We start from the raw sequence: 129,543 nt of genomic DNA on the forward strand, positions 1-129,543 counted from the left end.
GCATTTCTCCAGAGGCTTCCCAGCAAAGGAGGCTTAGTCTACCCTAGGAGACAGTTTTGCATCATGGTATAAAACTCCTACAGATTTTTTTTTGGAGGAAAGACTCAAAATGAAGAGTTAAATAGTCACTAGTGTCATTGGGTCTCTATTTAGACTATCTACAGTCACTAACAAGTGATGAGGATAATGTGAATTCAAGAAAGAATGTTAGTCACAATTATTTTCCTTTGCTGCTCCTCACCACAACCTACCTCCAAACTGCTGATCTCCTCTCTGAAATATTTAGGAGGAGACCACCAACTATTTAATGGGATTTCTTTGATACCAAGTACATTGAACTCTGTCCAGCCAACATTGCCCAGCAGTCAAAATTTAAAGCCTAGTTATATGCCAGGCAAATGGTTCTCCCAATTCACACAGTCACATTCATTAATAACTAATGTTTATAAAGTTTTTTAAGCTTTCAATTACAGCAACTTTGTTATACAGATTCAAGCACCATGGAGGTGACCTGGAACAGAGGATAGAGAACTGGACTTTGCATCAGGAAGACCTAGGTTGAAATCTTACCTCAGATACTTACTAACTGTATGACCATGACAAGTCATTAACTTCTCTGTGCCTCAGTTTGCTCATCTGTGAAATTACAAGTTAGGACTCTGACCCACAAGATCCCTTTGAGTTTTAAATATCTGAAACCCTGACCATTATTCTCATTTTACAGGAAAGGAAACTGAGGCTCAGAGAATTTCAGTGACCTACTTACTTAACACAGTTGGAAGCCAGGTCCCCTGACTCCAACTGCCTTGTTATAAAGAATATACAGCTCCTTTCAGGAAGAATTACAGACACTCAGAGAACACATCACTTCTCCACAGTTCCAAAGCCAGCTGGGCAGCAACTCTGAGGGAGGCTGGCCAGGAGCTACTAAAAAATACCAACCAGAAAAGTAAAACCCTTGATGTTCATTTGTTGTGAGGGAAAAGTGGCAGCTCTCTTTGAGTTTGGAGATCAGCAGAAAAAGAATGAGATCCTTTAAGAAGGAAATTAGAGGTCTCTTAAAAGGTTTCTTAAAAGCCCTTTCCCTAAAGTGATTAGCCTCATTTCCAGAAGAAGGGAGTGGATGGATACATGCATCTAATCTACAAGCCATATTTAATGGGGTTTTTTCATTATGCATTTATATATACTTCTTGGTATCAAAGTGAGCAGGAGGAGTTTCCTCTTCCTGGAGAAATCCTGGCAGGAAATGAAGGTTGAAATCCGGGCAGGCTAACAAATCTTCACCTTACTCTAGGGTAAGCCAAGTCCTTCCCCACAAGGAAAAGAGGAAGATCTTTCTAAGTATTCACAATATCGATATTCTCCAAAAGCCTGAAAGTTCATGTCCCGTGCATGGGCTTACATACACACACACATATATGTCACAAACATAGCTACAAAATAAAGCCCCCTGAAAACTCATACATCCATGACCCTATTACAGCCCTGCATTCACACACACATCAACAGTTACCAATACCAGGAGCCTCATGATACTTTCCTCTAACCAGTCACCCACCCTAAGACTTACTGTGTCAGGAACTGGTTGGGCCCCCTCTGGCAGAGAATTCCCTTCCCCCATCCCTCTACTTGGGGTATTCCCAGGTACTTCTGCTAAAGCTTTCTCCAGTCTGAATTTCCAAGTGCTCTCACTCCTGCCAAAGCTACGGTTTGTTTGTCAAGTTGCTGGTCCCAGAAGCATTTAGCAGGGGAGCCAGGGACAACAGAAGGCAGCACATCTGAGTGCCTGGGGACCTTGTCATCCTCCCAAAGTTGGGGTGGGGTGGAAGGAAGGCTTGATGTTCTAGTTACAGAATCTTAAATATAAGGAATCCTCCCCTAGGCCAGCTCCCCAAAGAAGGGGTCCAGCTACCTCCTGAGGCTGTTTTAGGTGTGTAGGCCAAGGAAACTCTGAGAAACTTCAGAAAAGGGGCCATATGGTAAACCTGGATCTAAAAGGACACCAGTTCAGAGTTCTTGTCCATTTTGCTGACCTCCATCCACTCTTCTCCCTGAGATGTTCCCAGGAATGCAAAAGAAGTCTTAGGTTGCAGGACACAGCCAGGGGCTGAAGATCCAAAGATGCTCCTAAAGAGGTAGAAGCAACCATTAGAGGAACCAGGAAGGTGGAAGATATCTCTGAACCCTCTCTCCACACACAGATACTCCTTATACACAATCACATTGCACCTGTACATAAACACACTCATCCCATTCTATCATACCCCCAAACAAACAAAATAGGCCAAATTTCCTTGGTACTAACACAGACCTTAATATTTCTGTCCTTCACAAGCTCTGCTGTTTAGCTGATAGGCAGCGGCCTCAGGTCAGGGGCAGGGGAGTCAAGACATCCTAGGGGCCATGACCAGATAAGGTTTGGAAGCTGCAGGAATCTCAGGTTTAGAGTGTGCAGAAAAGCTAGATACCAGAGAACAGGTTTGGACCACGCCCCTCTCCCCTTCCCCACCCCAGCAAGTCAGCCAGTTCAACCACCTAGTCCAATGCCCCAAGGGGAAAGGCCCTGGATCCGGATGGGGAAGGTGCCAAAGATAAAGCTGGAGACCTGGGGGTTCTCTTTCAGTCACAAGGTCACACTCCACTCACAGGCAAGCTGGAGGAGTAGACTAGGTCTCTTCCTTCCTGCCCTGGGCTCAGGACTATTATCTGCTGTTCAGGGGCTGGGACAACATCCACTGCTGCTGACCCTGTCCCTTCCATCCCACAGCAGATTCAGAGCCTGTTTCCCTCAGCTGCCTAACAGCCACCTAAATCAACTTAACTCTTGAAAGAAACAGGAGCAAGCTGACAGTGTACAGTGTAGAATACCAGCCCTGGAGTCAGGAGGATTTGAGTTCAAATGCGACCTTGGACACTTAATAATTACCTAGCTGTATGACCTTGGGCAAATCACTTAACCCAATGCCTGAAATAAATTTTTTTTAAAAATGGGGACAAGATTCATTTCTATTGTAAAACTAAGAGATGGAAAAGAGTGGAGAGAGAGAGCTGAATTTGGAAAGAAAGTTGAAAGAACTAAATTAAAATCACAAATTAACCTTACTTCCCTTAGATGAGCTGGGACAACTTACTTAACTTTCCTCACCTGTAAAATGAGATAGTTGGATTAAGTGATTTCCAAGGTTTTAAATCTTTTCGTTCTAAATCTTTGAACTATGTTCTACCACCAGCACTACTTCCCAAAAAAGAATCCAGGAGTTTAAGTTTTCAAAAGGACTCCAGGCCCCTTCTTATAAAGTCGGGGAAGATCCCTGACAACTCTGAGCCCCTTCATACACCTGCCCATAAGGGCAATGGAGAGGGGTTGAGGTAGGAAGATTGGAGGCCCAAAGGATTAAGCTCCTTCTCTTAGGGGAACCAATCTGGTTCTCCTTCGCACTGGTAAGTTTGTAGATACAGCTGTTCAGGGGGAAAGTCTTTCCCTCTCCATTCCTCTCCTATTTGGAGAGTTGCAAGGATAGTGGTAGGGAAAGAAGAAAAGCTTCATTGTGCTTGCGATTTAGGGAACAGGATCTCATAAGAAGAGTGATGAGGGAGTGGGGGAGGGAGAGGATCTTATACTATTAGAGAGTGGAAATGAGAAAGGGAGAGGACCTAGTAACTTACCTAAGGGAAGGGGTTTTGAACATGATTAGGCTAGAACTGCACAGGACCAAATATCAAGGTCTGAGACACCTGTTGGGTTAGAAGGTTGGGTAGTCAGCAGATAGCCATTGACTTCTGTCACCTGGGATGAAGTCATTCGTCCTCTCAGACCTGTCAAATGAGAAGTTGGACTATATGAACTCTAAAATTTTAACCTGGAAATTCCAATTAAGTTGGAATCCAGTGAGTAGAAATTGGAGATCAGTGAAAGGAGAAAAGAAAAAGGGTGAGAGAAGGGTGTTCACTTGGGGATTTCTTCCTTCAGCCCAGAAAAGGAGAGATACCACTTCTTTTCTTTTTCAATCCTGTCTGGAGAACAGGACAAAATAACCCAAGGAAATCTGCCAGCTCTCCTTCCTGGGCCTAACCCTTCTCTCTGCCTGCCCAGAGACAAGAAAGTCTAATAGAAAGGAACTTTATGAAAGCATCACAATGACCAAAGGAACCCAAAAAAACCATCCAAAGCAGGAAGTGGGGCTATTGGGGACAAAGAGTCATAGTTTTCTCTCTCCTTATGCATCCATTGTTCCTCAGCAGTTTTTCCCCCATCTTTCTTCCCCTGTCCCAATGTTTTTCCTATTCCTCTCTCCTCCTTCTTCCCCCCTCTCTCTAACTCCCCCCTCTCCCCCCAATTCTGTCTGTCCCTGATTTCCCCCATCTTGGTATCTCTCTGTCCCCATCCTGGCCTCTCTCACACCCCACCCCTCCTCCCTCTAGTTATGTAAAAAGCCTGGGAACACACAGAGAGATCTTTGTTGTCAAATCAAATCCATACAGAGCCAGAATCAGTCAGTGCAGCTGTTTCCCCTTGGCACAGCTGAGGGGTCTTATCAAGGAGACCCCATGGAGGGCAGAGGCCATTGACCCAACCTCTCCTTCACCCAAAACTTAGACTCAAGAGAAAAAAATCCAGGCTGAGTTGCTATTTGATGGTCTGGAACAAACACACATTTGACCACAAACCTGAATTTACATAGCCACGACAACACATACACGGTCACAAGGCACAATTCAGGACCACAGAAAGAAGGACACACAGTAAGTAACCAGAAAGATGGCTCACAGAGTAGCTTAAGCCTAGACAAGAAGAGCCACCCACAAGTATGACCTGTTCCCTCTGATCACAATGGATGCCCTGTCCTAAATCCCCCATAGCCTCCCTGCTCCTCTCCAAAGAGGACAGGGGAGAATTTTGTCTCCCCCTCAGAGAAAACCAAGATAATGGGTAAGACACCTCCCTAACCAAGGTGATTAGATGAAGAACAAAGGGCTAAGAATCATAACACATCTTTCCCAATCCTCAAAACAACTGCTAGTAAAAAATGTTCTATCTGAAAACAGATGGAGCTACTAACATCTGGAACTGTTGCCTCCCTTGTCCTGGACACCTCGTGAGTCCACTAGGGGGATCTCTTCTTTTGGAGAGACTATAGCTCTCTGATGACTGGGGAACACTGAAGAGGGAAAAAAAGAGAAAGAATAGAATGGGGGAGGGAGAAATGTATTATGTGTATCTGTGTATTGGGAGGCAAAGGGGATTCTGTTGTATTAAGGGCAAAGGAATCGATAAAGAACCCAGGATGCCCCCCACATACCCCATCTCCTACAGACATGCTCCGTGTGAGCTTACTGGGGAGGCCAGGTGATTTCCCTAAGGTCCCCCCAGGTAATAACTAGCAAAATCGATTTTCTAACTACAAATCTGTTGTTCTTTCGACTATACTAATCTGCCAAGTACTGCTTTTTTTCCCAGTAAGCTCACACAGAGCATGTCTGTAGGAGATGCCAAGGAAGTCTGAATACATGGAAAATGGGATCATACAGAAGATAAGATTTAGGGAAAACTTGATAGCTATCTTCAAGTATTTGAGAAACTGACAGAGAATCTTGCCACCAACTTCTGAGGAAGAATACTCACCAGCCACTCCCAGGTGAGTGCATCTGGATCTCAGCTGAGTCCCCTCTGATCCCAGACAGACAGACCTAATAGTGATATCTCCACAGAGAAGCCACCATCACTCCAAGACTGGCAGAGGCACTAGCCATTGTCCTCCCAAGACTGGGGGAAGCTAAGGGGAACAGAGAATGGACTTGGAAGTCAGAGAGACTCGAATTCAAACCCTGCCTCAGATGTTGGCACTGCCTTTATTACTTGGGTGACCTTAGGTTGAACTATCTTGGGCTGGTTTACTCATCTGTAAAATGAGAGGCTTGAACTAGATTGCTTCTGAGGTTCCCAGCTCTATTCTGTGATTTGGTCATTAAAAGGGACCTGCTTGGTAACTTTGTCCCTTACCTTTTACCTCAGTTCTCTGACCAGGACTTGGACAAGTCCCAGCAGGGCCATGAGGTTACAGAGCTGTACAGAATGTTCTATAATCAGCCCAGTCTCCCAACAAACCAGGACACCTATCAGTGGGATACTATGCTCAACTTTTCCAAATTTTTTTTAGTTTTTTGTAAGGCAGTGGGGTTAAGTTATTTGCCCAAAATCACACAGCTAGGTAAATTATTAAGTGTCTGAGACCAAATTTGAACTCAGGTCCTCCTGACTCCAGGGCTGATGCTCTATCTACTGCACCACCTAGCTGCCCCTCCAAACGCTTTTAATATTATTAGCAGACAGTGTAATATTGTATTAAGTGCACCAAATGACTAACCAAATGTATGACTCCTGACCCATCACCTCACCTCTCCAGGACTTAATTTATTCATCTGGAGCATTAGAAAGGTTAAAAAGCCCAGAGATCCATGAGACCAGAGGATGTTAAAGATGGCTGATCCTCACTGAAACCTAAAGAGATTTCCTCTGGATGACACAGTAAGTTGTTGGCAGAGCCGAGTTAAAATTCAGGTCCCTAGAAACTCTATCCATTAGGGTTCAAGATTCAGACTCTCTCCCATGTTCCTCTTCCCTGAGTTCCAAGAGTCTACTCCACCTGCTCTTCCAGAATAGCAACAATAGGGGCACCTAGGTGTCCCTGGAGTCAGAAGGACCTCAGTTCAAATCCAGCCTCAAATACTTAATTAGCTGTGTGACCTTGAGCAAGTTACTTAACCCTATTACCTTGCAAAAAAAAAAAAAAAAGAATAGCAACAATTTGGAAATAGAGAGAGGAAGAAGGGCATTCCAGGCAGAGCAAGGCAGGAATACATATGGCATGTTAAGCAGAAAGTTAACAAGACAATCTGACTATAATATAAAGTGTGTATAGAGCAGTGTTAAGAAATAAAACTGTTGGGGCAGTTGATGACACAGTGGATAGAGCACTGGAGTCAGGAGTACCTGAGTTCAAATTTGACCTCAGACACTTAATAATTACCTAGCTGTGTGGCCTTGGGCAAGCCACTTAACCCCATTGCATTGCAAAAAAAACTAAATTTTTTTTTAAATCATAAAAAAAAGAAATCAAAAATGGTTGGAATTTGGAAAAGCCTAGAAAGACTTGCATGAACTTATGCTGAATGAAGTGAGCAGAACCAGAAGAACATTGTACACCCTAACAGCAATATTGTGAGATAGATCAACTATGTCTCAGCAATTTAGTGATCAATGACAATCCTGAGAGACCTATGACAGACACCATCCACATTCAGATTAAAACTATGGAGTCTGAGTGCAATGCAAAGCATACTGTGTTCACTTTTCAAAACTTCTTTTTTGATTTTTCCTTCTTTCTCATGATTTTTTCCTCTTAGTTCTAATTCTTCTTTCACAATATGACTAATATAGAACTATGTTAAGCACAATTATGCATTTATAACCTATATCAAATTACTTGCTGCAATAAGGAGGGGGAGAAGGGAAGGAAGAGTGGTAGAAAAATGTGAAACTCAAAAGCTTGCAAAAAGATGAAACTATCTTTGCTTGCAATTGAGGTGGGGAAGAGAGAAGACTGGCAATGAAAGTTAAAGGCCCTAAATACCAGGCTAAGAAGATGTGACTTGTGATAAAGGATTCAAACAAATCCAGATATAGGAAGATAAGCACAGACCACTTCCACCCCAACCTCATTTCTGGCACATGCTTCTTCTAGGACCCTGCAGATCTGAATTAAAGCCTCTTAGAAAGAACCTGCCAGTTGTTGGAAAAGAGCAATAGCCACCCTCACAAAGCAAGGATTTCAAAAAGATAAAGACACAGAACAACATAGACCACACCACATCCCTATTCTACCAATACAGATACAGAGAGCCTTCTTTTGTACTAAAACTTTCCATCACTGAGCCTCTGCAGTGCAGCCAAGGTATCTATTAACTCCAACTCAGGGACAGGCTAGGAAAGGGGTTAGACCACCATGCCTCTAAAGTGATGAGTCCTAGGACATGGCTATTCATCTTTAGCTGACACCTAAGCACAGACTGGGAGTTTCTTTTCCTTGCCTGAATATATTTCTAACCAAAGAAGTTTTGCCTAGGTAGAAGTTGCTAAGGGAAACTCATTTGCTGAGGTTTGCATTGATTTATCTGTGCACACATGTCATTCCAGTAGAAATGTACCCCTTAGGGTAACAGTGAAGAGTGGATGGAAAAACAGACCCATGACTGCATAAGTAAAGGGAAAGTCCCTCTACAAAGGTAAACTGGTAACTGTCAGGTCACTTCCCACCTTAAAGAAATGCCTTGGGGCAGCTAGGTGGCATAGTGGATAAAGCACCGGCCCTGGAGTCAGGAATACCTGGGTTCAAATCTGGTCTCTGACACTTAATAATTACCTAGCTGTGTGACCTTGGGCAAGCCACTTAACCCTGTTTGCCTTGCAAAAAACATAAAAAAAATGCCTAGGCACTAAACACAAATCATCCAGATTGAGAGGAAGGCTCTTGACTCATAATGTCTTCTCACTTTGCACAGAGTGGACACTTAATAAATGTTCGTTAAATTCAATTTCATAGTGGAAGTCGGATAATAATGGGAGAGGAAGGTCATAAATTCATTCTTTTGGGTGGCAGGATTTTAAACAAGCAGCCTCTTCATCTTACAGATGAGAAAGCTGAGAGCCAAGTAGGAGAAATCACTCATCCAAGATCACATGGGTAAGAAGAACCTGGATTTAAATCCTCATCCCCAGATTCCTTACCCAGTATTCTTTCCACAACTCCACCCTCATCACAAGCAAAACTCAGGTGAAGGCATTCAGATCTCAGCTGAGAACCCTCTGACCCAAGACAGGCAGGCCTAGAAGAGGGCTTCCCTGATGTAAAGCTGCCATCACCCCAGAGGCATTAGCCATTGCTACCCCAAGGCTGGGGCAGTTAGGTCACACAGAGGCAAGAGTACTGGATTTGGCAGTCGGACAGACCTGATCAAGTCCTATCTCAGACCCTTTCTAGCTGTGTGATCATGGGCAAGTCACTTAACCTCTCAGCCTCAGTTTCTTCATCTGTAAAATGAGAATACCAGATATGAGATAATAAATGTAAATAACTGTGTAAGGCTTAAAAGTATGAGCTACTATTACTTTAGCCCCAAATTTGATATTTCCACATGGTGGCAGAGCTCAAACCTGGGCAACCATCTCCCCCATCCCTCTTTCCATTATGTCTTTGATGGTTTTGAGGATTGGTCTATTCAATGGTGTGGGAAGCCAGAGCCTGGAAACCCTGTTTCCAAAGGAAGAGTCAGAGTCGGTTGGCCAGATGGAAGCAATTATAGGAGGGCGGAAAAGGGAGAGAAGGAGGAGGGGAGCCAGGAGAAAGAGAGAGACAGTTTGGGGGGGGGGGGTTGGGAGGGGGAGTGGGAAAGGAGGAAGGGAGGGAAGGGAGGGAAGGGAGCCCTACCCGATGGATTGAGGGGCTAACATTCCTAGTGACTTAGCTCAGGTTATTGAGGCCTCCAGGAAGAGATTCAGGGAATGGAACCAGAACATATGAGAAGACAATGCTGGTTTTGGTTTCTTAATCTGTAAAGTGAGGAAGGGTCAAACTAGATGGGCTCTAAGGTCACTCCCAATGAAAACATTCTGTGAATTTACTAAATGTGCTTGGCACATACCCAAGCAGACTTGGGTCACAGATGCTCCCAGGCAGGCACACACAGCCACCAGCCCTGGGGCCAGAGTGATGGGCGAATACTAATGAGGACTGAACCTTAGGCTTCTTGTATTGTCCTCTAGACATAAGTCAATGGGACTGCTATCCCATTTTGGGAATGCATCTCTCCCCCCCTACCCTGAACAAAGGAGAATAACTCCTAAATGTTCCTTTGTACCTGAAAGCCCTACCCCCCAAGATCGTCTGCCTCCCAAAACTATCCCTCCCCATCCTCCACTCACTAAGGATATCCCCAAATCCCAGGGTGCCCAGAATGGAATGAGGTAGTGAGGAAAGTAGCATGGGGATGGCATCCAAACCTTCCCAAGCCCAGTTCCACATCTCCTCCCTGAGAAGCAGAGAGGTTTGTCCTGTGAGTCTTGGGAGGAAAACTGAGGGAGAGGTTAGAACCCTGCCTCCCATCCCACCAGGACTTCTCTCCCTGATGAACTAGAAATGGAATCTAATACAAAATCCAATTAAAACAAATATTTGTTAAGTGACTGCTCTATGCCAGGCCCTCTGCTAAAGCTGGAAGGTTGGGCAGACTGGACCTAGCTAATTAATGGGTCCAGTGGAGCCCCCTGATATTGGAGGGGGAGGACACCACAACAGCATTCCTTCAGATAACAGGATTTAAATCAGGAAAGGGTTTTTGAAAGATCAACTATCTAATCCAGACTCTCATTTTATGGATGAAAAAACTCAGCTCCAATGGAAGGAAAGTGACTTGTCTAAGATCCCATAGGTAGGAAGTAACATTGGTATAAAAAACTACTGGTTAGGCCCAGTTCTGCCCAGCCTCTCAAGACCTACAGAAATCATGCTAAACTGACTTTAGTCCTGCATAAACTCTAGACAAAGGGAAAAGCCTGAGAGGTAAAGGGTCTGGAGCCCCACCTATTGAAAAATCATCCAAGATAATACTGAAACTGCAGACCAAAATCTACACCCTCCTTCAAGCACCACAGTTCTTACAACAGAAACCCCACCTCCACTTGCTTGAAATTGGTACCCCCAAATAGCTTGAAAACAACCACTTCCTTCATCTCCAACAGTACAATCAAACTCCAGTAGAAACAGATCTTCACTTAGAAAATCACAAATTAACATTATCTATGTTATTTTGCTAAATGTTTACCAGTTACATTTTACTCCACAGCCAAGAGTAAGAGGCTGACCTCAAATTGAACACTAGTCCCCAAATTCTGTGGGGACCCCCCCAAAGAGGATAGTGTTGCTCACATCCCCTCAACTTCTCCCTCCTCCCACCTTCAATTCCTAATGTGTGAATAAGAAGGGAGGGAGCAGAGGGAATAAGCATTATAAAGTACTAAGCACTTTATCAACATTGCCCCATTTTGCAGTTATAGAAACTGAGTGATTTGTCCAGGGACACACAACTATTTCTTGTTTGAGGTTGAAAATGAACTCAGGTCTTCTGGCTGGAGGCCAACTGCTTTATTCACTGAGTCATGTTACTGCTGAAGATGGCACAAGAGAATAAAACTAAAGCCTCTGTATGTGCAGCATTCTCTTTAAGATCACATAAAAGTGAAAAGAATAATTTGGAATCATCATTATCGTCAAGGTCACATAAAGAGTGGAAAGTCTGATTTATCATTATATGTGACTGTTCAATCAGTCTTTGATGCCAAACCTAAGATTTGAGAAGGTCAGGGTCAGAGGGAGAGAGGAAATGTGTTGTCTTGGGGAGTGGCAATATAAGTAATCAGTAATAGGGTACTAAAAAGGGATTTACCTAAGATATGTCATTCACACATATCCTGAGCATCTTCTTTCGAGAAACTACAGGCACCAAGCCAAGATACTGAGTAGGGGGAGGAAAGAGGGGAACTATGAATACAGAGAATGATGGGGAAAAACTGCCTAGTTACTCAGTGCTATTCTTCATGACCTCATATGGGGTTTTCTTGGCAAAGATACTTGAAGTGATTTGCCATTTCCGTCTCAGGCTCATTTTACAGGTGAGGCAAACAGAGTTCAGTGACTCACTCAGGGTCATACAGCCAAGAAGTATCTGAGATTGGATTTGAACTCAGGAAGATGAGCCTTCCTGACTCCAGGTCTGGAACTCTATCCATTGACCCTTATATACAGAGCTATGAACCAGAGCTGGGGATTGAGGGGTGAGAGAAGGTCAGAACCCCACTTGGGGCACAGATTGTGTACAACTTTTGTTAAAATTGGGAGGGGATACAATACACAAATACACAAATTTTTCTGGTCCCAGTTCACTGGCAGAGCGAGAGGATCAGCTAAAAAAAACAGAAGCACAGAGTTCCCTTCTTCAGCCCATCAACCATTTTTGCCATGCCCCAGCAAAGTCAACACCAAGTAGTAAATGCCCTGTGAAATTGTCCTTTCCCCAGACTTTCAAGGATAGAAATACGGACCACCTCCTCAGTCTCTAAGGATGGATCTGTTGTGAAGTTCAAACAAGATAATAAATACAAAAGCACTTTGAAAGATAAAGTAACATTAAAAATAAATTATTAATGGTACAATTATCTGAACTGAACCAGATTCCAAACTACCTGCTCTGGGACCCTGGGACCCTGAATGGGTAAGGGGCTAAGTGACTTGGGCTTGGAATCAAGAAGATTCATCTTCATGAATTCAAACATGGTCTCAGATACTTCATAGCAGTGTAATTAGAGAATCACAAAATCTCAGGGCAGCTAGGTGGCACAGTGGATAGAGCACCGGCCCTGGAATCAGGAGTACCTGAGTTCAAATTCAGCCTCAGACACTTAATAACTACTTAGCTGTGTGGCCTTGGGCTAGCCACTCAACCCTACTACCTTGCCAAAAAAAAAAAAGAGAGAGAATCATAAAATCTCAAGAACTAGAAAGGTCCTCAAGGGATCATCTAGTGGGCCCCTCCATTTTATAAAGGAGAAAACTTCCCCAGAAAAAAATGATCTCCCCAAGGTCACAGAGCTAGTTAAGAGAGTAGAATTAAAAAAAAAGAGCCTCTTGATTCCCTTTCCACTTCACTTTCTTTGAGGAAACCTAGTTTCCCCATATGAAAAAAAGGGAGGATTTGAACTAGATAATATCTATTTAGGGTCCCATCCAACATGGAGATACTGTGGAAATACTGCAGTCCGAGCTCCAAGGTATCCAATATAGCAGGGAGGAATCCCACTAAAATAAGTCCTGAAAGGTACAAGAAGAAAGATTGAAACCCCAGCTCTACTGTGCCCAGCCCCACTTGGGGCCACCACAGCTGCTGGAGCAACAGATAAAGCAGAGATATAGTAAAGTTGCCAAGGGAGGGGGAAGTGACTAGGCAGTTGAACAACCACAGCCAACGCAATTGGGGAGGCAAAAGTTGATACCGAAGGGGCCAAGGCAAAAGAAACTTCACCCATTTCTTCTAAGTTTCCCTTTCTGCAAAGACCCTCAGACATCAAGATTTTGAGTTAGGAGTGAAGTTACAATTCACAACCTAATCTAATTCTACCCCTCAGTTCTAAAGACGAAGAAGTTGAGGCCTAAAGAAGTTAACACTGAGTAAATGTAAATAAAAGCGTTTTTCAGACTTTAAAGTATTATATAAATGTCATTTGCTATATATTGTCCTTGCCCAAGGTCATATATAGGAAAGGAAGAAGGGTTGACAAGATGGAGGGCAGGGAAGAGGATAATCAAAACCCAGAACCTTCAAAAGCATGTAAACAAAATCCTAAGAAATTGATGGGTGACTGACCTCACTGGAGCCTAGGACAAGCAGGGGATTAAGATATATACTGGCTGGGTCACTGCAGGGCAAGTGAAGAAGGAGAAAGAAAAAAGCAAGCTTAGAGTATCCCTGGACCTGGGCTTCCTGGTGGATAGTGTGACAGACCTGGGGTCAGGAAGATCTTGAGTTCTGATTCTGTGTCACTTACTGGAATAATTATGTGGCACAGTAGATAGAACACTGGGCTTGGAATCAAGAAGACTCATCGTCATGAATTCAATTATGGTCTCAGATATTTCATAGCAGTGTGATCCTGGGCAATTTAACTCTACCTCAGTTTCTCATCTGTAAAATGAGTTAGAGTGTCACTTCAGTATCTCTTTGAGAAGAAGTGGACACAATGAAACAATAAGCACCTACTAAGAGTACCTATAATTCACAGAGTTGGAACAACCAAATGAGGCCACAAATGAAAGCACTAGGCAAGCCAATTTTATTATTACTAATAGTATTATTTTTCCCCATACCTGTGATGACCAGAGCAAAGAACTGAAATGTGGTCAGTTTGCTGCCACCACCACCCCAAAATCAGGGCTAATGGTCCCTCCATAAAGTCCCAAACAAAGGTTGTTCTGTGCTATATATAGTACAGAGGGCAGGTCATCACTCAGTTTCTGAGAAGCAAGTCCTTGCTTTGGGACTGGGAGTAGAATGGAAGGAGAATAGAAGAAGCAAACGACTTCTCAGTCACCAAAGCTGGAACACCCAGGGTGAAAGGTGCCCCCTCAGCAGAATAGTGGCTAAATGACTCAAGTCATCCCGTCTTTTCATTGAAACAGTCCTATTCTGCTTTTCTTACCTCAGATCACCCTGGCCAAATACTTTCTTCCCCCACCTCACACTGTTTTCCCTTCCACTACCAACTCTCGATAGGTGGGATCAGAAACAACTCCAAACAACTGGCTATCCCAGTGCGAAGTCAGAGTCTCTTCTCAAAAGCCCACAGATGACTTCATGCATCTCAAGCCTTCCCTTCACAGTGCCAGCTTTGGAGATGGGCTGGGACGAATTCTCCTTGAGTGCTTGGAATCCTTACCCAGGAGGCCCAGCATCCTGCTTCTCTGGATTATACTGTGGTCTAGGGCATGAGATTCAATGACCAACCTCCTGTACAGCCACCCACAGACTGGATCATTATATATACTTCAGGGAAGCAAGGGCTTCTGGGTTTCTGCCCAATATGACAGCAGGGTGCCCAGGGCTCCAAGCCCATCACGGGGCAACAGCTGTTGCCAACATCCAGGGTGTGGAAGACAATGTCACAGATGGATATCCTGCTTAGATCCAGAAGAGGATCGCCTAGATCTGGCCCCCACAGTTCTCTAGACTCAGTAAAGAACCACATTGAGGCTGCAAAGAATCATCCTAGCTTGTCACCCATACATATATACAAATGAGACAATTCGAGTTCTTAAGGACTGGTTTCAAAGTTCTATTGGAACTAGAATTTTGCTTTTTTGGGCAGAAAGGTGAGAGTGTAAGAGCACACACTCAGTCTCAGGATCTCTGATCCCCCAAATCCGGCCAGTTCTGGCACCATAAGTAAGCTCTGGGGAGGAGAGCACCAGGGTCCTGCCAACGCTGTCCATCCAAAGGAGTCATCCAAAGAGGTGCCGGAGCCTTGACCACGGGTGTCCATGAGGTCTAGGCACAGGGATCACCACTCCACTTTCTGCTTTCAGGTTCAAAAAGCAGGTCAAAGCCAGACTTGTAGGGCCCATGGGAGAGCCATGAAGTAAAGAGAGGGGGAGAAAGCCTAAAACACAGTAGTGAAGGGGGAAGCGGCGGGTAGACATGTTGGCAGCCCTAAGCCCGCCTGCCAGGGGAGACCCTTGCCTGCTGGGGCGCCTAACTCGCCCAAGACCAAAGGAGAGCGCGGCAGTTATAGAGCCTCCAACTCTGACCTGCTCGAGCCCCGGGGGGCCCGGGCATTCACCGCGAGGGGACGCGTGGGCACTGCCAGCCTGATCCCGGGGTTCTGCAGGATGCCCTCCATCCGAGCCAAACTAAGTTTGTGCAGCCGGGCGGCGGAGGCCCCGCAGCGCGGGCAGCCCCCCGCCGACCCCGGGCAGCCCCCCGCGACCCCGGGCAGCCCCGATGCGGGGCCGGGCCGCGCCCGAGGGTCCCTCCGTCCCCACGCCCCGTCCCAGCCCCGCCGCCCCGCGGACCCGGGTCCAGGCCCCGGCTCCGCCCCCGGCGCCCCCCGGCGCCCCCTCCCCTCCCACCTCCGCGGTGCTCACCCTCCGGGCGGGGCGGACCCAGCGGCCGGACAGGTCTGGGCAGGGGCGCCGCTCCGATCCGCTAGGCGCCCGGCGGCCGGCGGCGCGGGAGGGGCGGCGGCGGCGGCTCCGGGGCCCGGGCCTGTCCCGGACCGAGGCTGGCCGCGAGCGCTGGCAAAGTCCGCGCCGGAGGGGACCCGGGCGGGCGGCGACGGGCGGAGGGGCCGGCTCTGCGATGGACACGCTTGCGCACACCGCCTCGGAGCTCAGCGAGGAGCGGGAAGGGAGGGGGAGGCGGGGAGGAGGGGAGGGGGAGGGGAGGGGAGGAGGGGAGGGGAGAGCCCGAGGAGGGGGGTCATCGGGACGGGAGGGAGAAGAGAAGAGAAGGACAGCAGAGGTGAGGAACTGGGCACAGAATCAGGAGGGAAGCGTTGGGGAAAGCCTCGGGAGCAGATGGAGAGGAGAAAGGGCAGGAGACGCAGGGAGAAGGCAAGGGAAGGGGCAGAGGAAGAGGAGATGGAGAAGGGGAGAGGGAGGAGGAAAAGGCATAAAGGGAGAGGAAGGTTCAAAGGGGAAAAGGATAAAGAGGAAGGAGATACAGAGAAGAGGAGGAGGGGAAAGGAGGGGAAGGAGAGGAAGAAAAGGAGAGGGAGGAAGTGTGGAAGAAGGACAGGGGAGAGAGGGCTGAGAAGGTGAGAAAGTGGAAGGGAGAAGATGTTGCTGCCTCAGAGATTGGGAGATGCCCCAGGCAGGGAATTCCCCTGTGCCAGGCTACCTTGCAGACGTAGCACATAGGGGTAACTTCTGGTAGGGGCATACAGGATATGCCCCAACTGCGCAGACTTTTCCCTTCGGAAGGAACAAGGAGTCCCTCAGTCTGCGTCTGGAAGGTAGAGAAGCTTAGAGGATCAGAGACTCTGACTCCCACTAGATGCAGAGGAGCAAAGCTTGTTTCTGTATCCCTGATACACCTCCCCAAGCTTCTTTCTTTCCTCAGCACCTAGCATAGTACCCCACATCTAATAAACTTTTTCATTAGTCTATGTTGAATTAAACGGAATTATGTATGAAGAAGCTCCTTGAAGGAAGTCGGAGGGAGGGGGGAAAGTTCTGTGCCCCTTAAAAGGGGGGCGTGGCTGCAAAGGCCATAATTGATTGGATTGATTGAACCCCAAGGTGAGAAGGTTCAGATTGCGGGGCCAGAGAGGAGGATAGAGCTTCTTGGATAGCTCTGATCATGAACAAGTTGGGGCAAGGGTGGAGGTTGAGAGATATTGAGAAGAGTAGTCTCTTGGAGAAGGAAAACAGCTTAGAATAAACTCTTTGTGCTATGGAAACTCACACACACACACACAAACACACACACACACACACACACACACACACACACACACACAACCTTTTGCTACCTTCTTTTTCCCATTCACTAGCATGTTCTGCGGAAAAAAAAAAAACTACTTTCCAGAATGAGGTTAGGGCACAGACAATGTGGGCTTTTTATTTTACTTACCAGAATTTTACTTGCCAGAATTATTGTTGTTTGTTGTTTTGATAGGGGGTAGGGAAGAAGATAAAAATAGGGTTATTAGAAAGGACTATCGATGCATTTTTATTAATGCACAGAAGAGAAGGAGGATCAGAAGGAAACATAGACTAGCAAGAAAACTTTGAAAGCTGCATGTTGAATATATTATAGACTTAAAAAAGGAAAGCAAACTAACAGAAATTTTCAGTTCTGTGTTCCATCTTCTTTTTTTCTATTCTACTTTACATATTTGGTGTTTATTACTTTCAGGGTCTTTTTTTTAAGTGAATTTGAAAAAAAGTAAAATTGAAAATAAATCTCAAACCTTAAACTTCCTTCCCCTCTTCTACTGAGGTTTAGCCTCTGCAATGTACCGCCCTTCCTGAAGTTATTCAACTTTCACAAGTTACCCTTACTAGGGCTAAGCTTCCACAACAGTAGAATGGAGAATTTCCCTAAATAAGAATCTCTGGTTCCTGTCCTCCCTGAAATCTATAACATCCAAACATTTCTCCAGCACTCCTTGCCACTTCCAGACATTCCCTTTGCATCATTCAGCAAACTCACTTGAAGTCATCTAAATCACACTAAGTCTGTGGTCCCCAAAGTTGGGAAGTAGCTTGATCCAAAGATTGGATGACCAACTAATCTGAAAGGAAGAAGTTATGTTCCATACTAACCTTCCCTTAATAGCCAGGGGTGTTAGAGCATGAGGGTTTGTTGCAGTAGTTATGTTCCATCCTTTCCCTTTTCTCTGTTATACAAGCTCCCAACTTTCCAGTTTCTGAACCCAGGATTGACCCCCTCAGACAGTTATAATTATGCATCAGATGCCTGAACACCCACAGAGGCAATTCAGTGGTCCAGTGGATAGAGATCTGGGTCTGGAGCAGGAAGACCCAAATTCAAATGTGGCCTCAGACATTTCCTAGTTGAGTGACTCTGGGCAAGTCATTTAACTTCTATTTGCCCTAGCTTCATCAACTGTAAAATGGGGATAATAACAACACCTACCTCCCAAGGATATTATGATCAAAATATCAGTAAAGCATTTAGCAGATGCCTAGCCCATAGTAGACATTATACAAAAGGGTTTTCTCCCCTTCCCCTTTCTTGCATTGCTGCTTCAAAGATGTTAATGAGGAAACTTCCACCCCTCCCCAATATATAATGTACCAGATCCCCCAGTGGCTGAAATCATCCCACACCACCTCAGCACTGAACGGTGACTAAGAGATCCCCTTCTCCCCCTTTTCATTTTGGATTGTAGTATACATGGAAGATCTCATGATACCTTCTTCCAAACTTCCCTATTACAAGCCAAGATAACATCTTTCACTCTTCCTCACTTCCCATATAACCAATACATTGCCAATCTTGTCATTTCTGCCTTCATAATACCTTTCATTTTTTTTCCATTTTTCCTTCTCACAATCACCACACTAGCTCCCCTTTTACCAGGATTATTGCAATGACCTCCTGGTCTCCCTGCTTCAAATCTATCCTTCACACAACTGCCAAAGGGATTTCCTAAAGGACACAGCTGATATTGGGAGTCCCCTAATCAGTAAACTCCAGTATTTTTTCTATTTCTTCAGGTGCTTCTCTTAATCCCATTGCTTTTAGTATTATATTGTTGTTTTCAACTAACAAGCATTGATTGCATCTCCTTCCCAACCACTTCCTCTATGGGGAAAAAAAGTCTTTGTCACACTTATCCATAGTCAAATGAAACAAGTTCCCACATTGGTCTTATCCATAAATGTGTCTCATTCTGCATATTTCATCTATCATTTCATTATCATTCAGGAGCTGAGTTGCATTCTTTGTAATCAGCCCCTGAAAATCATGGTTGATCATTTCATTTAATTGATCAGTTTTCTTAAGTCTTTCAGAATTGCTTGTCTTTATATTGTTATTCTCATGATCTTGCTCATTTCACTCTGCCTCAATTCATATAAGTTTTGCCAGGTTTCTCTGAAATCACTCATTCCATCATTACTTTTTTTAAAAAAAGTAATTAAATTATTTTTCCAACTACATGTAAAGATAATTTTTCAACAATCATTTTTGGTAAGGTTTGGGGTTCCACATTTTTCTCTCTCCTTCCCTTCCCTCCCCCCTCCCTTAGACAGAGAGTAATCTAATATAGGTTACATATGTATCTATGTTAAACTTATTTCCACATTAATCATATTGTACATTTCATTTCTTTAAGCATAAATAGTATTCCATTCTATACATTGTTCAAATGTTCCCCAATTGAAACTAAGGAGCTTCCGAGTCTTTGCTACCACAAAAAGAGATACCATAAATACTTTGGTACATATAGGTCCTTTTCTTTCTCACCATGATTGAGACAAAGGGTATGCAATTTGGGAGCCCCCATCCAAACTGCCCTGTTTTCCCAGTATAGTTCCTGAAGAACTTGTAATCGATTCAATTATACAGTCCCCTATTGTAGGTTCCCTTGCTTTCTTGTCCTGTTTCTTCTCAGGCTTTGCCAAACCCCACCATCATTTTCATTCTACTTCACAAGCTCCAGAATTCCTCTGAAAAAAGTCAACACAAAAGTCCCAACTGAAACCACTACAAATTCATGCTATCTGATCTCAACAAACCTCACAACTGCTTAGTAATCCTTCCCCCCACCATCCTCAAATGCTCCTTGGAAGTCATACCTTCCTCCTTTTCCTTCTTTCTAATAGAGCCTAGAAGATAATCCCCTATATACCAAGGGCCATTCTCTGGGATCCACTCCAAATTTGTGATGATCTCTCTAAAACACTTTCTAGAAAGCACTCTAGGTGGTGCAATGGATAGAGTACTGGGCCTAGAGTAATGAAGATTCATGAAGTCAAATCTGACTTCAGGTCACTTTGTGATCCTAAGCAAGTCAATTAATCCTGTTTACATTAGTTTCTCCATCTGTTTAATGAGTTGGAGAAGAAAATGGCAAATCACTGCAATATATCTGCCAAGAAAACCCCAAAAGCAGTGAAGAAGAATCGGACATGACTGAAACAACTAAACAACAATAACTATCAGTGCAGTCCTTGATCTGAACTTCAACCTCCCCACACATCAAAGACCACAATAAGGTGCAATAGTTCTATTTCTTGGTTGGTGAATAAGCTTTCCTTTCTCTTTTCTTCCCTCAAGTTCTGAAACCATGAACCATAAAATCAACTTACCATTATTTTCTTTTGTTCTTCAAAGTAACTCTCCAGAATGAAGTGACTTTCCAGATCATCCCTCCCTTATGTATACTGTTTCCCTCATTAGAAATAAGCTCCCTGAGGGAAGAGACTATAGTTGCATTTTAATTTTTATCCACTAGGTTTAACAGAGTGATGAGAACTTAGATCTCTTTATTTAGAGCTTTTTCTATCTTTTCATTCATTGTTCCAGATCTTCTCTCAATCAAATCAATCAATCTACTAAATCTTAGGCACTATACTAGGTCCAGGAATACAAATACAAAAAGTCATTCCCCACTTGCAAAAGGAGGTTATGTTCTAGGAAGGCATCAAGTGAAAATATAGGCATAATCAACATAAATACAAAGCAGAAAAATAGAAAAAAAGACAGAAGATTGAATCCCACCTGATATTCTCTGTGTAATCTGGAATAAAACACTTAATGTCTCTCAAACTCACCATCATCTCTAAATGTCAAAGGTGGCAGGAGGATCAAGAAGACAACCAACAGAAGAATGAAGAGAATTAAATGATATCTGGGTGTTCCAGATCAGCCCCAAAGATACTACCTGGGGTGGACTGTGCCAGGTTCGAATAAGTAATCTATTATCTGGTCCAAACAGCAGCTTCTCATAGGATCATCAGGTTCTTCCTTGTACAGGTCAGTGACTTTATAACATCCTTTGTTTTTTTAGTGATTGAAATGTGTAATTTTCCCTTCCCTTGCCTTCCACCCATCCCAGTCCTCTTAGTGACTCATTCTGGGTCCCTACTTTTCCTAGTAAAAGATAATAAAAGTTTCTTGCTTTTGGTATCATTGACTAGTCTGCCTTTTCAGTGAAAACTTTCTCAGTATCAAAGCTGCTATAATGAACTGAATCACTTGATCACTCAAAATAAATCTAGGGAGTTCTGGAGTGCTGTAAGGAAGTATAAGGACATAGAAGTGAGACCATACTTATACACATGAAAAATTACAGAACAATTCAGGTTAGCATAAAATTAAATGCTACAGGTAATCCCTTCCATATCACAGGAGTTAGGGTTGCAGTGCTCCTTCAATCTGGAAAATCCATGCAAAAATTTTTGGTCCTCCCTTCATATCAGAGAAGAAATCTGAATTTTTTCTTTTTTGGGGGTGGGGGGTAGTTACAGTACCTTGCTGTAAAATTTGGATTAAGTATTTGATCATAGGCTCTGTGTTCTCTGCTGGTTTTATCATGTCATTTGTGACTTCTATAAAACTCTCCCAAAATTTCCAATTTAATTTCTTATGCTGACTCATGATATTGAAGTAGAAGAAACATTAGAGAAAATGTTATGCCAAATATTTTCTTCTGAGCTGGTTTTGCATATCCTGTGGGTGTGTCTGATTTCTAGCCCTTTATCAGCTAAATAACACCTCCCATTGTGGGCCACCTGGAAATTCACTAGGAGGGCTATCCCACCAAAGTGGGGCACCAAGATACAAATACCAACTCCTTTCCCAAACTCACTCAGAGGTCTACCCTACCAGAACTCAATGAGATGATGAAAATTATTGTGAACCCCTTCCTCTAATTCCTCCCTTACTCCTTTCCCAGCACATATACCAGTGCTGCTCCCCTATATAACCCTTCCTTTAGTCTTGATGTATACTGCTGTTCTCTGTTCAGTAATTTTTCTTTTTTATGCTGTTCTCCCTCTTTATGCTATTTATTCTTTGATGGCAATAAGTTGCTTAATTCCTCTCCCCCCCCCATAGGGTATCAGTCACTTCCAACTGCCTTTATTGCCTTTGTCTTCTCTCCCTTAGTTTCTGCTAACCACAATAATATATAATAAAACTTTTTGTCCCTATATACTTCTGCGTCAAGAACTGGTCTTCCTAAATTTGTTCACAGATCCTCAAACCCAACACTACAATATGTTGAAACTGTGAAGGGGAAAGTTATGATGGTGGAAGAAATAACTGTAAGAGAAAACAAGATAACTTGTTGCTGAATTGAAGTTTGAAGAAGGGAGAAGTCAGAGAGCCATTTCAACTCAATTAATAAGCATTTAGTACGTGCCTACTGTATATCTGACATTTCTAGGTAGGTGCTACTGTTGATGTTGCACATCTTTTGTTCTTGAAGAGGACAACTGACATCACAAGTCTTAACTTGTACTGACTAATCTTGGAATAGTTTCTTAGCTTGTTGAAAGTTGATAAATCATGTATCTCATCTAAAGGATAGGGAAATAGAGAATTTCAGTCAAATGCTTCCTGTAATAGTAGTTTACATTTACATGGAAGTACTTTTTTTTTGATTCTCACAATATGCTTGTAAGGTAGATAAATAAGGCAGACTTTGTTATCCAGGCTTTAAGAGGAGCCAAAATGACTTGTCCATGGTCCCTGAACTAGGAAATAAGTGGCAGAGCTTCAAGGGACTTTTGAGGTCATCTCATCCAAACTTCTTATTTTATTTACAAGGAGGAAACTCAGGTCCAGAGAGGTAAAGTGATTTCCCCGTGGTAACACAGAGGCAAGAATCTAAACCATGTCCTTAATTTCAAATACATTTCCCATGATTGTTACTGTTGAAGGTGAGAGATACAAGAGTTAAGTCTAAGAACCCTGGATTTGGGGAAGTGTGATACTTAGTAATCCTTTTGTTTTTTTCTAGACTTCAGTTTCAAAGGTATTAAAGAGATTCATAGGGGTAAGAAGAGGATACCACCAAGAGGAAGGACTATATTGTAGAAATGGGAGGCAAACATGGTTAATGAAGATCAGAAGACCTGTGGACCCCAGAGGACCTGTGGACCCCATAACACGATTTTTCAACCATGGGATAGTGGAAATGGGAGGATGGGGAGTTGGGTAGGATGAGCAATGAAAAATGTCTTGCCAATTTTTTGGCTTATGTCCTTCATGTGTGCCACATTAAGATCTTGCCTCTGGAAGAAGGGACAGGTTCTTCAGCTATTCTCTGTTGAGGGGGGAAATAAACCCAATTTGGCATCTCACATACTTTTTAAAAATAGCAGCCTGGAGATGGTATTTCGGCTCTTATTTTTATCAGATTTAAGCAAATGGATGGCTAAACCAGTATGCTGGGCTTTTCCCAAGCTTCTCAATGACAGAGATAGTAGTTTTGTAACTGTAGAAACCTGGTTAACTCAAGCAGAGACTTTGAGCAGGAAGTTTTACAAGGTCATCTCACTTATACCCCTGTCTCTGAACAGGGTCAGCACTCAATCCTAAAAAAATTATTTCTTGCCTTTTTTAAAATCTCCTGAAAAAGGGGAAACTAGGTGGTACAGTGGATAGAGCACTGGTCCTGGAGTCAGGAGGACCTGAGCTCAAATTCAACCATAGACATGTAATACTTACTTAGCTATGTGACCTTTAACAAGTTACTTAACCCCATTGCCTTGGAAAGACCCAAAAAAATCTGGAAAAATTTTCTCTGCAGCACATTCTAGGACCTTCTTCCTCCTTGCCACCAGGAAGCATTTAATACTTCCTGGTGTACTCCAGACCCTCCTCTATAAGGAAAATAGTTGTTCACCCACAAAACATTCTCCTCTTTGCCCCTTGTTTTGAAAACTTCTAGCATCTCCTCCCTCAATCAGCCATTCCACCCTTACCTCTTACAGCTTTCCTGGCATAACTTCTATTTCCATCATCATCATCATCAAAAATATTACATTTCAAATTCCACTCACTCACTCACTCACTCATTCATTCACTCATTCATTTATGTATCAATTCAACAATCATTTAATGAATAACCAGTTTGAGTAAGCACTGTGTTGTATGCCAAGAGGGAGTACAAAGATAAATAAGATATAGAAACTGGTCTCACTGGAGGCTAAGGTCTAATGGGAAGGATAAGATTTGTACATTGATAGCTATATTACAAAGTAAAAATTGTAAATGCATAGGGTATTGACTGAAATGTGGAGAAGATAAAAGTGTGTCTATTATTTGGCTATTTATAAAAAAGCATTTGACTTTGGCTGAACAAATTGTGGTATATGAATGTAATGAGTACTATTTTGTTATAAGAAATGATGAGCAGGCAGATTTCAGAAAAACCTGAAAAGACTTACATGAACTGATGCTGAATAAAGTGAGCAGAACCAGGAGAACGTCGTACATAGTAACAGCAAAATTGTGTGATGATCAACTATGATAGACTTAACTCTTCTCAGAATTACAATAATCAAACACAAGACTTATAATGGAAAATACCATTCACATCCAGAGAAAGAACTCTACATTTTTCAATTTTTTAATTTGTTTGTTTTTTTCTTTCTTGTAGTTTTCCCCTTTTGTTCTGATTCTTTCATAACATGATTAATATGGAAATATATTTGACAAGACTGGGCATGTATAACCTATATCATATGGGTTACTGTCTAGAGGAGGAGAGAGGGAGAAATTTTTACAAAAATGAATGTTGAAAACCATCTCTACATGTAATTTAGGGGAAATGCTATCAAAAAAAAGAAAAGTTTTTTTTTTAATTTGACTTGATAGAATCAATATAATTCTGGACCTGGAATCAGGAAGACTTGAATTCACTTAACTTTCATTTGCCTTAGTTTCTACAACAATAAAATAAAATTAATAATAGCACCTACCTCCCAAAATGACAATCAAATAAGATAATAGTTGTAAATAGTGCTTAGCACAGTGTCTAGCACATAACCAGAGGAAAAAATATCCCTCTCATCTTCTTCTCCTTTCTCCCTGCCTACTCTGATCTGTTTGCTCATGACAGTTGAAGAAGTTGACAATCTTTCTGATGAGATAGAGGACCACCAGGCCTTATCATCTGTACTGCCTTTCAGCCTGGAAATTCCCTGACACTGTCATATTCACTATGTAAGTCCTCTGAGCCTTCATTTCTGTATTTCCTGAATCCCCATTCCCTAAAGCCCTCCTCCAACAAACTTGGAGGACTTCCATAACTCCATCTGCCCTGGAGCCAAACTTCATTTTCTTCAGTATTCTCTGTTTACTACTCACATCCCCAGAACTTCGCATAGTGTTTGGCATGCAGTAAAAACTTAATAAATGCTTTTCTTATTTATTCCTTCAACCATATGACTTGTATTCTTACAAACAGATTAAACCCTGACTCCTTGAAAGATATAACCTTGAAGGCAAATTTGTTCAATTATTTTCTGAAAATTTTCAAGTACAGTATGAAGTAGGGACATATTTGTTTGACAAAAGTAAGGACCATTATCATGAAAGATGTCCAGTATGAAATCCAGATGGAAAAGGGAGACTTCCTGGAGATGGTGAGGTTTTCATCAAAAACTCCTATGCTAATTGCTTGAAGCCCCTGATAGTAGAGGGCTTGCTCAATGAGAATCATAACCTTTGGAAAGAAATAGACTTATGTGAGTGGGCCAAAAAAATGTTAACTAGGAGACTGTTTTCCAAAATGTCCATTCTCTATAGTTCTAATCCCTAATCAATAAAATGTTTTAGGCTGTATTTGCATTTAAGACTTTTGTAAGTGGAACTTACAAAACTGGAAATATCCCCAAAGAACAATAAAACCGATCATATCCTTTGATCTGGCAATGCTATTGCTAGGTCTATATCCCAAAGAATCATAAATAAAAAAAAAAACAGGAGAAGCCTCACACGTTCAAAAATATTTATAGCCACTTTTTGTGGTAGCAAAGAAATTGAAGGTATGTCCATCATTTGAGGAATAGCTGAACAAGTTATGGTATATGAATGTTAAGAAGTACTATTGCTCCATTAGAAATAATGAGTGATTGGGCTTTAGATGAGCATGGAAAGACTTACATGAATTGATGCTGAGTGAAGTGAGCAGAACCAAGAGAACCTTGTATATGGACAATGCCATCCCCACATCCAGAGGGAAAAAACGACACTCTGAATACAGAGCAAAGCATACTATGTTCATTCAGTTTTTTTTAAAGCTTTTTTCTATTTTTCCTACCTTTCTCATTTTTTTTCCTTTCTCCCAATTCTAATTCCTTTTTCATAACATGGCTATTATGTAAGTATGTTAAGCATGAATGTACATGCACAACTTTTACCAGACTGTTCGAGGCCATGGGACGGGGGAGGGAAGGGAAGGTGGCAAATGGATGAATGTTGAAAAACTAACATTGTGTGTAACTGAAAAAATAAAATTAAATTTCAATTTAAAAAAAGACTTCTGTAAATGTAAGTGTCATCTTTAATGAATCTAAAGAAATTAATATTGCATGCTAGACAAAGAATACATGACTGATGAAACTATACTGAAAGTGGAGGCTTTTTAAATTAAAAATGAGAAATTCAAGGTCCACTTGAAGTTTTTCTCCTCCTTGTGATGGAAAATATTATCCAATTCAAGAGAAAGAACTATGGAGACTGACTGCGAACCAAAGCATACTATTTTGAATTTTTTAAATGCTTAATGTTTTATGTTTTTTACCTTTGTTCTGATTCTTCTTTCACAACATAACTAATATAGAAATATGTTTAACATAGTTATACATTGTGTAACTTAATCAGATTACTTGCTTTCAAGGGGAGGAGGGAGGAAGGGGAAGGGAGAAAAATGTGGAACTCAAAATCTTACAAAAAATGAATGTTGATTGGGTGATGATCAGCTATTCATTTCAACAGTACAATAATCAAAGACAATTATAAAAACTTGTGATGGAAAATACCATCCATATCTGGAGAAGGAATTGTGGAGTTTAAATGCAGAGTAAACCTTACTATCTTCAATCATTAAAAGTTGTCGTATTATATCATATTGTCTTATTGTTTTTCTCCCTAACATCCTTTCTTCCATTTGAATTGATTCTTCTTTCACAACATGATTAATATGGATTTATGTTTAGCATAGTTACATATGTAGAGCCTATGTTAGTTTGCTTTCTGTAAGGTGGGGAGAAGAGAAGGGAGGGAGGAAGAAAAATGTAAAACTTAAAACCTTGCCAAAAAAAAGATTGATGAAAACTACCATTTTTATGTAGTTGAAAAAACAAATAAATATAAATATTTAAATTAAAAAAGAATATTGAAAACTCTCTTTGCATGCAGTCAGAAAAATAAATTTTAAAAGCTTGAGACATCAATTAAAATAACCATCTTAAAAGAAAAGAGAAAAGAAATTTTCTCCTCTCAATCTAGGTCAATATTTATATGTTAGAATTTACAGAGAATATGTTTCCTTAAAGCAAAGGCTCCATTATTCTTTTGAGAGAAGCAAGCCTTTAGGTAATTGCCCCCTGGCATTGGCCTTACTATTTAGAGATAGCTCCTTTGGCTATTTTGTTTACTTTTTTCTTGCCTATGCAACTTATTGAAATTTCTCTGTTTAACATTCCTAAACTGCTGGGAAAATCTCTTCCTATTTTCAAAATGGTTAAAACAACTCTGCCCAGTCCAAGTGAAGTATTTTTCTTTGCAGTGCCCTAGTGCATATAGATTACATATTTCTGAATCTTAATCAGAGTTAAGAAGGATGAGCCCTCTGATCCCATACTCATTATCCCTTTCAGCCAATCACTGACCTAGAATTCCTGGAACTAGAAAATTAAGACACCTCTGATATGTGTCAGACATGAGCCCTTTTTTCTCACAAAAAGTGAAAGTGCACTACCATCTCCACTGTATCTCCCTCCCACTCCCACTAATCATTTAGGGTATTTTATCCTTCCATTCTCTTCTCCTCAAAACCTCTGCAGTCTCAGATAATCTGGTGGAGACCCAAATCAAGACCTGGCTTGTAAAGGATTGTTGTGTGTGAGAGTACTGTAAATTTTCATCACCTGGTGTCCTCTAGCACCAGAGCCTTGTTTTAGTGGTTGATTGGAGAGTACCTCGGGAGTGGGAGTGGGCCAGGGACTGAGGAGGATATTTAAGCACTTGTATTTGGTTTAATAAATGGAAATCTTGGAGTACTTGGAGAACTTTTCATTCTTGTCTCCTGCCCCTTCATTGTTCACTTGAGTAAGGATAAGCTAGCCAGCAGGAACCTAACACATCCTGAGTAGCTAGTCTAACAGGAACATAACACTGGCTAATTTCTTCTCTACCTATCCAGAGACTTCTAGATACAGAAAAAAATTCTTCAGTAACCTGCATTAGGGTTAAGAAGTTTCATGTCTGTGTGCTTGGTTTTTCCTTCCCTGATTATGTTGGGGAGTTTTCCACAAAACCACTCAGTTGTTGTTCAGTCATTTCAGACATGTCAGATTCTTTCTGATCCTATTTGGGATTTTCTTGGAAAACTTCTTGATTCTTTCTGATCCTATTTGGGATTTTCTTGGAAAACTTCTTGAAGTAGTTTTACTATTTCCTCCTCTAGTTCATTTTACAGATGAGGAAGCTGAGACAAATAGAATTAAGTGACTTGCCTAGTATCAAACAGCTAATAAGTATCTGAAACTAGATTTGAAATCAGGAAGATAAGTCTATCTGATTCCAAACCTAGTGCTCTAACCCACTAGGTCACTTATCTGTCCATTTAGAGAACAATTGTCTTTCAATGTAGAAAGTAATGTTGCAGGGTGGGGCAGAGCCAAGATGGAGGAATGAAGGCAGAAAATACTGTGAGCTCTCTCCCAGACCACTCCGAATACTAATGATGCTAAATTCTAAAGTGACGGAACCCACAGAAAGACTGAGTGAAAGAATTTTCCAGCCCAAGATACTTGGAAAATCCAGGGGGGGAAGGGTCTATAACACCAAGGTTAGAAAGGGTCTACAAGATAGCTAGGGCTGGCCAGAGCAAATCAACTTCAGCCCTCAAGGAACAGTCCACAGTGCACCTGGATCCCTGGGAGCACCTGGGTCCATGATAGCAAGGCAGTTTCCAGAACTCTCGGCCTAGGGATTGGACAAATTGGAAGGTCAGTGGGAAAACTCTGACACACCAGAGTGAGCGTGGAGCCCAGTCCAGCACAGGCCTCAGTACAGACCTGGCCCCAGGGACCCAGAAGCAGGACTGGGGAGCCAATGGGAAGTTGCTTCCAGAGCACTCAGTCCATAAATGGTAAGGAGGTCAGGGAAGACTACAGAGGTCTTTCTGCTATTCCTAACAGGACTCTGTTGTTTTGCCCATAATCAGATCCAGGTCATTGTCTGGGGCCCTTTAAGCAGATTTCCATAGCAGAGCAGGGACCCTCTGTTCCAGGATAGAGGGGAGTGCTTTTGATCATCTACAGACCAGAACACAGGTCCGGAGAGCAGTTAGAGCCTCTCATAAGAACTTGAAGGAATTGAGGTCCCTGGGAATGTCCCTGAAAACAGTTGAAAAAACCCTCAGAAGCTTGGGATAGTGCATCCTCCACCTTGGAAGCAGAGGTGCAAGTTAACAAAGAATTAAAATCAAGTGATAGGCTGGGGAAATGAGCAAACAACAGAAGAAAAAAAATCCGACCATAGACAATTACTCTGGTTCTATGGAGGACCAAAAAAATACACCAGGCAGTTTGAATGAGAATATATAGATAAGGCACAGGAGGGAGCTGAATTTGAAGGTAAAATATATTATAAAGATAAGTTAATGGGGAAAAGGGGAATGTACTAAGAGAAAGGGAAAGGAGAGGTAGAATGGGCTAAGTTATTTCACATAAAAGAGGCAAGAAAAAAACTTTTGCACTCCAGAGAAAGGGGGAAAAGTGAAATGGATTGAGTGAGCCTTCACTCTCTTGGGAGGTGACTCAGAGAGGAAATAACATACACACTCAATTGGGTATAGAAATATATGCTACCCTAGAGGAAAATAGGAGAGGAAAGGGATGGGAGAAAGGAGACAGGAGGAGGGGAGGGGGAGTGAAGGTGATTGAAGAGGGAAGATAGTTGGAGAGGGTAGTCAATACAACACAGTTTTAAGGAGGGACAAGGTGAAAGGTGAGAGATAATAGAATAAATCAGGATGGAATAAAAGAAAAGGATGGAAGGAAATATAGCTAACAGCTGTGGGAAAAAATATTGAAGCAATTTCTCTTATGGACTTATGATAAAGAATGCTATCCATCCAAAGACAGAATTGATGGTATCTGAATACAAACTGAAGATACCTTTTTTTTCTCTCACTTTATTTTTCTTGAGGTTTCCCTTTCTTTGGGGTGGGGGATTATGTTTATTTTTACAACATGATTATTTTAGCAAAGTAAAAAATAAATAAATTTGGGGCGGCTAGGTGGCACAGTGGATAAAGCACCAGCCCTGGAGTCAGGAGTACCTGGGTTCAAATCCTGCTCAGACACTTAATAATTACCTAGCTGTGTGGCCTTGGGCAAGCCACTTAACCCCATTTCCCTTGCAAAAAATAAAAAATAAAATAAAATAAAATAAATAAATAAATTTGAACTCACTAACAAAATAAAAAAAGAAAGTAACATGAATAAGAGTTGTTCAAGTCTCCTTTTTAATCATTTTCCCCAACCTTCCAAACAACCTTGTCTCTTGAAAAGGCACAAAACCTTACTATTCCTACAGTGGATGAAGAATAGTTGTCTAAATTATGATATTCAGTAGTCTGGGCAGCCCAATGAGCAGGCACATCACCACATATATCTTAGACAGTCATTGCAGATGAATAATGACCTAGTTTCAAAATTGAACAGAAGGAGAGAGTGGGCTGGACTGCACTTGGAAAATTATGCAACACTTTCAATGATCCCAAGCTGCTCTTTGACACAAAAATTCATCTTTTAAAAACATCAGTCTCTTTTTTTAGTGATATTCATAAATGATGGGACATGATATTCAAAGAATCAAAGATGGATGTCTCTAAGAGTGAAGAAAAGATACAAAGTGGGTGTAAAAAGGATGCATTCAAATATGGATGTATTGAAGAATACAAGCAAATTGTGATTTTTTTTTTCCAAATGTGAGGAAGAAACTTGGACCTGGGTGGAGGATCTGAGAGGGATTGGTAATGGAGATGGAAAGCTGTACAAAGGTAGTTAGAGAAAGTCAATTAGTATTGATTTACTACTGAATGGCATGCTAGGTATATGAAGAAGGGCAAAGAGTTCCTGCTCTCAAGGAATTCATAGTCAAATGGGGGTAAACAACATGTAAACAACTATGTAAAAATTAGATATAGATAGGAAAATTGGGGAGGAGTCTCAGACGGAAGCTATTAAGAATAAGGAGAACTGGTAAAGGTTTTTTGTAGAAGGTTAGACCTTAGCTGAAATTTAAAGTAAGCCTAGAGGTAGAGATGAGGAGGGAAAGAACTCCAAACATGGTGGATGGCCAGTGAAAATGGCATGAATTGGGGTGTGAAATATTGTGTATAAGGAACAGCAAAGAAACCAGGGTCACTAGATTGAAGAGTATGTGGAGGGAATTAAGGGGACAGATTTTGAAGGTTTTAAGAAGCACAACAAATAATTTCATATATCATCCTTCAAGTAATAAGGATACATTGGAGTCTGTTGAATAAGAGTGATATGATCAGATCTGTGCTTTAAGATCAGCTGGACAACTGAGTGGAAGATGGAATAGAGCTGTGAAAGAGAAACCAACCAGCAGTTACAGATATAATCCCTGGTCTTGAAATGCTTATGCTATAAAATGGTGGATATGTGCAAAGCTGTTGAGGGCATACAGTTGAACATTATTAAAGAAAACTACAATGAGCTTTTCTTCATTTATGAGGATGAAGGGGGAAGTTTGTTGTATTTGCATATTTTATTTGATGAGTTTAAGAAAACCTTCAATTTTCTGGAGAATTAAAGTTGGATTTCGGATTTACTCTGCCCCATATAATCTTAAAACTATATAGATTTAGGGCTATAGAGAATCTCAAAGATCAAGTTCAATCCCATTGTGTTTCTGAGGAGGTCACTGAAGTCTATTGAGAAAAACTGCAAGGTCATGCTGGCAATAATTAGTAACAGAACTGGTATATGATTCAAGGTCATTTGATCAGGCATGTAATAAGGCAGTCTGGGCTAGGGAATGATATTTCATATATATAATATGATTAATGAGGTAGGAAATATGACATTAGAACTATCAGGCTTAGATTCAACTATTTAGCTGTAAGATCTTAGGCAAATTATTTGCCCTCTTTGAAGAGCCTTGGTTTCCTCATTTAATACTTGCACTAGATACCTTAGGTATGTACACATGGGTACAGAAAGAGAGAAAGAAGCAGAGACACACAGAGAGAAAAATAGAAAGACAGAGACAGACAATGAGAGAGAGAGAGAGAGAGAGAGAGAGAGAGAGAGAGAGAGAAATAGAGAGAAATAGAGATGGAGACAAGAAGGAGAGGAGGGGAGGGGAGGGGAGGGGAGGGGAGGAGAGGAGAGAGCAGATTTTTACTAGACTGTAGAGTTCCCAAGGACACGGACTATCTCCATATCCAAAGCTTTATAACAGTAGAGATCTAGAGTCACAAGACAACTCAGGAATCATTGAATTCAGTCCCTTCATAGTGTCTAGTCAGTCCAGTTGGAATTCAATGAATGGGGTTTTATCAAGAGACTAAGATATTTCTTGTAGGATGACAAAAATTGAATTATCAAGTAATAACAAGATTGTGACAAGGGGGAAGGAATGGGTGATAAACCTGAGTTCCTGCTTCCTCTTGGTATCTGGTATAGTTGACAGCAATAGAAAACTAAATGTCCCTGGCATGAAACATCTTTAATTTGTCAGAAAGTTGGCTTGGTTTTCTCAGTAAAGAATAAGGAGTTTGTTTGATCTGGTCTAAAGAGTTCAGTCAATACCTACTGCCTTTGCTCAGAGATTAGTGAAATTCTTCCTAGAGGCAGGGGAATGGAAAAGTTCATCCTTCAAGAAACATATCTGATCCTAGGGGCCTATGGAGGTATCCTTTTCTCCATCATGTCACTTTCCTCCAGTAAGGGCTGGAAACTGTGATTTGTGTGTGCTTAAAGAGAAGCAGGACAGCTTGCTACTTTATTGGCTCCTTATCTTCCCAGGGTCAGATCTGAGAAAGAATTTTCTGAATCAAGGTCCTGTTCCCTGCTTTATTTTTGGTTTTTATAGTTTGGTTTTATAGTTCTATAGTTTTTTTATAGTTTTGTTGATATCTTTTATTTTTATGACTTTCATTTCTGAATATATTCTTTTTTTTCTTTTTTTTTTTTGCAAGGCAATGGGGTTAAGTGGCTTGCCCAAGGCCACACAGCTAGGTAATTATTAAGTGTCTGAGACCGGATTTGAACCCACCTACTCCTGACTCCAGGGCCAGTGCTTTATCCACTGCACCACCTAGCCGCCCCCTGAATATATTCTCCCACCCATTCCCAACATGTTAGCTTTTGTAACATAGAATAAAGGAGAGAGGGGAAAACAGTTCAGAAAAAAAGAAACTAATCAACACATCAACTAAGTCTGACAAGTATGTATGGTCCCCCATTTCTGCAAGGAAGAGTGGGAGGTACATTTTCTCATTTCTTCCTCAGGGCTAAGCTTGGTCATCATAGTAGAATATTATTTAGTGTTTTGTTACTATTGTTCTTTTCTTCTATCATATTGCAGTCATGTAGTTTTTCTCATTTTGTTTTCTTCCTTTTTTATCAGTTCATACAAGTCTTTATCTGAATTTTTCAATCATCTTTTATGGTACAGGTTCTACATGATAATTAGCCATTTTCTAATTGATGGCCTACCCTGTTCTGAGAATAATTTTAAACCAGTGTTTGCTTCATATAATCTGCAGTTCCTGCCTCTTCTATAGTAGGTGTGGTGGACAGAAATCATATTACTGAACTATATAAGCCAACTTCATTAAATAAGAAATTGATTTATAGGTCAGTAATATAACATCTTCTATGGAGGAGGTAGGCACTTAGATTAAACAGAAGGGAAAGAGCAAGAGGGACTCCCCATCAAGAAGTTACAGAACTTCTATAATAAATTCAAATTTCCTCCTAGAAACAAAAGTTCATCTTTTTTAATACCAGTATTCTACCAGTAGTGTTGAATGCTTGGAAAGATGACCAGAAAGAACTAAAGATGAGCATCACACAGAGCTCAATAGGAAAGGGCTTCGAGTTTGTGAGCAGATTGCAACATGTAAATAACTCCAAAGAATGGGAGCAAAGAAAGTGAATAGGGAAATGAAAACTTAGGAAAAAAAAAAGGTGGACTGGTCTCATGATGTGGGTAAAGGATGACAGGACAATCTTAGTGATCCATTAATATCTTCACAATGTCATGAGACATTCAGAAAGGGCTCCATCACTTTTTGTGGGGCTTCTGTGGCTCTCTTAGACAAGAGTCACACAGGAAGAGTGGGCATGAATGGGCAGTATTCAGGTTAATCATATATCCATTGGAACACCAATCAATTTGAGAAGTTCAAATCCTGTAGTGGTTCAGTTTTCTGAGAGAGAGAGAACAGATAGACAGACACACACACACATACACAGAGTGAGAGAAAATTGGTATTTCTGTTGAACTATTTGTCAAGATTCAGCTTTTACCAGTTCAGCCTTCCTTTTTTTTTTAAAGATTTTTTTCAGGGCAATGAGGTTAAGTGGCTTGCCCAAGGTCACACAACTAGGTAATTATTAAGTGTCTGAGGCCAGATTTGAACTCAGGTACTCCTGATTCCAAGGCCAGTGCTCTATCCACTGCACCACCTAGCTGCCCCCCCAGCCTTCCTTTTAGTGATAAGGTTCCTTGCCTCACTTCCCTTTCCTTGTACTTTCAATAAAGCTGGCTAGAGAGGATTTCATCTTGCAACCATGATAAAGGGTTAAGCCCAGGGTGATGGGTACAACTGTATGCTCTCACCCTGTAGGAACCAGTATCAGTGAAAGAACACTATGTCAGTACTTTTTCATCTAGTCCCTGGGGAATATTAAAAACCTTTCTCATTTGGAAACTTGAGGGAACCCTTTGAGTTATTCAGTGCTTTATAATGGTGCTGTCAGAGGGCATTTCTAATTGACTTTTCCAGTTGTCCTGTGCCCCAATATTTCAGATATATAGTGAAAAGATTAATGGGGTAGGAAAAATAATATTGTGGAAAGAATTCAGGATTTGGAATTATCAGGTTTAGGTTCAGATATAGTTGTATGATATTGGGCAAATCACCTGACCTCTCTGAAGACCCTTAGTTTCTTCATCTAATACTTGTCCTAGCACACACACACACACACACACACACACACACACACACACACACACAAACACACACACACAGCAGCGTTCTATTAGACTGCAAGCTTCCCAAGGTCAGGAACTATCTCTGTGTCAGTACCTACTCAGACATATGTCTGGGCTGCCTGTCAAATGTCTAAGGTGAATTCTACTCAGCTACTGCTGGGCTGTTCTCTTGCTGCTCATGCCACAAACCTAATTTCCTCCCTTAACACTGGGTCTTTCATGTGGTTGCTCCCAGTACCTTAGCTTGAACCTCAGCCCTGACTTGCTTGCCCAACTGGCTGTTATGGCAGGCTTTGGGGGCCTAAGCAGAGTCTGAAGTAGTAGTGCCCTCACTGATTTATGAGGAAGAAAAAAGGAGAAAGCCAATTCTCTCTCCATGGATTTGGAGTAAATAAGACCTGAGCAGCATACCAGAGCCACAGGGAGCCCAGACTTCAGCACTGGGCTGACTGGGCTGGCCTGGACTACTTGTTTTTAGTCCTAATCATCCATGGAACAGGTCTGGACTTGCAGCCCAAGAGATCCTGTTTGTTCTCTGACTAAGGTATTACCTACCTTGATAGTCACCTAAGGAAACAGTTTTTCCTCTGGCTTTATCTTATCAAATCCCTAGAACTTAAAGGGATTGGCAGAGATGCAGTCATCATGGTGGCAGTCAATTGATCAGCTTGAACCTCTCAGGGTCTTACTGGATCTCCCTGGTTACAGCCTGGGTCAGATGCTCTGGGATCCTTTTCCCCTAAGATAACTTCAACTGTTTCTATATTTCTATGTTTTTCTGTTGTCTGGAGATATGGGCTTCAGTCTTGGTGAAATGTAAGCAATCAAGACAGACCTAAAGAAATGTACTCACTGAAAAGGAGGGACTTGGCATAGGCAATTGCAAGCTTGTTTTCAGTTCTAAAATTCAGATTCTATAAATGAAAAATATCTCCTTTATTAAACAAAACAAAATACACCAATAATTCCTTCACCTTGAGTCCTCTCAAAGCTTCTAAACTTAATTTATAAGTGATTATCTTGATATATTATAGTTATGTTGCTATGTGTATATATATATATGTATATATATATATACATACATATACACTTCTCTATGTATGTTTATATACATAGAATATATTTGCTGACCTTGCTCTCATTGTATTCTATGCCATAGGGTGACTTGCTGACCAAACAATAGACACTTACATGAATTTCGTCATATGATTTTTATTTAAGTTTCCTCCCTACCTCCACTCCCTAACTCCTACATCTTGCCAAGAGAGCAGGAAAGGGCAGTGGATAAACCAAACACTGGAGAAAAAGAGGTGAGGAGGAGCTTTCAGATGACTCAGTGGGCTGTTTAGAGAAAGGTTTTCTAGCTAGTTCTAAGGAATCTCTATACCCCAAAGGGTGGGAGAGTTGCTTGGAATAAAAGGTCAGAACAAAGTTAAGTACAGTAACCAGGGACCTAGGATAAATAGGGACCCCAGGCTTGATTTAGATCCAAGCTTCTTCCCAGACCTTCATCATGAGCTTCAACAAGGATACACCCATCTAGCTGAAGAGAATCCTGCTCATATCCCCCAACCTCCTTATTCTCCCAATCCCCAAGTCACTCAAGTCACTCTGGGCCTAGTGAATCAGATATTTTATTAACCGTTACAGAGAACAAATGAGTACAAAAAGATGTTTTAAAAACCCAACAACAATAAAAGCATCTTCCCACATGAGAGCTCCACTGGTTGGACATCTCAGCTCTTCTTGGCCTCCTGGAATAGCTTAAGCAGAGGCTCATCAGCCTTCAGGGCAAAAGTAAGGGTACGCCGCTGATAATAGTGTGGGTCACATTCTAGATTCTCAATCACATCAGCCAACAGATGTGCCCGCTCCACACCTGAGCCAGGTGCCTCAAAACCCAAGGCAGTGAAGTGCACATGCAGGTGGTAATAAGAGGGCTGGTAGTGCAGGTAAACTCGAAGACGGTCCTCCTTCACTTGGTAGCGCTGCTGGATGGCTTCCTGAGAAAAGAAAGGAGTCCCAAAGACAAAATTTTTGAGTCCAAACAAATCCCTTTTCCAAAACACTCCCTAGGATCAGAGGCCTAGGCCAAGAGACCAGACTCAGTCATTCTCTCTCAATTTGTTATCCAAGACATATCCTCTTCCCCAGGTCTATTTTCCTTTCAGGAAAAGGTCCTGTTCAGAACATGGAAAACCCCAGGATTTAAAGACAAAGCCTCTTGGTTCCTGAAGATTACTGAGACTGACATCCTGCCCTTTTCTCTGATTATCTCCAGATATTTTCCTTCCACTGTTTCCAGGAAAGGAGTAGACAGAAGGAATCTGTACACCCCAATTTAGACTGTGAACTTGAAGAAAACAAGGTCAGGGCTAGGCTAGGAATTAGAAAAGCTTAATCAGGAGAGGGTGGGTGGAGGGGTGACTGTGGGGTGCTGGAGCAGCCTGAGGGTTAGTCTCAGGTAACTCTCAACTTGGCTCCTTTGGAACACAAAAAGGCCTTTACTTTCACTCTGGATGAGACTCTGGTACTGAGATGGGTTTTCATTAAGTCCCCAAGTTTGGACACATTGCTTTCCATGGAGTAAGGAGAAAGAGAAATAACAAATACTTGGTGTCTCCTGGAAAATCTGCTAGTTACATGTTCAACTGCCCTTCAGATTTTTAATCTGGACTTGAGAGGTTCTAGAGTTTAGGGCTAATGTACTCAAGCCACGTCCAAATCAACAGTAATTTTACCTGTGGTACTTTCCTATCAAACTTCTCCTACCTCTTTGTCTCCAACTCTGTCTTCCAGTCTCCCATGCCAAGAACTGGAAGAGACTTAGCTTTCTTAACATGGTAAATTTTAGAGGAAGTCAGGATGAATAGAAAAGATAAGAGGGTGAGAGAGAGCTGGCACTAAAGCCAAAAAAACCCAAAACATGTTCAGAGCATCTGGCTACAGAGAGCAAGACCAGGTTCTGTATGAAACAGTCTTCCCAAAAGATAGAGATAAGACCTAATGCAAGAGTTTGAGCCATGTGGAATAGAGTGGATCTGACCAGTTTAGCAGAAAAGGAGGTAAACTGGCCCTTGAATAACTATTAGAATCTGAACTGGAGGGGTAGTTAGGTGAGGCAGTACCAGCCCTGAAGTCAGGAGGACCCAAGTTCAAAATCTGTCCTCTGACCTTTACTAGCTTGTGTGACCCTGGGCAAATCACTTAATCCTAACTGTCTCCCAAGGGGGAGGGAGAGGTGCCTGAAAAATCTGGATAAGAGCTGGGAAGCAGAGATCAACATGCCAGATGGAGAAAACAACATAAGTAGGTGGAAATGATGAGGCAGTGAAGAGACCAGTCCTGCTGGTACAGAAGGCCCAAAATACACAGCAGCAGAAAATATGTTTAGAGAGTTGGGGTCAAGCTATGTAGAGGGTCGTTTATGCCAGTTAAGTTTATCTAAGGGGGGGAGGATTATCCTATGGTGGGCTCCTGGGGAAACACCTGGGAAGGGAAGAGGAGTGGTCTAACGAAGAGGATGAAGAGTCCAATAAATTCCTGATGCTATTCTTTCCCAGGAAGGAGCCAGGCCCTAGTCTGGCTTCTATTGGTAGCTAACCTGCCCCCCCTTTTGTGGTAGCTCACCTGCCCCTCTTGCAAGATGTTTCTGAGTAAGGGTAAATGTTCTCCAGTGAGTTCTCGTATGGACTTGATCCCCCGGCGATGGCAGATGGCAATCAGGTAGAGGTCATCCAACTACAAAGAGGCAGAAAAAGTAGTGATCAGGCTGGAGCCAGGGACACGGGAACTGACTTGAAGGCTCCCTTGCTTAATGCAGGAGACCTGGATACAACTTGGCCTTGAGCTAAAGGTAGACTGCTTTCCAGACAACATACCAGGGGTTTTATCCTAGTAAAACAAGAACATACAAGTGTCTGCATTTTGAATAGGAGGTAACAATAAACATAAATTTTCTGAAGCTTTCAGTTTAAGAAAGAAGATTAAAGGCCTTTTGGTTTTTCTGTGGAGTATAGCGGTATGTCAGCATCTGTGTTAACTGCATATATTTACTGTAAATACCACTAGTAAGTAAACTAACTTATAAACTATATGGTGCAGTCAACACTTGAGTACTGGGCTTGGAGTCAGGAAGACCTAAGTCTGAATTTTGTTCAGACATTTTCTAGTGTGTGGCTATGATCAAGTCACTCAATCTCTTTCTCTGTTTCCTACGAAGAATAACAGCACCCACCTCAAGGTGGTTAGGAGGATTTAATGATTTTAATTTTAAAATGCTATACAGAAGTTAGGTTATTCATTCTTATTTTTCTTTACCACCCCTAACAGGTCTCTGGGCTGTCCTGATTCCCTTTTACGAATAAGGTTTGAAATTTTGTGTCCACATCAATTCAAACAGCCAAAAAATCAGAGGATCTTATCCTATACCATAGATCAAACTGTTTTCCACTTCCAATCAAGAAAAATCTATCGTCACTAACTTACCCAAGATCAGAGCTATGGACCATCCCATATCATAAATTAGTTGGGAATGAGGGGTCCTCAATCAACAAGGTGCTGGGCCAATTGTGGGAGAAAAACTAAAAGCTCCCAGCTTCAGACATTTCTGTCCTGGGGGAAAGCACCAAACGACCCTGACTGATTCCAATTCCTCACTGCAAAAATTCAGGTGAAAAAGAATCATCCAATCCTTGGGGTCCCAGATCCAAGAATACAAAAATGAAGTTTTTTCCTGGATTGCCTGGAGAGACAAATGAGCAGTAGTCTCTGTCATGCTTCCTTTCTCTGTCTGTAGCTTGGAAGGCTAAGTGATATGACCCCTCTCCTCAGACCTGAAAGTAATAATCCAACCCACTGTGCTGGAACTGCTGAATGAATCCACACTGCTCCTTGCTCCAACTCCACCCCTAGTCTCAGCCTACCTAGGTTATGATCAGAGAACCAAGTTGACTACTTTGCCCAATTAAGGGATCAAGGAGTAGCTAGAAGAGAAAATTAAGTTTCAAACTTGGAAGGAACTGGATATTCTTGACTTGTGTGGGTGTGTTGTTTTTTTAGCTCTTCTATTTATTGACTGCCACAGTGCTCCCAAATAATAATGGCATTTATTTTGGATGAATGCTGACACTTGCTAAATATGACACACACCGAATTACAGCTCTTGGCTCCATTGGCTGGGAATGGAACATGGATCCTGATATATTACCTGTCAGTTTGGAGGCTGAATCAGGTAGTGTTGGTGGTAAAGACTAATTCTATGGAAACCAGGCTTCTCTCTGATATACCAACCTAATGGATGGCTTCTACAGATCTCCAAGGAGATTGGAAAGTTGTCAGATGTTGATCAGAGACATTTAAATGGCAGCTCAGATGGTGGCAGACTGTCTTAAGAAGTTAGCATAACCAAGTTCTTTCTGTGGGGCAGAATAAGCTTAACAGAGATGTATGGACAAAAAGCCACTTTCCCAATGGGATGCCCCTCCCCTTCACTGTCCCTGCCACCTCTACCAGAAACAAAGGAAGAGATCATGTCCCTGGTACTGCTCTGCTTCTGATTCTTGGTTCTAAGAACCCTATTCTCTTCACCCTGTCCTTAGTAGGTTCTAAGGAAGGGATTGTATTGATTTTCATCTTTGTAATACCACAGCCTAACACAGTGTCTTTCACAAGGCAGGCAAATATTTGTTTATGCCTAAACAGAAAGAAAAAACAGAAGTCACTTATTCAGGTTTGCTTTAACTGATCATCTGACTCCCTCCAAGGAAGTGCCTTCTCAAACAATCAGATTCACTCCCTTTGGGGCAATGGAAAATCCATTTTTGGTACAGCCACCCTCATAGAAAAATTTAAAGTCACTCTTCCACAACCTCTTGCCCTACAGTCAGATTAAAAGTCAAAATATTGTAGACCCCCAGCCTAAGAAAAATAAACTGAATGAAGGTCATCATTATTTTCCCCAGCACACAAAGGTGGCTGACATGTTGAAGATTTACAAAATGAATACAAGCCAGTTGCTAGAGAGTCAACAGTATCCAGTAACCAAAGGATCACAGAGGGAAGGAGCATTTGTGGGACTAGCCATGGCTTAGGCATGGAGAGGAATGCCCAAGGTTGGGTCCTGGGACAGGACTCAGAAAATAACAGGAAGAAGGACCTGAAGCTTGGGGCATCATTCTCCAAACTGAGTCGAGCTTGAACTGGATGATAATATTAAGCTGCTAAAAATAGATCTAAAATTATAGGTGACAATCACTTGTATCACTATTAATAAAAGCATTTCATTTAAGCCAGCTCTTCTAATCCCAACCTAAAATACTGCTTCTGGCCTCATTGGTAAATAAGAGTCAGATGAAATAACAAAAAGTTCTCTGTTATATAGGAGACTGCCCAAAGAAGCAGAGGAATCATTCCTCCAGGATGGGAGAAATTTCAGCATCACTAGACCTTTGAAATTTCAGAGCTCAAGATCCACTGCACCACCTAGCTGCCCTTATATTTATTTGCTGTCAACTTTTTGTTCCTTTTGCTCAGATTTCAATCCACTACATTTCATGAGATGGTGAAGTTTCAAAGGTTAAATGATACTGAAATCTCTCCCATCTCCATCAGCCATCCACCACTTTGTGAATTGACCTTGAATCCTGGACCTCCTGGGTACATGGCTGCATGGAGAATGCTTGGGGGAAAGTCAGGAGTTTTATAGAAGCTGATTCCTGAGCTAAGCTGAGTTGGCCCTGGGGGTATTTCTCATTGCTGGCACAGGTGTTCCTGGCTCAGCAGCTTCATCCTCCAGTTCCTCCCAAAACAGTTCCAAAACAGAGCCAACTCAGGGTTGTCTGCTGGCAGTTCTTTTCTCCATACTAGCCCAATTAACTCCTACAAGACAAGGTAAAGGCAAGGAAAATACTCTTAACCATAGAGGGCAGGCAGGTGTTCTCATCATCTCTCAACTGAGAGGGGGTCATTTTCTTTGATCTTACCTGCTTCTAATGAATTACTCAAGATTTCAGTTTCTGGAAACTCCCTTCAAATCCACCCCCCACCCCCAAACCACAATTGCCTAGGGGATGCATGATCCCCCTACAACCCTTATCAGAAACAAGGGAAGCCATCATATTCTTGGCTTTCTCTTTCTGATTTTAAATTCTAAGAACCCCATTTTCTCTAACCTGTCCTTGATTATTCTCTCTCTCTTTCTCCATATATCTATAGATATATAAATATATTATTTTTTCCTCAATTACATGTTAAAATATTTTTTAACATTTTTTTCTTTTTTCTTTTTTTTGGTTTATTTTATTATAATCTTGTGAGAGTAAACATAACCCCCCCCCTCCCGCCAGAAAAATGAGAAACCTCAAGAATAGTGAGAAAGGAAAGAAAAAAGTGTACTTCAGTCTGTGTTCAGATTCCAACGGCTCTGTCTCTGGAATGAGTTGCTTTCTTTATCGTAAGTCCACCAAAGAAGCTGCTTCAATATTTTTCCCACAGTTGCAATCACTAGCTGTATTTCCCTCCACTCTATTCTTCCCCATTCTCATTTATTCTATTCTCTCTCTCTCTCTCTCTCTCTCTCTCTCTCTCTCTCTCTCTCTCTCTCTCTCTCTCTCTCTCTCTCTCCTTTCATCCTATCCCTGTTCAGAAGTGTGTTGTATCTGAGTACCCTCTCCCATGATCTTCCCTCCTTCCCCTTATCCCATTCCTTTCATCTCATTTTCTCTAGATTAAAGTGTGTATTTTTTTCCTCTGAGCCATTTCTGATGAGAATGAAGGCTCATTCATTCCCTCTCATCTTTCCTGTTCCACTCCATTGTAAAAGCTTTTCTTGACTCTTACGTGAAATATCTTAGCCCCTTCTTCCTCTCCTTTCACTTGCTCCCAGTACTTCCTATCACTCATTGATGCCATCTTTTTACTATATTATACCATTATATTCCACTCCTTCCTGTGCCTTGTCTATATGTGCTCCTTCTAACTGCTTTTATAAATGAGAAAGTTCATATGAGATATCAGTATCTTCTTCCCATGCAGGAATACAAACAGTTCAACATCATTAACCTCTTCATAACTGGTCCTTCTCATCCATCCCCTCTATGCTTCACCTGAGTCCTATACTTGTAGATAAAACTTTCTGTTCAGCTCTGGTTGTTTCCATAGAAAAGTTTGAAAGTCCTCTGTTTCATTGAAAGTCCACCTTTTCCCCTGAAATAAGATGTTCAGTTTTGCTGGGTAGTTGATTCTCGGTTGTAAACCAAGATCTTTTGCCTTCCAGAATATCATCTTTCAGGCTCTATGAGCCCTTAATGTGGATACTGCCAGATCTTGTGTAATCCTGTATAGAGCCACAGTAGTTGAATTGGCTGTTTCTGGCAGCTTTTAATATTTTCTCTTTGACTTAGGAGTTTTGGAATTTGGCTATAAAATTCCTGGAAATTTTTCTTTTGGAATCTCAGGAGGTGATTGGTAGATTCCCTCAATTTCTATCTTACCCTCTGTTTCTAGGATCTTAGGACAATTTTTTTGTTGGTTTTTTTTTAAGTTTTTGCTAGGCAGTGGGGTTAAATGGCTTGCCCAAGGCCACACAGCTAGGTCATTATTAAGTGTCTGAGACTGGATTTGAACCCAGGTACTCCTGACTCCAGAGCCAGTGCTTTATCCACTGTGCCACCTAGCTGCCCCCATCTTAGGACAATTTTGCTGTATTATTTCTTGAAAAATGAAGTCTAGGCTCTTTTCCTGGTCAGGATTTTCAGGTAGCCCAATAATTTTTAAATTATCTCTTCTGGATCTGTTTTCAAGGTAAGTTGTTTTTCCAATGAGATATTTCACATTTTCTTCTAATTTGGGGTTTTTTGGGGGTATAGTTTTATTTCTTCCTGATTTCTCACAATGTCATCAGCTTCCTTTAGTTTCATTCTGCATTTGATATTTTCTTCAGAGAACTTTTCTATCTCCTTTTTCCAGCTGGCTAATTCTGCTTTTTTAAGGCATTCTTTTCATTTGCCTTTTGGATTGCTTTTTTTCCATTTGGCCTAAACTGGTTTTTAACTTATTTTTTTCAGGCTTTTTTTTGTATATCTTTCACCAAGCTGCTTGGATTTCATGATTTATCTGCATTGCTCTTCTTTCTTGTCCCATTTTTTCCTCTACCTCCTTTAATTGCTTTTCAAAGACTTTTTTGAGTTCATTTATAGCCTGAGTCTATTTTCTATTTCTCTTGGATGTTTTGGATACCAAAGCTTCACCTTTGGCATCTTCTGAGTATGTATTTTGGTCCCCCAAGGGATCAAAGTAATTTTCTATGGTCAGATTCTTCTTTTTTCTGTTGTTCACTCATATCCTCAGCCTGTGACTGATTTACTGAACTTCCAAGGCTTTGGGGGGTTTTTGGAACAGGCCACAAGGACCTTAATTCCTCCAAGGGCATAGGAGAGGCTCCAACTGCTCTCTTGCCTGTGCTCTGATATGTGGATGACCACAGGCCCTCCCCTATGCCCTGGAGTTGTGAGGAGGGTCCCTGCTCAGCTATGGTGGTATGGGGGCCCAGACTGCAACCAGAATCTGAGAGTGAGCAAACAGCTCAGTCCTGCCCCAAGGGGAGCACAGAGACCTCTGCAGTATCCCCCGAGCCCCTTACCCTCTGTGGGCTGAGAGCTCTGGACGCACTAGGTGGCTTCACTGATTTCCACTGCAGGTTCTCACCACAGGACTGCTCTGAGGCTAGTGCTCCACTCTGGAACAGCAGAGTTCTCTCACCAGCCCTTCCAGCTGTCCCTGGTGATCCCTGGGCCAAGAGGTCTAGAAACTGCCCCCCTGCCATGGACCCAGGCACCCCCAGGGACCCAGGTGCCTGGCCTGGATGCACTGTAGCTGTGCTACGGTTCTTTCCAACCCCCAGTCCCAGTGAAACAGACACTTTCTTGAAGAATTTCTAAGTTGTCTTGGACTGGGAAAGTGTATCACTCAGCCTTTCTTGGGTTCTGTCCCTCTAAATTTTTGTCTAGAGTCATAATTTGATGGCTTTTGGAGTTTTTTTGAGGAATAAGTTTCTGGGAATTCCTGCCTTCATGCCACCCTCTTGGCTCCACCCCCCCCATTTGTGTTTTTTTTAAAGTTTTGAGTTCCAAATTCTATCCTTTCCTCCCTCCCTCCACTCTCCCCTCCCTGAGAGGGTGAACAATCTGATATGGAGTGCATATGTGCAATCATGTAAAACATTTCTATTAGTCATTTTGTTTAAGAAAACTAGAAAGAAAAGAAAAAATAAAGAAGGAAGGAAGAAAGATAGCATGTTTCAGTTTGTATTCAAACAGTATCAGTTCTCATATAGTATGTATAGTATGAGAGCTCTGGATGCACTGGGTGGCTTCACTGATTCCCACTGCAGGTTCTCACCACTGGACTGCTCTCAGGCTAGTGCTCCACTATGGAGCAGCAGAGTTTTCTCACCACCCCTTCCAGCTGTCCCTGGTGATCCCTGGGCCAAGAGGTCTAAAAACCGCCCCCCTGCCATGGACCTAGCTGAGAGCTATAGTATAGCAGATAGTATGCTTCATCATGAATCCTTTGGGATTATCTTGGATCACTGTTATCAAAAAGATTAGCTTAAGTTATTCATAGTTCTTTACTGTATAATATTGCTGTTACTAGATACAATATTTTCTTAGTTCTGCTCACTTCATTTTGCATTAATTTATGTGGGACTTCCAGGGTTTTCTGAAACCATTTTTCTTGTCATTTCTAATAACATAGTAATTACTCCATCATAATTATAAGCCACAACTTGCTTAGCCATTTCCCCAATTGATAGGCATTCCTTTGATTTCCAATTCTTAGCCATCATAAAAAGAGTTGCTATAACTGATGCTGAGTGAAGTGAGCAGAACCAGAATATTATACACTTAACAGCAACATTGTGTGATCAACAGACTTAGCTCTTCTCGGTAATTAAAGACAATTCTTAAAGAATTGTGATGCAAAATGCCATCCACATCCAGAAAAACAATTATGGAATCTGAATGCAGATCAAAGCATACTATTTTCATTTTGTAAAATTTGTTTTTGTTTTATTCTTCATCTGGTTTTCTTCTTTAGTTCTGAATGTTTTTTCACAGTGTGACTAATAATGGAAATATATGTAACATGACTGAACATGTTTAACCTATATAAGATCACTTGCTGTCTTAGGTAAGGGGAAAGGAAGGGAAGGAGGGAGAAAATTTTATGAAAATGAATGTTGAAAATTATCTTTACATATAATTTAAAAATAAATATATAAATTTATTATTAAAAACTTTTAAAAAAATGAATAGATCCTTTCCCTTTTTTGCTTTTTATGTCTAGACTGAACAGTGACACAGTTGGATCAAGGAACTATGCACATATTTATTACTCTTTGAGCACAGTTTTGAATTGCTTTTCAGAATAGCTGGATCAGTTCACATAGTTCCATCAACAATTATAAGTATCCCAAATTTTCCCACATTCCCTCCAACATTTATTATTTTCCTTTTTTTGTCATATTAGCTAATCTGATAGGTGGAAGGTAGTACCCCTGAGAATTTTTAATTTTATTTTAAAATCAATAGTTATTTAGAGCATATTTTTATATGACTATAGATAGCTTTGATTTTTTCATCTAAAACTGCCTGTTCATATCATATCTTTTGATCATTTATCAATTAGGGAGTGAGTTATACGTTTATAAATTTGACTCAGTCTTCTATATATTTGAGAAATGAGGCCTTTTATCAGAGATATTTGTTGTAAAAAATTTTTTCCCAGTTTTCTCCTTTCCTTTTAATTTTGGTTGCTTTGGTTATGTTTGTATACTTTTTAATTTTATACAAAGTTGTCTATTTAATATTTTGTAATGTTTTCTTTATTTTTTTTGGATCTAAATTCTTCCCCAATCCAAAGATCTGACAAACTATACCATGCTCTTCTAATTTTCTTGTGCTACCACCCTCTATGTGTAAATCATGTACCAGTTTTGACCCTACCTTGGTCTACTGTGTGAGATGTTGGTCTACACCTAGTTTCTGACATACTGTTTCCAAGTTTTCCCAGTAGTTTTTGTTAAAAAATGAGTTTTTGTTCCAAAAGTTTGTATCCTTGGGTTTATCATTTACTAGATAACTATGATCCTTAACTGTACTCTTGAAGTGATGGAAGAATGTATAGAGGTTGACTGTGTGACTGAAACACTCCACAGGTCAGCTCAATTTAGAATCAGAAAGTCTGAAAGGACACAGAAGCTAAAAAAGTAAAAGGGAAGGAACAGGATGAAGTAAAGTCTAGGCCCCATGACAAGGTCCTGATATCAGGGCCACAGGCTTAGACCAACAGAGAACTATTAAAAAGAATTCAAAATACTTAAAGGGACAGGGAGGGAAAGAATCACCCATTTCCAACTTGAGACTTACCTTTTTCTCATTTCCCCAGTTTGCTGAGCCCTCTATCCTGATACTGTCAAACTATTATTTTGCTGTTCCTCCTAATGATCCTGTATAGATCTCAATCTACTCCTGGATACAAGAAGTCAATGTCCATTTTTACTATCACTGGAGATCTGATTAACTCACAGAAACAGATACTTATCAATATAAATATAATAATGACCTGAGCCAAGAGAGACATCCTTCAGAGGAGAGCAAATACTGTATGTGGGATAGGAGAATAACTGAAGTAATATTCTTAAATTTAACACTTAGAAGGTAGGAGCACTGAGATTTACTTAAAGATCAGATTAGAGAGATCTGATTAGAGATGAAATAAGAAAGAGCCAATAGGCAACAAAAGGGCTTCCTACACAGAAAGAAAAAGACTAGGCTGCTAAATGAAGCTGAGCCACACTTTTGTTGACTGAGGCTTTTCTTGGGGTGCCTGATCCCTAAGAAAGTGAGCTGCAGTTCATCCCCAATTCACTGGAAACCAAATGAAATACAAGCACTTTGACAATGGGGGTTAAAGTCTGAGGGAGTAGCTGTCAATGCAAACAAAAGCTTAACTGATGCAGAATATAGATAGAGGCCCTTCTGCAACTGAGGATGGGGCACCTCTGGGTGGGAACTACAAGGCTGTTAAGGAATCTTTCACATGGCCACTCTCTTTAAGGGATGCCATCACTGTACTTTTTCCTTAAGCACTGGCTTCCTGGGTGGGAGGAGAGGCAGAACAGACCTTTGGCCAACTCTTCTCACCCACAAGTTGAGGTATGATAGGTATGTGCTCCTCTGCCGACTTTTCTTCCTGATTTTGAAAGCTCAGTGATACATTTTGGTAATTTTAACCTGTTTGAAGGAGTTAAAGAAAGGAAGCAAGGGCTAGGGATTGCCAGAAGCTTGAAGTTAAGCAACAAATCACTGCAAGACATGGAAAGCATGCAAGTCTCAGGAAAAAAAATCATCTTACTTGTTTTTGATTCCACTTGAGGTCAGGAATGAGAACAAAGCCATCTGAAGGATCTGGGTTCTCAAATACAATCCGGTCAGCTTCAGCCTTCTTCTCCAGAATATTATATACCCACTAGAAAGAGAAGAAAGAAAAAGAACTACACTTGGGTTTTTAAAGAATTAATTTTATTAATGACAACAGCATGCATATAGGTTTGTTTAAAAACAACAACAAAAAGAATAAAACCTCTCTGGGGCCATGATTCTTCACCTCAGCTAATTCTTTCAATTAAGTTTTTATAGTTTTTAAACAACAAAAATCTACTTCTCTTTCTCCCTTTTCCCCCTCATCCCATCTAGAAATCAAGTTCCACAGCAACACTAAATGATGATCAACTACAATAGATTTAGCTCTTCGCAACAATATAATGGTCAAAAACAAGTCAAAAGACTTGTGATAGAAAATGCTATCCACAGTCAGAGAAAGAACAAATTTGAATGCAGACCAATTTTACTATTTTCAGTTTTTGTTTTTTTCTCATTTTTTTCCCTTTTGTTCTGATTCTTCTTTCACAACTTGACTAATATGAAAAAATGATAACATAATCGGATAAGAATAACCTATATCAGTGTGGTTAGGTGGTGCAGTGGATAGAGCACCGGGCCCTGGAGTCAGGAATACCTGAGTTCAAATCCAGCCTCAGACACATAATAATTACCTAGCTTTGTGGCCTTGGGCAAGCCACTTAACCCCATTGCCTTGCAAAAACAAAAACAAAAACAAAAACAAAAACAAAAAAAACCCTATATCAGATCACTTTCTGTCTTAGGGAAGGGGAAGGGAAGGAAGGAAGGGAGAAAAATGTGGGACTCAAAATCTTACAAAAAAAATGATGAAAACTAACTTTACATGTAATTGGGGAAAAAAAATACAAAAAAAAGGAAGTCTCAAGTTGCTTTCCAGAATTGTTGGACCAGTTCACAGTTCCACTAACAGTACAGTAATGTCCTATCAGCATGGAGACAACAATATTTCCCAAAGAACTTTATCTTTTTTCTACAAGAGGATGGACCATTTTCTAATGGGCAAATTCTCTGCTCCTTCAGAAGAAGGTGTAGGAGAGGGGGACAAAGAGACAGAGGGAAAGAGAAGTAGAGAGAGCAGAAAGATGAGAGACAGAGGAAAGAACAAGAAATAAAGAGGGGGTAGCTAGGTGGTGTAGTAGATCAAGCACTGGTCCTGAGTCTAGAGTCCAAATCCAGATACTTGATACTTATTAGTCATGTGATTTTGGGCAAGTCTCTTAACTCCATTGTCCCACCCCCTCCAAAATATATACATACATACATACATATATATATATATATATGTATATATACACACACACACACACACACACACACACACACACACACGAAGAGAAAGTCAGAGAGATGGTATATAAACTATATCTTCAAAAAGCAGCTAAGCTCCAAAAATTTAACTATAGGCTTCTTCAAGATGAAGTTCAGTTCAGAGGTTGGGAAAGAGTTTTCTCCCTCTAAGAGAGATATAGACTCATCATCAGCATTAACACTAGGGTCAGTCCCAGCTCAAATAGGACTTCAGATGTTTCAGGCTCAATTAAGTGCTTTTTTTCTATTCTATTTCAGGCTGAAGACCATGGACTTGGTACTGCCAAAGCAAATGTCTGCCTTCCAGTCTGAAAGGGAAAGGAGGCAAGACTAGTAAATGAAGAAACATCAAGGAAGTCTGCAGTGGGGTCCTCATGCACAGCTAGCAGAGTAGTTAGTGTTCGGCTACTACAACGACTGGACCACTGGGGATGGCAGAAAGCCTGCCTAATCTGGAGCTCTCTACCGCCTGACAGGACTTCTAAAGATAAGCAGGCAATCAGAACACCCACATCCTTGCTGAAAAACCAGACTTCTTCCACAGCAGCAGCTGATCCTGAACCCATTTTATACAAAGGAAACAAAAATCCAGTGAAGGAGATAGAGTATAAAGGGGTACAACTGGCTAGTGAGCTTGTGTGATCAAGGTTGGACTGGCAATGAATGGCTCAGGGCCTAGGGTAAGGCAGTGCCTTAGAGAAGCTGGGAGGATGGTCCTTTCACTCTCTCTCTCCAACATTTTCTTAACAGAGAATGTGACAATCCTCTCGGGACCCATAATGGTAATCTGGGTTTCAGGTTTAATGAAAAGGGAAGAGAAAGAAGCCTTAAAAAAAAAAAATACCAAACCATGGAAGCTTCTGCTATGAGATAAAGGGAAGCTAGGTACCAGAAGGAGACAGACTGTCTACAAAATATACTATAGTAACCTTGGTGTTTAATCTGCATAGATGGCATGATGTCCTCACATGCTGAAAAGGGTATGTTGGTTAGGAGAGGAGAAAACAAGGGAGGATGACTAGGATGAGGCCTATGTTCATCCCAAAGAAGAAAGGGTGAGAGTCATTGTAACTTTTGTTACAATGCATTGATTTGCATTGATTTCTGAGTCCACTCTGGGATATCCTTGGGCATCTGTCTTCATTTCTCCTGCTATGGGCATGTATGGGTGTGGGGGACTCACTCCCCAAATTTGATTCTTGTATCTGCCTCAACGGCCATGCTGGTCAGTTACCATTTCAGGGATTTAATAAGGAACAGAGCCCAAAGTCACACAATAGACTCTATATGAGAACATGAGTAACCCCACTGGAGGTAGCAGCAGGGCCACATGTGATGGTGAGAACAGACAGAACCTTCAGGTCCCCTGCAGCTAGGTGCAGCAGGCTCAGCAAAAACCAACATTCCCATCTCGGTAGCTCAAACAAACCTTCCAGAGTAGTCTGGGAGTCCCAGGGAAAGTGCCTGGCTCAAATACCTTTTCTCTCCCCTTCCCTACTTCTCATGATGGTTAATGCCTTTTTCATACGCCCTGGCACCAACCCAGCCCAGAGAGAGGGAGCTGGGAAACCAGAGAGAAGAGTAATTGAGATCACATTGCAATCTGCCTCTGCCACCAAGCTGTGAATGATTCCCAAGGACCAGTGGAAGGGGCGGGGGAGAAGCAGCTGGCAGACCTTGGACCTGCTGAACCAGGCAGGCATATGAAGAAAATCACACACTCCTCTGGAAGAGTTCTCTCTCCATCAGAGTCTGGAAACAACCTCAACAAAAGGTTAAGGAGGGCCAGCTCAAACTCACAACAGGGAAATAAGAAGCCATAGTTGGAGCAATGCTGAGGTATTTCCACATTATGGATTTTTAAAAACAGGCTCTACTTGGAGGGCGCTTTAGAAAGAACATGTGTCTCATGCTCTACATTCAGAGATGGAGAGTGTTGAAGGCCAGGCCTTGAAGCAGATGTGGCACATTCTTTTGGCATCTGCTCACCACAAAGAAAGGACACTTGCGGGGAGGAGCCTGGTTCCACTTCCAGGGAGTGCTCTGTCTCTGAGCTGACTCAATTAGCTTCCCTACCAAAAAAAAAAGATCAATGCCTGAAAAAGTTTTGGTCTAAGAAACAAAGAGAAGATTGAAGTCCTTGTCATCAAGAAGGTCTCAGTGCTTCTTCCCACTGTCTCCCTCCCTTGATTCTAGGACCTTCTGTTAACCACAGGCAGGAGACTGAATTTAGTCCCTGTCTCTTTCAATGAGCAACAAGGTGGCACAGGGAGATCTTTAAAAAGGGACAGCTTATTTTAGTGGGCAAAGGGCTTAACTGGAGCTAAATTACCTCTCCAATAGAGTTGCTTCCACTTTCTATGGGTAAATATAATGCTTACAAAGTGTAAAATGCTTTAAAAAAAAACTTGGAAATGAAGAGTTTGTGAAAGATGAATTTGATGAGAATGATGAGAATTGTTGAAATCAATCACATTTTTAACTTCAAATAGTCACAGTCAAATTCTGAGCTGTGATGTCCATTGGCCTCCATTAAACAGGATAGGGCCAAGGAGAAGTTAGGTTCTCCTGGATAAATAGCATTCACATTTGGTCTAGAGAAGCTGAAAAATGTTCAAAGGATTAGATCAAGCTAAAAATTTAGGTACTGGATAAAGGTGCCTTCTAAGTCATTGGGAAAAACAGTGCTCCTAGCAAAGGGCTCTGTCTATATAGGCACTTAAGTATTTATTGAATTGAATGTAGGATCATAAAGAAAGGGGGGGGGATGGAAAATAGCATTTCATCCTAAGCTTCAACCTTGAGACTAGAGAATGCTTGACCTACCCCCAGGGAAAAGAGTCTGGATAAAGGAAGTCCAACTATGATGAATTCATAATACAGACATGGTTAATTTGGGAGCCAAGCCAGATATCTAAGTTCTTAAAGTGGATATAAAGTCCAGCTTGGTCGAGGATCCCAACTCTGTTTAATCTCATTGTGACATTCCTTGTTGACTCGCAGATTAGGGATATTAGAGGTCCCCTTCATTTTATAGATGAGGAACCTGAGGCCCAGAGAAGTTAAATGATTTTCCCTGGTTTACAAAGCTATAAATGTTTTCTGACCTCAAGTTCAGTGCTCTGTTCACTACATTACATTGCTCTTTCTCTTTCCCTGACTCCCAAAGTTAATGCAGAATAAGTTCAGCTTTGGATATAGGACCTTATGATATTCATTCCTGTGTCTATCTCTTCTGGGACAGCCAAAATTACCTGGATGCTGAGGCTCTGTGAGTCCAGATAAGGTAGAGTGATGTTCTTGTAATCATCCCCAGTCTCCCGGACCAGATGGAGGTCCTGGCGTAAGTATTTTTTCAGGTGCTTCTCTGTGGCAGGGTAAACCACAGTTGTCTTTATATCTATAACCAAACCAAAGGACCAGTTAGCATAGCTTTCCTAAACACACCTCAAACAGGCTTGGAGTGGGGTGGGAGGATATAGAGGGAAAGAAAAATTCAGAGAGAAAAAGGTTATGGGGATTTAAGAAGTGGGCCTGTTGCCTGTCTCTTTAATGAACCACAATTAGGAGAAACTCTTGAAGGTTTTTTTTTTAAATGTAGTCTAGGTCCAGGAGAAGAATTAAGGAACTCCTGACCTTGGTCAACCTTCCTTGCCTCCTCTTCTGGAAATTCATAAGGTAGTATAAAGTAAGACATATGAGAAGGTCCTGACCTTCAGCAATTATTATAGGTGGCTTTTGCCTAAGATAAAATTTCTGGGAACCCCTAAGCTTGGTATATTCTAGAAAAAAAAACAAAAAACAAAAAAATCCATTCTGCCTCCTTAAAATCCACTAGGCATCAATGAGAGGCAGCCAATTTCTTCTTTTGTAGTCCAGGTTCAACTCAATATTATTTTGCTCAGTAAGAGGTCAGTCACTTCCTAGATATAGAATTATAAAATTCTTTGAGATGTCAAAAGGCAATGTGGAGAATTTATTTCAATGATTACTCATTGCACAATTTCCTGCTGAGAAGTGAAGGGTACTGAACTCTGGGGGTAAGAAGCAAAAAAGAACAATCAAAAGTGATTTTGGTTCCAGGAGAAAAAAGTAATTAGACCAAAAATGGCTCAAATAGGCTTTTTCCTCTGACTCACCAGAACTTTTCTGTTTCCCTCATAGTGGGCCTTGTTGTGGGGACTCTGGAAGAATCCCTTGATTTTTTTTCCCCTTCCTAATAATTATCTAGCAGTGAAAAGAGCCACCTCAGGAAGTAATGGGTTCTTCTTCACTGAAGGAATATCATCAAAGGCTAGATGACTACCTGTTAGCTAGGGAACAAAAAGAATATGATTCAGGTATGGGCAGGTTGAATCCAAACATTTCTGAAGTCACTTTATTTTGGATTCAATGATTCCCACTTCTGTTTTGAATTCTAGGAAAGTGGGAGTAAAAGTTGTTTGTACAGACTCCCTTTGCATGTGGTAGGGCAGTTGGAAGCACAGGTAGGCCTCAGTCTGTCTGATTCTTCTGCCTGGCACCTACATATACCCGTAAGCTATAAGCCCACTGTAGTCTATGGTTTCTTGGCCTCTTAAGAGTAGGAAGCTACCAGGGCCCACTAACATGTCTCTGTCTGCCAGGACTTGCCAAGAAGCCTGCCTCAACATGGAATTACCAGCCACCCACTAGAGGAGGAAAAATGAGCAACCCTATTTTGCTTCTAGTTAACGTACCTCAACAGCTCCTCCCCTGCCTGTCCACCCCTAACAACTAGGTACTGGTCAAAGTGTGTTTGTCGGTTCATTCCTCCTTCTTCCTTGCCCAGTATTATCTGGTCTCTGAAATTGCACTGACACCCTCTAAGGACATCTTGTAATTCTTCCACCTTAGCACAACTGACTTCTTGTACTCAGACCATACTCCTTCAAAGCTCAGTCACATTCCAAAGACTAAGTCCTGGGTCATCACAGTGGGAAGATGGGTTCTTTGTCCAGTCTCAGTGACATAGCAGTGACATGATTTCTCAGTTTAAGACAGATATCAGTTGACAAGGAGAGATTGTCCCAAGGCTGATAGCCACAATTTGAGAAACAGGACCACTAAGAACATTAGGGTTTTTATTTTTGAAAGCATTTTTTTTTGTTTTATGTATCAGAGTCTCTGATAAATCCACAAATCTCTCTTTGGCACCCCAAATACACTTGTGGTGTTTGTCAGAGAGCCAGAAACACATTACCCAGCAACTCCATTCAGGACATCTGGCTAGCAGCCAGTGCCCACTGCAAACTCGATGTTGATAACTTTGTCCTCACACTTAAGTCAGATGATAGGGTTTGGATGTGTGGATTCTATTCCTGGGAATAAATATTCTGCTTTGGGGTGAACTGGCCTGGCGTGTTCCCTTTTCAGAAAGGGTAAGATCTGGTGACTCCTTTAGCTCATAACTCTGCCCTAAGGGCAAATTAGCCCAGTTCCAATCTTCACATTGCCATTCTTAAGGTGAACAACCTCAAACTTCCCTTACTAGCACATTCTTAAAAGAGACATTCAATTTTCCCTAACTTCAGCCAGTCCCCCTGTCCCTATAGTTCTCTTCCCACAAACAGCCCTTGAGAAGAAACATAAACAGTTCCAACTACTTTGGGAGAAACATAAACAGCTGGTGACATAATGAGGCGATAGGGAGATCAGGCACAGAGGCTCCGGAAGCAAGAAAAGAGGAAGGCCCTGCGGTTTATGACAGTAAAGATCGACAAATTCCACTCTGCATGGAGCCTGGAAAGTGGGGGAGGGAGAAGTAGGCACCATGACTCTCACTAAAGCCTCTGGACATAGGACTTTGGTAATGGAATTGCAAGTATATGCTATGAGAAGCCAGGGATGAAACAGGCTCTGGTGGTGAATGAGGGAAAGAGGATTACAAAGGGGGGGAGGGGATTAATCTTACACCAGTCATAGCTCTAGCCTAGCTACCTTGGCTACTACAAATAAAGGTGCTTTTATGACTGGTAGCTGCATTTTCTTCCAGAATTTGTCAGCTCTGGCTGGTCCTGAATGGGAAACTGTGCTGGATAATGACTTCAGGGAAAGCAAACACTTTGGCTCACTCATGATGACTATGTCTCAGCTTCCTGTTGATTTCCCACCACCATTCTGCAAGACTTTCAGTTTTAGGAGAGGGAAATGTTATTTAAATACTTGGTCCTAGAATTTTTATCATTTTTTTTAAAAAAAGTGTTGGGGCAGCTAGATGGCACAATGGATAGAGCACCGGCCCTGGAGTCAGGAGGATCTGAGTTCAAATCTAACCTTAGACACTTAATAATTGCCTAGCTCTGTGACCTTGGACAAATCATTTGATCCCATTGCCTTAAATAAATAAAAAAAGAAATGTCCAGAATTTTATCCAGAATCCACCATCTTTTCCCCTAGTTCAAACCACATCTAGAGGACAATGTTCAGTTTTGGTCACCATATTACTGGATGGCTAATTGACATATTAGAGCAGATCCAGAGGAAGCTGAGCATGAGGGTGAGGGGACCAGAAATAAGAACCTATTGCAAGAATTGTGGGTATTGGCTTGAAGATGAGACTTGGGAAAGAAATGATCAAATATCTGAAAAGCTGTTATATAAGGAATTAGATGTGTTTGCTCTCAGGGGACAAAATAAGAAGGTAGCCTCAGGGAAGTAGAGTTTGGCGCAATGTGACAATTAGAGCTATATAAAAATGGAACATGCTGCCTTGGACATAGAGGTCTTCTAGCAGATGCTATATCTTCCTTTCTGAAGGATACTTTGGGGAGAAATTGGATTAAAGAAGTAACTGAAGATCATTCCAAGGCAACAACTCTGAAACACCTATCTTCTCATGTTAAAGTGGAAGGATTTACTCTAATGGGAGTATGATTCCATGTCTAATGGGACTATTTAATATCCGTACCCTAATCAGGCAAGTAAAGCAAAGGAGCCTATACTTAAGAAGCATAACAGAAGGAATCCCCCCTAGCCCTAGGGCTCCTTTAACTAAGTTTTAGGGTCTCTCAAGGCACTGGAGAAAAAAAGTAAGATCAACGTGTAATAAAAAGAACAACGACTTGGCAATCAGGAGATATAGTAAATACCTACTAAGTACAGAATAATGTTCTGGAAGATGTTAGTTTGCTTAAGACATGATCCTTGCCCTCATGGTGCTTACAGAATAAAAAGAGGGATATCAGAAAAAGTTAATTACAGGATGGATAACTACATCAAGTATAGAACAGAATACTATATGAGGTCTTTAAGGGAAGATTGTTATTGAGAGGTTTGGCTTGGGGATCTTAACAGCCCTCTGGATTCCCTAGGAGGATGCCATTGAGTTGTACTTTAAAATATTCAGGACATTTTAGGTACAGAAAACAGTATGAGCAGAGACAAAGAAGAGGGAAAGCATTTGATGTATTTAAGGATATTACTATGGTAGTTTAACTAGAGTAGCAAATGTATGGAAGAGAACAATATGAGAGAATGATTGCAAAGTACAATGGTACCTGACTATGGAGAGCCTGGAATGCCAGGCAAATAACTTTAAACTTCACTTAATAAGATGGAGCTACTGAAGTTTTTGAGTAGAAGAGTGAAAGCTTTATATACAAAGATGGGTCTGGCAAAGGCATTAAGATTGATTAAAGAAGGTAGAAAGTTATTAAAATTGTCCAGGTAGGTGTGAATAAAGGTTTATAAGAAAGTGATGATAGCAGGAGTATAAGAGAGACAGAGAAGACAACTGGTGGTCTGAGAGTTCAGGAGAATTGGCCTTCTTCTAGCCTTGCCCATTATCTCATCTTCCATTGCCCAGTTTCAACAGGAGCTGGGGGTTCCCTCCCTGGCTGAATGATGATCTATCTAATCCTGTCCCTCCTTGAAATAGCCGAGAGCCTCAATGTTGCCTAACTTTCAAAGTCATTAGTCAAAAACTATCTGCCTTGTCACTGCTCCCCTAAAATCAACCAGACCTTTCCATTTGCCCTGAAACCAAATCCTTTTTTATGTGTTGTCTCCCTAATTAGAATATGAATTTCTTGAAAGTGAGGATTTAAACAACGTTTTATTGTTTTTCTGAAAATGAAATGAAGGAAGTGAAGGAAGGAAGGAAGGAAGGAAGGAATGGACAGGAGGAGGGGAGGGAGAAAGAGAAGAAATTTTCTTGCTTTCTATTTGTATCTTCAACACACCTTTGGCATAAAGTGCTGAACAAATACTTTATCAATCCATTCTATTCTGCAGAGAAGAATTTGACAGAAAGTAGAGGTACCTTCAATGTGAGAGATAAGAGATAGGGAAAAGTTCAAGACAACATTGAGGTTTCCAACAGAAAAGACTGAGTAAATAGTGACACTACAGATAAAGATGTAAAGTTAAGAGGGCTAATAAGCTCAGTTTTGGATACATTGGATTTACAATGATTGTGGGACATCCAGGTGGAGATATACTAGAGAATAACAGATATATGGAGCTCAAGGCAGGAGATATGGAAGACATCAGTAGAGAGATAATGGTTAAAGTCATGGAATTAAGGGAGATTGATTAGGGAGAAAGAACACCAAGAAATGGACTAATGAAGGAGACTGAGAAATAACAGTTGGAAAAGTAGGAAAATTAGAAAAATTTATTTCTGAAATATATTCTGAAAAATAGAAAACATCCAGAAGAACAGAGTGGTCAACTGCAACAAACCTATACAGATGGTAAGGAAGAAAAACAAACAAAAAAATTCAGTGAACTGGTAGTTGGGAGGTTACTCCTGGGCCATCGCCAGTTTTCTTGACTTAGTCTTGCCATTGGTTTCTGATGAATCTGGAAGAAAGAATGCTTGAAAGTCAAGACATCATTCTGTGATGCCATGCATCCTCTTCAAAAACAAACACCCACAAGAAGTCACTCATGACCTTTGGGATGGATGATTGATGCCAGGGATTGAGGAGATAGTGGGTTATAAGAAAATGAAGACTAGACTTGTCTCGTCATGAACCTGGATAGTCACTTCAACTCTCATGGTCTCAGCTTGAAAAACTGAGGGACTGGACTAAATGATTTGAAAGGTACCTTCTTCCTCTAAAACTAAACTATGATTATATTAAAGTCACTAAGGATAAGGAAATAAATCTAGACAGATGTCGTCCCCTAGATCCATCCAAAAAAGATTAATATAAGAGGGGAAGGCAGAAGCAATTGGGAAAGGGACTAAGAAAATTCTCTTGAAGAATATGGAAAAGGAGCTTGAAGGAAATCAGAAGGCAGGGGGGACATGAAAGGGAATTAAAGGAATAAAGGGCACTCAGAACAAAAGGCACAGAGATAAGATATAGAGTGATAGAGGGTTCTATTCAAGAAACATCAGGGATGCCAGGGTTATCAGGATAACAAAGTACAGAGAGGGGAACAAAGTTTGAGATGACTGTAAAGACAGAAAGGGGCCAAGTAAAGTAAAACCTTAAATACCAGCTAGAGAATTTTATATTTCATTTCAGAAACGATAGGATACCATTTAGTTTACTGATTAAGGGGAGAGGGCAGTTTGACATAATTGACCCTTATTTTATGTGGCCAAGGAGACAATGAACTGGAATGGCAAAGGACTTGGGACTGACAAGTACAAGGCTATTGCAATAGACCATGAGAGATGGGAAGGCAGAAACAATCATCAGAAACTATCAGGAGACCCCTGTGATCATTCACACTGAGGTGGAAAAAAGGAAAGGGAAAACAAAACTAGAGATGGTCACTTCTCCCAAAAGGGGGAGACCCATTCACCTGCCTGCATCCATATTATCTGGAGCCATCCAGTGACAGCATCCTGTAAGAGCAGTAGGGATATCACTTAAGACCCAAGCTCCCACTGAGCTTCAACAGGATACAGATTCGATATTATCAGACTAACATGTGATTGGCATATTGAAAGGTACACAACAGATACAAGACATATGTTGTTAGATAGAGATTAAGTATTGTTAGACTTAGAGAAAACCTTGTCTTAGGTTCTCTCTAGTTCTGTTACCTGGGACAAGACACTTAACTGCCCAGAGCCTCAGTTTACTTCTCTGTAAAATGAGGAAGTTGGACTGAATGGCCTCTAAGATTCCTTCCAGTTCTAAATACAGGATCCTGTGAACTCTCCTTTCTAAGGACTTGGCTTAGGTTTGAAATCTTGGGTTCTCTGGAAGAGTAGCCAGACTAAGCCCACCTAGCAAGAAATACTAATACAGATAGTTCTTCTTGGTCTAGCCAATAAACAAGTCAGTTTAATTTAAAACCATTCTTTTCCCTAGCCTAACTTAGATTCCCCCCCTATTTCACCATTTCAAATCTACATATCAAAGGCAACATTTAAATATAAAGTGGTTGCCTAAGGGCCAAATTCTCAAAGTAGGAAGGATTTCACCTATGGGGTTAGACACAGTTTCTCTAAGGAATATCTTCAGTTGGGTGACATAATTGCTAAAGAACCTAATTCCTAAAGATTTAGGAGAATAAAATTACTAGTACTTGAAAGAAAAAAAAAATCACAACTCTAGTCTTGACTAGTGAAAGATGCCAAATGAACATCCAAGAGATTCAGATTAGCCTAGGACAGGAAGGGGAGAAAAAAAAAATGGGGCAAATGAGGAATTGCTGTTAGCCTAAAACATACCTTTTTTCAGACATATACCTTTGCCTTTTGACAGCTCAAATAGCCATGTTGCCAGTCTTTTGGCTCCAGTGCTCTTGGGGCTGTCCCCAAGCCCTTTGTCCTTCCTCCATTTGCTGTCACAATACCCAGGACTAGCTGTTTTCAGTGGCAGAAGGTAAGGGACAGACCTGCAGGTGGGAGCTGAATGGAGGACAGTGAAGAGCAGATGCCTCTCTTTTTCCCTGCCAAACCCAGATTACCCAAATCCCTAGGAAAACGCCACTGCGAATGAAACACGAAAATGCAAACCACAGGCAGTCTGCTCTCCTTCCCATACACATGTTCAAACAAGACTGTTTTCCAGTGGTCCCTAACGACTTCTACTGCATGAGGTCATCTGGATGGCTCAGGCTGCGGTTTTGCTCTCCTTCATTACAATAAGCCAGTTTCTATTTATCTGACCCAGATGTGCTAGGCCTAGAAAAGAAGGGAGAAACAATAGAAACACATAATCTGGGAAGGAAGATTTTTTTCCCCAAAACAAAGTCAAGGCAGATCTGTAAAGAGCAGTGTAGAAATCTTGACTTGGCTGAGCATGAATTCAGACCCATGGTCAGAGATGGTCATTGCAATGGAGCAGAAGCAGAGAGGAGATAAATGCTCACTTTCTGGGCCAAGAGTTCTTAACTTTCTTTAAGTTGCAATCCCGTTAATGGACCCCTTCTCAATATAATGCTTTCAAAATGCCTAAACTAAAATCCACTAGTTTACAAAAGAAACCAATTATTAAAAAAAAAAATTGTGTGTGTGTGTGTGTGTGTGTGTGTGTGTGTGTGTGTGTGTTTAAGGCCAAGTTCAAGGACTCCAGGTCCTATTCTAAGGCCTTTCTCTTGCTACTTAGCACTCTCCATCATCTTCAACTTAAGGTAAAGAGTAAGAAATAGGACTGGAGATTAGAGACAGACCAGTAGTGGTTGGGTGGCTAACAGCTGGGGGACAGGAGCCTAAGAATTACAGAATTATTCTTCTACTCTCAGGGAAACTGCAGACATACCTCCAAAGAGAGAATCAATTGGGCCAAAGGGTGTGGTTCAGTTGCTGGAATACTCAAAAGCATATCCCCAAACCACTAATTACCTGGTACCACTAAAGATTAAGTCTGTTTTTGAGACAGAGGCCTGGTTTTAGCCAGGTTTTCAGTCTGCCAGCATTCATTTATAGGACCCTAGCTCCTCTATCTCACCTTCAATTTTTTGAAGGCCATGGCAGAGAATAGGGACTCAGACTTTTACTTTCCTTAGTCACCAGCCACAGTAGGCTAGATGACAAAATGCCTAGGAGTTGAATGAATCTCTAGTTCAAAATCAAATTCTGTTGTCCTAAGCACAGCTCCCATACCCCCACCCCTATCCAGAAGAGGACCAGGAAAGTATATTTCAATCTATACTCTCATTGCTGGCTTGACAGGAATGGGGGTAGGGGAGAGGGGGAGAAGAAGAGGGAGGAAGGGGAAGGAAACTATTAGACAGATTATAGGAAATATATTGTATGGCAACTTCTGTGTCACTCAGCAATATGTGAAGTTCAAGACAGCTGACTCTTAGTCAAAGTATGGAATTACACATCCTACTGAATTGTAGTTCAGAATTTTAAACTCCACAACAAAGAAAAAGTATATTCTAAAAGAGAGAGAACATGCCATACCATATCATCACATAAGATACCTATGAGCAATAAAAAAAAAAGTAGCCTCTCCCCCTAAGTGTTTATCTCATCATTTCCTTACTTCGTATTGAGAAAAACATAGATGTCAAGTGTCAATGGACAACTAATGGAAAATATGCTATTAATGTCCTGTGTGTGACTAGGGGTAGGCTGGACCAGTGAAGAGAAAGGGGAGACTGGGAAAAGGTACAGGACAGTATTCTCAAAAGAGGGTCCAGGGGCTGGATTGCACAGTAGATTGAACCCTAGAGTCAGGAGGATCTGAGTTCACTTACTAGCTATGAGACCTTGGGCAAGTCATTTAACCTTAGCTGACTCCAAAGAGTGGGGGCAGTCCAGCATCATCTAAAACTTAAAGTTAGTAACACAGAAAGGCTTTCAGGAAATTAACCACTGATCTGGGAGAGTCAAAGGGAGCTGGTTACCACAGGCTGGAATTTACAGATGGAGCCAAATGAAGAAATGGAATAAGCTAGCACTGTGGGTAATCTGGTTCCAGCCCAAGCCCAGCACTCAGGTCCTCTGAGTAAGCAGAACTTTTCTGCTGACAAGGGCCCTAAGCTGCCCACCAAGACTTGGGCCTTGGCCCCAGGGCTTCCACCTCAGAAGGAGAGCTTGCTAGTTTTTGCTGGCTGTGGGAGCCTACGTTCTGGTAGCTTGAACATCACCAATTGTCAGTAGAATCTAAGAAGCTCCTGTCCTCCAGCTGTTAGCCACCTAACCACACTACTGGTCTGTCCCTAACCTCCAATCCTACTTCTTACTCTTTACTTTAAGTTGAGGATGATGGAGAAGATAAGGCTTTCAAGAGAGAGAATGGAAAGAAAATCTCAAGCATACTAAGAGATTGTTACAGTTCCTGAGGTAGAAAGGAGTGAGTGGGTCTAGGCAGAAGAGGGAAAGGAAGCAAAAAAGGAGAGGTAATGATAAGAAAAGTTTAGTAAGCAACTGGTGCAGATCTTGACTTTTCTTCTCTTTGAGGTCTCAAGCAAAGGTTTCTTTTAAGGCATAGTCATTTTTTAAACTAATTAATGAATTTAATATATATTCTGTTCTAAAATGCAAGTTGTGAGTTATAGAGATTCACAGTATGGGCTTCACTTTGTGTTCTTCTATATATGTAAATGTTCATGTTTATGTCTGTGAGTTTCAGAATAACCAAAAAAAAAATTTAAGTGAAAAAAAGGAGGATAAGAATGATAATGATAGCTGAAGTACATACAACCTGTTCAGATTTACAAAGTGTTTAACATTCTCCATGACATTGAGCCCCTCAATCACCCTGTGAAGTAGGGACTACAAGTACCTAGCTACATTTCACAGATTAGGATCAAAAGAAGGATATCTTTCTGAGTAGCTGTCCTTGGACTGTGTTCCAAGAAGAATTCTCACATGGAGGCCCAAGGGAGATGGGACACAGTTAAAAGTCTTATACCAGCCAGTGGTGGAGAGTAGCCCTCACAGGATATCTAGACTCAATCTGCTCTAACTCATACTACCCCTGCCTCCTTCCAAACCCTCAAGAAATACTTGAGGTTTGAAGTACACAAAAGGGAAAGAAAAGAGCCTGATGCCTTTAAGATCATTGGGAGGGAAGGCTGAAAGCAAAAAGACATACTAGAACCCTGTCCATTCCTCTTGTTTCTCCTTCCTCCTGCCTGTCTCAGGAGTTCCACTTAAACTACAGAGTGGACATCAAACTCCTATTCATATGGAAAACAAACCTAAGTCTCTTCAGTCTTCAGGGACTCCCTCTGCCCCTTTGCTCAAAAAGTTCCCTCTTTTCCAGAAGGCCCCTTCATCCAAACCTTACCCCCAAAGCCCTGGTTCATATTGTACCTCCTACTGGAAATCTTCCCTGCCCGCCCAGGTGCACAGGGATGTCTGACTCTTCTGATCTCCTGCAACCCTCATTATCCATACCACTCATCTGACATGTGATAACAAGTTTCCTTTGTTCCATGGGTTGCTGTGGCCAAAGAATCTATCCCTGTGGCTGGCCAACTGACGAAGAGCTTCTCTGTACTTAACTAGGTTGGCCTCAGAAAGCAAACTCAGTCTGCTGCTGGGAGGAAGCCTTTCAGTATGGTAGAACCAGCCTGGGCATGTGCATTGCCTGCAAGATCCGGGGCCACCTTCACACCAAAATGGGGCTGTCAGAGTAGGACTTTGGGAAGACCTTTGTGAGCAGGCTCAACACATTATTTGAAGGTGAACAAGAGTAAAAGGTGTCACCAAAGAAATATTTGAGTGAAAAAAATCAACTGGTCACATAGCAATAGCAAGAAATAATAGTTGATGGACAGGTTGTACATTCCACCCGTAGACTCTTGATGTTAGAAAAGAGCATGTTAAGTAGACCCCTGAAACATGAGTTCATGGAAAGACAAAAACAAGAGTCAAACCAGTTGGGAAGAAATGGATGAATTTGAGAGCAAAATTATTGGAAAGAATGCACAAAATGACAACATAGAGATTGTCTTCCTACCTGTCTGACCATTCCTTCTCAGTCTCCTTGACTAGCTCTTTATCCATATCATGCCTCCTAAATATAGGTGAATCCCAAAGTTCTGTTCTGACCCATCTTCTAACCTCTTCCTATATTCTCTCATTTCAAGCTCCCTTGAATCTCCAAGAGTGTTACCCATGTAGCTGAGTCCAAGGACAGCTAATCCAAAAGATGATAGTGCCCAAAAGTAAAACTCACATATTTATATATCCGGCCCTCATCTCTCTCCTGAATCCCATTTCCTTATCACTAGCTACCTGATGCATATTTCAAACTAGGTTTCCCATAGACATCTCAAACATATGTCTGAACTTACTCCCCTCAGATCCACTTGTTTTCTGAAGTCCCTTATTTCTATCCAGGTTACCATCATGCTCCCAGTGTCCCAGGTTCATGATCTCTTACTCACTCCTCCTTCCATATATCCACTCAGTTACCAAATCTTGCCTTTTCTGTCCCTTGCATTTATCCCCTTTTCATTATTCATATAGTTACCAACTTAGTTCAGCTCCTCACAATCTCTTGCTAGGACTAACAATCAACAGCCTCCTAACTGGCCTTCTTGCCTCAAATCTTTCCCTTCTCCAATTCATCCTTCATACCATTGTCAAAGTGATTTTCCTTAAAAAGTTTGACTCTAGGGAGGCTAGGTGGTGCAGTGGATGAAGCGCCGGCCCTGGAGTCAGGCGTGCCTGGGTTCAGGTTAGGTCTCAGACACTTAGTGATTGCCTAGCTGTGTGGCCTTGGGCAAGTCATTTAACCCCATTTGCCTTGCAAAAAAAAAAGTTTAACTCTAGAGTCAAAAATAAGTGGTTTACTATTTAAAGTTTTTCATAACCTGGTCCCAATCTACTTTTCCTGCTTCATTATACGTCACTTCCCTTCCCACATTCTATGGGCTGGCCAAACACACACCTGCCTCTATCTTCACTATAATTCAGCTCTACACTTGTCATTCAGTCCTGTCCTACTCACCAGGCCCATCTCTTCTCCATCTCCCCCAGTCTGTCCTAGCTCATGATGGCTTTTCTTTATGACTCTATCTAGGCACTGGCACCACCTTCTACTTAAAGTCTTTCCTGATCACCCCAATGGGTAGTGCATTGATTTTACCTGTATTTTGTGTAAATGTAAATGTATACATGTTGTCTCTTTCAAGAGAATTTAAGTCAGAACTCTCTCCTTTGTATTTATATCCCCAGTGTCTAACAAAGTACCAGACTCTCAGAAAGGCCTAATAAATGTCCATTGATATACTAAGTCATGTGCTGCCTTCGATCATTAACTTGTTGTATGTGCATGTCTTGTTCCCCCACTTTGCACCTAAGAGCTATAACAGAGTGATTTAGCACTTACACATAGAAGTACAATAACTGAACAATATGCTACACATGACTGTTAGTCATACACATGTATCTAATAGGGGAAGTTAGAGGGCATCCTGAAATATTCCAAGAAAAAGTTTTCAGGCTACAAGAACTGCTCAGAACACAAGCTTTTGAGCTGGGTCTGGCCAGCAGGAGCTGATCTCTCGATGTGATCAATCTGGTCTTCTACCTGCTGTGCCACATAGAGAAGACATCTGGGAAAAATTTCAACTGACTCTTTTAAATGTCAACTATTTCTCTCCAAAGAGGAACACTCTATGGCTTCAGTAAAAGGAAATTTAAGGCTCTAGAAGCATCTTAGAAATCAGATGGTTAAACCTCTTCATTTTACAAACAAGGAAATGAGCCTGGGGAGAGTAAGCAACTTGTTCACAATCACCTAATTAGCAGAACCTAGATCAAACCCAGGCCCCTACTTTTTTCAAGTATACCAGTTATAAACCAAAGGAATGATCATTCTGTGAGTCAATCATTACAAATTTATTAAGCAGCTACTATTTTCCAGGTACTAGGTTAAGCACTAGATATAGAAAGAGGCCAAATCTTCTTCTCAGGTCCCTGCAGTATTTTATTCTGGTTTAACCCAGGCCACAATGGAGTTTTGCTCCAATTTAAAGTTTTCTCAAAGCTACATTCTACTCTGCTAATTGAAAATGAGTGAAGTCATACTGGAGGCTACACAGACCTAGATCTTACAGATATTGCTAGGAAAGAGCTCAGAAACAGACTAGTCTAGTCCTCTAGCTTTATAGAAGAAGAAGCTAAGACTTAGAGGTAGAAAGTGACTTATTCAAGGTCACATCATCTCTTTAGAAGGGAACTGGCCAAGACTATCCCTGGCCATTTGTATCCTTTTAACTACTGTCATTACTCAGCTGCAAGAAGAGCTGAAGAAGAGACCCGTGGTAAGATGGGATGTTGCCAAAGTCTTGTGTTTGTCAGTGATGGAGTGGAGCCCTGAGAGCCTGGTACCCAGTCCTTCTCTCCAGCTGCTAGAGAGCCCAGCTACATTGTATAGTTCACTTCAGAGGCAAAGTCACCCTGACAAAGCAGTTTGGCCGTTCTGTGTAGCCATAGCAGCTGGACCAACCTTCCTCCTTAATGCTCTCAATTAAAATTTCACCAGAGAGGAAAAAAGAGTCCCAATGAAGATAACCATTCAAAACATGAAGAAGAAAGGAAGCTCAACATAAACATAAGTTAAATAAAACTCAAAATCCCCAAAACAAAAAACCTGAACTGAAAACTGTCACTAAGAGTAACTTCAAATAAGGCTTTTGTATAAGCCCTGCAGTGATTCTTTCTGGCGGTTATTCCACTCTCCAAGGCTCAGATTTCCTCCATGTAAAATTGGGAGGACAATACTGGCCCAGGGCTAAAGTCCTGGAGTTTCTTGTTAGCATATTAGGGCATAGCTCCCAAAATCTAGTTCCTCTTTCTCCTCCCAACCTTGCCCTCCTTCACCCATAGATTCTTGCCTCCTCCTACTGAACTGGAGGACTCCATTCCCTTGTTTTACATCCTGTGAAACAATTGGCCTTTTCAGAAGGTAGTCCTGGCTTCTAAATCAACTCCCCCTCCCTTTCTCAGACATATCTCCCTCCCCAGGTAAGAGAGTTCACAGAAATCTCACAGCATGAGCACCGCTGATGGAAGAGTCAAGATTGTCTGAGCAGTGGGATCAGATACAGCCAGAGGCTGAACTTCATTGCCTGTCTAAGGGAAACTTAAATCAGACCAAATCTAGGGATTGGAGAAAGCATCAAGATGAGCTATCAAACCACAAAAGTTTCTGCCACAATCACTCCTCAAGAATAACAAAGCAGGGAAGGTACTGGAATTGAGTCAGGAAATCTAAGACTTGTTCTGCCACTAATTTCTCATATATCTTGGACAAGTCATTTAACCTGAAGGCAGCCTGAAAAATGAGAGGGTTGGATTAGATGACCTTTAAGAATCTCTGAGCTCTTAACAGCAACATGGGAGTGCTGTTCAACCTTGAAGGACTCACTCATTCCATCAGTGCAACAATCAGGAACAATTTTGGGCTGTCTGCAAAGGAGAGTGCCAGCTGTATCCAGATAAGGAGCTGTGGAGTTTGAACAAAGTTCAAGGACTATTCCCTTTAATTTAGAAAAAAACAGATATCTTATTGTCTGATCTTGTCACCTCTTAGACTTCTCTTCTCTTCTTTAAGGATATGATTTCTCTCTCATCACACCCAATTTGGATCAAGGTACAACATGTAAAGACTGACAGAGTACTTTTTGTGGGGGGGTGGAGGAAGGGAACCAAGATAGGGGAGAAAATTGTAAAACTCAAATAATAGCTTTAATAAAATTAATTTTAAAAAAAGAATCTCTGAGCTCCAGGGAAGCTAGGTAGCACAGTGGATAGAGCACTGGCCCTGGAGTCAGAAGGATCTGAGTTCAAATCTAGCCTCACACACTTAATAATTACCTAGCTATGTGGCCTTGGGCAAGTCACTTAACCTCATTGCATTGCAAAAACCCAAAAAAGAATCTCTGAGCTCCAAAGATTTAGGAACCAAGAACACAAGGAAGAAGTTGAGATGAAAATGAAACAGCAGGTCATGGAACTGTAAAGGGAAATGCACAGCAGATAAGGAGACCCTTGGGAATGAAAGAGATCTCCTGAACAGAGAGAAGAACCCTTGAGGGCAGATGAGTTCCCTAGGCAAAAAGGATTTTGCATCCCCACTGTCCAGCACAATTCACATATAGTAGGTATTTAAGTAGGCAGCTAAGAAAGTAACCCTGAGGTCATGTGTCCAGGGATGATGCAGACCTCTCAGAATGATGTTTTTCAATACATAAACAAAATCTATAGAATGACAAAGGAAACCAATTTTATACAGAAATATAATTTCAAAATAATTTTTAAGAGACAAGTGGATAAAGGGCAGCTAGGTGGTTCAGTGGCTAGAGCCTAGAGTCAGGACCTGAGTTCAAATCCAACCTCAGACATGTGACATTAGCTGTGTGACCTTGAGTAACTTACTTAACCCCATTGCCTCTCAAAAAAAAAAAAGACAAGAAAACAAGTGTATGGACTTCCAGGGCAGAGCCAAGATGGTAGTATGAAGCTCACATGCTCCAGGAGCTTTTCCCTACCAAAGATAAATGAAGTCTTTATTTTGACATTGAAGCTACAGATCCCACCAAGAAAAAGAAAAGATTCAAAGAAGTTTTCAGTGGTTGACATCCTAGAGGATCTTCAGTGAAGGTCTGTCTCTTTGAGGGAAAAGAGGAAGTAAAGTACAGAAGGCCAGAGAGTGAAAAAGTCAAAGGGAGGGTTTTAGTGCCATCCAGGTCCCAACAGCTTGACAAAAGCAGAGGTCCCAGAAGCTAGACAGCAAACCAGCAGGGAGGATCTCAACCCCAGAGTCTGAACCCTGGGAACACTGGGGCAAAAGACAGGACTGGGTCAAGAACAAACCACTGCTAAGTCAGAACCTGGACAAAAAGGAGGAAATAAAGGCAAGGCCTAGACTGTATAGGCAACATCTCGGCCAATAACAAGACAGGAATCAGACCCCAGCCCCAGAAAAAAAAAAAAAACTTGGATCTAAACTCCCTATACCCCAGGAGCAGAGCTAAAACAACAAAGATGAGAAAAAGAGCTAAAAGAGCATTCACTATAGAAAACTACTTTACAGACAAAGATGATAACAGTGTCATAACTTTAGAAGAAATCAGTGAAAAAAATCACTCACAAGGGAAGTATCAAAACAGTCTATGAATTGGACTCAAACACCAAATTGAAGAGTTTAAAAAAGAATTTAAAAACCAAAGAAGAGAAGAAGAAAAAATGAAAAAAAGAAATGAGCCATGAAAGAAAAAATATGAAAAACTGACCAGGGAATTCAACGCCTTTAAAAAGGAAACACATGAGGGGCAGTGGATAGAGCATCGGCCCTGGAGTCAGGAATACCTGAGTTCAAATCCGGTCTCAGACACTTAATAATTACCTAGCTGTGTGGCCTTGGGCAAGCCACTTAACCCCGTTTGCCTTGCAAAAAAAAAATTCTTATAGTTATTTATAGATCAGGGCTTGACTTAACAGATGCTTCACTTAACAAGGGGTTAAGTTCCCTGGGTGGAGAAGGGGGGTAAAATGTGAAAGAAAATAGTCCTGGGAGGAAGGGCACAAATAGTTCAAGAAATGATAGGGCATTGGATAATACTTTGACTCATGAGGAGTATTGCGTGTCCTTGGAGCAAACCTGAACAGGGGGTAAGGTTAAAAAAAATGATTACAATTATAATTTGATATAAGTTAAGACAATGTTGCTTATCAAGCAATCAATCTCTGATGATACCATTATAACTTTATGAGTTTATCTAGCAATCAAATAATCAAACTGTGATCAATAATACTTGATTAACAGTAGATTGTTGAGAGATAAATAACACCAGGTGAAGAGGCACCAAAATTTATAATTTTAGAGGGAAAGAAGGGAGAGTGTGAATACTGAGTAAATTTTATTCAATAAATTTGGCCCAGAGAGGGAATAAGATATATTCCCACTTGGGTTTAAAAATTTATCCTAATCTAGCTGGGGGGGGCGGGGGAGATAAGGGAAGAAGGGACTGATAAAAGGGAAGGTGAAGGTATAAGTGGAAATAACTCAAAGTTAAATTTTAAAAGAAAAGTTAAAGGGGAAAGGGAGTAAAATTTTGGTGAGGAGGAATAAGAGGAAAGGAAAGAGAAAAATATAAATGGAGAAAGATAGCACAGAGGGAATAGAATGAACTGTCCCAAAAAAATGGAAATAGCAGAATGGATTAAAAACCAGAATACTACAATATGTTGTTTACAAGAAAAATATTTGAAGCAGAGAGAGACACACATAGGGTAAAGGTAAAAGGATGGAGCAAAATATTATGCTTCAGCTGAAGTAAAAAATCAGGGTAGCAATCCTGATATCAGATAAAACAAAAGCAAAAATCTCATTAAAAGGGATAAGGAAGGAAACCACATCTTCTTAAAAGACACCACTGGTAATAAAGTTATATCATTGCTAAACATGTATGCACCTAGTGGTATAGCATCTAAATGCCTAGTTAAAAAGCTGTGAATTACAAGGAGATATAGACAGCAAAACTTTAATAATGGGGGACCTCAACTTCCCTCTCTCTCAGAACTAGATAAATCTAAACAGAAAATAAACAAGAAGGAATTTAAGAAGGTGAATGAAATCTTAGAAAACTTAGATATGATAGACCTCTGGAGAAAATAATGGGGATAGAAAAGAATATACGTTTTTCTCAGCAGTACATAGCACCTATACCAAAATTGACCATGTATTAATAAGCACAAAACCTTATAATCAAATGCAGAAAGGCAGAAATAATAAATACACACCTCTCAGACCATGATGCAATAAAAATTACATGTAATAAAGGGTCATGGAAAGATAAACCAAAAACTAATTGGAAACTAAATAATTTAATCTTAAATAATAGGTGGATCAAACAGCAAATAATAGAAATATTCAATAATTATACCCAAGAAAATCATAATGAGGGGTGGCTAGGTGGCACAGTGGAGTCAGGAGTACGTGAGTTCAAATCTGGTCTCAGACACTTAATAATTACCTAGCTGTGTGGCCTTGGGCAAGCCACTTAACCCCATTTGCCTTGCAAAAAAAACATTAAAAAAAGAAAGAAAATGATAATGAGACATCATACCAAAACTTAAGGAATGTAGCTAAGGCAGCTTTAAGGGGAAACTTTATATCTCTAAATGCCTATATGAATAAAATAGAGAAAGAGGTAATCAATGAATTGGACATCCAACTTAAAACGCTAGAAAAAGAACAGTTAAAGATCTCCAATTAAATACCAAATTAGAAATTCTGAAAATCAAGGGAGAGATTAATAAAATTGAAAAGAAAGAAAAACCATTGATCTCATAAATAAAACTAAGAGTTGCTTTTATCAAAAGGCCAATAAAATAGACAAACCTTTGGTTAAACTGATTAGGAAAAGAAAGAAGATAGCCAAATTACTAGTATCAAAAATAAAAAGAATGAATTAATCACCAATGAGGAGGAAATTAAATTCGGAGTTACTTTGCCAAACTGTATGCCAATGAATTTGATAACCTGAATGAAATGGATGAATATTTACCAAAATTCAAACTGCCCAGATTAACAGAAGATCAAATGAAATACTTAACTAACCCCATTTCAGAAAAAGAAATTGAAGAAACCATGAATAAACTCGCAAAGAAAAAGTCTCCAGGTCCAGATGAATTTACAAGTAAATTCTACCAAACATTTAAGGAACAATTAATTCCTATTGTACATAAACTATTTTAATATTGAATATTGATGCAAAAATCTTAAATAAAATTTTAGCAATGAGACTACAGCAAGTTATTACTAGGACAATATACCATGATCTGGTGGTATTTACTCCAGGTAGACAGGGATGGTTCAATAATAGGAAAACACTCAATGTAATTGAACATATCAATAGCAAAACCAACAGAAATTATACATGCTGAAAAAAGCCTTTGATAAAATACAATATCCATTCCTATTAAAAACACTAGAAAGTTTAGGAGTAAAAAAGAAGTTTCCTTGAAATAATAAATAGTATCTATCTAAAACTATCAACAAATATTATATGTAATGGGGATAAACTCAGTCCATTTCCAATAAAATTAGAGGTGAAACAGGAACATCCATTATCACCATTATTCTTCAATACAGTTTTAGAAATGCTAGCTGTAGCGATTAGAGAAGAAAAAGAAATTGAAGGAATTAGAATTGGCAATGAGGAAGCAAAGCTTTTGCTTTTTGCAGATGATAAGATAGACCAAAGAAAATCATCTAAAAAACTCCTTGAAATAATCAACAAATTCAGCAAAGCAGTATATAAAATAACCTCATATAAATCATCAGCATTCCTATATCTAATCAACAAAGCCCAAGAACAAGAGATAGAAAGAGAAATTTCACTTAAAATAACTATAGACAACATTAAATTCTTAGGAAGCTACCTCCCAAGACAAACCCAGAAACTGTATAAACACAATTATAAAACACTTCTCACTCAAGTAAAGTCAGATCTAATAATTGGGAAAATGTCCATTGTTCATGCTTAGGTCGAGCTAATACAATAAAATTGACATTTCTATCCAAATTAAATTACTTATTCAGTGCCATACCAATCAAACTACCAAAAAAACTATTTTAGCAAGCTAGAAAATAAATAGTACAAAATTCATCTGGAGCAAGAAAAGGTCAAGAATAGCAAGGGAGAGGCAGCTAGGTGGATAAAGCACCGGCCCTGGAGTCAGGAGTACCTGGGTTCAAATCCCGTCTCAGACACTTAATAATTACCTAGCTGTGTGGCCTTGGGCAAGCCACTTAACCCCATTTGCCTTGCAAAAACCTAAAAAAAAAAAAAAAAAAAAGAATAGCAAGGGAACTGATGAAAAAAAATGTAAAGGAAGGTGGTCTAGCTCTACCAGATCTAATACTTCCTAATTTATACTATAAAGCAGCAGTCATCAAAACTATGTACTGGTTAAGAAATAGAGTAGTGGATCAGAGGATTAAGATAGGTTCAAAAGAAACCACAGTTAATGACTATAACAACTTACTGTTTGATATACCCAAAGACATCAGCTTCTAGGATAAGCACTCACAACTTGACAAAAATTGTTGGGAAAACTGGAAAATAGTACAGCAAAAACTAGGCACAGACCTACATCTCATATCCTATACCAAAATAAGATCAAAATGGTTATAGGATTTAGACATAAAGGATAACACCATAAATAAATAGACCAAGAAATACTTTATCAGATCTATGAAAAGGGGAAAAATTTATGACCAAACACAAATTAGAATGCAAAATGAATGATTTTGACTATATTCGATTTAAAAAGTTTTGCACTAATAAAATCAATTAAAATTAATTAATTAAAATTAAAAGAAAGTAGAAAGCTGGGAAACAATCTTCACAACTAGGAGTTCTCATTTCTTAAATAAAAAGAGAATTGCATCAAATTTATAAGGTGCACAATGTAAGATGATCAATCTGGATGGAAGCAGCTCCTCTCAGTAGTTCAGAGAGCAAGGACAACATGGACAATGTAATCTCCATCCAGAAGAAGAAAAATAAAACAAAAACAAAAAAAAGCAACCCTTCAGAATCTGATGAAAAATTTATAAAAATTATCTCTTATGTATTTCTTTCCCTTAATCCTATTTCCTCATACCAAAAATGACTGATCTGTAAATGTTTATCAAAAATATGTATGTACAATGCTAACCTGACTATTTGCAACTGAGGAGAGGGGAGGTGGGAAGGGAGGGTGGAAGGAAATTTTATAACTTAAAAAATACATATATGTATATGGATGAAAGTTTAAAAAAATGTATGGAGCTTGAGTAAGAATCCCTATCTTGGGGGGCAGGCACTATTTTGTTGTTTTGTGTCTAGGGGGAAAGGGCAGGCAGGGAGATGAGGAGATACTGCCGAAAGCACCTCGGAAAATTCTCATTGGAAGGGGGCTCTAGCTCCATCCCACGCCAAGGTCGATTTTGCCCATTCAGGCTCTGAACTGGCTGGGCTTTACTCAGCATGCTGCAGTAACACCGCCATCTTGTGGCTGCTCTCTGACTTGCCCAGATCCAAATCAGGATTTGAGAATGGGGATCCGTTTTAATTAAGCACTTTTTCTGTGCAATCCATTGCAGTAGACCACAAGAGGGAAGATATTCAAGAGGTAGTCACTGCTCTAAATGAATTAAAATGGCTCGCTTCCCCTTTCCTTATCTTTAAAACAAGGGGATTGGTGACAAATTCTACAGTCCTTCAAGCTTCTAAATGTCCCAAGCGGGACTCTAGCCCTACCTCAGGACTAAGTGTGAACACCAAAGTAATAAACAACTCCCTCTCTGTGGTAAGGCTCTGACCAATTCAAAACAAACAAACAAAAAAAAAACCAAAACACCTTATTAGGGGAAAAAAGGAACCAATGGAGCCCTAGCCTCTGTCTCAATAGTTCATAACCTATGGAACCCATGCCAAAGGAAACAACTGAAAGTGTTTGGCTTGTCACAGTGCCCATCTAATTAGTAGTCATTCTGAAGAAGGCAGAAGGAGATTCAGAAGAGGCAGAATTGGTATTATTATGTTAAATTTAATACAAACTTTAAAAACCTTAGGAGATTTATGGTTTCATATACAATCCTTATGTGTATATGGAAAGTTTATGTTTGTTAAATTTATAATAAAAAAAGTTTTTCTAGGAACATATGCTACACTAAAAATATACATGTATGTATAAAATAATCTTAAAAACCAAATCTTTGTATTTTTTTCATTATCTGAAGCATTTTAAAGCCTGCTTCCATTTATGAGATTCTATCATATGGTATTTGATGTTTGTCCTTCATTCTCAAAGACCATGATATCAGGGAGGTGATGCCACAAGTACATGAATTGGATTTGAGTGAGTGGGTGCTGAACCTCACTTTCTTCTCCAGAACTATCTGGATCCAGTGGCCAGACATGCATCAGAATAACTAGAGATGGCCCTGGATGTGAGGCAATTAAGGTTAAGTGACTTGCCCAGGGTCATAGAACTAGTAGGTGGCAAGTGTCTGAGGCTGGATTTGAACTCCCATCATCCTGACTCCAGAGCCAGTAATCTAGTCACTGTGCCACCTAGTACTTACCATTAGTATCACATCATGTATGGGAGGTTGTATATCCCTTTAGTAAAAACTCCTTCCCTCCTTCCCAAAATGTCCAGATTGAGAATCTTCAAATCTAACTTGAGCCATACTACATAAGGACTGATGACAAGAATTGGAAGTGTTTAACCTGGGAAAAGAAGGCTTAGGGGTGATAGTCTTCAACTATCTGAAGGGCTAGCATATGGGAGAGAGACTAGACTTGTTCTGCAGCAGAACTAGAACCCATATGTAGATTCTGCAAAGAAGTTCTTGGTTATCTAAGAGGTAGACAGGCTTAACAATGAGAACTGTCAGCCCCTCATTCATTACTGATGAAATGCATGTGTCTACCCTCTCCCCATCTATCCACAACCCCTATACCCTGCAAAAATGCTTCTGCTTGGTCTGGGGTCCTAGGGTCAGGAAAAGGAGCAGAAGTACAACAGAGTTTATACTGCCATAGAAAACCAGGGACTTTCCTCACAGTTCCAGGGCAGAAGGTAGTGTTTGTGGTCATCCATAGACCAGAGCACAGGCCAGGAAAACAGTCAGAGCCTCTCCCTTAGAGGAATTGAGAACTTGCAGGTCCCTGGGGGGGGGGGGGGGGGGGGGCAATTCCTAAAAACAGCTACAAGACCTTCAAAAGCCTGGGATTGTGTCCTCCACCCTGGAAGCAGAGACCCGCCTTAACAAAGAGTTAAAATCCAGGCAAACATTGGGGAAATGAACAAACAACAGAAGAAAACAATCCGACCATAAACAATTACTATGATCCTATAGAGGATCAAAATACAAGTTTAGAAGAAGATAACAAAGTCAAAGCTTCTGTATCCAGAGCTCCAAGAAAAATATGAATTGGTCTCAGGTTATAAAAGAGCCCAAAAAAAGATATTGAAAATCAGGTAAGAGGGGTAGAGAAAAAAAACTGGAAAGAGAAATGAGAGCGATGTGGGAAAAATCATGAAAACCAAGTCAGCAGCTTGGTGAAGGAGATACAAAAACATACTTAAGAAAATAACATCTTGGGGCGGCTAGGTGGCACAGTGGGGGTGGCTAGCACCTAGCAGTGGATAGAGCACTGGCCCTGGAGTCAGGAGTACCTGAGTTCAAATCCAGCCTCAGACACTTAACAATTACCTAGCTGTGTGGCCTTGGGCAAACCACTTAACCCCATTTGCCTTGCAAAAATCTAAAAATAATAATAATAATATCTTAAAATCCAGTTTGAGTAAAATGGAAAAGGCAGTCCAAAATACCAATGAGGAGAAGAATGTCTTAAAAACAAAATCAATCAAATGGAAAAGGGAGATACAAAAGCTCTCTGAAGAAAATATTTCCTTATAATGGTAGAATGGAACTAAAGGAAGCTGATGACTTTGTGTGGAAGTAAGAAGCAATAAAACAAAACCAAAAGAACAAAAAACTAGAGGAAATTGAGAAATATCTCATTGGAAAAAAAACTGACCTGGAAAACAGTTCCAGGAGAGATAATTTAAAAATTATTGAACTACCTGAAAGTTATTACCAAAAAAAAGAGCCCAGACATTATTTTCCAAGGAATTATGCAGGAAAACTGCCCTGATATCCTAGAAGCAAGGGTAAAATAGAAATGGAAAGAATTCATCATTCACCTCCTGAAAGAGATACCAAAATGTAAACTCCCAGGAATATTATAGCCAAATTTCAGAACTCCCAAGTCAAGGAAAAAATGTTGCAAGTGGTCAGAAAGAAACAATTCAAATATCATGGACCTCAGCTTCTACTTTAAGGGTGCATAGGTCTTAGAATATGAAATTTTGGAAGGCAGGAGAACTTGGATTATAGAATCAACTATCCAGCAAAACTGAACATACTTTTTCAGGGGAAAAGATTGACATTTCCTGTTGAAATGACCAGAGCTGAACAGAAAATTTGATCTTCAAGTACAGGACTTAAGTGAAGCATAGAAAGGGTGAACAGGAAGGGCAAATGATGAAGGGCTTGATGCTTGTATTCCTGCACAGGAAAATGAAAATGATAACCATGAATCTTCTCATTTATTAAAGCAGGTAGAAGGAGCATATATAGATAAGGCCACAGGAGATAGTTGAAGAGATAATATATTATAGAGATGGAGTTAATGGGTGAAAGGTGACTAAACTGGGAGAAAGGGAAAGGAGAGATAGAATGGGGTAAGTTATTTCAGTTAAAAGAGATAAGAAAAAATGTTTGCAGACAAGTGGAAGGGGGGAAGGTGAGGGGGAATGTATGAGCCTTACTCTAATCAGAAATGGCTCAAAGAGAGAATAACATACACAATCATTTGATTATAGAAATCTATCTTACCCTAGAGGAAAACAGAAGAGGGAAGGGGATGCAGGTGTGGGGATGAGGGGGAAGGGAGGTGATAGAAGGGAGGAGGTAGCCAGATGCAACATACTTTTGAGGAGAGACAAGGTGAAAGAGAGAGAGAGAGAATAGAATAAATGGGGGTAGGGGGGAATGGAAAGGAGAGAAATATAGCTAGCAAAAGCAACCATAGGAAGAATTGCTTTTGCTGCTCATCAGATAAAACCAGGTTCCAGGTTATTCACTCTTCCTCCATCTGACTTGTGCTTATGTCAAAGATGTCCAGTTTGGAGCAGATGTCTAAGCCCTAATGCTTCCTAATGTCAGTTTTAGCAGAAGCTGTCTGTTGTTGTTACTATGAGGCCAAAGGAGTCACTGTGATTCACTGAACAGAGTTGGATGTTGAGTCCCTTTCCAGACTTGCTTATCCTTCCCCAGGTGAGCATTAAAGGGGTGGGAGACAAGGAAGACAAGTTCTCCCTTTGTACACCAAGGTCTCCTTTTATTTACCAAAATACAAGTGCTTAAATATCCTCCCCAGTCCACTCCCATTCCCGTGGCACTTAGTAAAAGAACTCTCTGGTGCTCAAGGATACCAGGTGATGATAGTTTTACATACTCCCACACACAAAACGGTCCCTAACAGCTGGGAAAGACCAAAAGATGGGGAGACTGTGGGAAAAGCAACTGACTTGAAGAACAAATACAAAAATACAAGTTCAGAATGTTGCTAATGAAATAAATGAAGAAGCTGAGAACAGTCCTATCACAACCATTGTCCTTGCATAGACATTGCTAAGGAAGGTTTTGCAAGATTAGCAAAAGGAAAAAGAAATGATTGGCAAAGAAGTAAATCTGGTGGAGATCAGGAGAGGAGTATTATTGTTGGCATTGTTGCTATCAAAGCTAAGCTGAAGAAGCAGCCTAAAGCTCTCACAATCCCCTGAAGAAATCACTTCTGCAATTTCTGTAAATGGACACTGATAAACTGGCAACATAATATATATTAAAATGAAAAAGGTTGTATGAAAAAGGTAGTAAAATATGGAAAAATGATGGATGAAAAAGCAGAAATGATGAAAGTCATGAAGTTTAACAGAGGTCTTCTCTTTCCATATTTTATTAATGTAGAGAAATGTAAACTCTAAGATACCTATTAAATAAAAAAGGTTTCTAGTGCATAGTTTCTTGTACTTGCTCCTGAAATTTCATATGGTTGCCATAAGCTAATGGTCTTAATTACTGAAGATGTTGAAGGAGAAACACTTAGTACACTGGTTTTTTGAACAGGCTTAAATATGAATTGCCAGTTATTACAGTAAAAGGTTTTGGTGACAACAGGGAAAAAAATGTACAGATGCTTAAGGATGTTGGCTTATTACCACTGGGGATGCTATATTTGAAAATCAAAGACTCATCCTGAATCTTGAAGACAATCATGATTCTGGAAAAGATGGAGAGGTTTCCAAGATAAAGGATGATGTCATGCTTTTTAAATGCGAGAATGAAAAATTCCAAACTGAAAAGATTTAAGAAATCATTGAACTGTTAGAGATTACAAGTAGTGACAATGAAAAAGAAATGTTAAATGAACAGTTGGCAAACATTCTGATGAAACAAATATAATAAACGTATGTGAAACAAGTGATTTAGTAGGGAACAAAGTTTTGTGAGTTACTGGAGGATGAAATGCCAAAAAGGGCCCTGTTGAAGCCTGAGTTCTAGGAGCTGGCAGTACCTGGCTAAGAATGCAGCTGGAGAATAATCATTAATAGTTGAGAACATTTTATACAAAGCCCCTCAGTCATGGAGGTACATACCCTCTGGTTTCTTGCTTCTGGGAGAGACAGAAGCAAGTGAAATGTCTGAATCTGGGGGGTTCTGAGCTGCAATAGGCTAAAACTGCCTGAGTATCCACATTAAATCTGGCACCAATGCAGTGAGCCCTGGGCTTAAGGAGACCACTAAGCTGCCTAAGGAGAGGCAAATAAGAAATGGGACAGGTTAAAGCTCCTTTGCTGATTGACAGAGGGGCATAGGATTCAAAAAGATAGGGAAATCTAGCCTCAAAAAAAAATTCTCAGAGTTCATTTTTGATGCCATGCTTGCAGATTATTTGAATATGATTGAAAAAGAGTAAGCTACCCAACTAAAGTTGTAAGAATCATACAACCTCTCTGATAACTACAGAAGAAACTGAAATCACTGAAATTTCATATGACAAGAAGGAACTTGACAGATGGGATAGGTGGAGGCAGGGGAAGTAGGACGTTCTGTTTCCTGGAACTGTGTTCCATCATTAGGAACTATGATGCAAGGCATAAGACAGTATTCTTCTCTCACTTCAGGGAAGTCAGCAGGACAAAGTAAGTTAAATAAAGGCTGATGTTTAAGAAAATCATTTAAAACCTTCAATTACTGGTTTCAGGTGAGGAAATTCATCATGGTTTGCTGTTATCACTAACCAAGTCTACAGATAATTTATTCTGAATTTGTGAATGAATTAAAAAAACCACAAAAACATTTGTACATTTCTGAAAAAACAAAACAATTTGGGTTACTCAAGAGTAGCTTTGGCTGCCTTGGAAAGTTGTGGCTTTTTCCTCACCAAAAGTCTTGAAGCAAAACCTAGAAAACCATGAGTTGGAGATGAGGTAAGGGGATTCCTATTCAAATGTGGATTGAAATAGCCTTTGGATTATCTATTGGCTCAGATTCTGTGATTTTTGTGGAGAGAATTTCAGAGATCACATAGAATGCAATGAGGCTTAGAATAAGTAAACCATCAATTGGGTAGCCTAGGAATGGGGGGTTGAATAGGGAAGAAAGAAACTATTCCAAAACTTATTCAAACTCCTTTGACCATCAACTCCTATTTGAAACATTTAGAGAAAAAGATTTCAATTCCTATTTCATTCAGAAGAACAAGGCCATCCAAAATTAGTTGCTTTAGCACCTCTCGCTCAACAAAACTCAACATCATCACCACTTTATTTTCTTTGGTGACAGAAGAGGAGCTACCACCCTTCCTTCTCCTTAAGGCTAATCCTTCTATCCCTTCCCTATCCTATCACTTCACCTTCTCCCTTCAAAGGTATGCTCTGATAGTGTATCTTTCTACACTCTAACCTTTGGCCATATCTTCATTATCTTTTACTGTTTCAAATACCACCTGTCCTACATGGATAATTCCCAAATCAGTATCTTCATGCTGGACCTCTCTTCTACCTATACAGTTCTTAGCTGGGTGTCCCTCTATCACTTCAAACTCTTATGTCCAAAACCAAGTTTATATCTGTTTTTCCTTCTGATTTCAAAATTCCTATCAGTGGCACCGCCATTCACCAGTCTACCATGTTGGAAATCTTGGTTTTTGTCATTCAATTCAACAAATATTTATTATCTTCGATTTTTCCTTTCCCTGCCATGTATTATATCTGATTTGTTGCCAAATCCTGCTGAACAAACCTTTCCAATATCTTTCATCCATCCCTAAACTATTCCCTAAGCTACCATCCTAGAACAAGGCCTTTATCACCATGTTTGTTGGGACTATTAAACTAGTCTCCTAATAGATCTTACTGCTTCCATTTTCTTCTCTCTTCCAAAAGAGATTACAATTTTTGTATTAATCTGGTCATAAATCTGGTCATTTTTATGAATTCTACTCAAAAAATCTTTACCGGTTCCCCATTGCCAAGCAAGTAAACCTCTAAATCCTTTTGCCTGCATTTAAGGCCATCCACAGTCTGGCATCACAACCTTTACTAGTCTTATTTCATATTCTGTACTACAGATCCTCTACCCCAGATAAATCAGGCTCTTTGTACCCTGAGAAGAGTTTATGTTTTTTTTTCTTCTATACCTTTCCTTTTGTTGTTCTGGAGACCTGAAATGGTCTCCTACCCTTCCTCATTTATTAAAAGCAACCCTATGTCTTTTTTTAGAAAAGTAACCACATCCTCTTTGAAGTTCTCCCCATTTCCCTTCAAACTTCAAGCAAGGTACTTTCAGACCTCACAGCTGACTGTGTTTTATTCCCCTATTTGATGTACATCTGCAGTAAAAGGGTATACTATAAATATGTGTTTCAGTTTTGTGCCTCAACAGACTATAAACTCAATAAGGGCAGAGATTATGTTCTAATCTAAACAACTTTCTTCTCTCAGCACCTAACACAGTACTCTTCACAAAGTAGAAATTATTCAGAAGAGATGGGGAAAGCCCAGAATCATCTAGGAGAGACCATAAGAACTAATATAATTAGGACGGCTAGGTGGCATGGTGGATAGAGCACCGGCCCTGGAGTCAGGAATACCTGAATTCAAACACAGCCTCAGACACTTAATAATTACCTAGCTGTGTGAGCTTGGGCAAGTCACTTAACCCCATTGCCTCCCAAAAAACTAAAAAAAAAAAACCAAACAAACAAGAACTAGTGTAATTAGCCCTAAAAAATGAATTAAAAGCAGGAAAAATGATAGGCTCACTAATAGAAAAAAAATCAACCAAGGCACAATTATGGGGGTAAATACAGGAATGATAAAAATGAAAAGGGAATAGTCTTTATTTTTTTTTTAGGTTTTTGCAAGGCAAACGGGGTTAAGTGGCTTGCCCAAGGCCACACAGCTAGGTAATTATTAAGTGTCTGAGACCTGATTTGAACCCAGGTACGCCTGACTCCAAGGCCGGTGCTTTACCCACTATGCCACCTAGCCGCCCCTAGGGAATAGTCTTTAAAGGAGGACTCCAAAAATTTGTGAGAGTTATTTGTGGTGGCAGAAAATTACTCAAAGACAAGTAAAAAAATATGGCTAAACTTAACCCCATTTGCCTTGCAAAAAAAAAAACCTGAAAAAAAATGGCTAAAAGAGTCTTTTGTTTGAGAATTGTGACAATTCACAACATCTTTTGTATGATTATCTCCCACCTTGTAAATTGATAGGTACATTTAACAAAATGACAACTCCCAGCAATTAACTCCAGAATGGCCAATTACTTCAGATTTTTTAGACAGATAAATTGAGATTTATTCAAATTTATTCAAATAAAGATGTTAACCATAATTTCTCTTTGGCTAAAACAAAACAACAAAGTTAGTCTTATAAATGAAGTTTAATTCTCCAGAACCCATGGGTGGAAGGCATCCTTTCCAAAATTTGGGGGAGTTTTTATACAATTTAGACAATTTAGACAAAAGCAGTAAAACTTTTAGTGACCAGCCAATGAGATTTCACATAGATGACATGGTTTTACAAATACAATTCTCTCAAATCTTATAATATTTACTGAAAATTCCTATTGACAAGAAGTCCACTTAAGCAGAAGAGTAAAAATGTTTACAAACAATAGGATTTTCTCTCTGCTCATCCAGGATGTCTCTTATCTTAAAGTATGTTGATCAAGTTACTAACATTGTGATAATCAGACAGATATTGACATAGGTGAAGTCAACATTTTTAGGAGACAGACATCACATAGCAGATTGCATTTTATAACCCTTAGTTAAAGCTTAAGTGACAAACTTCTGATTAGAAATATATTACTTAAAAAATAGAAATTCCATCCTAAAGACTATCTATACATTTGTTTGTTATTGATTCAACCAGAGCAGTTTTCCTGTCTTTCAAGGATGACTCTTCATCTAATACACAGCTTGAAAGCCATCCTTTGAGATGCCCATTTGAATAGATCTTACAGATAAAACCTTTTCCCTTTGATCTACAGAAAAAAGAGAGGCCCTGTGGGGAGACAGAGATAAAACATTTCTAAACCTACTTTCCTTAGTTAAAGCTAACAGGAGGATTATTTTATTTTTAATCAGAACTATAGAGATCAAGAAATACATTAATAAACTATGGATATGAGAGCAGACAAAGGACACAGATGTTTGTGTTCTCTGTTGCTTATCAAGGATGTGAAGACATTTTCGAAGAAGCAGGAGAAAACCTTTTTTGATGAAAAGGTCAAGACTGAATCAATAAAAAAGACAGTTGCAAGAATCATGAATGTACATTGGTGTTTTCATGTTTTAGTAAGCAAAAGTTAAACCAAAAGCAAGAAATAAAACTACAGAATGCATTGCCGAAAGTGTAATGCATTTACAGACGAGTGATTATAAAAAGAACTAGAGTAAAATAATTGAAAGAAAACTGGTAAGCTTTTACCTCAGAATAATAACACAGAAATGGACAAATGAATATTCTTTTAATTTTAAAATATACTACAAGAGAAATATTAAATTCTGCCAATTTCTGCCTTTCATCACATCATAGGCTGTTCCGTTCTCTAAACCATGACTACTCCCCTAGTTAGTATGCACACAGAAAACTAGAAACTCGCAAATCAACCTGAGTAACCTCCCAGTATCATTCTTTTTTCCCTTTCTATTCCCCATGCTCACCGCTTAGTAACCTTGGTGGGAAAAGATTGTAGGTGCTGTAGATGTCATTGGAGAACTGCAAATGGAGTTCAGGGCTCCCCAACAGAAGCTGAGTCACCTGGTCCACTTGGAAAGGAGTCTTCTCTAGAATAATGACTGCATCATCCCCATCTCCATCCTTAGAGGTCTCGTTTACCTGTGGAGAAAGAATGAATCGGGTAAGCTTAGAGAAATTATTAAAACCTGAAGAAGCCTGTCTTGACTTCACACTATCCTCCTTGTCTTTGTGGAGAGCCCTATCACTTCAATCTGGCCCCTTTCCTTAACAGAGAGTTTAAGTAACATGCTCAAGAGCACATATCAATTAGTGCTGAAACCAGAATTAGAATTTGAGTTTCCCTACCCTTAGACTAAAGGGTTATTTGGTGACTAGAGGGTTTGTAGACAGCAACATGAGGGAGACCAAGAGAACTTGGTCAAAAACAAGAGGAGAATCAAATCTAGTCATGTGTGAGACAATATGACATTCCAAGGCCCGGAGAAGGTAGGAACGTTGGGTATTTGGACTAAGTGGTGCCCTCTTTGCTATTACTAACCAACTATAATTTCTCAAAGACTATCTGCTTGCTGAACTTCTTGAGATTAGAAATTGTTTCAGTTTTTGTCTTAGATGTTTCAGCACCTGGATAATATTAGCAAATGTTTGGTGATTGTTCCCAGCTCCCTTTTGTGGGGGTCCTGTTATATTTATTAATACAATTTTTTAGTTATAATTTTACTAATAATAAAAGCCAGCAGGGTGGCACAATGGACAGACAGCTAGATCTGGAGGCAGGAAGACCTGAGTTTGAATCCTAGCTCATTATCACTGCTTATTAACAGTGTGATGCTGGGGAAATCCCTTAACCTTTCTAGATCTGTTTTCCTCATCTATAAAAAGAAGATAATAAGAGCAGTTACCTCTTATTGTGAGGCTAGAAGGAGATTTACAAAGCAATTTTGCAAACCTTAAATGGCTAAATAAATGGGAGCTGTTATTATTATTATTATTATTATTATTATTATTATTATTAAAAGCATTTGTTCTTCCCCCTTCGTTAAAACAGTGTGTAGAAAAGTAGGAGATGCCCCTCCATCAGGTCTCCAACATTCTTAGTATGTCTCCTGGTGCTCAGTGATAATCTGGCTCACATTATTAAAGTTTAAAGTCCACCAAGTATGGTTCTCAAGGTAACCCTGTGGGAACAAGTATTTTTCCCCATTAGAAGACAAATTCAATAAATTTTTCTTAAGTACAAAAAGAGGCAAATGACTGTCCCTGCCCTCAAGAAGCTTACAAGGAAACCATCTCAGACTGTGCCTTTGGAGCCAGTTACCTAGAACAGTGAATAGGGGAACTACAAGGGAGAAAGAGCTGAGTGTAAATCTAACCTCAGGCATCAGATGTTCAACCTTGTCCAAGTCACTTAACCTGTCTGCCTCAGTGTCCCCATCTGTAAAGTGGAGGTAATAATTGACAACAAAACCTCAGGGTTTTTTTGTGCAAATCAAATAGGTGATTAAAAATGATGGCTATTGTTATCTTATGTAATTTTGCTATCTCTTATACTTTATGTTTCTTCCTTAAGGATTTGATTTCTCTCTCATCACACTCAGTTTGGATCAGTGTATACCGTGGGAGCAACGTAAAGACTGGCAAATTGCCTTCTGTGGGGGTGGGGGTAGGGAAGCAAGATTAGGGGAAAAACTGTAAAACTCAAAATAAACTCATTCTTTAAAAACATGCTAGCTATTATCATTTACTATCTTGATTATTCTAGAACAAAGAGCATCTTTTCATCAACCATCTCCAAGGGACTAAATTTGAGTAAATAAGAGAAATGACTCTTTGTTCCATGCTGAATAAATGTTGTCACTTCCCCCTCTTCTGGTCCCTGGTTGGTACATCCCGCCTCCCCCATTCAACAATTGGTACATCCCGCCTCCCCATTCAACGATTGGTACATCCCGCCTCCTTCATTCAGGATTGATACATCCCGCCTCCCTCATTCAACGATTGGTACATGCCGCCTCCCTCATTCAACGATTGGTACATGCCACCTCCCTCATTCAACGATTGGTACATCCTGCCTCCCTCATTCAACGATTGGTACATGCCGCCTCCCTCATTCAACGATTGGTCCATTCCTCGCAGCCCAAGCGCGGAAAGGAAATAGCGAGTCACAAAGGTGAGGCTCGGTGCGGGCCCTTCCGCCTCACCGCCCCCCCCCCCCCGAAGAGCGGAAAGAATGGTACCTTCCCATGGAGGAAAATGATTTTCTCCCGCGAAGATTCTTTGAGCACTTTCTGCAGTCGGAAACCAGAGAAAGGGAAACGGCTGGAGGCGGCGGTTCCATTCCCAACGGGTGCTTTATCTCCTCCCGGCCCTGGAGCCAGGACCGACTTCTCCTCCTCCTCCTCCTCCTCCTTCTCCTCCTCCTCCTCCTCCTCGCGTTTTCTCTTGCCGGCTTGAACTGATGGGTCTTCCATGCTAGCGCCCGTTGTGTTGTGCGCATGCGCGGGGAGAAGCGGCGCGCAGCCCTCTTCACAGGGTTCCTGTGGGAGTCCCCGAAAAGGCGCTTGGACTACAACTCCCGGCATGTCGCGGGTCCTAAATGCGAAATCTGCATGTCAGCCATGGCCATAGATATAAATATATGCATATGCTAATGAGGTCTGCATTACAGAGGATTGTGGGATGAGTTTAGGAATTGAGGCTCAATCCTCAGGCCCGGTTTTTTTTATTTTAGTTTTTTGCCAGGCAGTGGGGTTCAGTGGCTTGCCCAAGGCCACACAGCTAGGTCATTATTAAGTGTCTCAGATCGGATTTGAACTCATGTCCTCCTGATTCCAGGCCCGGTGCTCTATCCACTGTGCCACGTAGCTGCCCCTCATCATTTCTTATAGTATTCCATTATAATCGTGTACCACAACTTGCTCAGTCATTCCCCGATTGAAGGACATCCCTTCAGTTTCCAGTTCTTTACCATTTACAAAAAGAGCTGCTAATAAACATTTTTGTACAAATAGATCTTTTCCCTTTTTTTCCCTTTGTAATCTCTTTGGGACACAGACAGTAATAGTGTTGTTGGATCAAAAAGTATGCACAATTTTATAGCCCTTTGGGAATAGTTCCAAATTGCTTTCTGGAATGGTTGATCAGTTCATAATTCTACCGATACTTCATTATGTCCCAATTTTTCAACATTTATCATTTTCTTTTCTGTTGTTATATTAGCCAATCTGACAGGTGTGGTTGGTTTAATTTACATTTCTCTAATCAATAATTGATTTAAAGCTTTTTTTTTCCCAATTTGACTATAGATAGCTTTGATTTCTTCATCTGAAAATTGCTTGTTCAAATCCTTTAATCATTTATCAATTGGAGACCGACTTGCATGCTTATAAATTTGACTCCCTTTTCTATAAGTTTAAGAAATGAGGTCCTTATCAGAGACACTTAAAGTAAAAAAAAAATTTCCCAGTTTTCTGCTTCCTTTCTCATTTTGTTTGCAGTAGTTTTGTTTGTGCAAATTCTTTTAAATTTAATATACTTAAATTTCTCCATTTTACATCTCCCAATGCTGTCTATCTCTTGTTTGGTCATAAATTCTTTCCTGGGGCGGCTAGGTGGCTCAGTAGATTGAACATCAGCCTTGGAATCAGGAGTACCTGAGTTCAAATCCAGACTCAGACATTTAACAATTACCTAGCTGTGTGGCCTTGGGCAAGTCACTTAAACCCATTTGCCTTGCAAAAACCTAAAAAATAAGTAAATAAATTGATAGATAAATAAATAAATTTTTTCCTTATACATAGATCTGACAGTTAAACTATTCCATGTTTCCCAGGTAAGTTTATGGTATCATCATTTATGTGTAAATCGTGCATCCATTTTGACCTTATCTTGATGTAAGGTGTAAAATGTTGGTCTATACTTAGTTTCTGCAATACTACTTTCCCAGCCATCTGAAGCAGGTGAACTCTGGGCAGAGAAAAATAGTGTCATTTTTTTCTCCTTTTTTTTTTAATATTAAGAGCTGTATTGTTACAAGCAAATAGACATACTGTTAAATTAGTTAATTTTTTTAAACTGTTAAACTTTCCCTTTATTGATATTGTACTAGTCCGCTATTTAATCCTACCTAGTGGCTCCAAGTTATCTCACCAGGCTCTCCTAGTTATACAACATAAATTCCTTTAGTCTGCCTTGTGTTAACAAAGTAAATTCTTAACCTTAATTTCAGAATTTAAGGTTAATCTATAATTTTAGCTCCTCCAGATCTCATGCATTAAGCCACTCCTTGGTTCCTCCCTGGTACTTCCCAATCCGACCCCTAATTCTACCTGATTTTTTCCCCAAGACCCCTTTGAAAAAACCCACCTTTCCCTCTCTATGGTGCTGATTTTAACTGACTTTATTTTGTCAGTCTGGCTGTTTAAGTTATAGCTGTATTCTTTTTCATCTCCCCTCCTTTCCTTAATGTGCTCACAAACTCAATTGTTTCTTCTTTGCTTAATCTCATGACTTCTATTGAAATTCACTATCTTTACCTTGCTAAAAAAAAAACTGAATTAACTTGTTACTTTTTGTAGTAACCAGTGAACCTTCTGCAATGATCTGTGAATTAAAATTTATACCTTTTCTTACCCCCTGAGTCAGAGACTTTTGTGATTTCCTCACTTAAAAGAACCACAGCTGTTATAAGATCTCACCTCTGCGACCTCTGGATTCAGAGGTAGTTTCTGCCATACTAGTGTGAGGATAAAATGACATAATATTTGCAAAGTGCTTTGCAAATTTTAAGAATTAAATATTGAAGTTAAGAGAAATGCCTTCTAGTCAGTAAAGGAATGAAGAATTAATGAAAACAAGTAGGCTACAATGTTCTGTGTGCATGAATGGAAGTAATATGAAATAGATATGTAAAGCTAAATTGGATTATTATTATTAATTATCCTCCTGATCCAGCTCTGTTCACTCGGCACAGTTTATTGAGGTCTTCCCAGATTTCTCTGAAATTGTCATTATTGTTTAGGGTTCAATAATATCCATTGCATTTATGTCATAATTGATTCAGTCATTCCTCAATTGATGAGTATCCACTTAGTTTCCTATTGTTTTCCATCACCAAAATAAATAAATAAATAAATAGATAAATAAAAGAGTTGCTATAAAACTTTTGTATTTATGGGTCCTTTTCCTTTTTTGAACTCTCTGAGCTCACTAGTAATAATAATAATAATGAAGTAGAATTCCTGAGCAGAAAACAAATAGTTAACCTGTGCTTTTTTATACTGATTTTCTCCCTACAATGTCTATCTTCTCTAATATTATTTAAGTTTTAACATCCCTGGGAAAACTTATTGTTTTGTGCTTTTCCTTGAGCTAATAGAGACAATCTCAAATACTCTGTATCAGATCAGAAATTTCTCCATATCACCTCCTTTTTTTATCCTGTACATGTCCTATGTCAAAGTCATCATGCCCCAGACATGGACCAGAACCATCTGACCCACTGAGGCACACAAACAATATAGAGATAAAAGTGTGAGTGAGCAAACTAGCCTTGATTATTTCTGCCATTATTCCCACAATCATGTTTGTGCAGAAGCTTCCCCTCTTAACAATCTCTCACAACTCAACAAAATCAAAAAGTAAAAAGCAAACAAAGCAAACCATCAGCAACAACAAAAAAGCCAAGCAATGTAATAGTAACCAAATATGGAAGAAAATGAAGACCAGGAATCCCAGTCTTCCTCTTTCTGAAGAACTGTCTTGGATCTGGTCTAATTGTTACAGTTCTCAGTGAAATTCTCATTGCAGAGATATGAAGATTATCAGTGTGGAAGTGTCCCTGACATTAATCTGTCTGTTTTTCTATATGTTGCCTTAACAGACATGCATTGGACATAGAATAGGGATGTCTGCTGAAAGGAGCCTTTAGTGAGCCGAAGTCTTGCTCACTCCTAAACTTCTTTGCTGCTTGGTGCTCAGCAGCTGACCCTGCTGAGCTATACTTCCCAAATTGGTCCAAATCACACTTGTGATCATCTGTTTCTGCAAAACATCCAACTTCTATGTCCACCTGTTCTTGGAAAAGATTATTCATTATTTTTCCCAACCCCTCCTCATCCTTCCCCTTTGTGGTTTTCAAACATAAATCTCTGCCTCTCCTGGGTTATGGACTCCTTTGTACCTTGGATAGAAGTGAAGATTCAGGGTGGGGGCCTCAGTACTAATGTCTGATTTTCCTCTTAATATACTTTCAACTCAGCTTGGACTCATCTACATTTTGAGTGGTGGGTTTCATTTAGTTGACAACAGACACAGTACCTCTTGTCTTTAGCAAATCAATTCAATTACCTTTGGTATGTTTGTTCATATCCAAGCTCTTTGGGTTCCTTCCCAGTCCCATATACTTACTCCCTGACTTGGGGACCATATTTCTGCCCTTGGTTTAAACTAGTTCCCATTTCCCCTAGCCCCACCCCCCAACCCCCATCTCCATCTCTACTGAAGATATACAACATAAATACCCCAGGCCCATCACACTTTTCCAATCATTGGTTGGGGACCATGGGACCCGACATGACTCCCCAAAGTTCGCTGTACCCTACCACCTACCCTTCAGTTTGTCTACTGGACCCTTGGGTCTTCTCATTGATCATGAAACCAAACCTCTTTAATTATAATATGAGCTCCTTGAGAGCAGGGACTTTCTTGTGTTTCTATTTGTATTATCCAGACTTAGTAAGCACTAAATATCTATTAATATTCTATTTCAATTCATTGACGGCTCTGTTGTCTTGTGGAATAAAGTTTAAAATCCCCATTCCAACATTCAGAACTTTTCATGTTGTGTTTCTAACTTGTGTTCCTAACACAGTGATGAAATGATAATGTAGCATTGTCATACAACCTTAGGGACAGGGGAAATTGAATGGGATGGGAATAGTTCCCACCTTCTAACCCTTCTGTTCTCCCCAACTGTTTGCAGAGAGGTGATGAATGAAAGAACCTCTTCTTCTAACCCCTGTCTTTTTTCTCTTGTCTCTCAGCTGGGAAAAGACCACCAAATGAAACTACTAATTTACAATTTTTTAATGTAAAACTCCTTTATGGTTACTTTATGTTTTAATAATGATTTAATCATTTGGTCAAGAAATCATCCAGTAATGATCACTATTGTAAGGGTTGTGGGAAATCTGGAACACTATTACTTGTTGGTGGAGCTGTGAATTCATCCAACCTTTCTGATTTTAGATTTTCAAACGGGGTTAAGTGGCTTCCCCAAGGCCACACAGCTAGGTAATTATTAAGTGTCTGAGACCAGATTTGAACCCAGGTACTCCTGACTCCAGGGCTGGTGCAGGGTGGATAACACTATGCCACCTAGCTGCCCCCTCATCCAACCTTTCTGGAGAGAAATTTGGAACTACCCTCAAAGGACAACAAAAATGTACATAACCTTTGATCCAGCAGTACCACTACTGGGTCTATACCCTGAAGAGATGATGAAAAAGGATAAAAATATCACTTGTACAAAAATATTCATTAGCAGCCCTGTTTGTGGTGGCAAAGAATTGGAAATCAAGTAAATGTCCTTCAATTGGGGAATGGCTTAGCAAATTGTGGTATGTGTATGTCATGGAACACTATTGTTCTATTAGAAACCAGGAGAGATGGGGATTCAGGGAAGCCTGGAGGGATTTGCATGAACTGATGCTGAGTGAGATGAGCAGAACCAGAAAAACACTGTACACCCTAACAGCAACATGGGAACGATGATCAACCTTGATGAATTCACTCATTCCATCAGTGCAACATTCAGGGACAATTTAGGGCTCTCTGCAATGGAGAATACCATCTGTATCCAGAGAAACAACTGTGGAGTTTGAACAAAGACCAAGGACTATTACCTAAAATTTAGGGAAAAAAAACACCTGATATCTTCTTGTCTGATCTTGCTATCTCTTATACTTTATGTTTCTTCCTTAAGGATATGATTTCTCTCTCATCACACTCAATTTGGATCAATGTATACCATGGAAACAATGTAAAAACTGACAAATTGCCTTCTGTGGGGGGAGTAAGATTAGGGGAAAAATTTTAAAACTCAAAATATATGAAATATTTAATGAAAAAAAAAGAAATCATCCAGATTGAGGGGAGGAGAGCAGTGAGAGACTGAGAGGAGAAGTCTTTTGTAATCCTTACATTTTAGTGTGATCTTCTGAATCCTCTCCTTCCTCCAATTTTGAATTTGATCAATGTCTTTGCAGATCAGAATTTATAGCTTGAGAGACTTCTGGTGGACAATAGGGATGCTGAAATTCTGTGAATCCACCAGTTCGTACTATGACTGATTGAATAATCTGTGACAAAGTCCCTTGAAGGCTGGTGGTTTAAGGCTAGTTGCCCAGTTATATTCCACACTCCCTCATTGACTACTTCATTTATAGCCTGTTTTGTTGTTTTGGGTTTTTTTTTAGTTTTTGCAAGGCAAATGGGGTTGAGTGGCTTGCCCAAGGTCATACAGCTAGGTAATTATTAAGTGTCTGAGGCTGGATTTGAACTCAGGTACTCCTGACTCCAGGGCCAGTGCTCTATCCACTGTGCCACCTAGCTGCCCCTATAGCCTGTTTTTCTGTAGACTTCAGAAATTATGGAAATAAGGCAGGTATGGGTAGCTGTTTCTTCTGCAATGCTGGGGACACCCATCCAGCCCATGCCACCTGTAACAACAGCAAAAACTCACCATTCTCTAGCACTGTAAGGCTAACAAAGCATTTTTCTCATAATCCTTTATTTCATCTCTTCACTAAGTCTAAGGCATTGACAAACTGAATTGCTCATTTTCCCCATTCATATTCCTTGCTTCCTGGTCTAAATGCCTCTTCCCAATAATAATAATAATTATTATTATTATAGCTAACATATATATAATATTATGTGCTAAGTACTAAGCATTTTTACAAATATCTTGCTTGATCCTCATGACAGCCATGTGAGGTAGGTGTTATTCCCATTTTTACAGATTTGGAAACTGAGGCAAATAGGTTAAGTAACTTGACTAGGGTTCATAGCTAAGACATGTCTGAGGTCAGTTTGAACTTAGAACTTTCTGACTCTATCTACTGCACCTTTGTTGCTCCAAACACCCCAAATCTGGAAGTACCTTCTCCAGCTTTTATCTCTGTCTTTGAACTCCTATATATCCTTCAAGAACTAGCTTAAACGCCTCTTCCTTGATGAAGTTTGTCCTGACCCTGTCAGAGTAAATGACCTTTTATTTCTATGACCACTGGTAGATTATACCTGTGTTATTTGCATTATAATCATTTGTGTATATTCTCTCACCTGTCATAGATTGCAATTACTGTGAGGTCTGGGGCTTGTCATTTATCTTTGTATCTATCACATTACTTTGATCATAGTACTGAATTGAGAAAAAGCTTTAGCCTTACAAAGAATTTGGCTTATATAGATCCTATTCATTCCATGAATCATAGAATTTACAACTGGGTCCTGAGAAATGTTAATACAATGTTTTCATTTTAAAGATGGAAAACTGAGGTTCAGAAGAGGTAAGAGAATTGTCCACAGTCACACAGATTCTAAGCCTAATGTTCTTTTCACTATAGTCCAGTTCCCACTAATCCACAGCTCTCCCCCTTAGGTAATTTGGACAAGAAGAGATTTTTCCCCAACTTCTGATGCATTTATTGGTTGGGTTTCCTAGGGGACAGTCAGTTGACTTATCTCCTTCATTATAGCTCCAAAGTGGGCAATCTCTCTAAGTATCTATATTACTTAGTATAGTGCCTGTAATATTTAGATCCTTAACAAATACTGTAAAAATAATTACTCATCACCAACTTTACTTATATCCTGGTATCCAAAATAAGCTAAATGAACAATTCCAAAGGACTCATGTTGAAACATGCTACCCACCTCAAATTAGAGAGCTTTGGACTCAAGATTGTTTGTTCATCCTTTGCTTTTGAAGAGGACCAATGACATCAAGAGGGTGATGACTTGCAAGTGAATTTGATTTATGTGAGGCAGAGCTGTGCAAAGTCATCAACCTCTCTCTATCCTCCAAAGATGTCGGAGTACAATGGCAAGCCATAAGTCAAGATGACTGGTGATGCTTGTACAAAAATATTCATAGCAGCCCTGTTTGTGGGAGCAAAGAATTGGAAATCCAGTGAATGTCCATCAATTAAAGAATGACTGAACAAATTGTGGTATATGTATATTATGGAACACTTTTGTTCTATTAGAAACCCAGAGGGATGGGATTTCAGAGAAGCCTGGAAAGACCTACATGAGCTGATGCTGAGTGAGATGAGCAGAACCAGAAGAACATTGTACACCCTAACAGCAACATGGGGGTGACAACCTTAATGGACTTGTTCACTCCAACAATGTAATAATTAGGGACAATTTTAGAGTACCTGCGATGGAGATTACCATGTGTAAACAGAGAAAGAACTGTGGAGTTTAAGCAAAGACCAAAGTCTGTTACCTTCAATTTAAAAAAATAATGTCTTATGTACTACATAATTTTGCTGTCTTTAATATTTTATTTTCTCCTCAAGGATATGATTTCTCTCTCAACACATTCAATTTTGAACAATGCAAAAATTATCAGACTGCCTTCTATGAGGGGATGGAGGTGGGGAAGGAAGGGAAGAGGGGGAGAAAAAATGTAAAATTCAAAAGCTTACCAAAAATGATAGGTAGAAACTACATTTGTATATAAATGGAAAACAAATAAAATATTAATTAAAAAATTTTCTTCCAGTCCAAAGCAAATGAGAAAATAGTTAGGAAAGAACTGTGACACCAGGGTAGAGCCCATCATCTTTTTTTTAGAAAGATTTTATTTTGAGTTTTATAATTTTCTCCCCAATCTTGCTTCCCTCCTTCCACCCACCACAGAATGCAGTCTGTTAGTCTTTACATCGTTTCCATGGAATACTTTGATCTAAGTTGAATGTAATGAGAGAGAAATCATATCCTCAAGGAAGAAAATAAAGGAAAAGAGATAGTAAAATTACATAATAAGATAATGAATGACTTTTTTCCTAAATTAAAGGTAATAGTCTTTGGTCTTTGTTCAAACTTCACAATTCTTTCTCTGGATACAGAGGGTATTCTCCATCGCAGATAGCCCCAAATTGTCCTTGATTGTTGCACTGATGGAATGAGAAATTCCATCAAGGTTGATCAGCACCCCCATGTTGCTGTTAGGGTGCACAATGTTCTGGTTCTGCTCATCTCACTCAGCATCAGTTCATGCAAATCCCTCCAGGCTTCCCTAAATTCCTATCCCTCCTGGTTTCTAATAGAACAATAGTGTTCCATGACATGTATATACCAGTTTGTTAAGCCATTCTCCAATTGAAGGACATTCATCTAATTTCCAATTCTTTGCCACCACAAACAGGGCTGCTATGAATATTTTTGCACAAGTGATGTTTTTACCATTTTAACCATTTTTCAGGGTATAGACCCAGTAATGATATTGTTGGATCAAAGGGTATGGACATTTTTGTTACCCTTTGGGCATAATTCCAAATTGCCCTCCAGAAAGGTTGGATGAGTTTGCAGCTCCACCAACAATGCATTAGTGTCCCAAATTTCCCACAACCCTTCCAACTTTGATCATTGTCCTTTCTGGTCATATTGGCCAATCTGAGAGGTGTAAAGTGGATCCTCAGAGATGCCTTAATTTGAATTTTTCTAATAAGTAATGATTTAGAGCAATTTTTCATATGACTATAGATCACTTTGATTTCCTCATCTGCAAATTGCTTTTACATATCCTTTGACCATTTGTCAATTGTGGAATAGCTTGGTTTTTTTTTAAATTTGACTCAGTTCTCTGTATATTTTAGAAATGAGTCCTTTATCAGAAATGCTACTTGTAAAAATTGTTTCCCAATTTACTACATTTCTTTTGATCTTGGTTACAGTGGTTTTGTCTGGGCAAACGCTTTTTAATTTAATGTAATCAAAATTATCTAGTTTGTTTTTAATGATGTTCTCCATCCCTTCCTTGGTCATAAACTGCTTCCCTTTCCACAGATCTGACAGGTAAACTACTCCTTGATCTTCTAGTTTGCTTATAATATTGTTTTTTATTTCTAAATCCTATATCCATTTTGATCTTATCTTGGTGTAGGGTGTGAGATGTTAATCTAATCCAAGTTTCTGCCATACTAACTTCCAATTTTCCCAATAGTTTTTATCAAATAAAGAGTTTTTATCCCAATAGCTGGACTCTTTGTGTTTATCAAACAGCAGATTGCTATAATCGTCTCCTGCTATTACACCTAGTCTATTCCACTGGTCCACCACTCTATTTCTTAGTCAATACCAGACAGTTTTGATGACTGATGTAGAGTCCATCATCTTAACAACTGCAACAGTAGGCATTGGAGACCACTGCAACAACAGTAACAGCAGTTTGGGGAGTTCTCTTCTTATAGACAGTGAGAGGGTTGGATAACTGGTCAAAAAGATTACAGGGGAGACCACTGACTGTACTAGAATGCTGTTGCCTTACCCATATGCAGTTTCAGGTCACAGTTTCATAGTAAAGAACACTAGCTCTTGAGGCAACAAGGATTCAGGGACACTGGAAACAGATGGAGAAGAGTGCTGGTGATCACTCACTAAGGATCAGGGGCTCCTGAACCCATTTCCAAGACAGAAAGGAACCCTTGGGACTTTAGGAGGGGGGGGGACGACTTGGTTATAGTTCCAAGGCCAAGAGGAGCATTAGCACTTGTGGCTGCAGATGAATAAGGTCTGTTCCTGGGTAAAGACTAGGGCACAGTCCAGAAGAGTACCTTTCCTTGGATCATACCACTTTCAAAGCATTGAAACTTATAGACCTCTAGAACTAGATCTGAAAACAGCAGCATGAAAAACCTGCAGTTTGGGACCATGCCCTGACCATCCTGGGAGCAGGGTCCCACTTTAACATAAAGTTAAAAGTCAAGAAATAGAAGAAAACAACAACAAAAAAAGTTGAATATAAAAAGTTACTATGTTGACAGGGAAGATCAAGAAATAAACTTAGAAGATAATGATGTCAAAACAGTTACAAGAAAAAAACCTCAAAATGCAATACTAATAATGAACAGGCAGATTTCAGAAAAACCTGGATTTATATACACACTGAATCAAATGAGCAGAACCAGAAAAACATTGAACATAGTGTTCACTACATTGTGTGATAATTAGTTATGAATGACTTTGCTCCTTTCAGTAACATAATCTCCACATCAGAATAAAGAATTGATGAACTCAATGCAAAAAAAAAAAAAAAAAGGTGATGTGATGGCCCAGCACTCAAAGCACAAATGCAAAAGCATATATCATTATTTTTTTGGGGGGGGAGGGTGGAACTTAGTTATTGTGGGAATTTGTTTTGTTTGACAATACATATTTGTAATGGATTTTGTTTTTCCTTGACTTCTCAATGGGAGGAACAGGTGGGAGGGAGAAAATTCAGAACTAAAAATAAAACAAAATTGAATTTAGAAAGAAAAACACTTTAAAGCACAAAATAGGCGAGATGAGGACACATAGGAACTAAGAGATCAGATGAGAAAAATCAAGCTACATATAGATTTTAATATCTGGAAATATTAAATATTTTCCATGAATTTATTTGTTTTATTTCTGATGAAAAGAACAGATTATCATTATCTCTTTGATTTCTTTTTTAATGGTGGTTTTTTATTTGATCAACATAATTTTTTATTCAGGACTTAAATACTAAAAAGAACATTTACAGTCATACAACAGAATGCAAAAGATTCTCTATGAAATCCTGAATCTCCATTTCCGATACTTTAAAACCTACCCTGTTCGTACTTCCTTCTGAAATTCCTTCTTCTCTCTTCTGTTCACTTTGTGAAAATGTTTCCTTGGCCCTCTTTTTGGTGGGGAGAGATTACTATTGATGAATCTTCCCTCTGACCTCCCCCAATTAAAAATCCAGAAGAAAAAAGAGGGAAAAAATTCATCTATGACTAATGAAGAGGATCAAGCAAAACAAATCTATACAATGACTGTATATTATTATGTTATTTATATACCACAGTTTTTTCCAACCATTCCCCAGTTGTCTAGGAAACACCTTAGATTCAGTTCTTTTCTCTTCTCCACTTTTAGTACCCCTTTCAGAATCAGGAAATTGGTTTCAGTTTTGACTATTGCCTATTTCATTCATTTATTCAAGGACTATTCTTCATTTTAAATGAATTTAATTTTAGCCAAATTTAATTTAAAACTTGAATCATTTGTTTCCCTATTGAATTTGAAAAAATTCTACCCCAACACGCGTCCTTCTTTGCCCATTTCAGATAAATGAAGTTCAGGTAATATCCAATCTCCCTATTCCTTCTTCATTTCATCTTCTCATGCGTTTCAAAGATGAGAAATAGCAAGTTTTACTCCCTTCTTATTTTCCTCAGCATCTCATTTCTCATCCATATGCTTATTTTGAATTTCTTTGATTTCACTATACTCTCATCTGGTTACCTACTTTACTCCTTTTTCCTTTCTCAGCTTTCTTTTTTTGTGTTGTTTTCCTTATTAGATTGCAAGCTGCTTGAGAGCAAGGACTGTAATTCTTTCTCACAATCATATACCTAGCATTTATCACAGTTCCTGGAATATAGTATTTACTTGATAAATTTTTAATCAACTTACGTGTATTCCTTCTCTTTAACATAAATTTTATAGATATCTTTTCTCCTATTTTCTCCTAGATTTTCCTATACCTCCCCCTTCTCTCTCTCAGATTACCACTCCATATAACAAAGAATCTTTTTTTAAAGAAAATAAGGGGAAAAATCAATGAAATCAGTTAATTCTTTGAAAAATCTTAGAATATATACAATACTCCATTCTTGTGGACTGTATATCACTTGTATATTTGTACAGGAGTAGAAGGGGAAGTGCCTTCTCATATTTCTTCTTTGAGGCATAGCTTGTTCTTTGTATTTTGCAACATCCATTTTCCATTATTTGGTGGTGATTTTTCTTTTCATTTTGTCATGAAAGTACATATTGTTTTTCTGGCTCTATTTACTTCACTTTTTTACCAGTTCATTTAAGTCCACAATTCTCTGTATTCATCATATGTCATTTCTTATAGTTCATGCATACTGTAATATTCCATTATATTCACATACCTTAATTTGTTCAAACATTCTCCAATTAATAGGCATTGACTTTGTTTTCATTTCTTTATTTCCATAAAATTTTGATAAGAAAGCCCTCCATATTCACCAAAATATTGTTATCAGTGACCTTGAGGCCTATCAGAGGGATCTATTTGCATGATTCTATATTGCTTTCCAATACTAATTCACACCTCCACCAACAATGAATGTGTCTGTCCTTGCACCATTCCCCCCATCCCAACATAGACTTTTTTTTTTAGATTTTTGCAAGGCAAATGGGGTTAAGTGGCTTGCCCAAGGCCACACAGCTAGGTAATTATTAAGTGTGTAAGACCGGATTTGAACCCAGGTACTCCTGACTCCAAGGCCGGTGCTTTATCCACTACACCACCTAGCCACCCCAACATAGACTTTTTCTAAGTTTCATCACATTTGCCAAAGGGAGTGAGATGAAAACTCATGTTGTTTTGATTTACTTTTCTCTTATTAGTGATTTATAGTTCTTTCATATGTTTGTTAATAATTTGCAATTCTTTTGAGAATTTTTTGTACTTATACTTTATAATAATAATAGCACTTATATTAAGCTTTGAGGTTTGAAAGGTGCTTTATAAATATTGTCTTCCCTTAGTCTCACAACAATCTTGGGAAATATTATTATAGAAACAGAATCTAAGACAGATCAAATGAATTGTTTTAATTTACACAGTTAATTTATCAGAAACTGGTCTTCTTAACTACAGATTCGACAGTTTGTCCACTGTGACATCTGGCTGTCTTATTTGACTATTTCTGGGAATGGCTTTTGGTTTTATATGTTGTGTTCCTTTTTAATACTCCTTTCTCCTTCCCTTCAGACTCTCAGAAGAGAGCCAATCTACCACTCTCCAACTCCCACCTCACTAGAGGTCTCTGCATTTCTAGTATTTAATTTCCTCAAAACCCTTGAGGACAAGGTTCTGAAGGAATGCTTATTTCTTCTTCCCCATCATCAAGTAGCTCTTTCTAATTGCTTAAATAAATTTACCTTTCTTTTTTCCTCTGGATTTCTGTCTTTGTATTTCAAAATTGCTACTCAACTTTGGTCTTTTCCTCAGAAATGCTTGAAAAATTATCTATAGTTATCCTTTCCATATCACACTTTTCTCATCATGGTTTCCATACATCACAGGTCAGCATAAGAAATCAAATGAGAATTTCTGGAGAGTTTTGTGGAAGTCAAAGAAACTTGAAAACCAACATATGACACAACACCTATGACCAAATACTCAAACCCAAATCTCACAATAAGGTATTGTAAACATTCTATAAAAGGCAAAGAAAAAATTCAGACTTCTTCTCTGGTACAAAGAGAGGGCCAAAAATTTTTACATGAATTTTATGGGGTGCTGTTCTCCATATCCCTGGATATGACAGGGATGGCTATATTCAATTAATGATCTATTTTATTTGTTGTAGTATGATACTCAGCTTTGCATGGTAAGCTATTATTTACTGTAAGCATATCTCTTTTGCCTTTTGGATTTTGTATCTTAAGATTTTTTTTTCACTTATAGTAAAGGCTGCCAAGTTTCATGTGATTCCAACTGAAGTTTCTTGAGACTTTAACTGCTTCTTTCTGGATGATTATAATATTTTTAATTTGAGCAAGAACTCAATTCTGATTATGAACTTCCTGGGACTTGTCCTTTTGGAGCTCTTGCAGGAGATAATTGATGGATTCTTGTTGTCTGTAAATGATTTTCTGGCTCTATTAGATTGGGCAGTTTTCATTTATGATTTACATACTAGTTGGCATTGAGGTGATCACTGTACTCTGCTAAGGAGCTTTCAAGGGTCCCACCCTGATTTGGTTTTTTTTTGGTTAATTTTTTGCCTTTCAGGCTACATATGCCTTATTTCTGCTCCTGTCGGTACCTATTGACCATAGAACTCTGACTGCCTTTTTGTTTAGTTTTTGTTTAGTTCTGGGATGTAAGAATTATTTGCTGTAGTTACTTACTGAATTTCTTTATCTTTGCTCTGTCTGGTATGAACTTCAGGGATTTTCAGGGAACTATGTGGGAACAGGGCAGCCTGGCTTGTGTTCATCTTGGCAAGAAGAACTTAAAAACTTAGGTTGTTGGTTTTTTGTTTTTGTTTTATAAGAAATTATCCTCAAGGGTGGAGCCAAGATGTCAACATAAAGGTGACATGAAGGCAGCATTTCCTGGGAACTCCTTCCCCCCAAAACTCCAAAAACCAATAAATTATGACTCTAGCCAAAATTTAGAGGGGCAGAACCCACAGAAAGATTAAGTGATACATTTTCCCAGTCCAAGATAACTTAGAAGTTCTGCAGGAAAGGTGTTTTTCACCAGGACGGGGGGGGGGGGGGGGGGGGGGTTGGAAAAAAGCCAAAGCCACATCACAGCCCAGTCCAACCCAGCCCAGAGATCATGGGCAACAGCTTGAAGGGAGAGAACTTGAAGGGAGAGAACTCTGCTACACCAGAATGAGTGTGGAGTGAGGAGTACAAGCTGCAGAATCTGCAGCGAGAATCCAGAGAAAGCAGCCTACACCCCCAGAAATGGTAAGGGGTCAGGGAAGACTGCAGAAATTTCTCTGCTCCCCCTTGGGGTAGGACTCTGCTTCTGCTGTTAGCCTACACTCAGATCCAGGTGCAGTTTGGGCTTCCATACTAAATAACCAAGCAGGATCCCTCCTTATAGCTCCAGGGCAGAGGGAAGTAAGGTGGTCATCTACATATCAAAGCACAGGCAAAAGAGCATAAGACCTTGGAGGAATAAATGTCCCAGTGGGGTGTCCCCCCCAAGAAAATCCCAGTCTTGGAAGTGCTGTCTTGGGCTGAGGAAATGACTAAACAACAGAAAAAGAAGAATCTGACCATAGAGAACTACTTTAGTCCCATGGAAGATCAAAACACGTAATCAGATGATGACAAAATCGAAGCTTCCATATCCAAAACCTCCAAGAGAAATAGAAAATGGACTCATGGATAAGCTCAAAAAAGACTTTGAAAAGCAATTAAGGGAGATGGAGGGAAAACTGGGAGGAGAAATGAGAGTGATGCAGAAAAATCATGCAAACAAAATCAACAGCTTGGTGAAAGATATACAAAAAATACTGAAGAAAACAATATGTTAAAAACAAGTTTAGGCCTAATGGAAAAAGCAAAACAAAAGGCAAATGAAGAGAATGCCTTAAAGAACAGAATTGGACAGCTGGAAAAGGAGATAAAAAAGCTCTCTGAAGAAAATAACTCCTTCAAATGCAGAATGGAACTAAAGGAAGTTGATGATGTTGCAAGAAATCAGAAAGAAATAAAACTCTTCCAAAAAAGCCAAAAATTAGAAGAAAATGTGAAATATCTCATTGGAAAAACAACCAACCTCGAAAACCGATCCAGAAGAAATAATTTAAAAATTATTGGGTTATCTAAAAGCCACAATCAGGAGAAGCGTCTAGACTTCATTTTTCAAGAAATAATACAGCAAAATTGCCCTGAGATCCTAGAAGCAGAGGGTAAAATAGAAATCTAGAGGATTCACCAGTCACCTCCTGAAAGAGATCCCAAAAGAAAAACTTCCAGGAATATTGTAACCAAATTCCAAAACTCCCAAATCAAAGAGAAAATTCTAAAAACTTCCAAAAATAAACAATTTAACTACCTAGGCTCCATAGTCAGGATTACACAGGCTCTTGCAGCATCAACATTAAGGGCTTGTAGGGATTGTAATATGATATTCTGGAAGGCAAAAGATCTTGGTTTATAACTGAGAATCATCTACCCAGCAAAACTGAACATCTTCTTTCAGGGGAAAAGATGGAATTTCAATGAAACAGGGGACTTTCAAACTTTCCTATTGAAACAACCAGAGCTGAATAGAAAGTTTGATCTCCAAGTACAGGACTCTGGTGAACCATAGAGGCGGTGGAAGAGAAGGACTAACTATGAGGAACTTAATGATATTGAACTGTTTGTATTCCTGAATAGGAAGAAGATATTGATAACTCATATGAACTTTCTCATTTATAAGAGCTGTTAGAAGGAGCATATATAGACAGGACATAGGAAGGAGCGGAATATTATGATATAATATAGTAAAAAGATGGAGTCAACAGGTGATAAAGGAAATTACTGGGAGGAAGGAAAAGGAGATGAAGAAGAAGCTAAGAAATTTCACATAAGAGTCACGAAAAAGCTTTTCCAATGGAGTGGAAAGGGGGAAGGTAAGGGGGAATGAGTGAGCCTTCATTCTCATCAGAAATGGCTCAGAGAGGAAATAACATACACACACTTATAGGGTGAGGAAATCTATCTTACCCTAGAGAAAAATGAGAAGAAAGGGATGGGATAAGGGGGAATGGGGGAGGGAAGGGGGGAATAGGTGATAGAAGAAAGGGAAGATCGAGGGAGAGGGTACTCAGATACAACACACTTTTGGACAGGGCCAGGATAAAGAGAGAATGAGAGAGAGAGAGAGAGAATAGAATAAATGAGAGTGGGGAGGAATAGAATGGAGATGCAGCTAGTAATAGCAACTGTGGGAAAAATATTGAAGCAACTTCTCTGGTGGACTTATGATAAAGAAAGCAACTCACCTCAGAAACAGAGCGATTGGAATCTGAACACAGACTGAAGTACATTTTCTCTCTCTCTCTCTCTCTCTCTCTCTCTCATTCTCTTTCTGTTCTTGAGGTTTCTCATCTTCTTGCCGGGGGGGTTATGTTTACTCTTATAACACATTCAATTTCAATCAATGTATACCATGGAAACAATGTAAAGATTATCAGACAGCCTTCTGGAGGGGGGGAGGGGTAAAGGAAGGGTGGGTGGGGAAAAATTGTAAAATTCAAAACCTTACAAAAAATGATAGGTAGGTACTACTATTATACATAATTGGAAAACAAATAAAATGTTCAAAAAATTTTCCCCCCGCAAAAAAAGAAATTACCCTCCATAAAATACCGATATTTGGTTTGAATTTAGTGGAAATGAGATTGATCTTACTGTTATTAGCAGTAACCTCAACATTTCTACTTGTTCTAGTTCTAACCTCAACATTTTACAATTTGACTTCTGCTTATCTTTCTAGAGATATTTCATTTTACTTCTCATCAAATAATTTACATTCTAGGGGTAGCTAGGTGGTGCAGTGGATAGAGCACTGGTCCTGGAGTCAGGAGTACCTGAGTTCAAATCTGACCTCAGACACTTAAAAATTACCTAGCTGTGTGGCCTTAGGCAAACCACTTAACCCCATTGCCTTACAAAAACCTAAAAAAAAAAAAATTACATTCTAGCCAGAAAGCTATACTTGCATTTCAAATTCAGAGTTCCTTCTGCTTTTGAACCTTATTAGAAGAAGCTCCTCATGCCTGGAATAAGTTCCTACCTCACCTTGGTTATGTAGAATTCTGAGTCCTTCCGGGTTTAGTTTGAGCACCAACACCTGAGTGAAGCCTTCCCTGGTTCCCCTAGCTTGTTAGGTTTCTCTAGTTCCTTAGAGTATCTTGTATTTTCTTATGCATTAGTTTATCTCTTCCTCTCAGCTCGCATTGCAACCACCAACGTTCTGGTTTTTATTTCTTTTAACCCAGTCTATAATAAGAGCTGCCTAATTAGTTTTCCAGTCTATAGTTTCTCTGCTTTCTACTCTTTCATACACTTTCCCAAGCAATCTTTTTAATGTACTGATATGATCATGTTTCTCCACTAATAAAAAATTTTCAATGGTTTTTCATTGCCTTCTGAATAAAGCATAATAATTCTTCAAAATCTTTTTTCAAACTGATCTCAATCTACTTTTCTAGCCATATTTTGTAACTACTTATTTTTTTCTGCCAACAGAAGATGTGATGGCCCACACATTTATAATTCCTCATGCTAGGGAGCCTGAGGTTGGTGGATTGCCAGAGTTTGGGAATTTGGGGCTACAGTAAGGATAAAGTCAGTTAGTTGACTGTCCATGCTAAGTTTGGCACCAATATGGTGAGCTCCTTAGAGCAGGATGCCATTAGGTTGCCTAAGGAGAGACCTAGTTAGGAATAGGAACATGTCAGAGCTTTAGCAATAGGCTCAGACCTATGAATGGCTGGTAAATTTCCAGTCTGGGCAAAACAGAGAGCTCTAGTCTCACAACCATTACTTAACCAAAAAGAAAAAAATTCTGCTTTTTAGACAAACTGGACTAATCTTCATTCCTGTTCCCATCCTATCAGTTCCCAATCCTATCCTTCTCCTATCTGTATGCCTGGAATGGGGTCTGATCTCACTTCATTTCCATCCATCAGTCCCTTCTTTCCTTCAAGGTCTAATTCAAGTACCATGTCCACCCAGAATATTTCTTTGATGGCCCTCTCCAAACCAAGTCAAAGACATTTTTCTTCTCTCCAGTTTATCATAGCACTATGTCAGGACTCTTCCTTTGTACACATCCCCCTAGTATGAGTTATTTGTATGTATGCATTTCCTCTAATTAGATTGTAAATAGCTTGAAAGCAAGGTAGACTGTGCTTTTATCCCCAGAGTCTATGCTAGAACATGTCTAAGGTTCTTTTCAAATCAAGTCCTATCATCCTTTAAGTACTGAAGTCCCAAAGAGAAAGGAGGGCTAGATATATATGCTCAGGTAGTAGGCCCTTTTCAGAAGGAAAAAAAAAACCTTCTTTGATTTACATGATCTGATGCTGAGTGAGATGAGCAGAACCAGAAGAACATTATACACCACAACAGCAAGAAGGGGGCAATGATCAACCTTAATGGAACTTGCTCATTTAACCAGTGCACAATCAAGGACAATTTGGGGGTTATCTGTGATGGAGAATACCATCTGTATCCAGAGAAAGAAGTGGAGTTTGAACAAAGACCAAAGACTATTATCTCTAATTTTAAAAAAAGTTATCTTATGTAAATTTGCTATCTTTATTTTTTCCTTAAGCATATGAGTTCTCTCTCAACACACTCAATTTAGATCAATGTATAGCATGGAAGCAATGTAAAGGCCATCAGACTGCCTTCTGGGGGTGGGGAAGCAAGATTGGGGGAAAATTATAAAATTCAAAAATAAATTTAAAAACCCTTCTTTTCCATCAACTACAGATAAAATGACTTCAGAGCTGGACTCAACAATAAAGAATCTCTGAAACACAGGTAGGATCTTTATCACTTAGACAAGGTGCTTACCTTTCATCCTATTTTCTTTCATCCAGATCAATTCACACAAAACTTTTTCAATTTCATGTAATCAAAAAATCTATTTTCTCTTTTGGAATTGCCTCTTTTCCTTTAGGTGAGAACTCTTTTCATAGCCAAAGGTGTGAAAGATATCTGATCTGATTTTCTTCTAATTATGAAAAAAGATGCAATCTTTAATGTTCAGGTGGCATAACCATTAACCATTCTAAGTTAATTGTGCCAAACAGCGTGAGACAGTGGTCAAAATCCAATGTCTGCCAAACTGCTTTTCAATTTCCCAGCAGTTCTTAACAAAAAAGGATATCTTCCCCAAGTAATTTATGCTCACAGGCTTATCAAACACTGGGCTATTAAGTTCATTTGTTTCTAACTTCCCTTTTCCTTAATTCACTTTTTCTATTTTTTTAAACTAGTACCAAATGGTTTTGATAACGACTGTATTGTAATACTATTCAAAACATGTGAGAGCTGTTTCCTTTTTATTCCTTTTTTTCTTTATTTCCCTTGAAATTCTAGCCCTTTTCCAATTGAATTTTTTTAGCTCTACAAAGTATTTTAATTATTATAGCACTATATAATAATTTAGGTAATGGCATAATTTTTATTATATTGGTGTGACTCAATCCAAGAACAATGAATATCTCACCAACTATTTTATTCATTATTTTTTTAAAGAGTACTTCCTTTTTGTACCTATAAAAATCCTGAGAGTAATTCAAATAAATTGTTAAACTCTGAAAATTTTCATGGGGTCCTGACCTATGATTTTATCAGGATTGGAAACTTCTGATGTAGAAATTTCCTTCTCTTATATGGATCAACAATTGTCTACAAATTTATTCCACTCAAATTCCTTTGGTATAAAAAGTAATCTGGAACAATGGTAAGGGACAGAAGGAGGAAGAGGGCAAGGAATCAAGGCAAAAATGGGAAGGGTCTGGGGTGATAGGAGCAGTAGGAAGTAGATTAAATTCTGTGAAAAATGATCATTCTTTCAACTTCACTGTGAGACTGCATACCCTTAAAGTCAAATTCCTTTCTTTCCAAGTCAAAGGCTCACAATCTTTTCAAATATAAGGAACTTAAAAAAAAAATGTTAAAAAACTTTCCAGGACCTTTTTAATTAGAGTTGAAGATTTAAAAAAAAAAAAGACAATGCCCATTGTCAAAGACAACTCTGCATCACTATAAGATTTGTTGGTACTCCATCAAAGTTGCCTAGGCATCTTGAGGATGAATGATCAAATTGGTTGAAATTCTAGTTTATTAAATATAGGCCCTAGAAATTTCTTTCTTTATCCCACTTTTTCATTTTTCTCCTTACTCACAATCTTGTCCTTTCCCTTTTCCTCCTACTCAAAATGATTTTTAATATCTTTTTATAATGTCCATATAATTTCTTCATATTGGATTGTAAGGTCCTTAACAACTGGAATTGTCTTTTGTTTTTCTTTGTATCCCCCACTGCTTAGTACAGTGCCTAACAAGATGTTCTTTTTTGTTTGTTTGCTTTTGTTTTTGTTTTTGCAAGGCAATGGGGTTAAGTGGCTTGCCCAGGGCCACACAGCTAGGTAATTATTAAGTGTCTGAGGCTGGATTTGAACTCAGGTACTCCTGACTCCAGGACTGGTGCTCTATCCATTGCGCCACCTAGCCACCCCTTGATATTCTTAATAAATACTTATTACCACCTGACTATAATTCCAAAGTCCTGTTATATGTCCCATTAAAAAATATTGTATGAAGTCTCTTTTATTTAAAGACCTTTATGAAGATAAGTTTGAGAAAGTGGGGGAAATAGGAGAATGCCCCATGGGGAGAAGTTGGCACCAGTTACATTTCCATTTCCTCCAATTGAGTCAGAATTCCTTAGCCTACACAGAGGTTTTTAGTATGTTCTATAGTCCTGCTCAATGGAGCAGATCAGTGGCTCTCTCCTTGGGAGACACAGAGTTACCTAAATGTACCCATGCATGAGGGGGAGAAACACATAGGTACGTGATAGACTTCTTGCAAAATTATGGAAGCAAGGCTCCCTTTTGGACAGAAATCAAAATAAAACATTCATTCTGCCTAAGAAATACCCTAAGGAAGGGGACATTAGCAGCAACCTGAATTTCTCACATCCTGAATTTTCCCCATGACCAGACTGAGTTCTTGAGAAGGTAAACCCCAAATATTGGAGAAGTCATCTATGGCTCTATCAGAAGCAGAATAAGAATGTTGATGAGGCCATGAATCCTTATAGCACCTGTCTGGTTATCCACCAGAGCTTTCTGGAGACCCTCAGTGTCCCCTCTAGCTCCAAGTCCAGTCTTGCTCCAGCATCCTGGGCTCCATGGTGATGAGATGGGGCATATATCTCAGCTAATTTTTTGCAGATCTGGAAAAGACCGAGTACAGTCATGGGACTCAGTTTCTTTGCAAAAGTAGGTCACTGCCGCTTTCTTTCTCTATTCCCAAATCTGTTCTCAAACCCATAGCACTATCATATTCTTCCCCTTCCCTTCTGTACTTTCTCTCCCTTCCAGACCACTGTCCTTCACCCTTGGGTCTCCCCAGTCCCTCCCTGACCCTTCCCAAAGAGGTTTTTACCCTTATCTAAAGAAACCAAAAGTAATTTTTCAGATGGATCAAAGGTCTTTTGCATCCCACATTCCCCACTACCACTGCTGCTTACAATGCCAGACTGTGTTCTTGACCTTTCCAAATCCATTGTCAAGGCCATTGCCATCCACGTAGAACATGAATCGGAGTTCAGGGGGATAATCACTTCGGGCCAGACCAGCCAGCAGGGGTATGGTATGGCCCTCAGACCCAGGGGCCTCACTTAGTGCTTGTAACATTTGGTACTTGCACCAGGGATCCTGAAGGAAATGGGGGGTGATAAACAGTACACAACAGTGGCTGTTGCCCATTGCCTGGCACAGTTCTGAAACGATGGCACCTCCTGGGGCTGCGTCCCGAAGCTGCAAGAAGCATCTAAGTCCATCAGGCTCACCCTCCAGATAGGAAACCAATTCCTGGACAGGTATCAGGTCATGCTCACTGTGGCACACAAACACATCATAAGTTTTGCTCCAACGGGAACTGCTGCTCCTGCTCTCTGGGTCTGCAGAGTTTGAGATGGGAACTCTAGAGGATTCCTGAGTCTCAAGTAGAGAACTGCTTTGGGAGGGGAGCATTGGAACATCCCTAGTGTTGGTTTCTGGATGCACATGGCGTTTCTTGGGCTTATGCAGGAACTGTCGGAACCAACCTGGGGGAGTGAGAAAGAAGAACAACAGGGAATGGGGTTAATCTTTTTTTAGGTTGGTTTTTTTTTTTGCACGGCAAATGGGGTTGAGTGGCTTGCCCAAGGCCACACAACTAGGTAATTATTAAGTGTCTGAGGCTGGATTTGAACTCAGGTCCTCCTGACTCCAGGACTGGTGCTTTATCCACTGTGCCACCTAGCTGACCCTACCCTGCACCACTTAGCTGCCCCTGAATGGGGTTAATCTTGATAGGGAGAGCGGGAGAATTTGTATTGAAAAGACAGAACAAAGGGAAGGACAGAGCTGGCACTGGTATGGTCCCATATCATAGACTTAAGTCATGCCTGGATAAGGAAGAAACAGAAATCAACAAGGCAGCAGTAAAGCTCTGGAGATTTAGATAGACATAGTCCACTAGGATTTTTTTTTTCAAGAAAATCAGCATGGCTCTTTCTAGGATCAGAAGAATTTAGAACTATTGTTATCTGGTACTTCCCTGAGCTTGAGCCTCTCTTCTTAATGGAGAATGATGATAGCTTCAGCAAGTATTAAAATGGAAGCAGATAGGAAAACTAGAATATAGTATGACAGACAGAAACAAGGGATAGACAGCATCTCACACCCTATACCAAGATAAGTTCTAAAAGGGTGCAGAGGGACAGCTAGGTGGAATAGTGGATAGAGCACCAGCCCTGGAGTCAGGAGGACCTGAGTTCAAATTCAGTTTCAGACACTTAATAATTGCCTAGCTGCATGATCTTGGGCAAATTACTTAACCCCATTGCCTTGTAAAAAATAAAAAATAAAAAACAAAAGGGTGCAGGATTTAAACATAAAAGGTAATATTTTAAGCTTATTAGGAGAACAAGGAATAGTTTACCTGTCGGATCTATGGAAAGGAGAACAGTTTATGACCAAAGAAGAGATAGAAAACATTATAAAAAACAAACTAGATTAACCTTGATTACATTAAATTAAAGAGTTTTTACACAAACACAACCTCTAAAACCAAGATTAAAATAAATATAATAAGTTGGGAAACAATTTTTACAACTAGTGTTTCTGACAAAGGACTCATTTCTAAAATCTATAGAGTACCAAGTCAAATTTATAAAACAAGTCAGTCCCCAATTGATAAATGGTCAAAGTTTATGGAAAGGCAATTCACAAAGAAATTAAAGCTATCTATAGTCATATGAAAAATTTCTCTAAATCATTATTTATTAGAGAAAAACATTCTCTGAGGTACCACCTCAAACCTCTCAGATTGGCCAATATGACTTGAAAGGAAAATGATCAATGTTGGGGGGGATGTAGGAAAACTGGAACACTAATGAATTGTTGGTGGAGTTATGAACTTATCCAGCTTTTCTAGAGAGCAATTTGGAATTATGCCCAAAATGCAATTTAAAATGTACATACCCTTTGATCCACCAATACCACTACTAGGTCTGTATCCTGGAGAGATACAGAAAAAGGGTAAAAAAAACCCACATGTACAAAAATATAACAGCTCTTTTTATAAGTTAAAGAATTGGGGGAAAGACTGAATAAATTGTGGTATACGCATGTGATGGAACATTATTGTTCTATAACAAATTGTGGGGGGACAGGATTTCAGAAAAACCTGTAAAGACTTGCATGAACTGATGCTAAGTGAAATGAACAGAACTGTTATACAGTTTAACTACAACATGGGGTGATTATCAACCAAAATGGACTTGTTCATGTCAGCAGTACAATAATCAAAGACAATTTTAAAAGACTTGTGATGGAAATACCATCCATATCCAGAGAAAGAATAGTGGAGTTTAAATGAAGGGCAAAGCTTCTATATCTTCAATTTTTAAAAGTTATATTATTGCTTTCTGTCATGGGGAGAGGGGAGGGAGAAAAATGTAAAACTCAAAACTTTGCAAAAAAAAGATTGGTTAAAAACCTACTGCTAAATGTAGTTGAAAAACAAATAAATTTTATTTTAAATGGAAGTAGGTCTTTTGTGCACTAGCCAGGCAACTAAGGGACCTTTAAATCAAGAAGGCCTTATAGAATCAGGAAAAATCTTAAAGAAATTGGTCAGGCAATTTGAGAAAACTTTTGCCCCCAAGAGGTGTAAAAACTTTATTACAGAATGTAAACTTGTCTTGTAAGACTAGAGGTCATCTCAATTTTAGGGTATCTGCTATGGAGAATACCATCTGTATCCAGAGAAAGAACTGTGGAGTTTAAATAAAAACCAAAGACTATTACGTTCAATTTAAAAAAATAGTTGTGGGGCGGCTAGGTGGCACAGTGAACGGAGCACTGGCCTTGGAGTCAGGACTACCTGAGTTCAAATCTGACCTCAGACACTTAATAATTGCCTAGCTGTGTGGCCTTGGGCAAGCCACTTAACCCCATTGCCTTGCAAAAACCTAAAAAAAAAAAAGTTGTCTTATATGCTACATAATTTTGCTATCTCTACTATTTTACTCTTTCCTCAAGGATATGATTTTTCTCCCACACATTCAATTTTGATCAATGTATATAGCATGGAAACAATGTAAAGATTATCACACTACCTTCTGTAGGGGGGGAGGGAAAGGGGAGGGAAATATGTAAAATTTAAAACCTTGCCAAAATATGATAGGTAGGAACTACTATTGTATATAATTGGAAAAAACAAAATATTTATATAATAAAAAATAATTTTAAAATGAAAATTAAAAAAAAAGACGAGGTCATCTAATCCAAAACCCTTATTTTACAATTGGGGAAATAGGGCCCAAAAGGTCACACACAGCAAAGTAGTTGCAAAGTCAAAAATTGAATGCAGATCTGATACCTAGCCTGGAGTTTTAGGACAATTTGGATCTTTGGCTGCTCCCTTACTGGTTTTGCTAGAATTTCTGCCCTAGGACCTTTTCCCCTTCTTCTCTCTCTCCAAAAAAGAACTATATCTAGATAATAAGGACTCTACCCATTTACCTTGATACTGGAGCTGAATCCTAAAGGAATTTAGTTCTACTCACCAGCCATCCTGTCCAGGCCTCCAGATTCAAGAACAAGAAAATGAAGGTGAAGTTGAGGCCACTTGACTTGGACTTGAAACTGATCTGAGGGAGGCAGAGCACTGATGGGGCAAGAGAAGCCTCTGTCCAGGTCAGGTGTCATGGAATAGCCATCCTGTGAGGATCAGTCACAGATACCATCATGCCCAATTAGGACAGTCTTTGGTCTCAGAAGGTGAATGGGCTCCTAAAGGTCTCTTTCAGTTTTATTGGCCCATATGGGTTCTGTCTCTTGATTTTCCCACAGGACTGCTCCACCATTACTAGAATTCATTTTTCATTAAACCTTGATCAATGTAGCAAAGTCTGTGAGTTTTCAAGATCCAAGAGCTAACAAACTCAGTGTGCCCTAGCTGGTCATGATGGCCACTTGTCCTGGAACCACTTTAGTAGGGAAACCTGGATTATCTATGCCCATTAAGCATGGATTCTGGAACAAGACAAGGAGATATCTTGTGCAAATGGGTAGGTGAATCAGCAGACATTTTTAAAGAGACCATTTTGTGTAGGCACTGGTTATACAAAGATAAAAAAAAAAAAAACAACCCTGGTCTTCAAAAAGCTTGCATTCTATGAGGTGAGACAATATGTACATATCTATGAATGTACAAAATAAATATTAGGTAATTTTCAGGAAGAGGCACTAATAGTTAAGGGAATGATCAGGAAAGGTCTCATGCAGAAGGAATGAGTGGATCTGAATAAGTGATTTTTAAGGAGGTCCAGGGAAAGTTCATCTATAGATACATGTATATACTAATGAGATTCAGTTCAACAAAAACTTATTAAATGTCAACTTAGTTGTAAAGCAGTTTCCACCAATAGAATGTAACAAGACCAAGCTAAGTAAATACAAATATATACAATATGTTCCAAAGGCATTTCACAGAGGCAGAAAATAGATAAGGGTGTTTTACCTTCAGTCAAGAAGCTTTTCCCATGTAGACAGACACAAGCGGAGGTTGACATGTAGAGAGCCCTAGAGGGAGACAATGAGACAGGAACACAGTGACCCGTTCAGAAAGAGCAACACGGCTGCGGGAGAGACTCGGTTGCCTGAGGCTTTGTTACAATGGGAAGAATAACATCTTTCTCAAGAAGGAACTCGGATTGCACTTTTTTTAAGGTGCAAGAGAGAAGGGTTGAAAGAAGAGGGGAAGAGGAAGAAGGTGGAATGGGGAAAGTGCGACAGGCCACCAAAGCAAAGGGGCCGGAGGGGGCAGAAAGAGTTCTTTTTGGGCAAAAGCGCAGTTGGGCACAGGCTTCGCTGCACGCCTCCCAGGGAACGCCTTCACTATTCAGCTCTGGCCTACCTTGGGCGGGGTGGGGGGCACGGCTTTCTTGCCAAATGTCCTCCTCCCTCCCCATCTTATTAGTCTGAAGGCTCCCCCAAATCCTTCCTTAAGAGATATACTGGTGTGTGCCCCACCCACCCACCACTTCTCTTCCCTCAACCCAAGGACTCACCGGGGAGGGCAAAAGGCAGAAGGGCACCCACTTAGACTCCCTCAGGGCTGTGGTACTCTCTTGGCCCCGCCTTTCACTCAGAAAGGAAGTGAATGGTCAAAGGAGGGTGGTTTCAGGCAGAAATAGTTCCAGACGGAAGTAAAGGAGCCCTTAGACTTCTGGGTTCTTACTTCCCTGCAAGGCTTAAACCCTCAACCTCTTTTTTTTTTAAATTTATAACTGAAATTCAGAATTTCCTTCAATTATTTATTTGTTTTTCTTCCCAAATTTTTAAAAATATTTTAATTTAAAATTATGAATTCCATATTCTGTTCTTCCCTCCTCCTTCCCTGAGATGGTAAGCAATCAGTTTCAGGTCATATATGTGCAATTATGTAAAACATTTCCACATTAATCATTTTGTTCAAGAACACCTGAATAAAAGAAAGCAATGAAAGAAAGAAATGTTTAGTTTCTATTCAATCAATATCAATTTCTTCTCCGGATACTTCATTATCTAATTTACTATATCTTATTTTCTTTTTTCTTTTTTCTTTTTTTTTTTTTGCTTTTTGGCAAGGCAATGGGGTTAAGTGGCTTGCCCAAGGTCACACAGCTGGGTCATTATTAAGTGTCTGGGGCTGTATTTGAACCCAAGTCCTCTTGACTCCAGGATCCATGCTCTATCTGCTGTACCATCTAGCTGCCACTATATCTTATTATATATCCTATGTGTGTGTGTGTGAGTGCATGCGTGCGCGCGCACACACACACGCCAACCTGTACTTCCACTATGTAGGAAAGTGATACTACCAATGAATACAATTAAGACTGTTCTCAGCTACAAATTAGGATTCTGAACAGGAATTCTGGATAAACTGAAGATGAAGCAACATTATTCAGGAATTCAATACATGATTTTCAGGTTAACTGCAAATCTAAACTCCCTCTTGTTTGGGAACTAAGAACTGTTTTTACTTTTTAAAAAGCAGATGTTGCACTTATGAACATCCATACATATGGATTCAGGATGACACAGGCTATTTTCCTTTTGAAATCTTAGATTTTTTTTTATAATGTTCAATAGCACTGGGAGGAGGTTAACAAACAACATCTTATAGGCAAAGGCAATTTACAGATGAGGAGATCACAGCAATCCATAGTCATATGAAAAATTGCTCTAAATCATTTCTTATTAGAGAAATGCAAATTAAAGCTTCTCTGAGGTACCACCTCACACCTCTCAGACTGGCCAATATGACCAGAAAAGATAATGATCATTGTTGGAAAGGATGTGGGAAATCTGGGAGAGTAAAACATTGTTGGTGGAGCTGTGAACTCATCCAACCTATCTGGAGGGCAATTTGGAATTATACTCAAAGGGCAACAAAAATGAGCATACCCTTTGATCCAGCAATACCACTATTGGGTCTATAACCTGAAAAGATGATGAAAAAGGGTAAAAACATCACTTGTACAAAAATATTCATAGCAGTCTTCTTTATGGTGGCAAAGAATTGGAAATCAAGTAAATGTCCTTCAATTGGGGAATGGTTTAGCAAACTGTGGTATGTGTATGTCACAGAACACTATTGTTCTATTAGAAACCAGGAGGGATGGGGATTCAGGGAAGCCTGGAGGGATTTACATGAACTGATGCTAAGTGAGATGAGCAGAACCAGAAAAACATTGTACAGCAACATGGGGGCTACGATCAACCTTGATGGACTTACTCATTCCATCAGTGCAACAACTGGGAGCAATTTGGGGCTGTTTGCAATGGAGACAACCATCTGTATCCAGATAAAGAACTGTGGAGTTTGAACAAAGTCCAAGAACTATTTCCTTTAATTTAGGAAAAAAAACTGATATTGTCTGATATTGTTATCTCTTATACTTTACTTTCCTTCCTCAAGGATATGATTTCACTCATCACACTCAATTTGGATCAATGTACAAGATGGAAACAATATAAACACTGACAAATTGCCTTCTGTGGGGGTGGGGGAGGGAAGTAAGATTAGGGGAAAAATTGTAAAACTCAAAATAAATAAAATCTTTAATAAAAAATTAAAAAAGCAAACATCTTAGATCTCTAAACCAAATATTGTTTTTTTGAGGCAATGGGGAATAAGGTTACACAACTAGTTAGTATCAAGTGACTGGGGTCAAATTTGAACTCAAGTACTCGGGACTCCAAGGGCTGGTGCTCTATCCAGGGTGACACCTAGCTGCCCCAACAAATATTATTTTATTTCTATTAAACTGAATATACAATTATTTTGTTTTCTATGCCACCAACCATTGCTTGTAACCACAATTTAATTTCACATTAACAAAAGAAAGCATATTTATGGTAAAAAGACAAAATTCTGATTGTGAAACTAGAATTACAGCAACAACTAGAATAATTCATACAAGGTTAAAAAATTTTAATCCTTTTGGATTGTTTTAGATTATTGTATTGCTGAGAATAGCTAACAATATTGCTATGACTATGTACAATGTTCTACTTGTTCTGTTCACTTCATTATGCATCAGGTCATGTAAGTCTTTATTTTTCTGAAATCATTCTGCTTGTCATTTCTTGTAGCACAGTAATATTCCATCCCTATCATACATATCTTGTTTAGCCATTCCCCAATTAATTTTCAGTTCTTAGCCATCATAAAAAGAATCGCTATATTTTAGTACAAAAAGATTCTTTTCCCTTTTTTTCACAACTTTTAAAAAGACCTAGCAGTGGTATTGCTGGATCAAAGATATGCACAGTATTATAGTCCTTTGGGCAAATTGCTCTCCAGAATGGTCCTCAATCCCTCAATTTCATGGACTGGGGGAATGGAGAAAAGCAGTCAGCAGTCTGATATCTCAAGCTCATCTGCCCAGCTCTTCCATCTTTCTCTCCTCTGCCTATATTTCAGTAGATCCAAGCAGATGAAAGCCCTCATTCTCTCCTACTAAATTTTCATCATTACCTCTCCCCATGTTTTCTTCTATCCATGTTGCTCCCTTAATTACAAATTCCCCCCAAATCCTTGGCTTTTTCCTTAATCACTTCTAACATCTTTTAGCACTAATTAAACTTGCTGTTTCTTGAAGATACCATCCCCTCTTAAGGAGGCTGAATCTTCTCCTGTCCAACTTTCAGGATATCAGTGGGCAAGGCATACCTCCACCTGATGCGGAGGAACTATGGGCACAGAGAAATATTATATATAGGAAACACATTTTTGTAATCTTTTCTATACTGTTAAAATGTTTAAATATTGAAATCATATCTATCTATCCAAGTGTTCCTTTCTTGACCTTTTTTATGCCCTAAAAGGAAATTATATTAGTTTCACCCATTCACCTGTGGGCCAAGTTACATTATACAAATATAGTAATTGTCACTCTAAACCATTTAGAAGTCCCTCTTATAGTAACTTTTTCAACACCAGATGTTGACCACTCCTAAAAAGCCACCCCTTTCACCATCCCTGGAGAGTCATTTAAGGGAAGTCTGATACGTGGTTTACTCTCCTACCTTTCCTACAACACAATCTAATCAGAGTTGCCCTGCCTGGTTTAGACTACTATGCTTAACCTTTCATGTACTTTTTTTTAGAGAATTCTTGATTAATCTATCATTTTCTGTTTTGTGTTTGTGGTAGCTTTCTAATAAGTCTAATTTTTTTTCTTTTACATCTACACTCCAGTGTTGGATGGTCATGAGTTCTTCACTTATCTAAACCAAAATGGCAACATTTTGACAAGCATTTGGATGACAAATTTGGGGATAATTGCTAAACCATTTTATGATTCAACACAGAACCCTGATAATCTTCCCTTGAATTTGGGTCCTGATTAGTCAACAGTTTTTCAGACTTTGAAGCTTAAACTGACCTCATCCCCAGCATTAGCTCTGCCTAACTTAGAGAAGTCATTCACTTTGTCCATGGATGAGAAGAAAGGTCAACTCTGAGAATTTTAACTCTAACTTACCCCATCTTAGACCAGTTGTTTACTTTTCAAAAGAACTTCATAAAGTGGCTTTGGGGTTACTAGTCTCCAGGCAATAGCAGCAACAGCTGCCCTAATAGAAGAAGCATCAAAGCTTCTCCTGGAAGCCAAAGACCATCCTTAGCTTTCTGCTGGTGGGTAGACTGACTAAAAACTCAAGCCTTCCTCTTAGATACCCCTGACTTGACTCAGTCTGCCATGCCCTCAACCCAACAAAGCTGTTCCCAAACAATATATTATCTGGTAGTTTAGTCTATAACTGTGAGAAGACCTTGGATTCAATTCAGTCTATTCTAGTCAACCTGATCTAAAGGATTTTCCCCTCACAAAACCAGATGAGGAATGGTACACAGATGGGTCTAGTTTTTTCTTAGAGGTGTTAGAAAACAGGATGGATATGCAATTGTCAACCTCCATATAATTATAGCAGCTAAAACCTGGGTTCTCTGCCCAGAAGACTGAGTTCCTAATGCTTACCAGAGCTCTAGAATAAGGAAAAGACAAAAAAAAAACCCATTTTTATTGACTCAAAATATGGCTTTCAAATAGCACATGGGACTATTTGGAAAGAAAGAATACCTTAGCTAAGAACTCCTCTATTAAACATGTTCAGGGAATTCTAAATTTCCTGTTTACTCCAAGATGTTTAAAAACTGCAAGAGATGTCAGTCATACTTTGTAGAGGCCACCAGAGAGGTGATTCAGATATAGTTGTAGGGAATAGACTGGTTGATGCAGCAGTCAAGCGAGCAGCCTGCTAGCCCATCACACTGATCCCTTTAATTCCTCGGTTTCCTGCTCTCAGGAACAAGCTTTAGTCAAAGAAAGGAGATATACATTCACTCCCTCTGGATGGTTTCTCAGGACAACTTTTCATTCCAGAGGAAAGTCATGGAAACTTCTCTTTGGGTTGCACCAGGTCACCAGGAAGAGATGCCCTGTATTTTTAGTAAAAGCCATCTTTACAAGCCAGGACCTAGGGGAAACTATTTGGCAGATTTACTGACCCTGTTCTATTTGTACTCAAGTAATCCTCAGGGAGGAATTAGGCCTTCATTCTTAAAACCTGTGCAAAGGAGAGGTACTTATCCTGAGAAAGATTAGCAAACAGACTTCCCACACATACACACACACACCCTGCCCTGCTTTCAAGCTACTACTCTTTATATTGTGGAGGTCTGGCCTTGTAGGACTGAGAAAGCCCAGGAATTTTCAAAAGTTCTTTTAAAAGAGAAGACCTTCAACATTCTTTTGTTTTTTTCTGAGGCAATGGTGTAAAAGTGACTTGCCCAAGGTCACTAAGTTAAGTAAGTATTAAGTATTTGAGGCTCGATTTGAACTCAGTTCCTCCTAACTTCAAGGTCAGTACTCTATCCACTGTACCACCTAGCTACCCCAACCCACCTTACCTTGTTCTTTACAGAGTGATAATGGTCCTGGTTTTATTTCTCAAGTAACTCATGGAGTGGCACAAGTATTGAGTCACATATTGAATTACATATTCTCTTCAATCAGCATGGTGCCCACAGGCGCCAGGAAATGTGGAAAAGATGAATAGCATATTCAAATATAGTCTAGCTAAGTTATGCCAAGAAACACAAGAAGTAAAGGTTCTTCCAGTTGAGTTATTAAGAGTCTGTGTTGCCCCACAGGAAAATATTAAGCTTTTGAACTGTTATATGGCAGACCATTTTTGACATCTGATATTCTTGTATACCCAGAGCAATACTTAATTTCTCAATTTGCTACACAATTGGGTGCTTTCAGGGTAGCCCTCTCTGAGTTTGCCAACAAGTACCTTCCAAAACCTGGAGATAAGTGCCCTGGGAAGGTCTCTCTTGTAAATCCAGGGGATATGGTATATTTAAAATCCTGGAAGGCACAGGGAGCCAATCCATTAGGGGAAAATGGAAGGGACCATATCAAATCATTCTCTCTACCTCAATAGAAGTAAAACTGGAAGGTCTCCCTAGCTGGACACACCTTTCTAGGATCAAACCTGTCTGTTCCTCAGTTTCTCTCCCAGATACCAAATATTCTTTGTGAACCATTGGAAGATTTGAAGTATCTGCTTAAAAAGAATACTTGATGAACTTTGGAGATAAATGTCAATAGATACTTTACACTCATTATAACTGAATTACCTCTCTCCTTTTTTGAATCATTTTTCCTTTCACTGCCTTTAAATCAAACCTATTATATTCCTATTATTTATCTTTTGTTTCTTGGTTGCTATCCTTCCAAGCTCAGGATTAGATCTGATTTTTCATAACTGGAATTCTAATGCTGATTCAAATAGGAAATTTTGTAGGACAGGGCAGAGTCTGTGACTGATGGGTATGGCATCATCATTCTCAAGAAATATACTTGGTAAATCGCTTTGCCCTCTCTTGATCTTCAGAGAAACTGGTATTGAATCTCACCTCTTAAAGGATAGCATGGCTCTCCCTGGTATAATTATAGCCCATCTACTCTCAAATCTAACAATCCAAGACCCTTGTTTCTAGCCTGAAGATGACCAGGGAAGCGCTATCACTTCTATCCCCACTCATATTATTCTGAGTGAATTTAGGAGAGGTGACAAGAGGTCCTCTTTTATTTATTTATAATTTCCACTAAAGTACTTTTCAGGTTGCATCTTGTATAATTACAATATTACTTAACACATACCTGGACAACTCCCAGGTGCCTGTAACATATAACTTCTACAAGCAACTGAGATACGGGTTCTCCTGAATCAGCTAACAGGATCTCTTTGTGCTCCCCCAGAAGCTGTCTTTCTTTTGTGGACTAGCTGAGCCCAAAGTCCCACAATCATTAGGGGTTGTTCTCAGCTCTTGCTGTCTCTACCCAGTCGCTGGGTCATATAGTCCCTCCTATTCGCATCAATAATAACACTCATAACCAATATTCCCATGCCAAATGTGGACTTTGGGAAAATATCCAGGGGGGGCTGAATATTTCCTCCCCTGGTATGGACATTTGAAACATAAAGCCAAACTCTAACTTTTTTCTTTTTTTAAATTTATTTTCATCCATTTGTACATGTATATTTCTAAGTTACAAAGTTTCCTTCCACCCTCCCTTCCCACCTCCCTCCCATCAGTTGGGAATGGTCAGGTTAGCATTCTACATACATATTTTGTTAAACATATTTACAAATTAGTAGATTTTGGCATGAGGAATTAGGATTAAGGGAAAGAGATACATAAGAGATAATTTTTATAAAGTATTCATCAGATTAGGTGGGGGTTGGTTTTTTTTTCTGTGTATTTTGCTTTGTTTTGTTTTTCTTCCTCTGGTTGGGCATAATATAGTTCATAATCTGTCAAATACAGTTGTCCAAGCTCTCTGGACTGCCAAGAGGGGTTGCTTTCATCAAGGTTGTTCATCTCATAATGTTGATGTGTAAATTTTTCTCTTGGCGCTATTCTCTTTACTCAGCATCAGATCCCATAAGTCATTCCATGTTCTCTAGAGTCCAACCATTTTTTGTTTCTTATAGAACAATAATAGTCCACAGTATTCATGTACCACAACTTGTTTAGCCATTCTTCAATTGATGGGCATCCTCTCAATTTCCAATTCTTTGTCACTACAAAAAGGGCTGCTATGAATATTTTGGAACATTTAGGATTTTTTCCATTTTTTACAATTTCTTCTGGATATAGTCCTAGCATTGGAATTTCTGGGTCAAAAGGTAAGAACAGTTTTATTGCTCTTTGGGCATAGTTCCGTATTGCTCTCCAGAAAGGACCAAATTCTAACTTAACACTTACTATTTCATTCCTTGCTAATGAGACCTCCAAAATGCCCTTCTTGACATAAAGAGTCACTTAATGCTTTGGTCAATGTTGTTCTGGTTAATTGTATCACTCTTGATTATTTCCTTGCTTCTTCAGGTTGTGTTTGTGCTTAGCCAATACAATACTTACACACTTACACAATAATACAATAGAATGCAACACACTTGTATATACATCAACAACTTCCATAAAGTGTAACTCCATACCAGGAGGATACTACAAGCTGAAACATGGATGCAAAGATCTACAGTCCACTTTGGTCTCTCCCGCATCCTTTTCCTGGAGCTCCTGGTCTCTCCCTGCTGGCCTTTGCTTCACTTATAATTCTCCTCTTCCTTCTATTTGGACTTTGTCTGTTTATGCTTCTTGTCAAATTTGCTTCCTGCAGGATGCAAGCAAAAGATCTACAACTATCAAATTTCAATGTGTATCCAATCCTGACTGCCCACATCCTTTGTATGCTACCTAAATCGAGTTCCAACTGTAATCTTTTCTCCTCAAAAGGGGCCCCAGTAGAATAGGTAGGGACAGCATGATGCCCCCTTTTCAGCTTTGAAGAAGTTACAGAAGACTTTGACCTCTGTCCCAATTCCCAGATGAATCTAGGCCCAAATTATTTGAGGGAGAGAGTATATGATGTAGAGGAACTATGAGCACAGAGAAATATTGTAATCTTATATATATATATATATATATATATATATATATATATATATATATATATATATATGAAATACATTTTTGTAATCTTTTTTGTACTGTTTAAATCTTATTATCTTTAATATATGTGTGTATATATATACATATATATATATATATACATACATACATGTATGGAACTGATTTTTGTAATCTTTTTTATATAGTTAAAGTGTTTCCTTTTTGGTCTTGTGAATTCTAAGCAACTTAATTAAACACATGACTTTGGTCACCCCACTCACCTGTGGGCCAGGCTCAGTTATGCAGGTGTAGTGATTGTCATCTTAAACCAGGGAGAAGCCCCTCCTACAGTAACCCCCAATACCAGATATAGACCACTCTCAAAATGTTGCCGTTTCCACTGATCCCAGAGGGGCATTTAATGGGAGTCTGATGGGTGGATTGTTCTCATCATTCCTACAGGATCTAATCAGATAAGTCTGCCTGCCTGGTTTAGACTACTGAGCTTAACCTCCCATGCTATTTCTAAAGAATTCTTGGGGGCAGCAAGGTGGTATAGTGGATAGAGCACCAGTTTTTGAGTCAGGAGGACCTGAGTTCAAATTTGACCTCAGACATTTAATAAGTGCCTAGCAGTGTGACCTTGGGCAAGTCACCCCATTGCCTTAAATAAACTAAAAAACAAAAAAGAATTCTTAACTCTCTATTGTTTTCTCTATTTTGTATTTGTGACAACTTTTTTTGTTGTTTTTTTGTTTTTTAAGTTTTTGCAAGGCAATGGGGTTAAGTGGCTTGCCCGGGGCCACACAGCTAGGTAATTATTAAGTGTCTGAGGCTGGATTTGAACTCAGGTCCTCCTGACTCCAGGGCCGGTGCTTTATCCACTGCATCACCTAGACACCCAGCAACTTTTTAATAAATCTATTTTTTAATCTTTTATACCCGCAGAGCAGATAATTGTGAGTTATTCATTTATTCAAACAGTAACACAGCAAGACTCCTACCTTTTGCAACCATTTCAAATAAATTACCCCTTCCCCATTCTTGCTGAGGTCACCTACCTGTCTCCAAGAAATCCTCCTTCTGTAATTCTAGCACTTATTTCACAATTTTTTTCCATCCACAACTCATTCTCTCCTTGAGGACTTTACATGGTTCCTCAATTTCCTTAACTCCAATCATCTCTGTCATAGGATTTCAGTCACCTCCCAACCACAGTGTTATAAATGGGTCATAATTATCAATACTTAGTCCAAAGTGATTAAAATAGGTCTTTATTAATAAACTTTTCTGCATCAAAGGACTATTTCTCCTAGCAATAAAGGCAATGAATTGCAACAATGTCCAGTATTATATAAAGTTTGAAAGGCTTATTCCTCCCTTCATGCCAGCCATTGGTCAGGGTTACAATCTAATCAATATACTCACCTCTCTAATACTCTCTAATACTGATCATTATACTAATGAGCACAGGAGATTGTATAGTTATATGTTACTTGCAAAGGACAGGGACCCTAAGTCAACTCCAGGACCAGTTGGGGCAGGCCTGATCTAATCTCAGGTCTGATCAGGTTGGGGTCAATTCTTTTGTCTTGCTCCCTCAACAGGGCTGCACATAGGCATAACAGCCACAGGCAGACCCCAGTCTTTGTAAAGTATACTTGTAATGTAATGTATCTATATCTATACGTGTGTGTGTGTATATATGTATATTTAAACTAACAATCTCCTCTTAACATTCTGTGGAAGCCAAATACACTACATTCCTCACACACATGGATATCCCATAACCATTTTCATCAGTGTATATTAACATTCCCTATAAGTTATCAGAGGTAGAATTATAATTCCAAGACCAATTTCAAATAGTGATCATATTATGCTGCTGCAATTCTTACTTATTCTATTAGTCCATCATCCCTGCTGTGGAATCTACAACCTCTCTCCTCAGCTTGCTTTCAGATTGTAGCCATCCTGTAAGCAGGCATTTTAGAGATATTCTTCCCACCACTTTAGGATACTTTGGCCTTCCACCTCTATCTTGTTCATTCCCTTAGTAAGGTCTATTCTCTGCTTTAATCATTTCTACTATGGAGATTCCCGGTCCTAATGAAGAAAGTAGTACAACCTTGATTATTTCATTCATTATAAGTTTATGTTTGATAAATTCAGCTGAATCCTTTATGTAATATTTTCTTTTAAAAACATCTCCTTCATCATTCTTCACATTCTTCACTGTTCCAAACCTCTGACCTCCTGATGCAAGGAATTATGGACATAGGAGATGTAATTGGAAACCAATTTTGTAATCTTTTACCTTTAAATTCTGAATGAGGCATATGTGGAAGGAGAAATGAAATGGAAATATCTATCTGGTAAAGAAATGTTATCTGTGCCTGTGATGTAAATTGACTCCTATTGTTCCTATTAAATGTAAATTTGTAACCTCACCTTATTTCCCCCTTATTAATAAACTATATTTTCCTGACTCATCTATGCCCAGGGTGTGGGAAAGACTATAAAATCTGGCCTGGACTCCCTTCATGGTGCACAGACTTGTTTGATTCTCAGCCCAGTCAGTTCTCTCTCTCTCTCTCTCTCTCTCTCTTCATTCCTATCCTCAAGGTGCCTGTAGTTTCTACAGGAGGAGAAAAGGTTTTAATCTGTAAATTTTGCTAGCTTGTATAATAAATCCTGAGTGGTTTTAAAACTCTAGGTCTGTTAGTGAATTCTTTCACCTTCAAGACCTCTCAATCTTAAATTGGTGACACCAATCCTCCTGCAACATTCCAATCCGTCAAAGCTTCAAATTTCTAGTCAATAAATTGTGTTTCCTACTTTACAGAGAAGATAGAGGTTATCTAAAGTGTGAGTTTCCATAATAATCTTCCTCCATCTTAAAATTTCTACATCATAACTTCTTTACCATGTCTTCTTCCTATTTAAAGAGGTGACTTACTTTCATCTCTTCTTCACCTTCCAGTTTCTCATCATTTTTTAATTTCTAATTTCTAATCCTTCTCCTCTATTCCCCTGTGCCTATAGCTAGGCAGCTCTTTCCTAGCCAAAATGAGCAAAATCTCTCCCCTATGTTCTCATCTTTTTGCCACAAAATTTCTGGCATGAGAAATCTACTTTGGTTGTCTATATTTCAATATCATTCCCCATTAATTCCTCAGCCTGTTGTGATGTGACTTCATCATTCCATTGAATTTTCCCTTCAAGGTGACCTATGTCAACCCAAATTCAAGATAAAATAGCAAACATAGCAAAATAGAGGGCAATTAATCTACAGTTTGAGATGTCATTTCAAGGGTACCTGAGGAGAGTTCTAGGAGCAGGGTTTATTTAGGTACTAAGGCAGAGGGAATGATCAAGTTGCAGATGGGAGAGGTTAGGGACATTTCTGTTTCACAATATAAGTTGTTTTGTATAATAAGTCAAAGTCCATGGAGAAAGCTTGGGAATCTTTAGAGGGGAGAGGCTGGGAAAGGCAGTGTCTGATCAGTCCCAAGCAATTCATTTGGCCTGGCAAGGAAGATCAGGTCAGTTCAGTCTGCTGAGTTTGACACCTATTACCTCTCAATTGCCAAACCCAATGATATTTTCTCAGTCTTCATCCTCCTTGACTTCTCTGCAGCAATGTTGATTCTTCTCTTCTTGGTCATTGTGATGACACCACTCTCCCAGTTCTCCACTGATGATGTCATATAAAAACTAATATAAATTTTGTCTATTTGACTCTTTCTAATAACAAATAGGAATCTCCCCATTATATCAATAATCAAAGAAGGCACCAACATCCCAGAAGGGGGTAGGTTCCCATGCTTTGTGAAGGTCTTTAGCATAAGTGATATAGCACAAAAGTCCTGAGATAGGAGGGGACACTACAGTCCTAATGGAATTCCTGATAGTGCTTTTTTTGCCCTTAAAAACAGTGTCATGAAGCCACATCCTGAGTTGAGGGCCACTCCCTTGAAGAACAATCTTGGAAGCAATTTTATCAGATCCTGCTTTCTGATTTGTGCAGTTGTATAAATATGCTTCTCCAAAATCCCAATTAGTTCCCAATTGGGCCCTTATGCATGCAGTTTTAAATCTTAGGATTTCTTAATGAAGACTATTGGGCTTCTTTCTTTGTCTCTTTTCTTCTGGCTTCCTTGGGGCCCTTTTATACCTATTCAGTTTCAAAAATGGCTTCTAAATACATCTCTTAACTTTCACCTCTCCTAAAATCTAGACTAGTATTTCCAGAAGTTTCCTGGACTTTTCTGTCTCATCAGTAACCTATACTATTTAAAATTGAATTTGTTCTCCTCTAAACCTAATCATCTTCTTGATCTATTTCTCTATCCAGTTGTTCTGACTTAAAAATCAACTTTAATTCCTCCTCCCCCCCCTCCCACATATCTGGTGACTAAGTTTCACAATATATGTCTTCCACCCATTTCAACTGTGATCACTTAAGTTCAAGCACTTATTTCACTGTGGACTGAACTCCAGCAATGTCTGCCTAGAGACCCCACCTCTCTCAAATATCTTTTCTTTTTCCAGTTTGATGTACATACCTGCCAGCAGACTCTTCATATGCAGTTCACAAATTTTAATGGATCCCCATTGTCTCCTCAGTAAAGTTCAGGCTCTTGAGCCAAGTATTTAGTCCTTTATGGTCTGACTTCAACCTACTTTTCTAGCTTCTCTTAAGCTATTCATCATTGAATTTTTTATTTCCTGAACATGAGTTGCACTTCCATCACCATTCTTTGCTTAGTTCTGCAGTCCTCCATCTCTATTCACTGGAATTCCATTTAATCTGAGCATTGTCTCTGCTTCCTCTGTGAAGCCTTCCTTGATTCCTTTTGTTGGTATTATCATTCCCTTTCCTGAACATACGACATTTTATTTGTATTTATCATATTCTCATTTGTGTTAGGCTTATTGGTGTCCATGTTTTCTTTTCCCCCCATACTTTTTTTTTAAGTTTTTTTGCAAGGCAATGGGGTTAAGTGGCTTGCCCAAGGCCACACAGCTAGGTAATCATTAAGTGTCTGAGGCTGAATTTGAACTCAGGCACTCCTGACTCCAGGGCCAGTGCTCTATCCACTGCATCACCTAGCCGCCCCTTCCCATACTTCTAGTCAAGGATGGGAATTGTTATTTGACTTTCCATCACCCTTAGTACCTAGCCCAAATTAGATGCTTAATATATGCTTTTTCAATGAACTCGTGTTCATTAGAGATCTGGGCAGAGCAGGGTCATCTTTGCTATGGAATAAACCCTCAGTGACACTTGCTAAGGAAGTTGGTTCTGCAGGGGCTAGGAGCAAGGGATAGGTGAGAATGGTGGGCATAACTATTTTGTCCCAATTCCTCAGTCTCTGGTCTGGAAATCTATATTTGATCCCAGCTTCCAAGTTCATTCTAATTCATACAGAAGGAGAAAGACATCCCTCAGTTGAAATATTGAGTGTAAGGACAGGGAAAAGAAGTGATTCAGTGGATTCCCTACCCATTTTTGTTATGTAGTTTCAACTTATGCATCCTTTTAACTCTTCCTAGATTATCCTATTCTTCTCTTCACTGCTCCACCTCTCCACTTCAAGCTTCTTAGCAGAGAACTTCACCAAATACTTCACTGGAAAAAAAAAACAAACAAGGCTGCTTTTCAACTCTATATTCAACTCGACATTATCTCTGATTCTTTTTTCCATTCTCAGGGGAAGAGATGTCCTTCTCCATGCCAATGACAATGTGCTCTTGATTCTATCTCCTCTCTCAAATTCTCTACTTTTCTTT

General features: G+C 39.7%; 3 protein-coding genes and 1 long non-coding RNA gene across 14 annotated transcripts in view; 1 reads left to right on the forward strand and 3 right to left on the reverse strand.

Moving 5' to 3' along the window:
- Positions 1-15,841, reverse strand: part of ST3GAL4 (ST3 beta-galactoside alpha-2,3-sialyltransferase 4) — a 41,347-nt gene extending 25,506 nt beyond the window's left edge. Inside the window, exons 1-4 of one of the 10 annotated variants that reach the window (XM_074216364.1) lie at positions 5,064-15,419; positions 3,670-3,819; positions 3,107-3,148; positions 2,037-2,397 (exon numbers count right to left, since the gene is read on the reverse strand). In XM_074216364.1, coding sequence (XP_074072465.1) covers positions 2,037-2,252 — 216 coding nt within the window. In that variant the 5' untranslated portion in view covers positions 2,253-2,397; positions 3,107-3,148; positions 3,670-3,819; positions 5,064-15,419. Of the gene's footprint in view, positions 1-2,036; positions 3,820-5,063; positions 15,420-15,749 lie in introns of those variants that run through there. The other 9 variants (XM_074216362.1, XM_074216359.1, XM_074216360.1 and 6 more) reach the window with 9 other exon arrangements.
- A 254-nt stretch (positions 15,842-16,095) lies between these two features.
- On the forward strand, positions 16,096-26,526 carry LOC141508075 (uncharacterized). Its single transcript, XR_012474337.1, has 4 exons — positions 16,096-16,125; positions 20,934-21,114; positions 22,337-22,528; positions 23,105-26,526. It is a non-coding gene; the product is annotated as an uncharacterized LOC141508075 (long non-coding RNA).
- Positions 26,527-37,133: 10,607 nt separating this feature from the next.
- Positions 37,134-87,614, reverse strand: DCPS (decapping enzyme, scavenger). Its single transcript, XM_074216370.1, has 6 exons — positions 87,363-87,614; positions 85,089-85,263; positions 53,630-53,775; positions 49,000-49,113; positions 39,214-39,324; positions 37,134-37,586 (listed from the first exon to the last, which is right to left on the reverse strand). The coding sequence occupies exons 1-6, from the start codon at positions 87,594-87,596 to the stop codon at positions 37,320-37,322; spliced, it is 1,047 nt and encodes a 348-aa protein (XP_074072471.1). The 5' UTR covers positions 87,597-87,614; the 3' UTR covers positions 37,134-37,319.
- Positions 87,615-99,612: 11,998 nt separating this feature from the next.
- Positions 99,613-115,373, reverse strand: TIRAP (TIR domain containing adaptor protein). 2 transcript variants are annotated; one of them, XM_074216371.1, is made up of 5 exons: positions 115,298-115,324; positions 114,748-114,809; positions 113,792-113,945; positions 110,204-110,782; positions 99,613-109,906 (listed from the first exon to the last, which is right to left on the reverse strand). In XM_074216371.1, exons 3-5 carry the CDS (start codon positions 113,931-113,933, stop codon positions 109,887-109,889), a joined length of 741 nt encoding a protein of 246 aa, XP_074072472.1. In that variant the 5' UTR covers positions 113,934-113,945; positions 114,748-114,809; positions 115,298-115,324; the 3' UTR covers positions 99,613-109,886. The 2 variants fall into 2 exon arrangements, with proteins under 2 accessions (XP_074072472.1, XP_074072473.1); XM_074216372.1 differs by lacking the exon at positions 113,792-113,945 and having other exon boundaries at positions 115,298-115,373.
- Between the last annotated feature and the right edge of the window lie 14,170 nt (positions 115,374-129,543).

The sequence above is a fragment of the Macrotis lagotis genome, chromosome 1 (genome assembly GCF_037893015.1).
Source record: "Macrotis lagotis isolate mMagLag1 chromosome 1, bilby.v1.9.chrom.fasta, whole genome shotgun sequence".
NCBI classification, from domain to species: Eukaryota; Metazoa; Chordata; class Mammalia; order Peramelemorphia; family Peramelidae; genus Macrotis; species Macrotis lagotis.

What these genes read in the sequence shown, in the direction of transcription:
- DCPS (XM_074216370.1), bottom strand. Translation starts at nt 87,596, where the DNA reads ATGGAAGACCCATCAGTTCAAGCCGGCAAGAGAAAACGCGAGGAGGAG. An exon ending in TCATTTTCCTCCATGGGAAG is followed by an intron (nt 85,264 to 87,362) that starts GTACCATTCTTT and finishes CTTTCTCCACAG; the next exon opens with GTAAACGAGACCTCTAAGGA. An exon ending in CACAGAGCCTCAGCATCCAG is followed by an intron (nt 49,114 to 53,629) that starts GTAATTTTGGCT and finishes TTCTCTTTCTAG; the next exon opens with TGGGTATATAATATTCTGGA.
- TIRAP (XM_074216371.1), bottom strand. Translation starts at nt 113,933, where the DNA reads ATGACACCTGACCTGGACAGAGGCTTCTCTTGCCCCATCAGTGCTCTG. An exon ending in AGGCCTGGACAGGATGGCTG is followed by an intron (nt 110,783 to 113,791) that starts GTGAGTAGAACT and finishes TCACTCCCCCAG; the next exon opens with GTTGGTTCCGACAGTTCCTG. An exon ending in CAAGAACACAGTCTGGCATT is followed by an intron (nt 109,907 to 110,203) that starts GTAAGCAGCAGT and finishes GGTCTTTTCCAG; the next exon opens with ATCTGCAAAAAATTAGCTGA.